Below are 144179 nucleotides of genomic sequence, written 5' to 3' on the forward strand. Positions count from 1 at the left end.
GGCTGGTCATGAAGATTGAGCAGCAGTATAGTAATGATATCCTTTAGACATGAAGAGTGGAGAGAGGTTGCATCACTGTTCTGCAGCACATTGATTTTAGATGGATGGATGGCTGCCGGCTGACTATTAGCCAAGGAAGAATTATTTCCAGTGTGTTTGTCAAGTGTAGCTTAGTAAAAGATATAGTAGGCTTAAATAGAAAATACTGCATCTTCACAGAGAGCCATTAAAACAAAGAACAAAAAATGAATTTTGTTCTACAGAACCAATCATGTCATCAAAAACATCCGTGCTATAAAATATTCCATTTAGGAAAGGAATTTAACAAAAAAAGGTATATTTGGATCTATCACTCCAAAGAAAACTAGATTAGCAAAAGATAAAGTGGTTGGCCTCCTGATATTTGTTTGTAGAATTATACATTTATTATGGGAACTATAACAGCATAGCATAGAGCCATTGTCAAGCCCTTGTAAAGATGAAATAACCTAGCTTAAGCCAATACTTTTATAATGTAAATGTGGGACAACTTAATAAACAGTTCTGGCTGATTGCAGGTAAGAGGAATCCATGCATTTACTCTACGTAAAGGCATGAATCAAAATAAAGTGAGCTCAATATTAGTCTTGTTCCTTAACATATTTCCTTTCCATGACCATACAATTTGTGATCTATAGGAAACCAAACAACAGTTGCTGCACTGGAAGCAGAAGTTACTAAACAGGCATCAAAGCTGTGTGTTTGCAATCATTGTGATATTATTTAATTTATTTTACCTAACTTTAAAATTGGTCAGAGCAGCAAACCAGTGTAGACAAAACAATACAAGAGGAGTAACGTATTGTAAATGCCCCCATACACTATGCGATCTGGGCTTAATTTCACCCAATTCCGGCAGATCGGGCCAAGAAATTGGGTGAAATTGGACCAAATAGCATGTGTCTGATGTCCAAACTGATGTGCGGCCTGTGCGTATTGGATTGGCCTCAGAGATCATATGTGCTGCATGTAGGATCTCTGGATCAGACCCCCTTCCGACGGCAGGGAGCGGGGATCGCATGCGATACATCAGATGCAGCTCTTCTGCATGCAATGTATCACATGCAATCCTCCTGGCAGGAGGGTCCTGGCGGTTCAAGGGGAATTGGATGCAACTTATCTGGTAGGAGAAGTCGCATAGTGTATGGGTGGATTAGTAATGCATATTGTGTGTAAATACATCTTGTATTTCATATTTTTAGTGTCCATGCTGAGCTTGGCACACTATTCTAATCTAACTTTTTATTTTGACAAAAAAAGCATGAAAAATCTCATGTTGACCTTTTTCTCATCAATCTTTTGACCATGTTGAACTTTTGACCATATCAACCTTTGACTGTAGACCAATAGTTGTGATCCTTTTGACTGTGAACCTAGACATTGTAGATCTATTGACTGGATACCCATTTCTCTAGGGATTCATTCGGAGATCGAAACAAATGCCCTTAAAACCAGATTCTCTGTACACAGTGAAATAGTTTTTATAAAGGATGGAACAATAATATCCCATCTTTCATAAGCATAAACAAGCACTCTAATGGTATCTTTAAGTTTGATGTACAGAACATCAAACATCATTTGAAGATGCCGCATGAGCACACAATCCCCCATACACAGTATGTGATGAATGCAGTTTGTCATTACAGATCAGCCTAATGTTACTCCAGTGTGTACCCAGGAGTACCCAGTACTCCTGGGTAACGTATAGGGTATAATTGTCAGTTTGGGATTTGAGCCCACGGTATAAACGTTAGAGTGCATTTTACTGCTTGAAAAAATATGTGCTAATGCTTATTTTGGCAGCCAAAATAATCAAATAATAAAATGGACTGAAGAGGAACCATAGAAGTGGTTGTATATTTTAGTAATTGTTACATTAGTATGCATTGATCATTAAGGATAAATGACAAAGAGATATACAAACAGATACATGACAAAGAGATATACAGTACACCACAGTATGTAGAAACAGTGACTGGACACCCCTGCACAAGTCAAATAGTGTGTTCCTGCAGCAAACATGTTTGATAAAGTATATAATAAGTAGATGGGCACTGATTGGATCATTTGCTAAGGAATTGCTTGCCATAAGTAGCTATCCCAGTTTGAAAAGGAGATCATATTAGGCTGCTCGATTGAAGATACAGTGTGAGTATGAAAAACTTATATGCAGATATTAGGATGATAGCTGTCTTTTGTTAATGCATAGAAGAACAGTCATTGCAGGAATACAAACCACCCTGGTAGACCCACAAAATTGCAACCCGGGGACCAGGCAGTGCTTACCAGGGAGCTGACAAACAAGAGTTGACCCAAGGATTTCATTGCACACGAGTTCTGTGAAGACAGAGTAACCCCTTATAAGTAAGCACAGTCACGTGGATATTATGCAGCCAAGCACTTGTGATGGTGTCAATAGCACAAAAACTGGACAACGGTAAAATGGCAATATTATTAGTGATGAATCATGATTTCCATTTTTCAGATCAAATGGATGAGTTGGGGTTTGGCTTTTGCCAGAAGAAGTTCTGATGCCAGAGTATACAGTACCTATAGTAAAGCAAGCAGGTGGTGGTGTTATGCAGTGGATTGGCGTTGTCACATTAACTCTGAAAAATATAGTAATGTTTTTGATAACTCTGTGATCACTACATTGTGGAAGTTCTAGGGGAATGACTAATGATTTTTTTTTTAAATCAGGGTGACAATATCACTTGTTATGTTTCCAGGGTGATGCAAGGCTGTTATATGGAAAACTGGGAAGCCATGGAAATTGCAACACATCAGTGACATGGCAGCCCATCGCGGTGTCGATGTGTCATGAAGTTTACATGCTGATATCCCCAATTTGTCCTACCCAGAAGTGGCCGACTCTTGGGCATGTCTTGTCATTGGTTTTAAGCAGTGGCGTAACTAATGTAAGGCAGCACCAGCAGCCGCTTGGGGGAGCAAGCAGCAGCAGGATCTGTGTAGGCGCCGGCCATGGCAGAGATGACAAATTCCCCCACTGATTCAATTGACTGTACACAGAGCCAGCTATTGGCTACTGTGTACAGGATGGGTGGGTGGATGGTCGTGCTAGGGCTGCCTGGGATGCGTCAGAGCCAAGGGAAGCAGCAGTGTATGCTGGTCTCTCTTCCTCTCTTCTGCTTCAGCTTCTCCGTTATGCATGTGATGTCATAACGTCACACTCTGGAGAGAAGCCTGGGGGGGGGGGGGGCACAAACTTTTTGGCAGGGGGAGAAAATGTATAGTTACACCACTGGTTTTAAGGTATAAAAACCATACATGTATTTGCCATATATATATATATGAGGGGGATGGCCAACCCGTATTGCACAATTATTCTGGCGCTGTTAAAAAAAATATATATTAAGTATGATACATACAAGCTAATGTGTATTCACCAGGATCCGTCTTGAAAAAGTCTCCGCCCCTTGAGACGAAACGCGTCGACGTCACTGGTCATGTCACGTCTGCAAACCTCCCTGTTTCCCCTCCCCATCGCCTACTGCACGAGCTGGTCTGCCGCGGTCTTTGAAAACATCCGATCCACCGTCATCTGGCTGCAGCGAGTGACTACAAGTCAGCGGTCGAGGTCCTCCTCCCGCCATTCGGCTTCTACTCCAGCCGCTCACATCGCGTAACATCAGGATACCTCCGTCAGTCATTGGACTCTGGGTAGAGCTCTACAAACCTAACAGCTCCCCACATCATCTCTACATTGTGGTTGGGTTGAGCCAGCAACCATCGAAAGCTCCCCGCCACACATACCCCCTCAATTCCATCTACGGAGCGTGAGATACACATTACTCGCTATTAGTGTCATATTTATGACATCATACTAACTCATATTAACCCGCTATTTGAGCTTTATCTGACTGAGCTACGTTTGACTGTGCTGCTGGCTTATCTGCCTCAATCCCTTTCCACCCCTCTCCCTTCCCCTCCTGCTTATGCATTCAACTGCCATTAATGACTGCAACTAATCCTCAATATTGATGTACTCCGGAGTTTTCACTTTTAAAAGTTTGCAAACGTGACCCATATATGGCCATATAGGTATTTTTATTACTGTATATTATTGTATAAATTGAAGGTGTATTTTGTGTATTTCTGATATATATTTTTTCTGTAAACAATTCATATATTGAACAGTGTGTCCAGTATCATTCTGTCCGGTGGTATTCCTACATAACATATCCACTAGCAGCGCAAAGTGGTTTTAAAAACCCCATATATATATAGATATATATATATTATGAGTAATGTGTAATGCGTTTGAAATGTTGGTTTAACAGCACCTTGTTGTGACTTATTCTTCTAGTATTTGGAGTGCCGCTATCCATCTATCACTATATTTGGAAGCTACAGATGTACAACCTTTAAATAAAACTGGACAAACATGTTCTTGAGCTTATTTATTATACAGTTCTATTCATAATGTATTTAGGAAATTAATGAACAAAGTTCATTAGAAAACGAGAATATAACTTACAGATAAATCCGTTTAAACACCAGCTCCAGATTAATGCAGCCAGCATTGAGACACCCTCATCCATACCACATGGTGATTAGTAAAATAGCCTACAGCATGATGAGTATTTCAAATCAAGTGAAAATGATATTAAATACTGTCTCTGGGGCAAATGGAATCACAATGGCATACTTTTTTACCTAGGTACATAGAGATTAATGGAAGGAGTGCTTTTTTATTGTAGAAGAAACAAAGAGCCTAATTCAGACCCGATCGGAAGGGGATGTATTTGTCCCCGTTCCGATAGTGGGGGGTCTGCGCGTGCACGTATTTGCACATGTGCAGACTCCTGTGTGAACGCCTTCGGCAAGTATCAAACTCACTGAGGCGTTCACACGGGTAAGGGAGCAATAGGGGCTGCAGGGTGCGGCAGCAGGGGAACGCCCAGTGTTTTATGTGCGTCCCAGTGAAAATGCTGGGCATTCACCTGGGAATGCAGGCGTGGTAATGCCTGCATGGGGCAGGCGACTGACATCACATGTCACATGGCGTCAGTGCCCGCCCCCTTTTCCGCAGATAGTGGCTGCAATAAAAGTCAGTTTAGACTTACTTTTATTACTGAAGGTAGGAGAAATTATTCAATGGTGAATGACAATCAAATGATTTCTCCTGCTAACGGCCACATGCGAGGGGGATGTCTTAATTTACACATCTCCTCGCATGCTACTAAGGGAATTAGGTGGCGAGGGGAGGCAGGCACTCATCGGGGAGGCAGGCATCGCTCACCCATTTGCTTTGCAGTGTGTTTACGCTGCTGAGTTTCAGGTCTGAATCAGGCCTAAAGTTCTGTACACATACGTGCACCCATAATGCATCTGGACTAAACCTGAACACAGACACATGTACACGTTAGAGGAGATATATCTCTTAGCAGTGGCGTAACTATGAATTGGGCACCCCCCCGCCGTTAATGGGGGCACCCCCCGCCGCACCCCCCGCAGCCTTACCTGTCTTGCTGGTCCCGTCCCGGCTCCCTTGCTGGCTTCATTCTTCTGCTAGTGAGACGGACCAACACAAAATGTCCGCCCCCATACAGCAGACAGTTTCAGAGAACTATCTGCTATATGGGGCGGACATTTTATTGTGGTCCGTCTCACTAGCAGAAGAATGAAGCCAGCAAGGGAGCCGGGACGGGACCAGTGAAGTCAGGTAAGGCTGCCTGCGGCGGATTGGCGGGTGGCAGATGGGCAGACGGGAGGGGGCTAACTATAGCACCACAGCCCCCCGGCGCCCACACATGCACAGCGCCCCCCCGCGGCCGCGGGGGAACGGTGCTATAGTTACGCCTCTGTCTCTTAGAGGGCTGGTGCAATGTTGATAATGATGACCAGCAGGACTTCCTAATCTCTCCTCATTGGCTGGTTGCTTACTGACTAGCTTACGGTATAGTACTCCATTCATTACTTGATTTATATTTCCATATAGACTTAAGCAGAAGTATATCATTATTATAGGAGGAATGCAAAATACATTTGTATAAATATTTGTATTGAAATGAATATCATATACTTTTCATAAAATGAATACATGCATATAAATGCACTTTGTCACGTGTGCCTCCTTTTTTAATTTTAATTTTCTATACCCCCATGCCCCTTACCTTATTGTCATGGTCACAAAGGATGTTGCTGTAGGAAAAAAATTGAATCACTCTTTGATAAATCTTCCCTGAAGACACAAAACTGGTGAGAGGTTGGGGTTCAGCTGCATCTCCGTGGTTGTCCTGGCAACATATTATCCAGTCCACATGGGACTGGGCAATTTACATTTAGAGATTGCAGCAGCCGCATAAGCGCAGTATCTGCTGTCTCCTCTCCAGGGAGCAGCACAATAACCTGGACACCAGAGGAGCGACAAATAGGACTGCACATCTATGGAATATAAGCTTATCAGCCTAGGAGCACCTGAGCAAGACTGAAATTGATGGATAATTAGTCACCGCACCATACTATATCTCTGCTATTGATTGACATTTTATCTACAGTGTACGCCACTTTAATACATTCCTGTATCCTGCACACCAGATATGTCAATGGAGATATATATGCATTTATATTTATTTGTCAAGAGCTAGATATCTACTTTGTACTAATGTGTTATTATTACTGATTTGTATGTAACATACAATACTCAGATTTTTTTATTCTGGTCATATACTAAATACTCATTAATTTTATAATTGTCTTCATTGATTCTGCCATGCCAAGATCTTCATTTAAAAAATGCAGTGCCATCCTCAGTTTCACCAATTGGAACTTAGAAGAGTGCTGATTACAACATGGGAGAAGAAACTGGGCACCACACTCACTGTGAGGCCATATAAATAAATCAGGGCCTTATTTTGGTTCATTCTTTCTGACAAAATCCTTCTTAGATGGACAAAACCATGTGCACTGCAGTGGGGCAGATGTAACAGGTGCAGAGAGAATTAGATTTGGGTGAGTCATTTTGTTTCTGTGCAGGGAAAATACTGACTGCTTTATTTTTACAGTGCAATATAGATCTCACTTTGAAGTAACACCCCACCCAAATCTAATTCTCTCTTCAGTCTGGTGAGTATTTTAAGAAAGGGAGGTAAGAACACCTGCAGTGCCATCATTTGTTTTCTCATTTTATTCTCTGTGCTTCCTGTATCTTTGTTTAAGGAAAACAGACTATGAAGAACTTTTGTTTTATTTACTCCTTTTGACTTAAAGCACGAAGGTATATCCCAGAGGTTTTACCAATCAGCTTTTGTTGTATAGGCTCAAATCAGTATATATGCTTTACGTATCCATCTTGTAAAAAAAGTCAATAATGGCTACATTTATATGTGCAAAAACTATAAAAAAAACAGTTTATTAGTACAAAGGTTTTTTGCATTTAACTTGATTAAAACATTGCTGCAGTTGGTACATTGTATCATTTAAAAAAAGCATTTATATTGTGAAAACTCAGTTACAAGAGGTTTATCCTAGATTTTTTTTTATCATTCCATCTGCTAGGCCAGTAGTTCCCAAACTGCATCCTCAAGGACCCCCAACAGTGTACATTTTCCAGGTCTCCTCACAGAATAATGAGTGAAATAATTAGCTCAGAGTAATGGGTACATTTGTGCACCTGCTAGTTGACCTGGAAAACATGACTTTATGGGTTAAATTTAATAGGAAGAGATTCAGAAAGTGAGAGATTTGGTAACAAATCTCCAGGTTTTTTTAAACCGGCAATCATTTTCACTGCAAAATTAAACTGGTTTCACAGTGTAAATGATTGCCGCTTTAAAAAAAAAACTGATGTCTTACTTTCTCACTTTCTGAATCTCTCATTCTATTAAATTTCACCCATTGGGTGTGCTGGAGGAACGAGTTTGGGAAACACTGCTCTAGGCTGTATTTATCTATCTCCCTTTGGTAATTTCAAGCAGAGCCACCTTCCACAAATTGACTTTGTTGATAGTGGTGTAGTACCATCCAGCTGTAATTATATGCAGACACTCTGACCCCTGAATCAGGTGTTAAATCATTCTTTATAGATCACATAGAGCAGTGGTCTCCAACCTTTTTTGGGTCGGGAGCTACTCGCGACAAAATAAACCGCCCGAAGAGCTACTAAAGTAAAAAAAAATAAAAAATCTGCATAATATCCCAAAAAATGCCCTTTACACATAATGCCACAAACTGTAATGCCCCTGACACATTATGCCACACACTGCAATGCCCCAAAACATACCTCCCAACACTGGAGGCAGAGGAGAAGAGTCATCAGCTACCGTGGAACTCCTGCGAGGCTACATCCCCCATTTTTTCCACACACACGATGCCCATTATACATATGCCCAACAACGTGATACTCCGTTATACAAATGCCCCACACCGTGATGCACCATTATACATATCCCACAGTGATACTCCATTATACATATGCCACACACCGTGATGCTCCATTATACATATGTCCCACACCGTGATACTCCATTATACATATGCCACACACCGTGACGCTCCATTATACATATGCCACACACTGTGATGCCCATTATACATATGCCACACACGTGATACTCCATTATACATATGCCACACCGTGATACTCCATTATACATATGCCACACACCGTGATGCTCCATTATACATATGCCACACACCGTGATGCTCCATTATACATATGCCACACACTGTGATGCCCATTATACATATGCCACACACCGTGATGCTCCATTATACATATGCCCCACACCGTGATGCTCCATTATACATATGCCACACCGTGATGCTCCATTATACATATGCCACACACCGTGATGCACCATTATACATATGCCACACCGTGATGCACCATTATACATATGCCACACACCGTGATGCACCATTATACATATGCCACACACCGTGATGCTCCATTATACATATGCCACACACTGTGATGCCCATTATACATATGCCACACACCGTGATGCTCCATTATACATATGCCCCACACCGTGATGCTCCATTATACATATGCCACACCGTGATGCTCCATTATACATATGCCACACACCGTGATGCACCATTATACATATGCCACACCGTGATGCACCATTATACATATGCCACACACCGTGATGCACCATTATACATATGACACACACCGTGATGCACCATTATACATATGCCACACACCGTGATGCCGATTATGCCTATGACCCACAACGTGAAGCTCCTTTATACATATGCCCCACACCTTGATGCTCATTAAACATGTGCCACACAAATGATGCCCATTACACATATTGCACACAATGTCCCACAGTAAGGCTTCTAATAAAAAAATGTAAATTACCTGCTTGCTGTCAGGGTTTCATTTTTGTTGCCAGGGGTTAATGCTCATTGACAAGGGGGTCACTGCTTGCCCCCTCCACTATGCCCGTCTTCACATGGGCATAATAAATTAGTCATTGCTGCTGGCTGCTGGTGCGTTCGGAGCTCAGCTCCATCATCACCCTGCTGGCAATTGCCGTTCCTCCCCCCACAGCCCCACACCATGCTAGAAGTCATATTTGACTTCTAGCCTATGATCGGGAACACAGAGCTGCGCTGCTGCAGCGTTACCCGGAAGTGCCGGGAGCGCTTAGCGCGGTGCTCCCTGTCAGACGCTAGAGGTCAAATATGACTTCTAGCGCCTGTGTGCTGTCTCCTCTGGTCCCCGCGTACTACAGCGGGGCAAGGCGGCGGCTATAGCGGCGGCTATAGCGCCGCAAGCCAGCTTCAACAACGGGCGGGCGGACCGGGCAGGGCAGGCAGCAGTGGTCGAGCCACCCGTTTCGCTCAGGCGAGCTACCGATAGCTCGCGAGCGACGGGTTGGCGACCACTGACATAGAGGGAAATGTAATAGGGTCCGAAAAGTGCAGGATTCCGGACAATCTTGGACATATTTTTAAAGCAACAATCATTAACAAATGAATGTTTTTGCCTTGTAAAGGACTGTCCTGTTTTTTTTTTTTTAAATGTCTTAAGCTGTGTACACACGGTCACTTATCGTTGGATAAGCTATTGGAGTGTGCACCGGCGATAAATCGCTGGATGTGCACTTCCATTTTCAGCCCCCTAATGGTCGGTGGTCGGAGGAGCATGCTCCTCCGACCAGCGACTTCCCCTGCCTCTTCTCCCGTCAGTGTGTCATTTTCCTCAACGACCATCTATGGTCGTTGATGAAAACGGGACACTGAGCAATATGATTGCTGAGCAATATATTGCCAGCGATCATATTGCTCTGTGTGTACAAAGCTTAAGATATATTATGCCAATTTTGTGTTTTAGCAATCCTTACTAAACATAAGTTTCCTCATGCAAAGGTCTTACTGCAGACAAGGTTACCACCAGTAAAACTAATGTATTCTTTGATGGTAATCAGTTTACTAATTTAGGAGAAGTGAAAATGGACCTTATGGCTGTGTACACATGGGGGCGATTTTGTGTAATATTGCTGGCAATATGGTCGCTGAGCGACCATATTGCCCGCGATGGGAGTGTGCACCGGCGATATATTGCCGGGTGCACGCTCCCTTTTTCTCCCCCGTAGTAATCGCTGGTCGCAGGAACATGCTCCTTCGACCAGCTGATTTACACTGCTGGTGGCTGATGCAAACGGGACACTGAGTGATATATCGCTCAGCGATATATTGCCCCCGTGTGTACGGGGCTTATCAGTGGCAATAGGACTTTTTTACTGTATCAGAAACAAACAGTACATTAACTGTAACACAATGACAAGGAAAGCGCCTCAGGATACATTGCTTTGATACATTTAGAAAATCAATATATTCAGCGTTGGGCAGATCAGTTTGCAAACATAAATGAGATTTTATACACAAAATGCTGTCATCTGTAAACTTGCGGATTTTCACCAGCAGCAATACTTTGGTAAACATACACAGAGGAGCTGATATGCTCATGATGAATTTCCATCCCTATAATTTCTGAGATATCCAGAAATATTCTTTGTAAAATAAAATGTAGCTATGCGCTACTCACAGGTGGTGTGAGATCAGTAAGCACCCAATTGTAGCTTTTGGCCAACCTTACATTACAGTGCATAACCTCCCAAACACCATGGCCCTTATTCAGGGCCGGTATAAGGAATGCGAGCACCCCAGGTGGGGGGAGCCCTGCTGCTCCACCTGCTGGGGGGATTCTGGGTGCAGGCGACGCTACATTGGGGGGTGTCTGCGGCCATAACCTGCATGTTCCAGGGGAGGGAGGGGGGTTGCGGCACCACTCACCTGCACAGGGGAAGGGGGGTGCGGCAGCCCCACCAGTCAATTGCCGCTGACCTGCTCCAGGTTCCAGGGGAGGGAGGGGGGGGAGTTTCCGGCGCAGCGTGCGGCAGCCCCACAGCTAACCTGCCGCTGACCTGCTCAGGTTCCAGGGGATGGAGGGGAGTTTCCGGCGCCGTTCACCAGACTCAACTGAGGGGGGGAGTGGCTTCTCCCAGGTGCCACCCTCAACTGGCCAATGCCCCAGGAAAATGCCTAAAGCTGCCTAGTGGTGGCGCCGGCCCTGCCCTTATTCAGATCTGATCGCAGTAAAAATTTGTTCTCAAAATGGACAAAACCCATGTGCACTGCAGGTGGGGCAGATGTAAGATGTGCAGAGAGAGAAAATTTGGTGTGAGTTATTTTGTTTCTGTGCAGGGTAAATACTGGCTGCATTATTTTTACAGTGCAATTTAGATTTGAGTTTCAACACACCGCACCCAAATTTAACTCTCTCTGCACGTTACATCTGCCCCCCCCCCTGCAGTGCACATGGTTTTGCCCAATTTGAGAATAAATTTGTACTGCGATTAGATCTGAATAAGGGCCATGTGTAACCAAATGTCAAGTAACAGATCATTTCTAAGCCTTATTCTGGTTCACTCACAAAGGCAAATTCCTTCTCAAATTAACAAAACCATGTGCACTGCAGGTGGGGTGGGAGCAGATGTAACATGTGCAGAGAGAGTTAGATTTGGGTGTTATTTTGTTTATGTGCAGCGAAAATACTGGCTGCTTTATGCACTATAGTTCTCACTTTGAAGTAAAACCCCACCCAAATCGAATTATCTCTACACAAGTTACATCTGCCCCACCTGCAGTGCACATGGTTTTGTCCATTTGAGTAGGAATTTGCCTTTGCGAGTAAAGAAGAATAAGGGCCTATGTAGATTCAACCATATGGATGATTCCGTTAGAAGACTGATGGATGATTAGAAAACATTTGTGCAATTCTGTTAGCACAGCTGAAAATGGGTTTGCTCCTTAGAGAAGCTATAGAACTGGCCTTCCTTTGAGCTAGTTGAGTTTCTGGAGCATCACATTTGTGGGTTCTTTTATTCTCCCCAAACGGACAGAAATAGAGAACTTTCATGTGAAACTCGACAGTCAATTCTAGTTCTTCAAAATATAAGCTATTCCATTCAAGAAATTGCAAAGAAACTGAACACTTCCTACAACGGTGTGTACTATGCCCTTCAGAGAACAGCAAATTAGAGTCTCTAGTTTGAGACACCTCATAGGTCCTCAACTGACAGCTTCATTAAATGGACAGACCAACTAAAGTTTGAGGTGTTTGGATCACACAGAAGAACATTTGTGATACGCAGAACAAGTTAAAAGATGCTGGAAGAGAGCCAGATGCCATCCTTCAAGCATGGTGGAGGTAATGTGATGATCTGGAGCTGCTTTGGGGCTGGAAAAGTTGGAAATTTGTACAAGGTAAAAATTATTTTTGTATAAGGAATGCTATCAATCCCTTTTTGCAACGCCATGCCATACCCTGTGGACAGTGCTTGATGGTAGCCAATTTCCTCCTCCAAAGCACACCTCCAAACTGTGCAATAGCTATTTATGGAAGAAGCAGGCTGCAGGTATTCTGTCTGTAATAGAATGGCCAGTGCAGACACCTGATCTCAACCCCATTGAGCTGTTGTGGGAGTAGCTTGACCATCAAGCCAATCCAACTTGTGGGATGTGCTTCAGGAAGCATGGGGTGAAATTTCTTCAAATTACCTCAACAAATTAACAGCGTGAATGCCAAAGGTCTGCAATTTTGTAATTGCTGCAAAAGGAGCATTCTTTGACAAAAGCAAAGTTTGAAGGACAAAGTAATTATTTCAAATAAAAATCATTATTTCTAACCTTGCCAATGTCTTGACTAAATGTTCCATTCACTTTGCAACTCATTTGATATATATTAGTCAGTTTTCATGTAAAACTGTGATATGAGATATGCACCATTCTGAAATCAAGTAAAAATAGGGTACTTGTTACCTAGCACGGCGCCAGCGATAAATATTGTATCCATCGGGACCCCCCCCTGAAATTGCGACGATCGCATCGCATGCAACCAAATCGCATGTGATGCGATCGACGCGATTTTTAAATTGGAATCAATGTAAAATGGTCCCTGAGACACGATTTTACATTGGCCCCAATGTTAAATGGCCCCCAGACCCCAATTTTTATTGTTTCCCAACCCTGATGGGTCAAATGCCCCCCCATTGTTAACGCCACCCCACGATCAACACCAACCTGAAGCGTGGCGAGCGCGGCGAGTCAGCGAGGGGCGGCGGTACGCGTCCTCTGACCTTTTCATACCCACACTATCCACGTCGGCGTGGAGTTGATTTTATATAGTGTGGCGAGTGCAGCGAGCCACCGAGCCCGAAGCGTGGTGAGCGCAGTGAGCCCCGCGAGGGGACGCGCATTACTTGACAGGTATTGCGCTCGCCACACTTTTGGCTCGGTGGCTCGCTCCACTCGCCACACTATATAAGATCAGCTCCACGCCGATGTGGATAGTGTAGGTATGAAAAGGTCAGAGGACGCGTACCGCCACTGCTCGCCATGCTTCGGGGTGGCGTTAACAATGAGGGGCATTTGTCATGTAAAATACCCCTAAGGGTGGTATACAATGAAAAATCGGGTCCATTGGCCCATTTAACATTGTTCCCTATGTAAAATCGCATCCATCACATCGGTCGCATCACATGCCTTAACTTAAGGCATACGATGGACACGATTTTTTAATTGTCGGGGAAAAGGCTAAAAATAGCCCTAAAATCGCGTCAGTCGCGTCCATCGCATACCTTAACTTAAGGTATGCGATCACCTACGACGCACGCCGTGCTAGGAAACAAGTACCAAAAATACAGTAGTTATGCATTTTACCTGTGTTGACATCTGTTACAAAATCACAGCATTCGCCGACTAACCAACATATCAGGCCAAGCCAAGTTTCTTATAAGGTATACTGTCAAGGCCGGTGTAAGGCTTCTCAGCACCCTAGGCAAAAGTTCAACTTACTCCCCCTACCTACCCCCCTCCCCCCCCCCCCCCAATTTTTTTTTTAAATCATGTGGTCCTCCAATCCCTGGATGTCCTCTGCACTCTCCCCTTTGCCACACACAACAGAGTACAAGGAGGAGGGGGCAGCAATGTAGGAAGTATGACTCAAGGGAAAATATAGAGGTCTTAGAAGTTCCACAGCCACCACCTGCATTAAGGACAACAAGGATCCTCATAGTCATCCTTGATTTTTTGATTTGTAGACTTTATGGCGCCCCCCAGATCCGGGCACCCTAGGCAGCTGCCTAAAGCTGCCTAGTGGTAGAGCCGGCCCTGTATACTGTACATCAGTGGTGTCAAACTCATGGCCATCCAGTTGTTGTGGAACTACACATCCAACCATGCCCTGCCACAGTTTTAGCAATCCATTATCTAAAAATCCATTTTAGATAATGGATTGCTAAAACTGTGGCAGGACATGCTGGGACGTGCTATTCCATAACAGTTTGACACCACTGCTGTACATCCACTGAGCCCAGGCAAATTGGTCTAAATGGCAGCACACTCTGTACCCCTGGAAACATAAAGAATTCCATATATTGAATGTTTAAACATACAAATATTTTGTATAGCTGGAAATCCTTAACCCTAGAACACATAAATAATTTTTGCAGGCAGTAATATCAAGCTTCTTTAGGGTATTTTACTATTTTATTATGTAGTATGTGTTTTAGGGTTAAGATTGCAGCCTATACACAGCCTTTTCTTTTCATACTTACTGTAACAGTGAGCTTTGACACTGTAGTCAGTATGCAGCGCAGCCACTGTAGATCCAAATATAGGCTGTGATTTGATGTACAATGTCATTCAAGAGAAATAATGTTCCTGTTAGCCTAGGCTATAAATGTGTCGATTAAAAGTGTCAAATGTAACTATGCATATCTCATGCATTGTGTGACTACCGTGACTTCCTAAATCTGTTCCAGGAGCAAAGCCTCTAGCAAGCAATATATCAAGCACTTACTTAATATATCAGATATGCCAGTTGTCTGACAATGCAATGTTAAATGCAGAATTACTGTTACCTGGAGCTGTATTGACCAGAGACTAGGTATTAAATATCTTATTTTGTAGTAGAAATGACGGTTTTTATAACACGGAGATAACAGATAAACAGTATATTAATTTCACCTTTGACCTTTATTGTTTTCATGAGCATTTGGAACACTCTGATCTGAACAATAATGTACCTTAACTGTTAGAAGTATATTTCACGCATCCCTTCACTGTCAGTTTTTTACTAGTTTGACATTAAGATAATCCAGTTGCGTAACTATAAAAACCGCGTCCCCCCACTGAAAATTTCGGCAGCCCCCCCCCCCTCATTACAGATAACAAACCCCCCACCAGTCCCGGGGACCTGCAACCGACACCCCTACTGGCTTCTGCTGGTATGAAAAACGGACCATACCAAAATGTCCCATAGAGCAGACAGTTCCAGAGAACTGTCTGCTCTATGGGGGCGGACATTTTATGATGGTTCATTTCAGCAGAAGCCAGGAGGGGAGCCGGCTGCCGGTCCCTGGCACTGAAGGACAGCGGAAAGTAAGGCACGGGGCCATGGTAGGCGACGGGGGGGGGGGGGGTGTGTTTGTTTTGCATTACAATAGCCTTGCACATTTCCTGGTTTACCTCTTTACCTGGGCAAAGCAGGAAAATACACAAATGAGATATATTACCAAAGAGGGATAGGTTGGAACCAGAGGCATAACTAGACCTTTGTGGGCCCCATAGCAGAATTTTGGGGAGTTTGAGGTCAGAATAGCTGAGAGGGAGGGGTATGACAGAGTATAAGGCAGGAGTAGACAGGCTTGAGACACACACATGCACACATAGTATTTAGTGTTTTTTAAGCATCCATATATGTTTGCTCTTTTGCTATAGTGTTATTAATGTTCTTGCTGTTTTTGTTATTGTATTCTATAGTAATTATGGTGATGGCCTGCTGCACATTTCTGAAGCCCCCTGGGTGGTTTGGCGGGGACGCACACTGTGCCATCATTAATTGAGCTTTTAGCAGGAAACACAAGTCTATCTGGGTGTTTGGTCATTTATTTAAACTTTATTTTTATTGTCGTATTGTAATATGTCCTGATGAAAGACGAATAAAAGGTCCTCAAAAATGTAGACTACACGCTACGTATATGTGTTACATAGTTACATAGTAGGTAAGGCTGAAAAAAGACTTGCGTCCATCTAGTTCAACCTGGTATAGATATCTATTGATGATTTGGTAGGTTCTGATATTTTACAGACAGATTATATTTCTTATTTGTACCCATGGATGTTTTTATCCAGTAAATGTTTGTCCAACTTTGCCTTGAACGCATTTAATGAGCCAGCCGTTACCACCTCTCTGGGAAGAGAGTTCCAGAGTTTGACTGTTCTGACCGTAAAGAAATTCTTTCTACTAGCTGAATGAAATCTTTTTTCTTCTAGTCTATACTCATGCCCTCGTGTCCTAGATTCCTTTCTAGTAGAAAAGAGGGTGTGTGACAGTTCCTTATATTGGCCCTTGATATATTTGTACATGTTGAGCATGTCCCCCCTTAAACGTCTCTATTCCAATGTAAAAAGTCCCAAATTGCTTAATCTCTCCTCGTAGCTTAAATTCTCCATTCCCCTAATAAGCTTTGTTGCTCGCCTTTGGATTTTTTCTAATTCTATGATGTCTTTTTTATAGTGTGGGGCCCAGAACTGCACTCCGTACTCGAGGTGAGGTCTCACCAATGCTTTATACAGTGGCATAATTACCCTTGAGTCCCTAGTTTCCATTCCCCTCTTAATACATGCCAGAATTTTGTTGGCCTTTTTTTGTTGCTACATTACAATGGGCACTACATCCCAGTTTGCTGTCTATTTGGACTCCTAGATCCTTTTCAAGTATGGAATTACCAAGTTCCTCTCCGCTAAGGTTGTAACTTGCACACTGGTTGTGTCTCCCAAGGTGCATAACCTTACATTTATCTACATTGAACCTCATCTTCCATTTTTTTGCCCACTCATCTAGAATTGCAAGATCATTTTGAAGCATGGTGACATCTTCTGATGATTTGATGACTTTGCTAAGTTTTGTATCGTCCGCAAAGATGGATACATTGCTGAGTAACCCTATCCCAATATCGTTAATAAAAATGTTAAACAGAATGGGGCCCAAAACCAAACCCCGGGGCACTCCACTTAGTACCGGTATCGTATCTGATATGGCACCATTCACAACCACTCTTTGTTCTCTATTACATAGCTAATTCCCTACCCATCTGCAGATATTTTCACCCAATCCTAGGTTCTCCATTTTATTAATCAATCTCTTGTGTGGGACAGTATCAAATGCTTTAGGGAAATCTAGGAAAATCACATCTACAGCATTTCCATTATCGAGGTTTTTCCTAACCTCTTCATAGAACCCTAGTAGATTAGTTTGGCATGAACGATTTTTCACGAACCCATGTTGGTTAGTACTGAGTAGATGGTGATGGTCTAAATATTCCTGGATACCATCCCTTAAAAATCCTTTAAATAGTTTACCCAAAATTGATGTTAAACTAACGGGTCTGTAATTAGCGGGATCTTCCTTTTTTGAATGTTGGCACTACCTCTGCTATTCTCCAATCTTTTGGTACTATACCTGACGATAGTGACTTGCTAAAGATATAATGTAGGGGGGGAGCTAGTTCATCCCTTAATTCCATTAATACCCTCGGATGAATCCCATCTGGCCCTGGTGATTTATTTGTTTTGAGTTTGCTTAGCCTGAGTACTATTTCCTCCGGCGTGAAATCCACAATGAGAACTGGCTTATTTGTCCCGTTTGTGGTAAATGTTTGTTCCACAGTCTGCTCTCCCTTAGTAAATACTGATGAGAAGAACTCATTTAACAGTTTTGCTTTTCCCTTGTCCTCGGTAACACTTTTTCCACTAGTATCGGTTAGTGGGCCTATGTTTTCCTTAATTAAACATTTACTATTTATGTATTTAAAAAACTTCTTTGGGTTGGTTTTGCTTTCAGTGGCTATGCACTCTTCATATAATCTTTTAGCTGCTTTGATTACCCCTTTACAAGTTTTATTTGATTCTTTGTATTTTGCGAACGCCTCCTCATTCAAGTTATTTTTATAGAATTTAAATGTTCTTGTTTTATGGTTGATAGCTGACCTTACTTTTTTGTCCAACCATGGTGGCTTTTTTTATTGAAGTTACCTTTATTTACTTTAGGAATGTATTTAATAGTTAGTGAATCAAGCACCGTTTTTAGAGTATCCCACATTTCCTCTGCATTTTTTCCCTCCATAACCGTTTCCCACCCAATTCCTGTTAGAGCTTCCCTGAATAATTCAAAGTTCGCTTTTCTGAAGTTTAGGCAAGATAGATGAAATCAAGTGTAAAGAAGGTGAAGAAGAGAGTTGTAAAGGGAAACAGTTGAAAGGTTTACAATGCCTAGTAGACAGTCAGTAAGTTGACACCAAAAGGTCATGCAAAAAGTTGAGACAAGCCAAATGTTGACATGCACTAGGTCAACACTGACAAAAAGTTCAATGTGCAATATGTTGACTCATGAAAAAGTTTGACATACCTAGTGCATATTGACCTTGTCTATGTGTCGACCTACAGTATTCTCTGTCAAATTTTTTTGTAGCCCTATTGACTGTCTACTTAGACACTGTAGACCTTTCAATCCACACCCATTGTGAGACATAAGAAAGAACCTCACTGCTGTTTGGACTTCACTTTTTTCACATTTGGCACTAATGGGATCCCAACATAATAGAATGAGTCATAGACCATACAGCAGAGACGTGCGGTGAGGTCAGTGATTGGTGAGGCACTGGCAGCAGAATGACTTGGTGCAGGGGAGCGGCGAGTCCAGTAAAAATCAAGGGCGCCATAGCAGCCTCAACCTCCATAATGGTACCCTTATACGCCGTACGCAACAGTAATACACCATTTACACATATTGCCACACGGTAAAGCCCGTTACACATATGGCACACCTTAGTAATGCCCTTTTGCAAATTATGCCACACCTTCTTTATCCACTGATTCAAATAATTCCCCAATACACAAACTGTTTGCTACACATTATTTATGCCCTTATACACATAATACACCTTACACATATGCCCTACATGACTAATGCCCATATACACATAAGGCCTTTTACACATATGCCCCACATTATTTATGCCCTTCTATACGTAATGCACCTTACACATATGCCCCATATGATCAATGCCCATATAAAGCCCTGTACATACAGTATATGCCCCACATTACTTACAGTATGCCCTTATACACATAATGCACCTTACACATATGTCTTACATGATTAATGCCCATATACACATAAGGCCCCGTACATATATGCACCACATTATTATGCACTTATACACATAATGACAAATAATGGCCTACACACATTTTTAAATTCCCATATACACATAATGGTGTTTACATTGCCCCACATTATTAAAATTGCTCTTACACAGATATTGATAATGACCTTACACATATTCCCATTGTCTGCCCCCTGGATCTCAAAGTGGCAGACGGTATATCCAACTCCCAGACAGGTGGCCCCCGGCACCTGTATTACCCCTACTGCCCTCCAGTCTCTGGCTTTCACCCGACTGCCCAGTTCCTGCCCTGGGGCTGCCACTTACCCTCAGGCTCCGGACAGGGCTCCTGGGTTCTCCTGCTGGATGTCCCTTTGGCATGTAACTGTCAGCTGACAGCGGCCATGTGCTCGGAACACACAGCACTGCAGAGGCGCCCACGGGGTTGAGCTGTGTATGCCGACATGCAGGAAGGGGGGTTGGGGTGCAGAGATCCGGGTGGGGAAGGAGCGCTTTCACCCGCCAGATGAGGGGGGAGACGGAATTTGGGTCTGTGCAGCCGCCGAGTAGGGAAGGGGAGGGGGAGTTGGTGCGGAGGTTCTTGCACACGCAGTGTGGGGAAGGGAGGGGCGGTGCGGAGGTTGCAGCTGGGCTGCTTCTGCTGCGCTTGACAGGCAGCAGAGTGAGACCAATCATAGCTGCCTCAGTGACAGGACAAGCACCCCCTGTCACTGAGGCACCGCTATAGGTGCCGCCTATACAGGTTTTTTCAATGGCATTTTGAAGCCTGCTGCTTGGCCCCGCCCCCTGCCTGCCCCCTGTTTCTGGGACCTGAACATTGATAGCCGGAGGCACGGCTCCCAATGCCTCCAAAACCAATATATAAAAAAAAATTGACGGTGTAAAAATTAATAAGATGATATAAAGCATATACTTATGACACATAATATGTGTCATAAGTATTTTCGTTGTATTTTTTATTATGTTTATCATTAATGACAGGGGAGGCACTGCCTCCCCTGCCTCCCCTGACTGCACGTCACTGCCATACAGGACATAATTTTGATTGGAAAACAACACAAGAAAGGTAAAATTGCTGAATTGTGAATAGAAGTTATAAACACCAAGGGGTAAATTTACTTAAGCTTCTAAAAAGAAAAGAGGTGTTGTTGTCAAAAGCTACCAATCAGATAACTCAGGATAAGGTAATTGGGTCACAAGCAAGTTGTTAGACAGTCCTTAGGTCGACATGTAGGAAGGTGGACCTGAGTCTAGGTCGACATGGGTTAGGTCAACATGGGTTAGGTTTTTTGAGCCATGTGCCAACAGGCGGTATTTCATGCCCTACCATCGAATAGGGCATGGTGGGAGAATAAAATAGTGTGCCTGAAGCATAGCAAGGCACCGAGCCCAAAGAATGGCGAGTGGACGCAGTGCACTTTAACCTGTGTCCATGTCAACTTTGTTGATAATTGGGTAAAAAAAAAAAACATGTCGACCCTTTGACTGTTGACCTAACCCATGTCGACCTTCCTGCATGTCAACCTAGACACATGTTGACCTAAATGCATGTCAACCTAATGGTGTTAACCTAATGACTGTGACCTAATGACCAACTGATCCACACCCAATAATTCTGTCTCTCATTTCTCTATTGCATCCAAAAAAATGATACACATAATTTGTATGGTTGCTATGGCCAACATGACCACTTCATTTTTAAAAGCATTACTAAATTTACCCCTTAGTGTCAATTTGGCTCAGACAAGCATAACAGCATGATAACCAGTAGCATATTTCCACTCATCCTCTAATCAGGCAAAATAGTTTGTGGTTGTGGAGCACTCACCTCCCTTAACTGGTTAGAGTGGCCAATTCTCACTCATGCAAGACTTTTTGTACAGGCTTGCCAAAACATTATGCATTACAGACTTATCTCAGTAATAGGCAGATTTTTTCCTATCATAAGATTGTATTGTCACATCATGAAAATACTAAAACTTAATTGATTATTATTTTCTTAGTCACGTGGTCTTACTACTGCTTGTCGCCCCTATTTTTATCCCCCTATTCTATTCTTGAATTTTTTTTTTAAATGATGGAGGTTCACCTCATAATCAGCACTGGGCTTTTTGAGCCAGCCCTGGTTCTAAAAATACAGGGTTTTAAAAAGTGTATTGCTCCCCTCCCCCCCCCATATTTTTAGAATCTGCACCAGGCTTCACTAGATGGGTCCTGTGGCCAAAGCATCCAGCCACCATAACTAATCATCCCAGGCCAGGTTCTTGGAGAGGCAATCACAAATAGAAGGGTTTCCCCTTCACAACTATGAGGTCCCCCTTCTACAGGCATGGGCTATCCGGCCACCCCTGGATTATAAAAATATGTGCTGTCACTACAGATGAGCGCAACGAGTGATGGTGAATCGTCCCCTCTGTTTTCTCCTGTACTGTAGCTTGCACTAAAATACTAGGACATACTCCCATGTTAAAACTATGCAAGCTTTATTTCCTTTTTGTCTGTAGCCATCCGCTCCATTGTCTAGTTAACCAATGGATCAGCATGAAAGAGATGGGTCATCTTGGCGTACTGGTGCTACAGATGAGTGCAAGGATCGATCATGAATTGTTCCCTCAGTTTTCTTCTGTAGCTTGCACTAGAATACTGGAATATAGGACCTTATTCTGGTCCATTCGCAGCCAGCGTTCATAGCATGGGGACTGATGATTGAAATTTCTGCGCATGTGAGTTTGCTGGTTGTGTAAGGGCATGGAGAAGCATGGGGCCGTTGGTGCCGGGGGCAGGTAGCTGCCATCACTGGATGTCGGCGACCATCGAATGATGTAGGTGTTCACCCACAAGCTGTGAATGGATGTTTATGTTAAACATCCATTTGCAGGTCCTGCGTGTGAACACACGCTGTGAGGGGAAAGGGCGTACAACTATTTGCATGGCGGGTTCTGGTTGACTTGTAAGGGTGCGAATTTGCATGCGACTGAATCAACCATAATAACCCCCATACTCCCTTGGTAACCGCTATACAAACTTTACTTCCTCTTTTGTGTATGTAGCGGTCCTCTCCATTGTCTAGTTAACCTCCCTATAAACCCATGTTGACTGTTTTCTACTATTGAAGACATCATAGTCCTGAAACCCGGCATACTGGCAATAAATTATATAGACGCACACCACTTGTAAAACTTCTATTTAATTTAAGAATGTTATACTATTATTGTTTTTAAGCCCCTTTAAAAATTGCACCTTTATTAAGATCTGACGAAGTCCAACGTGACGAAACGCGTAGGGGCGTGGCCTAGCGACGTTCAGACTGTGGAGCCCGGGCGAGAGTGACCGCTCCAGCAGTGGTAACCCGGTGCTGTGCACCGATTTTATGTTTTATCTTCTGCGGTGATTATATACCGCCACATGTGGTACGTCACCCTGACCTTTGTGATGGATATCTTTTTAAAAATAAATACTTTTTATACATCTGATAATCGCACTATGGAGCGCCCGTTTTGTCTATTGTAGATTTGTTTGACTGTGGGATACAGGACACCCCTCGTGGGTTAAGGACGGAGCAGCCGGTTTTCCAAAAGAACTGAGTGCAATCTATATGAACGGACAATATTGTTCATTAGTATATGTTTCCCTCTGATATTCGGAATTTGACCCTGAGTGGAAACCTATGTGATTGAGCTCTTATTGGCAGAGACCTTTTTCAATGTATTGACTATTCGCGCACCGTTATTTGTTCTTTTATATATATATATATATATATATATATATATATATATATATATAATCGAAGTTGTTTGGCACTCGAGATAATTGCAACAAATGCCGGGGTGCCTCTTATATCTTATATCTCTTATATATTTAGCCAGATCCGTCACTCACAATCAGTGTAGGTAAAGGTGGGCGGGCTTCCACGGGTGATTGACAGGCCCGTCCACCGTTAGCCACAATGCAAAACCTGGCCTCTTCCGTTCTACACACCTACACACCCCCCCTCCTTGCCCTCCGTCCTACACAGCAGCTCCCACACTATCCGCCCCCTTCTCGGCCGCCACTCCCCATGACTGCCCAAAGCCCGCCCAAAGCCCGCCCCACCGGCTACACACCGCACCCCCCCCCAACGCATCCCTTCCTACACACAACCTCCCAACACTTCCCATGCCCACTCATCCTCAGCCAAACCCCGCCCCATGCCTACACACCACGCCCCCCCAGCCTCGCTCCACGACCTGCTGTCCCCGAGCACAAGCAGGCCTCCAGGACCTGCTGCCACCGCACAACACCCTCCAGGATGGCCGCGGGAGGGCTGCTGCACATGTGCGGCCACCGCAACTCCTCCCGCGGTTCTTTGAGTCAGTTTGCCAGGCAGTGGGGATGATCAGGTCAGGAGCAGGCAGCGTTGTAAGGGCGGCAGAGTAAGGCAGTGTGTTGTGACACTGAGAATGCAGTTCACGGAGGTTGTGTGCTGCTGCTGAGCCTCAGCCTGTCACTGTATCCGGGAGGCAGCAGCAACGACAGCAGCTAGAACAACCTCATTTCACACCACCAATCCCCCCCCCCCTCACTCAGTCCTGTAATGTGGCAGAGATACGGGCAGTTGGGGGCGGAGCTATGGATGGATGAGGGGCGGAGTTACAGGTGACTAAGGGGGCGGAGCTATATGGACCTAGCCACTGCAGCAGGAAATCAGCTGGGAGAGGATAGCATGTTTTAGAAGAGTGTGAGTGGAGGGGACAGTAAGATAAAGTGTGTGTGTGTGCCCACAGTATCCCCGCATCCACCACTCCCCCACCCACAACACTCCCAAGCACGCTTGCACCCGACCCTCACCCACCCACCCACAGCACCTACCCTTTCACCACATATAGCACACCGCATCTACCTGCGGAAACACGCTACCCGCCCCTCTCCATCCTGCAGTACACCCACACCCACATAAAGGCATTCACATGTTAAGGGGGCGGAGCCCCTTACGATGGTGTGAAGAGCGCCCGTAGGGCGTGATGAATCACCTAGTATATATATAAGAAGATAAGAAGGAGCGCACACGTGAGTAAATTTAAGACAAATTTACTTAAACAATGCAATATCTCACATATATCTTAATAAAGAACAATCAGCATAGAGGTCACCGTATCACACAGCACACTGGGATCTTATCTTTTCTTCTTCTACATGCACATAGTTTCGAGGCTGAGACAAGCCTTTTGTGAAGTTGAGCTGCACCACTTATTTGGAGACGGACCCACTCTTCAAAGTCATAGTAGCTGACTTTGCGCGGATTTGAAATCTGTATGTATATATATATATATATATATATATATATATATATATATATATATATATATATATATACATTCTCCAAATGAAGGCACTCCACACAGGTTCTTTACAATAAAGGCTGTATTCAAAAGCTCCACATTGCCAATGTGGAGCTTTTAAACACAACCTACAGTATATTGTAAAGATAAGAACCTGTGTTCTCTGCAGAGGGTCACGTTAAGAGTTTTTTCCATTCCTATGTTGTGCAACACACAGCACATGTGTTGGGATCACATATTGGTACTCGTGGACTGGAGTGTGTCCAGATTTGCAGTCCGGGTAACAGCCTGGTAAACCATGAGTCCCCTGTTTTAAAGATTCACTTGATGAGCACATTGAACACGGTACGCACATTACTTATATTTACAAGTGTTAATACCCACTTATTACACTAGAGAGCGCTGTTTCTCATCCATTTTCTAGTAAACATTCTGAGATGACACAACGTTTCATCGGAGAACAAAGCAGCCACTTGTCACACAGGATTTGTGTTTTGTGGATGGACTCACTTTCCTAAATAGGAACTTATATCTGGGACTTTTTAACGAGCAGATCAGAATCACTAAGGTTTAAAGCGCTGGACAGTACCCTTCTATATATATATTTTATTTTTATTTATTTTTTCTTATACAGCACGACAGTATTTTATTGTTTTTGTATTGTTTTCAATCTTTATTTTCATGCAGACTTCCAACGACCTTGAATATATAAACTACTGTAAGGAAAATATATATCCCTATCACAACTACTGTACACCTTTATAATATATATTGCTATATGACAGAGCCAATGTTTATACATCGTACACTAATATTTAATGCAGAAGTTAAATCGTAAAACAAAATGTCTTAGAACGACCTTGTCAGTCATTTTTATTGGATAAATTTACATTAGTTTGTAGGATGTAGCAAAATGTAAATGTGCTGCGTATTCCTTTCTAGTTTATAGGTTACAATTTGAATAGGTTTAAAAATAATTGTATAGGATTGCTGGAAATTAATTTAATCTCTAATGGTGTTAAACCATTTAGCACTCTTGTAGAAAAAAAACAACAGAGTGTGATTGGAGACCAATGCTGTTAACAAGCATGGACCAATTTAACTGTCGTTATGCAAATTACTAAACAAAAAATATTAAGTTGCTATACTAGATAAATAACTATTCTGTCAATTCTCTCTAGTGCTGACCTTTATTATTCAAGCAAAATTTTAGATTATTCCAGGCAAGTAGTAATTAATGCAAACAAACAGCCTTTGAACTTTTCATTTATTTTGAGCATACATTATATGCGCTGAAGTTTGTGAAATCTTAAAGTAGAGATTTGTATGAATACTAACGAAGATTAGGTTCTTCCCAAAGTGGATATCCAGCAATAGTCGTGTTTTTGTAAAAATGTTTAATTATCGAGAAATATGTGCAGGTATTTATCTGGTAAATTATTCTTCTTTCAATAATTATTATGCCTGCAGATTTTTTTACAGGTTTTTAAGTTTGTTTTTTTGCATATTACCCAATAGACATGCTTGCCGTTCTGACATATTCCATGTATGATCTGGCACATTGTAAGAGACTATGGGATTTATTCTACATTGGAGCAAAGCAAAAATGAACAAGTCACTCACAAACTTGTTGCATTGCATTTGGACAGATGGAAAATGTGCAGAGAGGTTTAAAATGGTAAAGGATGCCAGATTTTTAGCAGGGGCTTTAGGTATATGAGGTTCAGACTCATTGCTGAACTCCACACCACATGGGGAGTAAGCTCCACCAGCCACCTCACTCACTGCAGAGAGCTTTGCCAATCAGAGTTTGAAGATCAGATCGAACACCTAGGTGTTCCACAGCAGAGACTAAGCTGAAATAAATATTGGTACTTGTTTCCTAGCACGGCCACACCGATTTACATCGGGGTGGTCGTGTCGGAAAAATCGGGTCGATCGCATCGCATGCGATTTGGTCGCATGCGATGCGATCGTCGCGACCGACCGATTTTGGACCCGATTTTTTTTTTTAATTAAATGTAAATCGGGTCCCTGGGACCCGATTTTACATTGGATTTAATGTAAAATATTCCCAACCCCCCCAAATGTCACGGCGTACACCCCACCCCACGATAGACGCCAACCCGAAGCGTGGCGAGCGCAGCGAGCCCGCGAGGGGCGGCGGTGCGCGTCCTCCGACCTTTTCATTCCCCTACTATCCACGTCGGCGTGGAGTTGAGAATAGAATAGTCTGGCGAGCGCAGCGAGCCACCGAGCCCGAAGCGTGGCGAGCGCAGCGTGCCCCGCGAGGGGACGCGGATACCTTCACAGGTAAACGCGTCCCTTCGCGGACTTCACAGGTGTCCGCGTCGCCACGGACACCTGTGAAGCCCGCGAGGGGACGCGTATAACTGTGAAGGTATCCGCGTCCCCTCGCGGGGCTCGCTGCGCTCGCCACGCTTTGGGCTCGGTGGCTCGCTGCGCTCGCAACACTATTCTATTCTCACTCCACGCCCTAGTGGATAGTAGGGGAATGAAAAGGTCGGAGGACGCGCACCGCCGCCCCTCGCGGGCTCGCTGCGCTCGCCACGCTTCGGGTTGGCGTCTATCGTGGGGTGACGACGGGGACATCTAAAATGTGAAATGGGTCATATTGGCCCATTTCACATTTTTCACATTTTTTCAGGATTTCAATGTTAAAAAATCTTTTAACATTGAAGCCTATGTAAAAATCGGGGGCATCGCGTCGGGACCTATGTTAATGGTCCCGACCGACGCGATGCCCCCGATATTTTACCTTTCCCGACACGATTTCAATGTTAAAATATTTTTTAACATTGAAGCCTATGGGGAAATCGCGGGCATCGCGTCGGTCGCGTCGGGACCATTGTTAACGGTCCCGACCGACGCGATGCCCCCGATATTTTGTCCTAGCCGGCCAAATGGACCTGATTTCAAAGAAAATCGGGTCCATCGTATGGATCGTGTACCTTAACTAAAGGTACACGATCCATAAGATATGTGGCCGTGCTAGGAAACAAGTACCTAAATATTTAGTCTCTCAGACTGGGTTTCTGGGTAAACAGACCTCCCCCACTCCCAGGGGCGCTACGGGTGGGCAACTATTTAACCAGGCCTAGGCCTGATGGAGGAGGGCCCTAGTCCTCTCACATTATCTGGAAGCAGGAGATGCAGCAGCTCTTCTACTCAACCCAGCATATCCAGGGAGGCACCTAAAGTATTACTCATACTTGCCTACCTGACCCTCTCCATGAGGGAGAAAATGCTCTGTTCCTGGACTTCTCTGGTAATGCATGATTGCCATCACCTGTGGTAAAACACCTTCCTTATCAATTACCTAGTTCCCCACAGGTGATGGCAATCATAAATTACCAGGACTTACCATGGAAGTCCAGGAACAGAGCATTTTCTCCCTCATGGAGAGGGTCAGGTAGGCAAGTATGGTATTACTTTTTCTGTATTTTATTATAAAGGTGCATGGCCACACCTCCTGTGATTAAGACATGCCCCCAGAGAAATACCTGTGCCCAGACAGGCTCTTTACAGCCCTTCCCACACCACCACCACCCTGTATGTGCCACTGTGTCCAAATTAAATCTATTTTTCAATGCAACAATTAATCAGTCCAGTATTTTCTGGCTACATGCAAAAGCATCCAGTATTTGCATTGCCACTGAGAGGGGGGAGCACAGGGGCAAACGCAGGATTTGGGGTTTCGACTGTGCACTCCTGTGGCCATGGTAAAAGGAGGCGTGGCTTTTCGGCAATGCTGCAACCCCGTCCATCTTTGCAGTCACTGTGGGGGCATGCCCAGTGCTCTGTGAGCTGCTGGCATGTCCCCTATCCCTCTGTCTTGCTGTGAGTAGATGCTGTGCGCATGTACACAGTGATTATTCACTGCTGCGGTCAGGAAAGCATGACAAAAAGATGATACGGGTGGCTGTCGATGTTCCATTAACAATGAGAATATATACATATATACTATATATATATATAGTACACACACACATATATACTATTTATACAATGTCCAGCACTCGCTGAATAGCAGAATACTTGGGCGGGTGCCCCCATGAGCTTATCCAAGTTACCCCAGACTACTCCACATACAGCACTTGTAAGTGGCACTCATGCTGCTTTCACTGCTCTCAGTGTGGAGTGCATCGCACCCCCGTAAGTCCTTGCTCACTCTTTGAAATTTTCCTTCCACAGGCTGTGGAATGCAGCGCTCTCAATGTGGAACGATGCGATGCGCACACCCAGAAGTCCTGGCTCCGTCTTTGAAACGCTCCTTCTATAGGCTGTGGAGCGCATTCAAATTGCGGTGGAAGTTTGGCATTGATGAGGGGGTCCATCTTACTTCCTGTATCGTCCTGTCTGTTGTAGTGGAACGCACCTCCATCTTTAACACTTTTGTATTTATATGTCAGCTGGAACGCATCTCCTTATTGCTTATCTTTTAAGTCAGGTCATCAGATAAAATGATTTTCATTGATAGTCTCTCAGTGTGATTCTTATGCCTACCCAGATGGACCTCTGGTGTAGGTTTATCAGAACCTATAAGCTGAAAATGAAATATGTTTAGAATAGATGCTCTTATACCATAAAATCCCTTTATGACATGGATATTATTCTAAAAAAACTATATATTAAGTAATCATATAAAGTTCTTTAAAAAGGTGCATTTATGATAAAGTGCTAAGGAAAGGAAAGTGTAGGAAGTGCATAGGCAAAGTTATCCTTTTAAAATATTTTTAAATATAAAAAATAAAATGTTATAAGAACCACTTAATTTCAAAATCAGAGTTCAGGCCTTTTGGCATAAGATTTTTCAATTTAAAAATCCATCTCATTTCAGCTTTTGCCAACATGGACTCTTCATTTCTATTACGCCATGTGTTCTTTATCACTTATATGGCCATGAACTTTGTGATTTGACTTGTTTGGCAATTATGCTGTTCCTTAAAATGGTTTGATAGGGAATGCGTTGTAAGGCCTTTCTTAATATTTGTTACGTGCTCACTTAGGCAAGTATTCAATGTCAAATATCGCCGTGTGCAGCGAATCCTGTTTAGGATTCGCTGCACACTCGCTGTGTTCTGGAGGGCTGGCTGCCACTCGTTCTCCCTGTATTCAATGTCGGAGGGGCGAGTTGCCCCTCGCGGCGAATCTTAACCCCTGCAGCGGATGAGCGACCGCGGCAGGGAGCCGTGGGATGGTGGCAGGCAGGGATATTGAAGTCTCCCTGCCTGCCCCAGAACTTTTGTGGAGGGGAGGAGTGCTCCCTGGGACCCAGGCAGCTCAAGCTGCCCCCCCCAGAGCCAGCAGGGGACCGGATATATTCACTGCTCCCGATCATGCATATGTAATGATCGGGTGCAGTGAATATATGAATATCTAATGAGTGGCTCGGCTCCCGGCCCCCTGCTGGCTGCTCTGTGTAAAAAAAAAATATATATATATATTTTTTAAATTAAAATATATATTAATGTACTATAAACACATGAATAAAAATAGCATGCCCCTTCACAGAATAAAATTCCTGATTTTTTTACACCAAAATTAAAACAAAAAATCTTTTATTTTAATAGTTCACTTTCCACTTCTCCATGAAAAGATGGAGAATTGCTACACGGAGAGACACGGCGAAAATCACTTAGAAAGACGGCGAGAAGTGCACGTTGAATAGGGTTGTTCGCTTTTTGAGACCAAAATTCTCCGTCCAACACGAGAAAAGCACAAACTCGCCATAAAACACGGCAAATTTTTCTCATTGAATACTGCCCTTAGTCTTGTTTTTAGTGCCCTACTTGTTCTCCCTATATATATATGAGGTTGCAACTGCATTCGATCAGATATACCACATTAGTCGTGTGGCACGTCATAAATTGGTCTATCGTATATCTCTGTCCATTTCGTTCCTCATATTTTGTGATGTTACTTTTTATTTCTTTACATCCTTGACAATTTCCGCATCTATAGAAGCCTTTGCTTCTTATAGGGTTCCTTGGATTTGTTGTCAATGCACTTTTTGTGAGTTTATTTTTTAAGGATAGAGCCTTTCTGTATATAAAATTAGGGTTTGTCGGGAGTGTTGTTTTTTAAAAAGTACTCAGAAACCCACCTGCATGCGCCAGTGGAGCGGGTACTAATTGCCCGGGCCCGGGCTTGCTGGAGGTGCACGACAGGGGCCCTAATCTGACCCCCCCCCCCCTTTTCTCCCTCCCAGGCAGCAGCAGCACACACCTACAGCATGTGATGTGCTGGTAGCAGGCTCAGCATCAGCATCTCACTGACAGCGTGAGAGCTCATGCTGAGCCTGCTGTCAGCACAGCACATGTGCTGCTGAGGGGGGGGGGTGGGGGCAATAACACCCCCACTCAACTTTGTGTTTTTTCACCCCCCTAAACATTTTGTGGGCATGGCCTAATCATGGGAGGTGGCTGCGCCCTCCACAATTAGGCCACACCTCCTAAATGTTTCCAGGGCCCGGCATACCTCTCATGGCCCTGAGTATTTGAACCCCATGCATTGCAACATGGTATATTACAGATACAAAATGAATTGCTTTTTGTGTTTCCAACTCAGAAAAAGCCCTTATATACCATCACATCATTGTGAAAGTACAATATGCACATATGCATTACAAATTTCTGTAGGTACTGGGAACATAGTGGGTACCATGTTTCCGGAGCAATGCACAGTAGACTACTATATCACACAATGCTAGAGGTTATTTTTTTGCAGATGGGAGGAGGGGCTGCATGGAGTCTGCACACGAGTACCCTTCACCTCTGAAGGGGTTTCATAGTCTTGATACATCAGCCATATCAGTCTCCCATAATAGTTTTTGTATCTTCTTATAATGGATTATTGGGACCTGAAATGTATATATTGAGAAGGGTGGTGTGTGGTCACTAGTCCCCAAACTAAATCAAACAATATACTTACTGGTACTTATGTATTATCTTGGCTCCCATGTTAAATGCACCCCATTTTTTCATACCCCTACTATCCAACTACGCATGGAATTGATTTTATATAGTGTGGCGAGCGCAGTGAGCCACCGTGCCTGAAGCGTGGCGACCGGACGCGGTCTCATAAGAAAAACGGGAGCCCAGATATTACATAAGTACCTACTTACTTCTATACTGCTGCAGTGTTTGATGTAGTGATATTGAAAAGAGGAGGGAGCGTATAGTACCAGAAACAGGTGCATAAGCAGAATCAGCCAGGTGTTTCTCTCATGCCACATCATATGAAAGATGCTGCAGACGATATTCAAGCTTTCGGGTTTTAATTGTAACCCGTCATCAGGAAACAGAACACACGAATGAACCAAAAGTACATACCTTATATGTGTTGTGAAGACACCAGCACCTGTGTGGCAACACCAATCCCAGAATCGCTGGGACACGCCCTCGTTGAATATGAATAGTTGAACATGATTATAGTACCTTCACTGTAAATAAATACATAATAGAAACAAATTTAAATGGTGCCAAAAGCTAACTGTTCCCGAACAGCACTAGTCCATGATTAACAGACTTCAGTCTCTGTATTATACAGTACTGTATATCATATATTAATGTCTGTCTCTATTAAGTCAAGGTATCTACACCTGATCTGCCCGTGGACCATATCAAATAGGGAAAACTTTTTTGTTAACTATTATAAATAATATATGCAAAGCACGGACTGGAGAGAACATCTAAACTTACTTCAGAGATAATGTCCATATAGCTCATGAAAATAACCTTAAACCAATATAAAACATATAGAAGACAATATAAAACATATAGATGACGATATACAGTACATCTCATAGCTCTAATATATCTGGATACCATAACACTGTACACTTAATAGAAGAGTACATATAAACTTTGCTCAGACTGTAAATCTAATGAATTGAGATGATTGGAAAATATTTTGAGACAGGTGGTCATTCAAATCCTCCTAATTTATCAGTGCAAAAAAAGATCCAGAGTCTGCTTAGAAAACTTACTGAGATTAATGTAAAGAGGGGTATCAGGTCTACCACACTTTAATCATTATGATATTTCAGTGCAGTTTGATAACTGCATGAAAGGACCCAGTCTCTCCCAAGGTACTGTGTCGTGTATGACAGAATTTGAAAGCCTGGTAATCACATCTACCTTCTATTTTCTTTGGCTCTCATGAAGTTCTAGATATAAAGCTGTATCTACCCAACCTGTAGTGTTATACTTCCTAGCTATATGCCATATATTTCCTCAACTTGCACATTACTGGAGTTCTTCTCCTGCATAGTAAAGGTTTTAATGACCAAAATGACCTGATCTGATTCAACATATTCAATTCCTTTGGGAACATTCAATCCAAATGTAATATTCCGAACAGTATCTTTTACCAGTTTCCCCAAACCAGGCATTTCTATTTAAATCAACCAGAGATAAATAAAAATACTGTAGACTGTTTTCGACTATAGAACCACTCTGTCTCCATAAATGTCCACCAAATAACTTACCTCAATTATTTAGGATGAAGTCTGAATCTGGAACCCAAAGAGCATCATGAACATACCTTAGAGAGAGATTTGCATGGAGAACCTTGATGGAGACGATTGGGAAGAAAATACAGAAAAATATTCTCTATAACCAATAGGATGGCCCCTATTTTTTAACTTTCTAAAAGTTTAGCTCCCACCCCTATCTTGATCTAATTAACAAAATAAAATCTATGCAAAATTTTGGCTCAATCGGACCCCGGAATTATGACATTTTCACCCGCAAAGTCATTTTTTTTCTCTCATAAACTTTTCCAGTAAATAAAAAAAAATACATTTTTGGTATTAGAAGGATAAGTGACAATAAATATAATAGGGAAGACAACTTGCAAAGCTGGGCGCAAAGAGCAGGTATAAGGCAAAAACCTATAATTTGCCTTCATCCACGATTGTACATAAAAGTTATTTTATTTGTGATAATCAGAATAAGAATCTGCTTTATTGGCCAGGTATATTTGCATATACTAGGAATTAGATTTGGATTGCTGCATAGCAGCCAATTAGCTACAGTTAAACAGTGACAGTACAGATATACATAACACATACAGGAATAGATGTACCCTGGAGATTATGGCAGAAGGGGACCATATATTTGCTGAGCTGCACATCGCCTAGGCAGCCATTAGTGGTGCCACTGGTCACTGCAACAGCCAGGTAGGTAACAAATAAGCAGAGACAGTACAGATATACATAACACATACAGGTATACAGTAGATGTACCCTGGGAAGAGTGATGTACATGTACGGGACACAGGGAATATATATTCACTGAGCAGCACAATATCTAGGCATCCATCAGCAGCGCCACTGGTCATTGTAACAGCCAGGTAGGTAAAAGATAAGCAGAGACAATACCATTATCACACCATTATATCCTATTTCTAATTTTTGTATTATCATACTCTTCTTGTCCTACTCACTTTTTTTTATTTACTCCACATTTCTACAGTATTTCCCAATATGGGTGGCTTACAATTGCACCACTACCCATTCCTCGACTTGATTATATTCTACAGACAGATTGTATTTTGCTCATTTTTGGTACTCTGCCAGTTGTATGCATGGTTACAATGACTATATTAAATTCCTAATTCCTTGCTAAAAAATAAAACATTTATGCTTTATAAGTAGGTCGAAATATGAAATACTTATTTGAAGATTTTGATGTACTCTAGTGTTTCAGTAAAAAAGAAAAAACATTAATAATAGTAACACTAATATAATGTTATTTAAACAGTGCTTTACTCCAAATAGAATTGAAAGTGCTGTAAATTTACTTTAAATTTGCAGATTAAAAAAACACACAATACAAAATAAACATATACTGTAAAGGATTAACAGAGTACTGAAAAGAGAGCTAAGCATTTGGAATTTTAAAGTCTATAACGTGTTATTAATTAAGTACTTGAGCAAACAGCTACTGTAAGTCTTGAGTCTGTATTTGAAGAATTTTAGAATGGAAGCAATATATATTTTTATATAGAAGATTCAAAACAGTTTGAGTGCCAAATAAAGTATGAGAGACTCTAGGTACTGTTAGTAGTCTCTGTTATTTGAAGTGCACATTACACAGCAATGGGGCTACTTCAGTATGCCCTGCAGATCTGCAACACTGGCAGATCTTGATTTGGTACTTGTATAATAGCACGGCGCCCGGCTACACTATGTTTTCAGCATAGGCTAAGCTACGCTATCAGCGTAGTGACTCCATGGCAGCCCAATGGCTGCCTAGCGTAGTGACAGCCCAACGGTTGCCTAGCGTAGTTAGCATACTGATTTCGCAGCAGCCCGGCTCTGTCCCCGGCATCCATGGCTCTGCCCCCAGCATCCATGGCATGCATAGTGAGCGCCTCTCACACAGCGCCAGATCCCCTGTGCTGGCAGACACCGGCAGAGAGGGGATCATGCGGGTGCCGGTGAAGAGGCGCTCCATCTGTCTGAGATGCAGGTGCATCCCAGACACTCATGCGTCTCAGTAATTATTGCGTCCGCTTCAAGGAGACTGGGTTAGGGAGTTTGATAGCACGTGCATCTCGTGCACAAAGGGGCATGCAGGCACAAGTGCGTCTTATGCACAATAAAGGAGGCATTTGCCAGTGCTCCATGTTACATACTGGCAAATGCCTCCTTTTCAAACCCCCACCATACACGCCAGCCCAAAGTGTGGCGAGGGGACACATTATGCGGCCCCCTGACCTGTTCATACCCCCACTATCCACATTGGCGTGGAGTTGAATCTATAAAGTGTGGCGAGCGCAGCAAGCCACCGAGCCCAAAGCGTGGCGAGTGCAGCGCTTGCCACACTTTATAAAGTCAACTCCACGTCGGCGTGGATAGTGGGGGTATGAACAGGTCGGGGGACGCATAACGCTGCACTTGCCACACTTCGGGCTGGCGTGGATAGTGGGGGTGTTTCAGGAACACATTCACACCTGCCATATCATACATCTGAGACAGTAATGACGACATGTGTTAACTGATAACTGGATTTTAGTGAATAATAAAGAAGAAAAAACCACTTAAAGTACAATAATATGAAATAACAAGACAAAGAAAATAATAAAACAGTTATTCTTCAGTTACTGCATTCACAGAAACTGAAGCTGAAGTTGACGCAGTTGTGTCTGCATCTGTGTCGTCTGCTTCATCAGCCTTTGGGAGCAGAGTTAGGGCATATAGAATCTGCTGCGAAGCATTTTCTGCTCCAACAGTTTTTCACCAAATATATTCCTGAAGACAGGAGTCCAGATTTTGTCGCGCAGTGCCCCTTTGCCTTTTGTTATGCAACTTACAAGATCCCCAAAGGCGTTCAATGTTTTGGGTATGAACCCCAGTCTCCGGATCAACAAAATTTTACCTGTGGTTTACCCGTGCATGGTGGTACCATGGCTGCTCCAGCTGTTGAGTGTTATATGCACGCCAGCAATCAGAATATATAGTCGTCCTCGTTTCTATATATTTATTGATGGCAGACATCAGGGTGCTGGCGTCACGTCTGTCCACAGGCGTTACAAAACACACACCGGTGTCTCTGGATATGAATTAAACAACCACTGTCGAGGCAGCATGTGTCCAACATCACTTTTTCTCTGTACAAAGAGATTCTCGTCCACCTCAACTATTTTCCCGGACCGCCAATCTGGCGCTGGGGCTGCAACATTAAATCTATGGTGTAGGCCTCCCGCATAAGTTTATTATACAGCATGGTGGTTTTGTTTGACAACTTTAGTTGTCGCTCAGAAAAAGATATGCTTGTGAGCTCTTCTGCCCATGAAAATATTAAACGAATGAGGGTAAGAAATGGGATATGACAGCCTGGAAACCAATGAGTCACACGGAGACTGACCTTCTTTCGGCACGTTTTAATGTGGCATTGCCACATTAACTCCTTCATACTCAAGCGCATTGGGTGGCCATTAAGAGAGGTTTGTGTCAGTGGCATCAAATGGTGCTATTGAAAAAATGCCATAGACTCCTCCTCTGTCTGCGGCAGGTTAAACATTGTGAGAGGTTCTGCAGCCATTCCTAATTAACAAAGAGCTTAAACGAGCGTCAGAAATAATACAGCCGCAGTCACACTATGCTGAATCTGACAGGGACACTGACTATGCTGGCTGCGAGAACACTACACTACTTCTGACAGGGACGCTAAGCGGCCGTGGGAACACTAAGCTACTTCTGACTGACTACACTAACTACACTGGTCGCGCAAACACTATGCTGATTCTGACAGGGATGCTACGCTAACTATGTAATGGGTTGCCATGCTAATACACAAGTACCTTTGATTTTTGCGGAACTGCAAATACTTATGCTAGTCCCTGAACTGCGGTCACATTGCGAAAGATGGGACCGCATTCCATGGTGTGATGAGGGGCAGCAAACAACCATTTTTTGGTTGTGATTCAGACACTGCAGGTGAGGCGTAATTTCACACAGCCACTGAGACCCAAAAAATGGCAGGACTGTGTCATGCTTTGCAGGTAGGTTTCACAGAAAGTGGGCTACCTGTAATGTGTAATAGATACCTGTAATGGGCGCACACATGGAGGGACCTGGTGCCTTGTGTTCAGTGCCGCCCCGCAGTCTACCAAAAGGATTTATAATTTTGCAACACATTTCACAAAATGACTCATACTAAATTAGGTTTATTATCCTTTAAAAAAAAATAAGAGCAACATTCCTCAACTGCTGCAAAGCATGATATTAAAATAAGCCAACTGTTTGTTTCAAGCAGAAATGCAGAGTGGAGCCCTTGAGCCAGGAGAAAGTGCATGCTTTGTCAACCCCCTCACTACATGTGTGTAGAGGGATGTGGCCAATATGTGGAGGCAATTTGAAGTGAAAAAACTTCAACGTAAGGCAGTAGCACATTGGACATCAAGGATGGAATAACTAATGTGTGTGTCTCTAAGTGGTCATTTCCAGCCACCTGGGTGGTATGAACAGTGGTGTAGAGAGGTTGGCTCCAGTAGAGCGCTAGCTCTGGGTGCCCAGGAGGAGAGAGGGCATGCCACTGGCACTTTACCCCCTACTCTGCTGCACCTGCCTGAGGACAAGAGCCACAAGAGGACTACTGGGCAGGGGAGAGCGGCATGCAAATGAGACAGAGTCAGTAATTCCGGTACTTATGTAGTATTTAGAAATCGGATCGCATCGCATGCGACCAAATCGTATGCGATGCGATGGTCAAGATTTTTCCATAGGATTCAATGTTAAAATGGTCTGAGTCCATTTTAACATAGAATTCAATGGGAAAAAGGGGTCCTTTTCCTTTCCCCACTATCCAAGTGGGCATGGAGTTGGATATAAACCTGAGACGAGCGTAGCGAGCCACCGAGCCCGAAGCGTGACGAGCGTAGCGAGCCCCGCTAGGGGACACAGAATACTTTTTAAGAAATATGCGTCCCCTCGCGGGGCTCGCTTCGTTTGCCACGCTTCGGGCTCGCCACGCTATATAAAATCAACTCTATGCCCACTTGGATAGTGGGGAAATGAACAGGACCTTCTTAACATTGAATCCTATGCAAAATCGCATCGAATCGCATCGCATCTGATTGTATGCCTTAAGGTAAGGCATACAATCACAAAATCGGACGCCCAGATACTACATAAGTACCGTAATTCCACTTGGCAATAAGCATGTAACCCCCCTGGCAATAAGCATGTAAGCCCCTAGCAACAAGTATGTAACCCCTGGCAATGAGCATGTAATATACCCCACAGCAAGAAGCAAATAACGTCCCACAGAAACAGCAACTTCCTGCTTCCTGACTGTGAGAATATACACCCCGTCTATGAGCATGTAACCCCCTTGGCAAAGACTATGCAACCCCAATGGCAATGAGAATGTAACCCCCCATGACAATGGTCATGTAAGCTCCGCCCCTGGCAAAGAGCATGTAACCTCACCTGGCATTGAGCATGCAAACCCCCCCCCCCCCCCCCGCCAGCAAGTAACATATTACACCCCCAGCAACAAGCATGTAACACTCCCCTCCCAGCAATGAGAAAGAACCCCTGACAATAAGAAAAGAAAACATGGTAATGAGCATGGAAACCCTGGCAACAAGCCTGTAGGTAAGTGGCACTTCAGTGGTTATTGTGTATAAAAGCAGAACTAGTGGGGTTACTTTGATTTCAGAGGCATTACAGTGTGTAATGTAATATATAACAGGGATTATGGTATGTGGCATAATATGTAATAGGCATTAAGGTTGCTGGTATAATGTGTAATAGGCATAAAGGTGTGTGGCATAATATGTAATAGGCAGGGCCGGTGCAAGGCACTGGAGCGCCCCAAGCAGGCGGGGGTGCTCACCCACTCCATTGTGTCGCTCCACGGGGAGGGGGTTGATGTGGCCGCCGCTGCATCGCTCCACGGTAGGGAAGAGGCTTGCGGGTGATGCGCCGCATCGCTCCACGGGGGGAGGTGGCAGTTGATGCGGCAAGGGCCACCGAGTTACTCAATGGGTGAGTGGGATGTGGTGCCCTCCAGTGGCCGTGCCCCAGGCAAATGCCTAAAGCTGCCTAGAGGTGGCGCCGACCCTGGTAATAGGCTCTACCTCACCTGTTGTTTGGCAGCTCAGGTAACCCATCACTAGACTTCTGCATGTTGCTTAATTATAACAATAGGCCATGTGCAATTGTACAGTAGATGGCCCCTATCATTTACATTTTGACAAAGACAAATGCTAGATCCCACTTACTACATTTGAAACAAAACACAATAATGTTTATTTACTAAGATGGCATGTTGCCCCCTAGCAGCCAATCAGAATCTAATTCTTATTTCTTTAGCACCTTCTAGAAGATAGAATCTGATTGGTTTGCCCCAAATTAGTTTCTCTGCACCCTTCTTATCCAGAATATCTGTGCTGCCTATGCTATGCCCCTGCTTAAAATATTCTAGTTCTGCCTAAAATTATGTTGGGATTAGTTCAATAGAGTAATTCCATGTCAGGGATTGGGAAGATCCATTTAGAAAACATATAAAGCTGAGCATATGCACTAATGCAATTATTTACTCGTCACTTTGGAATCCCTGTGTTCTGTACAGTACCTTTCAGAAACAATATTATTATTTCTTGTAAGATATTATAACCAATAAAACTTTAATCCAGTATCACTATAAAGCTGACAACTATTACAAATGTGTGTAAAGTATTATATGCGTCAATTTAGTGGAATAAATTGTGCTTTATTATTATTGTTAACTTGTTTCTTGTACTTTAATAGTCATACAGCAGAGCTTCTGGGTTTCTTAAACTCAGTGTTTGTAAGAGATGTGTCTTATATACATACAGTAGTCTCAAAATGCCATGTAACATAAGACATCAGGGGTGACATTTAATAGAATGCGATTTTTAGTCATTTTCAAATTCGCCCATTATCGCACTTTTTAAAAACATACTTTTTGCAGCAAATTCGCATATTTAATGAGGTGCGTATTTCGGGCAAAAAAGTGCAAATAAGTGCAATAATGTGCGAATTTTAGTCATGAAAATGTGTGATTTGTAGGCATGAAAATATACAAATTTGAGGAAATGTGCGAATTTGTGTTTTTAAAAAAAAAATGTTGTGGGGTCCCCCCTCCTGAACATAACCAGCTCCGGACTCCAACAGCCTGCGGAAACTTTTTACATAAGGTCCCCCGGCCGAAACATGCGCACCGTGGCTGGTCAGCCTTGGACAGGGTACCTGGAGGAGTGGGGACCCCCCAATAAAGGGGTCGCCCCCCCCGGCTTCACCCATCCAGGGCTGAAGCCTGGGGCTGTCACCGGTGTCCCAGGGCATTGGACGCCGGCCTGATAGGGTTAAATCAGACATTGCTTTATACAGGTGACTTACCACCTCATCCCTTTAATTCTGGACACATACACAGGTTCTGTGGCAGTTTAAAACCAGGTGGGTTCTGTGGCAGTTTAAAACCAGGAAGTTTGAAGAAACCTTGAAGTCAGCCAGCCACAGAACCTGTGTAAATAATATGTCAGCAATTAAAGTGATGAGGTGGTAACCCTACTTCCCCTGCATGCTGGAACTTGGAGAACCACAAGTACCAGCATGCGGGGCATTAATGGGCCCGCTGGGACTTGTAGTCCACCTGTAAAAATAATGTTAACATAAAAGACATACACACAGAAAAGTATAACTTTATTACACACTCAAACACACACCTCACTTTTACACCAACATACTAGGGCGAGATGTACTAAAGGGAAAATGCGGTAAAACCCCCGTTTTACCGCATTTTCCTATGTACTAAAACCCGTTCGCAGCCGTTTCGCAGGGCAGGGTATCGCCACCTTTGGGTGGCGATACCCTATAGAAGCCTATGGGCTTCTTTTCGCCGCCCGCCGCGTCGCCGCAACCCGCCGCCTCGCCGACCCCCCCTTTCCCCCCTCCCTTGGGCTTACCTTCTTGCAGGTCCTCCTGGACCCCGGAAGGTAAGCCCTTCCTCCCCCTAGCAACGCAGCCGGACGTCCTTCCGGCTGCAGGGGGAGGAGGAAGCGCCGGGGACAGCTTGCTTAGCTGTCCCCGGCGTGAAAACTGCAGAAGCCGGCTGGGAGGTGACGGAGACCCCCCGCAGACCACAGTACAGGTATCGCGGGGGGCCTCCGTCACCGCATCGCGATGCCAGCCGCATATGTTAGTACATATGCGGCGGCATCGCGGCGGGGGGGCGCGAAGGGCGGCGATGTATTTTAATACATCCCGCCCTTAAGAATCCAGGGTCTAGCACTGGTCTCTCTGCTGCAGAGCCAGCTCACCCCGCACTGACAGCAGGGTGAGCCGGCTTTCTCCTGCACAGATAACATCCTCTGTAGCGCTGTCCCAGCGCTACAGAGGCTGCTAGTGTCTTTAGCTGATGCGTCTCTATTGTGACGCATAGCTCAGCCAAACATGGAGAAGCATCAGCCAACAATGCTAGCAGCCTCTGTAGCGCTGGGACAGCGCTACAAAGGCTGTTATCTGTGCAGGAGAAAGCCATCTCACCCAGCTGTCAGTGCGGGGTGAGCTGGCTCTGCAGCAGAGAGACCAGAGCTGGACCATGGATTGGTAAGTATAAAAGTAAAAGTGTAAAAGTGAGGTGTGTGTTTGTGTGTGTAATAAAGTTATACTTTTCTGTGTGTGTGTCTTTTATTTTAACATTATTTTTACAGGTGGACTACAAGTCCCAGCGGGCCCTCTAATGGCACGCATGCTGGGACTTGTGGTTCTCCAAGTCCCAGAATGCAGGGGAGGCCTGCTGGCACTTGGAGAACCACACGCCATTTAAAAAAAAAAAAAACACTTTTACACATTTTTCTTACACAGGGCCATGCGCCAATTCACCTGTCAGAAACTGGTCTGCATTTGTGGCGATTTTTAGACACATTTTCCAGAATTTGCATCTCAATAAATATGCGAATTGTATACTTTTCAATGGGAAAATATCTGGATGTGAGTTCAGGCGAGACTAAAAACCGCACTTTCAGAACTTTGCGATTTTGCGGCAAAAATAAAACAATTTTTAAATATGCGAATTCGGGAAAAATTGAGATTTCGGACGTTTTTGCCTAAAAATCGTAAAAATCTAATTTTCGCATCTCATTAAGGGGTTTATTCTAGTTCATTCTTTCTGACAAAATCCTTCTTAGATGGTCAAAACCATGTGCACTGCAGGGGGGCAGATGTAACATGTGCAGAGAGAATTAGATTTGGGTGAGTTATTTTGTTTCTGTGCAGGGAAAATACTGACTGCATGATTTTACACTTCAATATAGATCTCACTTTGAAGAAAAACCCCACCCAAATCTAATTCTCTCTGCACAAGTTACATCTGCCCCACCTGCAGTGCACATGGTTTTGACCATCTAAGAAGGATTTTGTCAGAAAGAATGGACTAGAATAACCCACTAAATGTCACCCCAGGTTTAAGTGTCCTGAACTCATCAGTGTAGTGTAGTAACTTTTTCCCCTTTTTAGCACTGCAGAAGCAGAGAAATCCAATATTCAGTCTATATCAGTGTTTTAACCACACAGTAACATATATCAAATATTTACAATGTTGTAGATGAAGCAAAAATTAACCTAGTGTAATAGACGGCTGTGGTCGCAGCATTTTTGCACTTTATATACAGACGTACGAGTGTCATAGGGTCAGATTTAATAAGATGAGAGTAGGGAAGCCAATCCCGGGGCATTTTTTCAATCCCGGAATTCGGGATTGAAAAATGCCCAATCCCGGGATCCCCGGGATTGGCTTCCCTACTATTAAAAACCCACCTCGGCCGCCCCGCATATTTACTTACAGATGCGTGGTGCGGCCGGGTGGGTGGGCGAGATGGGGTGATGGAGCCCGGGCTGGTCCGCTGGTGGCCCGGTGTGCCGGCAGGTCCGCTGCTGGGCGGGCTGGTCCGGGAACAGGACGGCTGGGCGGGCTGATCCGGGGACAGCCCGGGCTGGTCCGCTGGTGGCCCGGTGTGCCGGCAGGTCCGCTGCTGGGCGGGCGGGTTGGTCCGGGGACAGGACGGCTGGGCGGGCTGGTCCGGGGACAGGATGGAGGCAGACAGCCTGTGCGGCCTGAGCAGCGTGACCTCTGACGTCGTCACGCTGCGCACAGCCGCACTGCCCGGGACTGGAGAAGCCGGGCAGCTGCTGAGCACCCGCTCAGACGCTGCCCGGCATTAGACTGCGCATGCGCAGTCTAATCCCGAAATCCCGGGATTGGAAACTCCAATCCCGGGACTGAAATCCCTGTGTTTTGGGGGCCAAATCCCGGGATCCCGCGGATCCCGATCCCGGGATTGGCCACCCTAGATGAGAAATTCAGAAAGTGAGAGATTTGGGAACAAATCTCCAGTTTTTTTAAAGCTGCAATCATTTACACAGCAAAATCACACTGGTTTTGCAGTGTAAATGATTGCCGCTTTAAAAAAACTGGAGATTTCTTCCCAAATCTCTCACTTTCTGAATCTCTCATCCTATTAAATCTCACCCATATAGTAAAATAATCAGTGAGTCTTGTTACTCGCTTTGTAACATCCAATTGTTTCATGTCTTCACCTAAGATAGACATTAAGGATAAAAAGATGCTCAGCATAAGGTGAGTCACACAGAAAATGGTGTGCCCAAACGGGCTATTTAACTTGACCATCTGTGTATATGATGAAATCATATTTACCCAACTATTCCAAAGCAGTCACAACCCCCTTGTCCGGTGAGGAGATTGCCACCAGCCCTGGGTCCTGGCACCTCCGCTATCAGTCTGGTAACTGACAGGACCGGCACATGCACAATGGTTTGGAAGTTCCGCATTCCACATGGACTGCACACGGACCGGAAACGCATGCATTCCCTGAACACCAATGAATTTTAAATAATAGTTGTATTTAATGCAATACAAATGATCATGACAATCATTATATGAACAGATCACCATACCATATAATTCAGTATAAAAGATAAAGATATAAAAGGTAAAATAAAAGCAATAATTAAAAAAAAATTGAACTTAAACTCAGAGTTTAAACCTTCAGGAGTTAAAGTTCCTAATTTAAAGACCCATTGCATTTCTGTTCTTGTATCCTCAATATCACAAACCCTTCAGTGTGATTTAACATGTTGGATGCCAAAGAATCTTTTACAATTTACTTGTGGCCATGCTAATAATGAATATGCCTCATAATGCTTAAACAGATTCCATAGTGTAACATTGACATTGTGACATTAATTATTTTTTTATTAACAGTTTCTTATACATACATATTCCGCAGCGCTTTACAGAAAACATTTTAACATTCACATCAGTCCCTGCCCCAGTGGAGCTTACAGTCTATGTTCCCTACCACATGTACATGCACACAGACATTCTAGGGTTAATTTTGTTAGGAGCCCAATAACCTACCAGTATTTTTTGGGAATGTGGGAGGAAACCGGAGTACCCCAGAGGAAACCCACCCAAGTACAGGGAGAACATACAAACTCCGAACAGTTAAGGCCATGTTACAATATGTAACATGATGAATAAGTTATTTAAGAAAACAAATATTTCGCTCTATATATGATTCAGCTGCCTAGTACAACACTTCACAATGGGGGTTTTCTGAACAATACAAGTTTTAATACTATCATATGAAGATAGCACTGATTAGATGAAGCAATGTATCTTCCTCATTTAGTACATTATTTGCTGTAAGCAGGGGTTGAAAAGGTAAATATTGGCGAGGAAAGCTCTAAACTATTAACAATCCCACGAGACTGCCTATAAAACTCAGAAGCTCGAGTTTGCTCTGACACATTTCAAAGAACTGAAAATCGGTTACTTTTAAAATACATGACTGTATACGTAAGGGTTAGATAATTGTGGTATTGTTCACTCTGATATATTTACTTTGATTTTCTAAATCTTTCAAAGCATTATTTACAGTTCTCACAGTATTTGTCTTGTGCACCCTGCAGTCAATTGGTAAATCATTGTCATTATACTGTAACTGTCATCTTCTGCAAGGTCTATTGTAATACTTATGATTTTGGTATGAAATATGTTTTTCAGGCTGACTTTTGTAATAAGAAGGTGCAAGTTGAAAGAGCAGAATACTGTATAAAACCAAGTTTAGAACAATGACTATCATTACACCGTGATAAGTGGTTGGAGATAAGAGTGGGGTTGAGTCAACACTTTACACATTACTTATTTTTAATACTACACATTATAGAGCAGTGGTCAGGGAACTCAGTCCTCATTACCCCACGCAGTGCATGTTTTACAGGTCTCCTCACAGAATCACAAGTGAAATAATTAACTCCACCTGCGGACCTTATAAAAATGTGTCTGTGAGTAATTAGCAGGGCAGGTGACAGGGGGGGGGGGGGGGTCAAAGGGGACACCTGTACCGGGCCCCAAGCTTGTGAGGGCCCAAAAAGTAACCAAAATAAAGTCAAAAATGGAAATACAAATAAAGTAAAAAGTAAAAATAAAGTTAAAGATTAAATTGCCTTACGTAGTATTTGGTAAAACAAAAAGGGATCGTTTATTCAAACTGGTATTGTGCACAATTAGCACCACATCTTTAAAATGATATTCTGGTAGCTTACCATTATAGCAATGCTATTAAAAACATCTAATACCGGTATACAAGTGAACACAGGAGGACTGGGGAACACAAACCAGACAATACCTGCAAAAATCCAGTACCGGTATATTCCTGGTGCAGCAACAGCTGAATATGACTCCTTTGGTGGAATGGTACCAATGTCAATACGAATGTGAGTACCTGGTATTCCAAGGTGTAAGGGTACTTAGCCGGTCCCCCCTCCAGTATTAGTGATTCTAAATTATGTTTATTTTGAAACAATTAAAAAAAACACATTTACTATGCAGTATACTAAAATTTTCTACTCAAGGGGATGTGGTTGGGGGGGGGGGGGGGGGCAGAGATATTAGTGTACCGCGCCCCAAGATTTCTATTGCCGGCCCTAGTAATTAGTACACCTGTGCACCTGCTGGGTTACCAGCAAAACATGCACTGTGTGCGGTAATGAGGACTGAGTTTTCTGCATCTTGAAACTGTGAACTGATTTCACATTAGGACACCGGAGCATATGTACTAAGCCTTGGAGAGTTATGCTGGAGAGATAATAAGTAACAACTAATGAGCTGTCATTGTTATTTTTCAAACACAGCCTGCAGCATAACAGGAGCTGGTTGGTTGTTATCTCTCTCCACTTTTCACTCTTTAAGGGTCTTATTCTAGTTCACTCTTAGAGAAAAATCCCTTCTTAGCTGGACAAAACCATGTGCACTGCAGGTGGGGCAGATGTAACATGTGCAGAGAGAATTAGATTTGGGTGTGGTTTTTCTTAAAAGTGAGATCTATATTGCAGTGTAAAAATGAAGCAGTCAGTATTTTCCCTGCACAGAAACAAAATAACTCACCCAAATCTAATTCTATGTGCACTTGTTACATCTGCCCCCTTCAGGGAACATGGTTTTGTCCAGCTAATAAGGAATTTGCCTCTAATGCTGTGTACACACGGGGGTGATAGGGGCTGAAATCGCTGGGAATATGGTCGCTGAGTGACCATATTCCCAGTGATTGGAGTGTGCACCAGCGATAAATCGCTGGGTGCGCGCTCCCTTTTTCAGCCCCTGAATGGTCGCTGGTCGGAGGAACATGCTCCTCCGACCAGCGACATCCCCTGCCTCTACACCCAGCAGTGTTTAAATTTTCATCTGCGACCATCTCTGGTCGCAGATGAAAACGGGACATGGGGCAATATGATTGCTGAGCAATATATTGCTAGCAATATATTGCCAGCGATCATATTGCCCCGTGTGTACGCACCTTTAGAGTGAACTAAAATAAGGCCCTAAGGCTCAGCACTGTATAACTCCCCTACAGGGACAAATTAAGTTATTTGAGGGCCCTGGGCAAAAACATGTGGGGGCCCTAATTAATTAAAGTGATTATATAGAAGCAGTGATCAGATGTACTGCTTGTATACAGGTATATATACTATATTTAGTATTCAGATGGTGTATTTACTTGGAATGAACCACTGAATCGTTGGTGCATTATTTCTAAGAAAATACAAATAACATGTAATGGATTAACATAATGGAAAGAAAATGGAACTTTTAATACATTTTGTAAAATAAAAGGACATATAATCATGAATAATATAAACATGAAAAGACATCATAAGGTTATGAAAGGTAGCTCACAAAATATTGGTAGTTAAATTAAGTTAATTACCTATTGGAAAATAGTATATATTGCTTTTGTTTAAGAATAATTCACAATAACTGATGTGTCCGGCTCCACTGAGCTCAAAGCCTGCTGCCAGCCAGTCACACACTGCCACTGCTGCTAAGGAAGGAGCTGAGACTGAGTGAAATGGCGCCTCCTCCCTCTCAGCTTCTGGATGTCACAGAAATCCCAGTGGCCAGCGACGGTGACTGTGAAATCCTGCGAGAGGCTGACAGTGACTTCAGCAGCAGCTTGGCGGTTGGTGCTGGCATCGGCTGTGTAGTGGGAAAATCAGAAACACAGCTGAATCATGCTGTGCTCTGATTTACGTAGAAGCGCATGCATGAGTCAGTGGGAGAGTGTGTGGGCCCTTAATGTGTGGGAGCCCGGGACAGCCACCTTGTTGCCCTCCTTGAATCTGGCCATGCTCCACATGGGTCTTATTCAGAGGAGGTTGCAGTGATTTATTTGTACTGCGCATTTCAGAATCACATGGTGGATTCAGAGATTAGTTTCACAGTGAGTGATACGTGGTTAGCATCTCTGGGAGGCAATGAGAGGTGGCTTCAAAACCATTGGTGAGATGCAACCATTTCATGGGCGTGTCTAAGCCTGTGACTGTAAATACATATGCAATTGTAAAGGCTAGCAGTTTGCTTGTGATGGACATTCTGAAACAACTACAGTATATTTCTCCAAGGTGCAATCGCACAAACATTGGGGCAGATGTATTAAGCCTGGAGAAGAGATAAACTGGAGATAAAGTGGAGATAACTTGGAAGAGTTAACGCACCAGCCAATCAGCTGTGTTTGAAATATGACAGTTGGGATCTGATTGGCTGGTGCGTTATCTCCTTCCAATTTATCTCCAGTTTATCTCTTCACCAGGCTTAATACATCTGCCCCATTGTGTGCCCACTGGTGCATCATTATACACAGCGCACCAGAGAGCCAGCCATTTGGCATTTCAGTGCAAATTTCTGCTGGATCATCGTTCATACATTTTAGCATATCCAATGTTAACCAGGCCATCTATAACTACAACTACACCACACATTATAATATACAGTACTCACTGGCATAGTTTAATCTCTATTCATACACACATTCACCTACAGTAATTGCATTCTTCATTCTTCATTCGCTTCTCAGTGCATAGCCCAGATGTTGTTATCAAATTGATCATTTTGTGGTGGTCATAATCCCCAGGGCTGCACATCCTTATCTCTGCAATGTCATTTACAGTATATAAATTCAGTGTTAATAAGATTTTTGTGAACTGCATAGAAGTAACAATGGGAATTTTATTGAAGTGCGGTTTCTCAAAACCACATGTTTTTTGGGAACATCTATCTTCGATGTTAAATTCATACAGGTCTTCATCTGTTCAGTTTATACAAATCTATTCAGTTTACACTGCCAGATTAGAAACCACCGTCTTGATTTTTAAATACAATGTACCAAGCTGTGGTTTATAAAGCTGCAAGTCAAATGGGCAGGTAAAAATTCAGATAGTTTATATATGGTTTTGATAGATGAGATTACTGCCATTCGATAATAATGCCTTTAAAGGCCCAGAGACCTTGCTTCTACAAAATGCACATTTAACAACAGTACTATGCTTTACAATTTATGGTCACAAAAATACCCATCACCAAAGAAGACTCTTTTATTTGGTGAGACTGCACCTAACAATTTTTAATAAATGTAATTGTACTATCTTATCCTATGTATGAAATGTTTGCAATAACATTTAGATTGTAAGATCATTTTTCGAGGACATATTACCATTATGTCTCATGTCAATGTATATAATTTGTTATGTTATGTACAGAGCTGCAGCTAAACCGTTGAGCACTGCTGGTGAGAGAAAGCAACAACCACCCCTTCCACCCTCCTCCCACCACTATCCCATACCCCATTTCTCCATTTCCTGGCCTGAGGCAGAAATAATACTATTTACTATAAATGTATAAACATTATACATATATATTACATAATCTACAGTATATAAGAGTATGACTCTTACCTTCAGGATGAATGGTCTATTTTTGTGTGTGTTGGGATGGAATAGGTGATGTTTTTATTTGTTCTTCCGAGAGAACATCGATATGGGGGTGCATAGAAACCCCTTTGTCAACACTAAAGTTTGCTTTTTTTCACTAAGTCCTCCTGAGTGCCTCTGTTGTCCATTGGATTATTGTTATACTATTTGCACGAGAGGGCACTGGGGCAGCTGAACACCCCCAGGGAGAGTGCCGGACTGACCTATACATATATATATATATATATATATATTCCATTGACAAAAAACCTTACGGTTTCACATGTCCCATTAAGGCTTCTTACACATGATCTGGAATTTCTGAAACCTGTTGTAACTCTTCCACTCAAACGCCAAAAAGCAATGAAATTCCGATCATTAAGGCTGACGCCTTAATGGACGTGTTCCTTGCGCAATACAGATATGGTACGCCATCACAGCCTGTGGGTAAGTGCAGATTCAGCACTCTCACAGAGTGAGATTGCTGTCACTCACACAATGGTGGAGCTGCTAATTCACAGATTTGTGTGCTCATTGGAATACACACATGCAGTCTATGCAACTGAAGGTCTGATCAGTTATGTGGCGCACTCATCCTAATACTGTAATTACCCGCAACCATCTAAAACTGTCTATACTGTACCTCAGAGTTACTATAGTGTTCATTCTAGCACCTGCCATCTTTGAAAATCCATGCAGTTCCTCTTCCCTGCCTGGGGTGTAGCTGTCTGCTGTAGTGCTTCTAGCACAGTGTGGTCTGTATATCAGCACTGCAAACCAGACCTTTGCTAGAAACACTACAGCAGACAGCAACACCCCAGACAGGTTAGAGAAACTGCATAGGTTTTAAACGATAGCGGGTGCTAGAATAAACACTATTACTAGAACTATCCCACTGAGGGTCCAACATCTTTTACACCCACTACATATATCCATTTAATTTAGTATTCACATGCAGTTACCAAAAACATCTTTCATAATTGCAAAAACTATAATGCTCCCAACTACTATGCATCTACACTTTCTTCTCCTATACGCCTTCATGCTGTTCTGTCTTCCCCGATGCCTACTGCTGTGTGTATTGCCTCTTCTGCACCAATGTGTCTTTCCCCATCTGCGCTGCCCTGTCTTTCCACACAGATGCCACTGGCTTCCCCTGTATTAGTGATACTCTGTCTCCCCCTCCATCCATGCTGCTCTGCCCGCCTCATCCATGACACAGTTTCCCTCCATCTGTGCTGCTCTGTTTTCCCTTTATCCCCTTTGCTCTGAACCCCCTCCCCCATCAGTGCTGTCTTTCCTCCAACTGCTCCTCTGTTTCCCACCCAATCGCATCACTCTGTCTTTCCTTCCCCAATCTGTGCCACTCTTTTCCACCCATCTGCTTTGTTAGTCCCCCATCAGTGCTGCTTAGCCTTCCTACCATCTACGCATTTCTATTGCTCACCACCCGCACCACACTGTCTCCTACCCCAATCAACACCACTTTTACCTCATCCTCTCGGCTCTGTTTACTGCTCAGACCTTCAGTTGCATAGACTGCATGTGTGTATTCCAATGAGCACACAAATCTGTGAATTAGCAGCTCCACCATTGTGTGAGTGACAGCAATCTCACTCTGTGAGAGTGCTGAATCTGCACTTACCCACAGGCTGTGATGGCGTACCATATCTGTATTGCGCAAGGAACACGTCCATTAAGGCGTCAGCCTTAATGATCGGAATTTCATTGCTTTTTGGCGTTTGAGTGGAAGAGTTACAACAGGTTTCAGAAATTCCAGATCATGTGTAAGAAGCCTTAATGGGACATGTGAAACCGTAAGGTTTTTTGTCAATGGAATTTCATAGTTTTTTTTCAATTTATTTTTTTAATTCAGAAATCTAAAATTTCACTGTAAGAATAAACATTTGAATTTTTAAATGTTTAACGATAACACACCCCTGGCAACGAGCATTACCCCTCGCCACAAGAATTTCAAACCCCTGGCAATGAGCATTACAAACCCCTGGCAATGAGTATGACACCCGTCCCAGTGCATGAAACCCCTGTCAACAGGCAAGACATCCAGCCCATGAATAAAATAATAATAAACAAGTAAGTGTGTAACAAGAGGCAGAACTAGCGAAATGTGGGCCCAAGTGCAAAAATATGCTCCTCCCCATACTCAAAATAGGAACAGTGTGAGCCGAAGGCACCCTATAATCCTCTACTCCCATACCACACCACTTCCACTGTCCCCAACATACTACACATCCCATAACTCCTACCCCCATCCCCTGCTCACATCAGTAGGGTGCGCATGCGCGTAGCTGCAGTGACATCTTACTTGTGTATACTTGCAGCCAGTGCTTTGTACAAAAATAGGTTCAGGAACTCTCTGGGAAGGAGCAGAGTGGGCAGAGCTTTTGCAGGGGTGGGGCTTCAAACAGTGTGAGGCCTACCAGTACTTTGAGCAAGATTTTTTTAAACACCTCCATCCACAAATGCGGCGACTGTGCTCCATTATACATATGCCCCACACCGGGATTCCCATTATACATATGCACCACATCTTGATGCCCATTATTCATATGCCACACACCGTGATGTCCAATGTACATATGCCACGCATCATGATGCCCATTACACATATGCTACCCCCCATGATGCCCATTATACATATGCCACGCATCGTGATGCCAATTACACATAATGCCACACACCGTGATGCCCATTATACATATATCACACACCGTGATGCCCATTACACATATGTCACACACTGTGATTTCCATTACACATATTCCACACATCGTGATGCCTATTATACATATTTCACACACCGTGATGCCCATTACACATATGTCACACACCGCAATGCCAATTATACATGCGTCACTCCGGACTTAGGTAGAAGATTTTCAAATAAAGGAAACAGCACACATGGTTCCTAAACTCCACGTCAGCGTGGATTTGATTTTTATATAGTGTGGCGAGCGCAGCGAGCCACTGAGCCTGAAGCGTGGTGAGCGGACGCGGAATACATGTAAAATAATCCGCGTCCGCTCGCCACGCTTCGGGCTCGGTATATAAATTCAACTCCACGCCAACGTGGATAGTGGGGGTATGAAAAGGTCGGAGGATGCGTTCCGCTGCACTCGCCGCACTTCGGGGTGGCGTAGATAGTGCTGGTGTTTTAGGACCACATTCACACCTGCAAAATCATACAACTGACACAGGAATGATGACATGTGTTAACTAAGAACTGTAAATTTACTTAAATATATGAAAAAGCAGAACGATAAAGATAATAACAACAATTAATCAATTAAAAACAGTAAAACATTAATTAATAACAAAGAATCACAGTAAAAACATCATTATTTAAAAATCACTTAATCGTCCTTAGGAAGGAGCATAAGTGCTCCCAAGATTCTCTCAAATGGGTTATCCCCACCCAATGTTTTTCTCCACATAAATTCCTGTAGATAGGAATTGAGCATGTGGCGTTCTGTACCTCTGTAGCGCTTATTTGCGCCATTTGCACACGCCTCACATTTGTTCGACATTTTGGGTATGCACCCCTATGGACGGGTCTATAAAGTTAAATCTGTGATTCACTTGGGTGTGCTGGTACCCTGCTAGTTGAAGTTGCTCAGTGCTGTATGCTCTCCAGCAGTCACTGTATATTGTGGTGCCTGGCTCGACATTCTCCAGAATAGCTGCCATCAATGTGCTTGCATCTCGTCTTGGCACCATTGTGAGGAAGTACTGTCCTGTTTCACGGCAAATTCCCCCAAAAAATTTTCTGTGTTTTGTCAACAAATACAAATGTGACCAAGTGTTGGATCAACAGTTGCTATAAACATTACATCTGTCAATAGTGTGACTATCTGTCATAGTGGCAATTCCTGCAGACAATCACCAACATACTCATTTTAATATACTGGTGTGATCAGTTGTTAGATTGACAGGGACTGCATATTGCCGCACCTCTATATTTGACACTCCCAGTAACATTCATTATTACTCTCAGCCCCTCCCCCTTTTTTCCTTCCTCTCTCCGTGTAGTAGAGACTTTCTGGTGGCGAATTTCAGCCCTGCAATACTCAAGTATCAGGGCTGACCTAACACCACACATAGAAGTGTCCTCCTTACATCTGCTGTTTTTCCGTCAGTGCATCAATTTCCTCTCTTACCCTCGGTCGGCTCACCTATGTGAAGACGTTGGGCAGCAGAAAGAATTGAACTCTTTTCACTGTACTTTTTCTTTCTCCACCTCTCCAAGGATACCTATGATGCTATTAATACCTACGCTTTCGCTCTAAATTGACGCTTTATTACCATCAATGGGTACGGATGTGACTGTCTGTAACATACGTATTTAATTAAATTTTGAAATTTCTTACTGTGATTCATACAGACTTGTCACACCTTCTGAACGTGTCACCAGCTGTCCTATTTGAGGACTTTAATTTAATCTGAATATTAATCCTATACGTTTGTTCAAAAAAAACACCACTAACCACCACTGTTCCTGATACTGATACATGGTCAATATCAGTGGCTCACAACATTTTAAATTTTTTTTAAAATTTAAGAAAAATAAAAAAATAATAATAAATGTCTATATGTTAAATAACTCTTCATGGTTAAACTATTTATCATGTGATATTAAGGGAGTTATGACTATCTTAGAATAATTGGAATTAAAAGTTAAGTTTTATATTTACTCTTTATACACTATTCCTAACAATTTAAAAAGAGTGCCTCCAAAAAGGAATCCCTTTCGTGAACGGTTATCCACCTCCTGTGGACCACCGTTTTTCCTTTTTTGAGTATATTGGTACTTGATTCCTGGGGGCACCTCCAACAGTACAATTGTAGTATTCTGTCAACAATTTTTTTTACTTGAGTTGGTTTTTCAAACATATATATATATATCCATGTCTTTATCCTGTGCAGGATACTATCACCATTTGTTTCATGCTGGTACCCTGCTAGTTGAAGTTGCTCAGTGCTGTATGCTCTCCAGCAGTCACTGTATATTGTGGTGCCTGGCTTGACATTCTCCAGAATAGCTGCCATCAATGTGCTTGCATCTCGTCTTGGAACCATTGTGAGGAAGCACTGTCCTGTTTCTCGGCAAATTCCCCCAAATACCCACTGCGGGGGGAACATACGGCCAACATTACTTTTCCTCCTGACGAACATGCTCTCGTCAACCTCAACGATACGGCACTGCGGCTGTGCCATGAGGTCCATCGTGCACGCCTCCTGCATCCATCTATTGTATAAAACAGCTGTCTTTTTTTAAATATACAGCTGTTGCTGACAGAACTCAATGGGTGTCAGCTCCTGGGCCCATGAGTATATAAAGCGCACCAGGGTGACAAAGGACAAGCGGCACCCAGGACACCAGAGTGCCGCTCTTAGGCTCACCTTCAGCTGGCACCCTTTCACACAGGAGCGCCACATGCATTCTTTGACTGAAAGGCGCATCACATGGCCATTCGCACAATTTTGTTCCACCGGAAGGAGATCGTGTCCTTGAAAGAAACAGATAGCCTCCTCCTCCGTCTGAGGCAGTGTGAACACGGACACAGATGCAGCCATCTCAATAATCTCAATAAAATACGCCAAAATCTCAATAAATCACCACCGGCTCTGAGGTATGCTTCTTGTCATGACAGAATATCACCTCAGAGTGATTTTGGGAAAATCGCATTGCATCGCATGCTACTATAACGTAATGCAATGCAATTTCACTACGTTAGCATACATAAGAAATATGGGCACCCTGCTAGGAAACAAGTACCGGACAATATACCACATATACTGCATGTAGCTAGTCTCTGTTTCTTTGTAGAATGCAGAAACCTGCAGACATTGCATTGTATGGTATACAAATAACATACCTCCCAAGATGACCCTCTCCAGGAGGGACACATTGCTCTGCTTCTGGACTTACCTCGTAATGTATGATTACCATCACCTGTGTTGCAGCACCTTTTTTTTTTTTTTTTCAATTAACCTGTTCAACACAGATGATGGTAATCATACATTAAGAGGTCGGAAAGTCCAGGAACAGAGCAATGTGTCCCTCCTGGAGAGGGTCATGTTGGGAGGTATGCAAATAATACATTTGTATCTACATGCTTTTCTGTGACACATTGTCTGTCTGGAAGTAACATTTTCAGTTCCCTCTAAATCAGCTCATACAGTACATACATATACAGTATGCTCTAAATCTGGGGTAGCCAACCCTAGTCCTCGAGAGCTACCAACAGTGCATGTTTTGCAGGTCTCCTCACAGAATCACAAGTGAGCTAATTAGCTCCATCTGTGGATCTTTTAAAATGTGTTAGTGATTAATGAGTGCAACTGTGCAGCAGCTAGGTTGTCTGGAAAATGTGAACTGTTGGTAGCTCTCGAGGGCTAGGGTTGGCTACCACTGCTCTAAATGATATAAACAGTATATTTGGGAATTTGTTGCATTGTAATAAAAAAGTAAACAGTGGAAATGTTGACTCCAACTGTATAATTTAGATTTGCTTTTAAAAAGAGCATTTCAAATCACTTTTCAATATTTACTTTTTGAAATATGGCTTCTTGTAAGCACATACTACAATACATAATTAGAATACAGAAATTATGTTATTTCAGAATGTAGGGTTTTGGGTTTTCTCTTTTCCCCACTGCACAGATGTTGAATGAATGATTTATGTAGCTCCAATCTATAATTATTCCATTACTTCGAAATAAAATGTGAAATGCAGCAATGCTGAATTATGCATATTATTGACAGACATTACGGTTATGTAACTTTAATATTTTTTGAGCTGTAGCATTCAACATAAAAAAGAAGAAACTCTTTGCAATTATGTGTTTCTAAACTCTGAAGTGATACTTTTAGCCATGTTTGCATTAGGCACAGGCGTTTCCAGTCCGCACTTTAACATACATGAACGAGTTAAATACTGTAAATAATATTATTTTCTAATAAAATTGACAACCATTTTGATGTTGTGGCTTAGGAAGTTCCCACTACTTCCAGATTGTCAGAGAATCTTTTGATAAGGTGAACGAGGTGAGACGCGTCATCCACATTAAAGAATGTTAATAAGTGCAAGATTTAAAAATGTCTTTCTTACACTTTTGAGGTGACTTCTTTAGAAGAGAGTCCATAGTAAAGGTCATAAGAATGCAAATGACTTAACACATTGAGATGAGCCAGCTATACATTATAGATTCAATTCAGAGGATAAGGTGTTAGAAGGGTCATATAAATTCTTCCAAAACTAATTTTGCTCGGTGCAGGTTGTGATCTGGGGACAAATCAAACCCAATAAGATGCAAAGTGCTTTGAATGATAAAATCAATCACTGGATGGGCAGGTAAAATAGGACATTTTATGGGTTGTGAATTTTTGTGGAGATTTCTTGAAAGTTATATTTTACTAGAAGTGCTAATGCAAGTAAAACAAAGCTCTCGAACTAGCAGCAAAGGATTTATTTAAGTAATAGCTTCCTATAAATCCACTATACTGTATTATGACATAAAAGTAGATCAATTATACAAATGTATTTATTTTATTAATTTACTACGTTTCCTATATAGTGCTCACATATTCCACAGTGGTGTACAGAGAATATTTGAATATTCGCTAAATCGCTGCCCAAGTGGAGCTTACAATCTATATTCCTTACATCAGGGTTGAGGAACCTTTTGGGGTCCGCGTGCCGTTTACATTGAGGCATAATGCCTCGGGGGACATTTAAAAAAGAAAAACTTACAAATTGTCCTGCGGCAGCTGTCACACGCTTCAGTGGCTGCTGCAGGTTACAAGTTGCCAATCTGTGTGGTCCGGCGGCTGTGCAGGGAGTCTCATACAGGGGAAATCTTGAGAGAGGTCGGTAGCTCTTGCGAGATTTCCCCTGTATGAGACTTGCTGTACTGCCGTCGGGCGAGTGGGCAGACCACAAAAACAGGATCCGGGGGCCGTATACGGCCCGAGGGCTGGAGGTTCCCCACCGCTGCCCTACATGCACACAAAGACATTATAGGGTATATTTTTGTTGGAAGTCAATTAACCTACCAGTATACATTTTTTGGGATTGTGAGAGGAAACCTGAAGTACCCGCAGAAAAACCACGCAAGCACGGGGAGAATATACAAATTCCGCACAGTTATGGCCATGGTGGGAATCAAACCCACCTCTGTGCTGTGCTGTGGCACAGTAATGCTAACCATTACACCAGCCGTGCTGCATATTAGTGCATACATTTGGAGACTAAGGGGTAAATTTACTAAGAATACGAATGCAAAAAGTTGCATTCGTATTCTTAATACGAATGAATACGACTGCATACATCATATGCCAAGTCGTGTTCCGGAGGGGGATTTACAAAGCAGTCAAATACGACTGCTTTGTAACCCTCCGATGTCGTATTAATTCGTATTAACGGCCGTATATACGGCCGCTAATACGAATTAGTGTAGGCAGTCTGCACGGATCAGTCAGATCCGTGCAGGCTGCAAGGTGTAAAAAAAATTGTAAAATAAATAAATAAAAAAAAAAAACGAATATACATTTTTTTGGCATAGTAAATGCCAAAAATACCTATACACCAAAAAAAATGTAATTTAGTATGAAAATACGATTTTTTTCCATGATTTTTTTTAGTAAATTTCCCCCTAAGTCACACAAACAGTATGAACTTCTAAAACAAATTAAATAATGCAATACTTTTCTGAAATGTAGAAACCATTTAAAGGGTGGGTGTATAGAGTAAACTTGTCCTGGTGTACTATTGTCCTCATTGTCCAATTAATATATAGCCAGGAGATTAACAAGCAGAAAAATAAAAAATAAATTGAGCTGGTGCAATTTAGACAAGAAAATCAAAAGTAGAAATCCAGGAGTTTCACAGATATACAGTATAAAGCATTGTTGACCAATTTCAACTCCCATAGAGCCCATTGACTGCAATAAAAGACATAAAGCAACACCCGGGAATGAGCTCATGATAACTAAAGCTTACAATACAACAGATCAATATTATTCCAACCAGTCAATTAGTTATCTGAATCAAATGATAATTGGATAGTGTGTGGTACCAAACAATAATCTTCTGTTTGCTCATGTTCCATAAAAAGGAAAATAAAAGCCTATCTCAACTAGTTGGAAAAAATGTAACACCTTCCTCCCATCTGAACATTTTTATTATAGGTAGGTAGACACCCTGTCCTCCTAATTCCACCTTCTTATGCTCCTGACAATACAAGCTGGGGGTCACATCCATAGCTTGCAGGTTCTCCCCAAAGAACTCTCTGCTAGATCCCACCGCTACAGTATGGAGAGCAGACTTTAACTACCTGCTCACACTGTAGCTACTCATCAGTCCTTGCATTGCTTGTCCATCTCCAACTCTGTGCATACCACTGCTGCCTGCTGGTCCTTGCACACTGGTATGTGTGCAAGGTGATCTCCATCAACTACTATCTACAGAAGAAGCTATGCTGCTTCTTTTGGCTTCAAAGCCAATCTTTCAAATAGTCTAGGAGGTCCCCCTCCAGTTTACTGCAGGTCACAGGTAACAAGAGTATGAGAAAATCATGTACCACTTCCACAGCAATGACACATGGTACACCGGAATGCATTTATAGTAATCAGTTTTTCTGCTGAGAAAATGAGAGTCTGGGGATTTATTGTGTCTACGGATGTCACTCTAACAAGCCAATACTGTATGTCACATTTCTTTATAAGTAAATGTAACAATTGCTGAGCATATTTTAGAATCAACATTAGCCAGTTAAGTATACTACCTAATATTGTGTTGCATAAAGCTTTACAGGCAAGCACCGCAATGAAGCAATTTCTGTAGTTCACACTGAGATTTATGTAACAAACTTCCCCACTTGTCTTAGTATTGTATTGTGGGTGTCATCTTCAGACTGCATGTTTCAGCTCTATTCAGGACTCAGATCAGGCCACATCACAATAATCATATGTTTTATTGTAATGCATTCTTCAAGGCTTTTAGCTGTATCTTTTGGATCATCACTGTTGAATAATCACCTGCAACCGACCACTCCAGAAAATCTTGATACCTATGTTTTCCAGTTGGTATGGTGGGTATCTGGTCAAATTATTGCTAGCAACAATGTTAACATGTTGACTCAGCAATGTCAACATCAGAATGTTGACATGTTTCAAATTGTAGGCAAGCAGTAGGTTGACATCCTCAAACAGGTTCATGATAATGACACCTACATCTGTATTCTGAGGATGCTGCTGATTAGGGTTAGGGATTAGGATTAGGGATAGTGGTAGAAATACTCACTGGAATGCAGGATCCTAACAGCTCATCACCAGAATTTGTTGTTTCAGCACTGTGGGGACCCCCGTGAAGAAGCTGAAGCCTTTGTAGCCACCAGGAGAAGGTAAGAGACCACTAGATCACCAAGAATGGTTTGGTAAAATTAATTTTAACAAATGATAGATAGATACTATATGTTGAATCACACTGGTCCTTTTTCCATGGAGCTCGCTGTCACTCAAAGGGGGAAATTTACTAAGATGGAAGTTCTATTTCACATAGGATGTTGCTATGGACAACCAATCAGATACTATATTTTATCTTCTAGAAGGTGCTAAATAAATAAGATGTAAAGTAGAACTCCCATCCTATGCCCCATCTTCCCCCAAAATGCATCGTAAGAGGCAACACGTCACTGACGTACCTGTATCCTTGGAGTTCAGCTTTTATGTCTTTATCCAGTAAGCTTCCATGGGCTCATTTTCTACCATTGTCACTGTCCGGACTTTACATGTCTTATTAATTGCAACTGTAGTCACAAGAACAGAAAGCTAACGTACTTGGACAGAGGACCAGATGCACTAAGCTTCAAAAGTGAAAAAAACAGATAAACAGCCAGCCAGTCAGCTCCTACCTGCCATATAAAAGGTGGTGTTTGAAAAATGTCAGTCAGGAGCTGATTGGTTGGTGGTTTATCTCCATTTCATTTTGTTGAAGCTTAGTGCATCTGGCCCAAAATCTTATAATGTTAACTGTATGTTTTGCATGCTTGTCTATAATTTCCATCTGATGTCCATGGACCATAAAAATCAAAGGAAGAGAGTTTTTCTACATTCAGTGTGGTGCATACAACAATACCAAACAGTAGAATGACAAATGTTCTCCAATTGTGATTTTGATTCAAGAAAACAATTGAGGGGTTCCAAAAAAATCTTTCAATTCACTGTTACAATATACAGTATTTGGAGAGTATGCAATAATCTACTTCATTTCAGTTTCTTTACTTTGTTCTATAACACCCCAAAGGCATGCAGATATCCAAAAAACAATACTGTACCTTTTAGTTATATCACATTTTAGAAGGAGACTGAAGCATTGTTTCAATGTGCACATCTGTTATTTCAGCTGTTTTTAACAAATACACATGATTTCTTTTTAAATAAAAAAAGTAGGCAAACAATTTCTACCTACTTTTACATCACATGTTGGAGATAAGTTGGCTAGTGTGCTGGAAAAAATTTTTTTTGTGTGTGGAACACCATTTACTGTAGTTGGACAGACAACTTGGACAGTTGGTTAGTTTAATGGTTGGAAAAAGGTGGTGTGGTGCATGGGCAGATTCCGGGGGGAGCACCCAGGCACGTGCCCCCCTGTCATTTCACACTTTTTTTTTCTTGCCTGCTGGGCCACGGCCACCCGTTGAGCTGCTACCCGCCGGCCATCACCAGGAAGTAAGTACTGTAGCGGGGGGTGATGGACGTGAAGCGTCTGTTAGAGCTGAGCTGACAGCTGCTCTGATCAGAGAGCTTCAGAAGAGCTTAGCGCGAAGTGGCAGTGGCAGGGGTGGACGCGGCTGAAACGTCTCACACGCTGCTAAACTAGCTGACACGCTGCTAAACTCAGAGCAGCCTGTCAGTGCTTTCTGGGGCAGATTTATTAAGCTTGGAGAAGAGATAAACTGGAGATAAAGCGGAGAAAAGGTAAAAGGAGATAAAGCACCAGCCAATCAACTCCCAACTGTCTTTTTCAAACACAGCTGATTGGCTGTGCTTTATCTCCATTTACCTTTTCTCCGCTTTATCTCCAGTTTATCTCTTCTCCAAGATTAATAAATCTGCCCCACAGTTACATCCTGCTGCCCCCCGCCGTGACACGCCGCTCATCTCCTCTGCTGAGAGCGGCTGTCAGCTGCTCCAGCCAGGGGTGAAACTACTACTACCGGGCCCTGTCTCCCCCACCACCCAGGATGCCCTGCAACCTCTCCCCCTTATCAGGATGAAATGCACCCTCTCCTGCTCTCCACCCTTCCAGGAGGCCATGCACCCTCCCTCGGCATGGATGATCACCCAGGGATGACTAGGTGTGTCCAGCCAGGTGGCACTGGATTATCACTGACACCCTGGAGCCTGCAGCACACGTCACAGATTGGTGAGTGCACCTGTAGCCACCTACACACTAGTGTTACTCCATATGCCCCTTTCCTCTGTTTGTTTGACCCCCTCATCCCAGTACATGCCCCCCCATTCCCAGTATGTAAACCCCTGTACCTCTTTTACCTGTTTGTGAGACCTAGTACCACCCTACCTCTGTGTATGTGTGATGCCCTCTACCCCTCTCATCCACAATGTGTGACCCCCCTCTCCCCACTATCCCTGTGTATATGTGAGACACCTTGTCCCCCTACCCCCTCATCCTGTTTGACCTCCCTTATACCCCCTTTCTCTATGCATGTAAAACTCACTCCTCTGAGTGTGTGATCCCCTGCACCCCTATCTCTCTGTGTGTGAGTGAGACACGTTGTCCCCGTTTACCCATGCCTGCCACCCTCTACATCTCTATAAGTGTATTTGACTTACATGTGTGTGTCACCCTACCCTGATATGAGTGACACTTTATAGTAATAAGCATTACTGGGTAAATCTTTGGCACGCCTACGGCGTGCAATGTCCCTGGTTATGTAGAATTTGTTAATTTTGGCATAATCCATGTGGTATTATGTAAATTTTGGCTCATTCTGCCTGGCATCATGTGTAAGGGGCAAGTATAATGGGTTCTACTATTTTGTTGAATAATGTAAAGAAGTGGTATAGGGTGTGGTACACTAAACTCAAGGACATGCCCCCTTTTGAGTGGCCACATCCCCTTCACTTTTGGCACCAAGGTGGGCCTGTGTACTTTAAATGCAAGGGCCTATTTTTAGTCCCATTACTCCCCTCTTTCTGCTCTCCTCCTCTCTCTATCTCCACTCTTTGAGCATGCAAAACTTACACCACCCCCCTCCCACTCCCATCCCCTATTATGGTGCCCCCCTGTCATTTTCTCCTGGATCAGCCCCTGATGTGGTGTGTAATAGCTTTAGTCTTAGGAGCAGCTATAGTACTGAGACCAGGGGCGGGCTGGGCCGGGGGGCAGGGTGCCATGTGCCCCCCAGGCCGCTCTGTCAGGAGTGCTGCGGGCCGCGGCCATGGCCGCCTTACCTATTTTTGCACTGCCGGCGGCCATGTTCCTGTAGTCTTTAAAAACATGTCTGCGGCTACAGGAACATGGCCGCCGGCCTCCACGGCTATGTGGAGGCGGGCCCGGGCCAGCCACCTGTTCCCTCTGATGCCTGGCAGTAGCAGACGCTGGATGTGGATGTCATGACGATGACGCCTTCCACCTACGCGTCACTCTGCAGAGAAAGGAAAGAAGCAGGAGCAGGCACTCGGCGGCAGGCTGTAAGAGTCGGGGTGCGGACCTGTGGCTGCAGCAAGAAATATAGAAAATCTGGGAGCCGCAGTAGGAGGGAGAAAAATACAGTAAGTGAGAATAAAACTCACAAATAAATAAAAAATTTATTTCTCTAGTTTCCTGAGGTGTCCCCCTGTATAATAATAATAATAATAATAATAATAATAATAATAATAATAATAATAATAATAATAATAATAATGCCATGACACCACAGGCTGCTCCCCCTGTATAATAACTTATGTGTCATGGCATTACTTTTATTATATTATACAGGGGGAGCAGCCTGTGGTGTCATGGCATTATTATTATACAGGGGGAGCAGCCTGTGGTATCATGGCATAATGCCATGATACCACAGGCTGCTCCCCTGTATAATAATAATAATAATAATAATAATAATAATAATGCCATGACATCACAGGCTGCTCCCCCTGTATAATAATAATGCCATGACACCACAGGCTGCTCCCCCTGTATAATAATTTATGTGTCATGGCATTACTTTTATTATATTATACAGGGGGAGCAGCCTGTGGTATTACCTTTATAGTATACAGGGGGAGCAGCCTGTGGTGTCATGGCATTATTATTATACAGGGGGAGCAGCCTGTAAAAGTAATGCCATGACACCACAGGCTGCTCCCCCTGTATAATATAATATAATAATAGTAATGCCATGACACAAATTATTATACAGGGGGAGCCTGTGGTATTACTTTTATATTATATGGGGGGAGCAGCCTGTGGTGTCTTGGCATTAACAATGCGCTGTTACTTATGGGTCAGTGCTCTGGACTTGCCCCCCAGGCTAAAATTTGCCAGCCAGCCCCTGACTGAGACTATAATTGTTCTTACCTCTATGTTTTACACTGCTCCAGGCATTGGAGGTTTTTCAGATCTGATCGTGGCCCTGCTATTTCGCAAGGTGGCTGATTATCGATTGGCTGAGCATGCATATATATATATCATAGTGTGCATGCTTGAGGCCAAACAGGAAAAAATCCAGCGTCTTTTCTAATCACAAGCCAATCACAAGCAGATTGACAAGAAGTTGGATTTGCCGGTGTTAACATACCATTTTTTTGGGGGAATGTCAGGCATACACAGACATTTTCAAGGAGGGCATCAACTCTGGGATTGATCAGCCTGTTTCTATAGAGGGCAGGGTAGGTTTTGTATTATGAGCTCATGAACTTCCTGTTGGGGTTGGGGGTGGTTGCATGATTGTGGAGCTCCCGCTCTATAATGTTGAGCTCTCATCCCCACACCCTCCTTCTCCTGGATCACGCAAGCATAGACTGGTAAGCTGCAACCAAGCCCCCCCCCCCCGTGGTGCAGAGAGAAGGAGGAGGATTGAACCCCTGGGCAGCGTGGCAATAGTCCAGCCTAGTTGAATCCCCCACAGACCTGGTCCACAGACAAACGGATGCCTGACTTCCCTCAAAGTGGCCTCCATTTTGTGGACCACTGGTGCAGTGTCAGATGAGGATCCCCGTCCATCCCCCAACCTAGGGTCTAGGTTCCCAGGCCCAACCATGGCCCCCAGACATGCCGGTCACCCCTCAGCTTCAAAGAAGATTGGGACTCATAAAGCCATAAAACACGCTGAATAAGAAAATTGCCTGTTCAGGTCCTGCTGCTGACCTGGAAGTAACTTTGACCAAGATGGCACCGCTGATGCTTGCCTAGGAGATGTGCAGCTCAGCCAAATATGTTCCTCCATCTTATGTATATCTGTTTTTCTATACTTTCACTGTGTTACCTGGCTGTGCTATGACCAAGTCGTGCCTCTCATGGCTTCCTGGGTGCTGTGCTCAGCCAATTATGTTCCCCATGTTCACCTGTCCCTGTTAACCACCCTCCCCAGGGTGCATCTAGTGTACATCTATCAATATGTGTTATGTATATCTGTACTGACACTTCTTACTTGTTACCTATCTGGCTATTACACAGAAATTGAAACCAAATTCCTAGTATACGCAGGTATACCTGGCCAAATAAAGCTGATTCTGATTAAATACAGACTGAGAAAATCATTCATTGTTGAGTGCGTGGCAAATGACTTTGCTTTTAAATGCCGAACGTGATTTTCACAATCCATTCGCAGCATTGTGGGTTTTCACTCTGTCTGGGCGATGGCTATCTAATTGCAGGTCTCTGCTAAATCACCCCACTACAATCAGCTCTGAAAAAAAAAACAATATTTCTAGAAAAAACATGTTACAATGTTTTCATTTATTTTATTTTATTTTCTCTCTTTGTATGTTCTTGTTTCTCTTTCTAAGTGAATGTTACTGGTTGACAACTGTGCATTTGCATATGGATTGAGTGTGTAATACGCAAGTAGATAGAACTAGAGGTTATTCAATGGTGATCATAAGCAAAGCTCTGTCTGGATTCATTATTAAATCCCGCCGGTCGGGATCCCGGCGTTCAAAATCCCGACACCGGAATCCCGACCGCCGAAATCCCAACAAGGGGGGGACGTGGATCGCCCCCCCTTGCGGGCTCACTGCGCTCGCCACGCAGCAGGCCCAGTGCCTCGCTAAGCTCGGCACACTAATTTATTCTCCCTCCGAGGGTGTTGTGGACACCCACGGAGGGAGAAAGTGTCGGGATTTCGGCGGTCGGGATTCCGGCGTCGGGATTTTGAACGCCGGGATCCTGACCGCCGGGAATTACACTGCATCCCCTCTGTCCAATGTCTGGGGCAGAAATAGCTTTTCACTATTGGATGCATTGATGGTCACATATTGTACATGTGGCAGAATGAATAACATTGGAGATTCGCCTTTAATACAGCCTTTATTTTATTGGAGAAATCTCACGTTCACAAATGACAGTAATCTTTTGCATTGATCTTTGTTTTGATAAACATTACAGGTACTATATATTGATGTATTAATTCATTTACTTTATTTATTCATTTTGTCCTATAACACTGTTACTTTCTCTTGATATATTTTTGTACTGTTTTAATGAACCTAGTCTCAGGCAGTTATAAAATCTAATCGGGACATTACTTTACTTTTGATTACTTTTTCAGGAGTTAAATGTGAAAAATAAACCTTATTCTTAAAGCCTAATTAAGTGCTTAATTAAGTAGCAACATGATTTTGCAACTATATGCAGACTCATACAGTTTAGAAGATTGTAAATTGGGTTAATTGTTAGTTAAAAAATAGTTTTATATATTCTGCATAAGATCAGATAAAAGAGGACCCACTCAATGTTTTTTAATTGTTTTTTTTTTTAAAGATTGTAACATTTTTTGAAGTTAAATATAAATACAACTTTTTATGAGTTATGTTATAGGCAAAATGCATGGTTAAACGCAATGTATGACCAGACTGCAGTTTATGGTGATGAGCATCAGGAAGTTATCTGACCCCCCGTAACTTTCCCTTGGGAATCGGTTTATAGGTCGATAGTGTCTAGGTTGATAGTCAATAGGCCAACACCAAACATTAAATATGCATAAGGTCTTCATTGAAAAAAGGGACGACATGTACTAAGTTGACATTGGCAAACAGTTGACCAGTTTGGTGCATGTATTATGTCAACATGGTTATTGTTGACACATGAAAAGGTCAACATGCATTTATGTGTATTTTTTTGGACTTTTTATACTTAACATTCACATGGACTCTGATTGCAAATGGCAAAGATTGCCGAGCACGAAGCATGGTGAGAAAAGTTCCACATGCTCATGTGTTGGCATTGACACAATAACCATAAAAAACTCATGTTGACCTTTTCATATGTCGACCTTTACAAAACCACTCGACCATTGAAAACACGTATCGCCGAGCATATTTATAATATAAGAAAAGGGCTCAATACCCACACCATTTTGTCACATTTTAAAATTAAACACCAATCCCGTGAATGCAATTTAAAAACCTTTTGGGGAATTCAACAAATAACCCCTAACTGGAGGAATAGGGACACCGATAAAAGACTATCACAAAATGAAATTAGGTGTATCTATAAAAATACCTTGGCACCTTAAATGGTTAAATGGTGATTTTGAATTGAAATGTTTTCTATAAATCACTTCTGCACTAACTTCGCACTTTATCTTGAATTCGGTTTCTAAATTTTATAATATATCTCGTTTTTAATAATATTTCTCCTAATACTTAAAATCTTTTTACATATGTTGCGCTATGGACTTTAATGAATGGACATCTTTACTCCAGGGCTTTTTTGAATGCAATAAAGACATCTGACACGCTACTGCAGGGGTATTCAACCCATGGCCCGCGGGCCACGAGTGGCCCGCGGAGCTGATCTCAGTGGCCCACTGCCCGCCAGCCCACCATGCACAGGATTTTTTTTTTTTAAGTAAAAGAAAACGCTGCCGAGGGAGGCAGCGTAATAGAGTCCCCCCGGGTGCCGCCTACCCGATTTCCATTGGCTGCAGGCAGGGCAGAAGAGTGGATCCAGTGCGGCTGAGGGAGAAGGAGGCACGTCTGGTCACGAGCTGGGGAGTTGGGACCCGGCGAAGCTGCGGGAGGAGGAGACGCAGCTGGCGGGAGCAGGGGACCCGGTGCTGGAACTGCAGGAGGAGGAGGCACAGCTGCTGGAGGGGACCCAGCGAAACTGCAGGAGGAGGCATGGATGGTGGAAGCGGGTGACCCGGCAAAGCTGCAGGATGAGGAGGTACAGCTGGCGGGAGCAGGGGACCTGGCAATGCTGCAGGCATTACTGGGGGCATTGTGTGTGAGGCATTACTGGGGGCATTGTGTGTGAGGGGCACTGCTGGGGCATTGTGTGTGAGGGGCACTGCTGGGGCATTGTGTGTGAGGGGCACTGCTGGTGCATTGTGTGTGAGGGGCACTGCTGGGGCATTGTGTGTGAGGGGCACTGCTGGGGCATTGTGTGTGAGGGGCACTGCTGGGGCATTGTGTGTGAGGGGCACTGCTGGGGCATTGTGTGTGAGGGGCACTGCTGGGGCATTGTGTGTGAGGGGCACTGCTGGGGCATTGTGTGTGAGGGGCACTGCTGGGGCATTGTGTGTGAGGGGCACTGCTGGGGCATTAAGTGAGGGGCACTGCTGGGGCATCATATGTATAAGCAGGAGTACTGCTGGCATTATGGTCTGTGGCATAATGGGCATCAGTGTGGGGCATAATGTGCAATGGGCATAATTTTTGTGTGGATTAATGTGTAATGGGCATCACGGTGTGCGGCATAATGTGTAATGTGTATTATGGATAAACTGTGTAACAGTGTATATTGATTTAAGTAGCCTTTCATTGTTTGGGTTCGATCTGTGAGGCGTACTAGGTCACTGTGTGGGCCTTCATGTTTATATGTCACTGTGCAGCCTTCAGTCAACTTAAGCGTGTGAGGACAACGACCATTCCTGCGGTAACCAATGTCTGGTCATGCAGGTTGCAAAAGAGGTGTCAGGTAATTGTTTTCCTGCTAGTTCACACTCGTTATAATTAGGCCACACCCCATTTTTGGGAGCGCGCCTACGGCGCGTGCAATTTATTCAATATCAAATTATATATGGGGGGGGGGGCCACAAATTTTACTGTTTGCACTGGAACCCAAATTGGCTGCTGATAACTATTTGGGTATGTGTGTGTGTGGGGGGGGTTATGTGCTGAGTATGGACGGCTGTGACAACTATCTATGAAGGACTGTGCTGACGTTATAGGGGAGCTGTGATTTCTATGAGGCTGTCCGAAATACCGCAGTAGAGTATAGTGGCCCTCGGGCTTCACTGGATTTTTTTAGGTGGCCCACGCTGTCTTAAAGGTTGAAGACCCCTGCGCTACTGCATCCCATATGAAACTTCCGTCATCAATGGAGGAGGACCAATAGGATTGGAATACATGTACACTTCCTATACTTTGGAACGCAAGTGTGCGTTCCATATCTCATCTCCGGCGCCATAAGCCGGAAGTTAGTGTGGACTTCCCGGGACTTTGGAACGCAAGATGCATTCCATACTGTATTTCCGGCCATGTAAACAGGAAGGGGCTGGGGAGACGGAGCCTGCACCGGTAAGGACTCTGGCTAATTATGAGGAGTATAAATAATGGAACTAGCAACATGGCCACCAAGCCTCTGATGAAGGACATATGTCCGAAATGCATTAGGCTGGTAGCAACCTTTCTGAATTACTCTTGACCTGTGGACACATTTAGGATTGTGAAAGAGCGTGGAGCCAGCACCCTCTCCCCAACTCTCCCATTTTCCAACTTGGGACCGAATGCAGTTCCTGGAACCTGGTGATTTAAATCAATCCACAATCGGTGGTTTTTAATGCTTTTTACCCTGCATGCTTGTGAGTTTTTTGTCAAACCAATAAATCTTTGTATGTTTAAAACTTACTCCACCATGATGGCGATGTTGTGCTTTCTCCAATAGGATTGCATTTACTGGCCTTTATTATAAGGAGGACCACCTGTGGATAAAATTGTGACAATTTTTTTCCCTAAAAGCAGATCATATTAATAGCTGAGTAACCAATGTGTGTTATACTGTATATGTCATATAAACACTGGTATTATCACCTAAGCACCAGAAACACCACTCTTGTCTTTGTGTATTTTGTTGGAGGACCTGAGGGTGAAGGTCTTTTTGTGTTTTGGGCTGCATTGGTGAAATCTGCGCCAAGGTATTTAAACAAGTTTTTTTTTCTGTGCAATTGTGACCTTTACCCTGTTAACATTTTTGCTTGCATTAACTATGTCAATCTTGACCTAGTGCATGTTGACTTTGCTTCAATGTCGACCTTGTGTATGTCTACCTTTTGGTATCACCCTATTGGCTGTCGACCTAGACACTCTCTATCTTATGATCCATACCCACCTTCCTTCATGGACAGCACAGAAGGTGTAGTGGTGATCATTACTGTCTCACACAACAGGCAAGGGTGTGTGTTACCACCATGGACCTAACAGTGTGGAGTTTGTATATTCTCCCTGTACTTGCATGGGTTTCCTCCGGGTACTATACATTCCAAATATACTGGTAGGGTTATTTTTTGTTGGAAACCAATTAACCTATCATGAATTTGTGTGTATTAGGAGTAGGGAATTAAATATACAATTACGCTCACTTCAGGGTAGATGTAATATCGGTCTGTCTTTACCTGTCTTTACCTTTTATGGAGTCTGAGCTCTTGACAGCAAGGAACCTTCCTACTATAAAATCAATCCAGCCAGTTACACAGTGGCCAAGCTTTTGGGTTGTGGACCCAGGTGCAAAAATATAATTTAGGCCTCACTCTGAAAGGCAGGGGAGGCAGAGTGTGACATGGAGATGGAGTGGGTAACAATGGGGGAGTGACAGGGGGAAAAAGTGGGTGACAGCTATAAGCATAATGTCCGTGCGGCGTGGATAACAGTAGGTGGAGGCAAGAACACAGTGGCCCCTGCTCTGTCTTTGATAGGACCCACATTCCTTGGCTTTCCTCAGATTGGCACTCAGTCAGATATACTCTGACAGTTCCAATTATACGGGTTGTGAGATGCCTTTAATTCACATACAGAAGTGAATCAGAACAAATGAAGGTACTCTTTACCTAGAAGGGCGCCCGTCGCGGGCATCGCGGGTACATTTATGTATGGCCGCGACGCGACCGACGCGATGCCCGCGATTTCCCATTGAAACCAATGTTAAACATGGAAATCGTGTCGGTCGCGTCGCGGCCGGCCATAAATGTACCCGCGATGCCCGCGACGCGATGCTCCCGATTTCCCATAGGAATCAATGTTAAAAGGCGCGATGGACCCGATTTTACTGTTAAATGGCTCAATCCACCCGATTTGGCCATAGGAATCAATGTTAAATGGGCCACAGAGCCCATTAACCCTTAAATGTCCCCCCAAATTTTTAACGCCACCCCACGATCCACGCCAACCCGAAGCGTGGCGAGCGCAGCGAGTCCGCGAGGGGCGGCGGTACGCGTCCTCCGACCTTTTCATGCCCTACTATCCACTAGGGCGTGGTGTGAGAATATAATAGTGTGGCGAGCGCAGCGAGCCACCGAGCCCGAAGCGTGGCGAGCGCAGCGAGCCCCGCGAGGGGACGCGGATACCTTCACAGTTATGCGCGTCCCCTCGCGGGCTTCACAGGTGTCCGTGGCGAGGCGGACACCTGTGAAGCCCGCGAGGGGACGCGTCTACCTGTGAAGGTATCCGCGTGCGCTCGCCACGCTTCGGGCTCGGTGGCTCGCTGCGCTCGCCACACTATTATATTCTCACACCACGCCCTAGTGGATAGTAGGGCATGAAAAGGTCGGAGGACGCGTACCGCCGCCCCTCGCGGGCTCGCTGCGCTCGCCACGCTTCGGGTTGGCGTGGATCGTGGGGTGGCGTTAAAAATTTGGGGGGACATTTAAGGGTTAATTTGGCCTATTTGGCCCCAAATCGGGTCCATTGAGGCATTTAACAGTAAAATCGCGGTCAATCTGCCGTTTTAACATTGTTCCCTATGGGAAAATCGCGGTGATCGCGGTCATCGTGGGCATCGCGGCCATCCCGATTTACCCGCGATGCCCGCGATGACCGCGATGACCGCGATTTTTACCCCCGACGACTGCTATTTCAATAAAGAGTACCCAAATGAACAGCTGTCTGTTAATTAGAGGCAGTATGTGACTGTGATCATCAGTGCCTATAGGTGGCAGTACTCTGCTATCAGTCTAGAAAACAAGGTAATCCTCTAAGGTCAGGTTCCTTAGGCATCATGCTATCTGTAATGGGCCATTAATTCAACATTGCACAAAATGGTATGTGGAAGGACCAGTGGATAACTCATTTGGGCAGCAGTTGGCCTCTTAGTCCTCAAAGGTCCTGGTGCAATGCACATACTGCTGCACCAATGGTGGTTCTACCTCCTAGAGACCTACACACCACTCAGAGTCACCATCACAGCCGCTGTCTGCTAGAAAAGAGTTGGACATGTTATATGCTGGATGGAGAATGCACATGGGCCAACTTGTTTTTTTTTAAATGACCCTAAACCCAGCACTATGAATCCAATATGTTTCTTCACTAATGACTTCTTCAGAGGTGTGTATAGATTTCAAGTGTCTGATCGTAATGTGCCTTTCAGATAATAGTGCAGTAGTTCTAATTCTCATTAGTCTACTGCTGACATGTAGCCTTGACTCCTTTCAGTTGATGACCATTTACAGTATAAGTATTACCAACCTAGTGTAGTATTGAAGAACTACTCTTCAGGTCTTAGAGCATCAGCTATTTCTATTGTCACTCATATCTCATTGGGGGTAGTAATTCAAACCTGATTGTATGGCCACAAATTTGTTTTCAGGAAGACACCACCTTGCTAGAGTGAAAGCATGCCTTGCGAATTAATGTTTTGCTAGGCAAATAGATATGTATGGCTGCAAATCTATTTGCAGCCATGCGAATATGTTTATACAATTTGTAAGCCGCTCGCATCTAATGATTTTCCCACTGGGCACCACTCATCACAAGCTCAGTGTAGCCAGAGACTTGCTCAGCTGCGATTAAAACAGGCATATGTGGCCTGTTGCCACATCACACATTCTCCCCTAAAATGCTTGTGCACTCCTAGCATTGTACCTGTTACTCCCAGCGTTATTCTCTCATGCCTAGCATTTTTCTTGGCATTCCCATGAAATTGGATAGTTATCACCTACAGAGACCTTTTTCCTTCAGTCACCTTGCGAACAGCCAGCAATTAAAATAAAGAAGCTGGACGGCCGTGTGCATGCATACTATGGGACGTACGTATGCGCAGGCTATGGATAATTTACGGCCATGCAATCGTGTCTGAATTACCCCAATTGCACATATATTGTTATACAGATGGAGCCGCTGCTGACCTTGCAGGGGCTGGCAATTCTATCCCAGTCCCTATCGCTGGCGCACGCCAGAGAGGAGTCTCTGGTGAGCGCCAGGCAAAGATAAAGCCGGCTTCATCTGTATGTTGCCAAGTATACTGGGACTCCCATAAATATAGAATAAAATCTAATAAAAAACTCCCAGTCTGGGAGTTTTTTATTCGATTTTATTCTATATTTCTACCTCTCAAAATAATGACCAATCCATAATAAATCCCTATTACTCATGCTGAAATCCTGGTGGCGCCTGACTACCATTAAGCACAAACAGCTTTATGGGAACATAGGTGGTTATAGTTAAAGATTTATATATCATGTTTGCAAGATCAGTTGCCTATGTTTATCTACATATGTAAAACTGACGTGCACTTGTGAGTGGGCATAGCTAACGGGTGTGGTATATGGTCCCGACAGTCGGGATCCCAACAGTCATTAGCCCGACGTTGGGATCCTGACTGGCCAGACTCAGACTGGCCGTTGGGACCCCGAGTGTCTGGCTTTTGACTGTCTGGGTAATAGCTGTCGGAATCCCGACTGTCGGGAAACTGTCCGGCACCCTAGCTAATGCAGTATGATTGGATGTGTGTCTTGTGTTGTCAAATGTAATAGATTATGTAATAAAGCTAAAGTAACGCATCATAGTACTGTATAGCAGGAGACCCAGAGGCACTTTAAGAGATAAGGAGGCGCATCCTCCTCCACTTGGGCCCCCTCTTCTACTATTAGGCACTGCGAGTGCACGGCGCAGTAGAGTCTGAGGGCTTAGACTGTACTGCGTGAAAGCAGAACTTCAGAAAAATGGCAGCGCTGCTGCCTTTATTGCGGCGTTCGGTAGGGGCAAGTATTTAAAATGGGTGCAGTGTGGGCCCCCCTTAGACTCGGGGGCCTGTGTGCACTGTGCACATTGCACCCATTTTAAGTACACCAGTGAGTATACTAGAAAATCCAAAAATGGCACACATAGAAATATGTGATATGGTGAATCTGGATGTGATGGGAATTTTATTCTGAGTGCATTTATATTACAGTAGGTGTAAATTATGTATAACTCTGGCTCCTATATGTGGTGACAAATAGTAACGCATAAGTACAGACCCTCATACACAAACCATACAGTGTTACTTTTCCTGTCCTTTTAACTTTAAAAGGCTGTAACATATAAGTAGCCCTTTTCTTCTTCACATTATTTGAATAATCCAATCTTTTTCTACAGTATATCTTTCAGTTTTTATAATGTCACAGTAAATATAGATTTCACAGTAAAATCAGAGAAAAATATTAAAAACCTAATAGTTACAAAACAAATAGTTCAATTAAAATTGCAGTCACTTCCATATTAGCGTGCTATTACTCTTGGGAGTTAAATTTGGAGTTAACCATATAACATAATGGGACACGCACAATTTCAGCAATCTGTCACGGTGATAGGTTAATAATGTACATCAGCTATCCTATTGAATAACTGTTTTTCATTACTGTATAACCTGGAAATCAGGACCCTAAGGGGAAGCGGATATAACCTAATGGGACAGATTTACTGACATAATACATTTGTACCAGCAAAAGTACATGTCAGGCAAATCTCATAAAACGCTTATGGATTAGATGTTAAGAAATAAAACAGGTTCAGATGAAATTCTGTAATGTTTTTCTATCCCTTAGGCTTAATATATAACAATTATAATGCATTCATTTGAATACGCCTTCATCTTTAAACAATTATTATCGTATTTTCTATGTTTGGAAAAAAAAAATGAAGAAAGAGAGAGCAAGAGAGAGCAATAAAGGGCAAAATGAAGCTCATCAAACTGCTGAGTGTCAAGTCCATAATAATTAAGCAAGAACAAACATAATAACATTATGGTAGAACAAGGAACTGCAAAGCCACAGGGAAGCTCTTATTGCAATGTCATAAGGATGAAACGGCTATTTCATGTGCAGAATTAGAATGCTGGAATATAGAGATAGATAGATAGATAGATAGATAGATAGATAGATAGATAGATAGATAGATAGATAGATAGATAGATAGATACAATAGATAGATACAATAGATAGATACAATAGATAGATAGATACAGCAGATAGATAGATACAGCAGATAGATAGATAGATAGATAGATAGATAGATAGATAGATAGATAGATAGATAGATAGATAGATAGATACAGTAGATAGATAGATAGATAGATAGATAGATAGATAGATAGATAGATAGATAGATAGATAGATAGATAGATAGATACAGTAGATAGATTGATTTAAAAAATAACTTTGTTAATTGTTTTTTACTTTGAAGCGAGTATTATGATGATGATGATTATTATTATGTATTCAGGTATTATAGGGAATTACACAGGTTACTTTATAAGATGTCACAAAACTCTATAGTGGAAATCCCCATACACACAGGGCAACAGGTGATTTGTGCTGAGCGATCTAGTAGAGCTCAGCACTGATTGCTCAGCAGGCAGCGCTGCACCAGCTCTGTGTAGAGCGATCGGTCACTATCCATGTTCTCAATAGAAAGAGCACGGTTGATGACTAGATTTTAACTGCATGCAGTCAAAATCAAGTCAGGCGATAGCGACTTGGGGACCGCGCATCGCCATCGCCGAGGGGCACACAGACGGAGCAATCCATGCTTTATTTCTAAGCAATCTAGTCAGATTGCTAAGAATTAGGGCTGGAATCGCCCTGTGTTTATTCTCCTTCAGACATTGAGAATGACGAGTCCTGGAAAATACATCAAATAAATAGAGCATTACATAAGCAGAACGAGTACACACACAGTAATGAAGGATAATTTAACAGATTATATTTGAGTTAGACACTTTACTTTTGAATTATTCCAAAGTATAAACTGCAACATTTATCTAATAACTGATAAGTATTATGTGACAATTTAAAAACCTACAGTAATCTAAATAGTGTATCATTTTCATGATATGAAGAAGAAGATATACCGCAAAATAAAGTAGAAAGCCTTAAAATGCTTAACTTACTAGCTATGTTTGTGAATCTTTTACAGTGTATTGAAAAAATAATACTGTCAGGAGACAAAAATACAAAAATATATAAACAAAAATGGTCTTATTGTTTTAAAACATTGCTCTTTGCTTTTTAACTCAAATACAAAGAGATGAGCTATCATTTTTAAATTGTCTAACAGTGTATTCCTTGTGCTCCACCTAAAAAATGATTGACTTCAGTAAAAGTGGGAGTGGCTTCATGAGAATAACGATATTGCAAACCACTCTTCCTGTTTTCGTTATTAGAGACATGCCCAGTGCTCACGGCCGGCTCTGTCCTACAGTCAGTGTGCATGGCAAGCTCATTGTCAGCTCAGTAATTCGAGTCCAGTCTTTAACTGAGGCAATGCCAGGTATCCCAACTAGTATTTATTTGTGTTGTTTCTATGAAGCTGAATTTGTTAAGTATTTTGATAACAAGTCAATTATTGATATTGTAAGGCAATTAAAATAATATCTATTCTGTATGGTCATCACACTCCTCTTTATTATATACAGTATATAATTGTCACTGATAGTCTGTCATGGCTGAGCATGTTTGTAAATCCAAATGAGAGCAGATAACCAGTGGGCTGGATGCATGATGACGGAAGCTGACAGGCTTTATATAAGATTTATTCATGCAGATGAGGTTACAAATAAGAGTCAATGGCTGAATTAAATAAAGTTAGAGTTCTTTGGAGCTGGGGGTACCAGCAATACAGGGAAGCAAGCTTTCTCAGGACTGGGGACACTAATGATGCAGGAAGGCAGGCTTGCTTGTAGCTGGGGACACCAGCAGCACAAGAGCACAGGCTTGCTTGAAGCTGGGAACACCAGCAGGGTAAAACAGCAGAATGACTTGAAGCTGGAGATTCCAGCAGTGTAGGTTAACTGGATAGCTGAGCTAGGTGATGCTGGAGATGGGTACTGCACTGTCACTTTAAGGAGCTTGAGAATAGCAGGAGCTGTCCTTAATGAACACCTAGAGGTCAGGGAGTGCTGAAGCTGGTAATTGCACTGTGTCTTGGAAGCAGAGTTAAGCAAGAGCTAACTACAGGATGATAGACCTTAAAGCACTGACAGCTCACTGCTCCCAGAGCTGGGCTTTATACCTCTTGCTATGAGCTGATTGGCTGAGGCATTCCCCCTGCAGGAAAGTCGGTCCTGACTGGGTCTTGCAGTGACAGATGACCAGAAAGTGTCACGGGGCTGCCTATGGAGGAGAATGGTGCCAAGGCTGGCGTGGTGGGCCCTCAGGAATGCGCAGCAGGACACCGGGCCGCTGGGACTGAATGCCACAGAGGCAACTGCAGGATGCCAGATGCAATGTGTGGCTAGGGAGTGCTGACAGTCTCCGTTTTGTGACATAGACTCTTTAATATTTGGTGGGTAATGATGATTTCTGTAGTATATGGCGTTCACTGATGCACTCTACTTTGTACAGTTTAGTTGTGAATGGAAATTTCTCTGCATTTATGACATCACTATGATGTTTTTTACAACATAAAGCAGTCACTGTAATATTATATGTATTATATGATGTCACTGTGATGCTCTCTGTATTATATACTATAGGTGTTTCTGTTATTTTCTTTGTATTGTATGAAGGTCACAGATGTTTCTATATTATATGTCGACAGTCAATGATGTTCTCTGCTATGATTAGTGGTCATTTACTGTAGGTAGATATTGACTACTATCTGTTGGTGATGGGAATAATATAACTGATTATAACTGATTATAAACATCATTCTATTAGTATAAACAAAGCGCTAAATATAACTTATGTATTTAAGGGAAGGGGTCAAAAGCTATTTGCACATAGTACATGTAATGTTTATATACTGTTATTTTAGTGTTTCACTGTCATTTGGATAGATAGGGATGGTGATCGTGGTACAGTAGTAAACTCCATATTGAACAAAACTGCATTCTGTTAATGGGGGCATGCGGATGGCTGGCAAACAATGTCTAGGCCGACAGACAATAGGTCAACACCACATGGCCAACATGATCTAAAGGCCTAAATATGAAAGGGCCGACAAATTGTTTTTATTTATTGTTTTATTTTTTTTATCTTTTTCCTACTTTACCATTCACTTGGACTATGATTGGTAATGGTAAAATGTGCCAAGCACAGCTGCAGCGGAGCAAGGCCCCTGGCCCAAAGCATGGAGGGCAAGGTTGTCCATGCAAATGGGAATGGTAGACTAACTGGGAGTCCACATACTCATGTGTTGACATTGACTCCAGAAAAATGGGAAAATCTCACATCAACCTTTTCATGTGAAGACCTTTTCAGTGTCCACCTTTTGCTTGTGTCAACCTTTTTGGAGTGTTTTTACCTTTTGGGGTCAATCTATTCACCCCTATTGTTGAACTCGACATTGTCTGTGACCTGTACCACACCTGTGAGTGGGACATTGTTGTCAGTTCACAGGATTGTAAGCAGGCAAGGAAATGAGAAAATTAGTTAGGAAAAGTTGCATGAGACAGCAGGAAAACTTTTTTTAATAGAGCTGCCACAACAGTAGCAAAGGTAGTTACTGCATGAGGAACTATTACCTATGAGGACATCCTGTGCAGAAGGGAGAGTAGTAAAGGCAAACCAGCAGTAGAGGGTTGGTTAACAGTTCCCTGGCAGTGAAACAAAGCTTGTCCGTTCATTTGGGGAGGAGTTTCTGGAATTAGCCATATCACAGGAATCAATAAGAGAAAGGAGAGACACTGATTTAAGCTGTGAGCACTGGCTTAAATTATCTGACTGTTCCTAAGGCTGAACTCCAGAAAAAGCAGCTGTCCAAGGTCCTGAAATAGAACAGACACAGGAAGGGTTGGGGAAGACAGCAACACACTGCAATACATATTACATTAAAGCTGCGATGGGGAACCTTCGGCCCATAGCATGACCAGCAACAGTTTTAGCATGGCCAAATAGCAAAAGTGTAGCAGGGCATGCTGGGATGTGTAGTTAAACAACAGCTGGAGGGCCGAAGGTTCCCCATCCCTGCACTAAAGTATCTTTCAAGAGGATATCCAAGAAAAGACTAGTCCTCTGATAATATAATTATCTTACACCAAAGTAAAGTGACATTAACTAACAAGCTCATGTTTTAATTATTATAATAGAAAGAAAGAAAGAAAGAAAGAGAGAAAGAGAGAAAGAAAGAGAGAAAGAGAGAGAGAAAGTTCCATTAAAAGTGACTGCTCACTCTTTTTGCCACAAACCATGTTGTTTGCCCACAGGTCCACTTTGAATACTTACTATCAGTTGTGATCATCACATTTCATTTTATTGTACCCAAGCATATGTGTAATAAGTAAATTCACATACAAAACTCGGGTTATAATAAACTTTTGTTAAGTGGATATGTAGTACTATCTTTAGGTTAGTGATAAATCATGAGGAGGATAGGGAATTTTGTAATAATATTATATTTAGTTACTCTGTAATTATTTCGATTTAGGAGGAGTTATTACGAAATAATTATATCATAGCAAAACACTGGGTATCATTAATATAATTTATAACAAAGCTAGACCATTAACAAGTGTTAAAATCTATTTAATTTATAGTAATGACAATGTACACTAATACTAAATGTAATAGGGTGTGAGAATCAGAAAGTGACAGATTTTAGGAGAGCCTTCCCATCAGTGGCGTAGCTTGGTTTGGGGCACCCCCCCCCACCATTAATGGGGGGGGCGCCTCCCCCTCCCGGCCGCCGGTGCCCCCCCCCCATCGCCGCAGGCTTACCTGTCTGCGCGTCCCGGCTCCCCTCCTGGCTTCAATTAATAATTCTATGCAGACGGACCACGATAAAATGGCCACCCCCCATACCGCAGACAGTTTCAGAGAACTGTCTGCTTTATGGGGCGGCCATTTTATCGTGGTCCGTCTGCATAGAATTATTAATTGAAGCCAGGAGGGGAGCCCGACGCGCAGACAGGTAAGCCTGCGGCGATGGGGGGCAGGGGCATTACTATTGCACCGCAACCCCCCGGCGCCCCCACATGCACAGCCCCCCCCCCTGCGCGACCGCTGGGGCTTCGGTGCTATAGTTACACCCCTGCTTCCCATTTCTTTTAAAGCGGCAATCATTTACATGGCAAAATCAACATGGTTTTTCAGTGTAAATGATTGGTGCTTTAAAAAAATATGAAAACTCTTCCAAAATCTTTTACTTTCTTATTCTCACACCCTATTATAGTCCTAAGTCACTAAATCTAAAATTGTACCTGCTTAATTTACTTTTACTAATGAAAACTCACTCAAAGCATTCCAACAACAATACATATTATTTTCCAGACTCAGTTTATTTAGTTAACTAAATATATCTAAATATTTAGAGCTTTAGGCAAATATTCGTTTTTAACAGTTTTTATGTTCCAATTAGGGGACTGTCCCAAGAAATCAAGTAAAGTAAGTACAGGCTTTAGTATAGGCACCACTACAGGACAATTTCAGCAACTGTCTGTTACCTTAACACTTATAAGGATACACTGGTTACACTAGTTGCACCATTAGTGGAATCTTAAAGAATTTAAAGACAAACACATTCATGCATACTGAACCAAACAACTCTCTATTTACCATCAGAATCCATCCAGTCAGTTAGTGTAGCAATTTCATAGCAAAGAGAATTTACATACAATTTAAATACCTGCTAGGATAGTGAACACACTAAACCTAACAACCATAATTCTAATTAATCTATCATTTTTTAACGGTCACAAATAAATCAACAAAAATAAAGGATGGGAGCTAAAACTAGATCAAAGCTGCAGATAATTGGCCTGCTTACCTCTAAAATAACCCCTCCCCACACTTCAACCCTCTTGCAAAAATTAAGCTTAATGTAAACTTTTAAACAAATTACTCAAAATGAAATTATTTTAAAAGGAGCAACACCCACAATCCTCTGGTGATTTAACTTCTTATTGTTTAAATGCTAACTTTCACATTCCCATCACAAAAAAAACTCCAAGTGAATGGAATTTGCTGACCTTTATTATAGAAAAATAATGGGGATGATTCAATTCAGCATGAGGTTCCCTTGAAAACTCAGACTGTCAGTGTGCAGATTTCTGGCTATTATGTTATAGAATTCTCAGTTAAATTTTGCTTATGAAAAAAATGACTTGCCATAATTTGGATACATTTTTAAATAGAGTTTGTTACCTAATTAAATCATGTAAAAATGTTGAATATTTAGGAGCAATATTTGAAATATTTTTTTATTTATTTATGTAAAAAAATTAATTTATGGCACGGACAACATTTTTTTTAAATGTTGCAGATATCATCAAATAGTAAATGTTTCCCATTTCATAAAGATATCCATTTTATTTTGATTAATTAATATTGCTCTTTTAATATAATTAACACACACTATTGTTCTCTTAATTCATATAAAAGTTATTTTGGCATCCATTTATATTACTATAAAAATATTTCTTCATAAGAGTATTATTTGTGTTTTTTTCCTCTTTCATCATAATACAATGATTTCCTTCATTAAAAGTATAATGGAAGTTCATACCTTCTCACTGGCAACAAATGTACAGCAGTTGTGTGGTTGTTTTACAGGTGATTTGGCCATTGGTATCAAAAACAACCAACTCACCAATTAGTAAATCTAGTAGTTTGGAGGTGAAAACTACTGGCAAGGAACAACAGTTTAAAAGCCTCACTAAACCCAATATTTAGTAAGTGTAGCTCAGTGTAACACCCACCAGGGTAAGGATCATGGAATTCTATAAAAAAAAATTACTTTCTCTGCTACAAAGTACATAAAACATGTATCACCATCAAGAACAACTTAAATTGATACCTGTATGGATATATGTATGAATCACTGTCAGTTGTATGGCATTCACATTACAAAATACCATGGGCCAGATGCACTAAGTTTCAAAAGTGATAAAATGGAGAGTGATAAACAACCAGCCAATCAGCTGCTAAATTCTATGTCATAGACTGTGTTTGAAAACTGATGATTGGTTGGTGGTTTATCACTCTCCATTTTATCACTTTTGAATCTTAGTGCATCTGGCCCATGGTATTTTGTAATGTGAATGCCATACAACTGACAGTGATTCATACATATATCCATACAGGTATCAATTTAAGTTGTTCTTGATGGTTATACATGTTTTATGTACTTTGTAGCAGAAAAAGTAAATTTTTTTATAGAATTCCATGATCCTTACCCTGGTGGGTGTTACACAAGGGTAATGATTATTAAGTCTTTGGGCCGGATTCTCTAAGCTTCAAAAGTGATAAAATGGAGAGTGATAAACAGCCAGACAATCAGCTCCTGTCTTACATTTTCAAACACAGTCTGTGACATGGTAGGTAGGAGCTGATTGTCTGGCTGTTTATCACTCTCCATTTTATTACTTTTGAAGCTTAGAGAATATTGCCCTTTGAGAGATGTAACAATAGGAAGTGTGTAATATGGAGTGGAGCTGTACCTGTTTAGATTGTTGCTGGGGTTTCCTCTCTGTGAGCAGTGACTTTTCCTCCTCTGCCTGCACCTTTTTCAAACAGCATGTGAGTCCAGGGGGGCATATAAAGAAGGGCACAGTTAACACAACTGTCCATATTTTCAGTATAGTGGTTCACCAATACTGTATATTGTTCATGATGGAAAGAATATAAATGCCACAAAAACTCAGCAGAACACCCCATTATATTTACAACTTCTCCTTTGTTCTGATTTTAAAAAAATAACAACCTCTAGGTCGATCTTAATTATGCTTAATAGATGATGACAGTTAGGGGTTGTCTATATTGTAAATGTTATATTTTACATTAAAAGGTTACTATCACACTAATAATCATTCATCTTTAAATTTAAAACTCTGTATATATTATGTCTGTAAAGTGCAAGTTATATCCAATTTAGTGTGTCATATTATTACTTAGAAATATTACCTAATCACCTTTTAACTTTGCACTAGTTTCCATGTCTGCAGTTGCTATGCAACCAGTAAATGATGCTACTGGAACAGGATGAAGCTGACTTTATCCTCCACAGGGACTGGAGGAAGTCAGATTAATGCTTGGGACGTAGGACCCAATGCTTTCCTACAAATAGAAATATATGCTGCATTAATGATGTTTTACTGCTATAACGCATCAATGCTCCATCTTTGTGGTGTACAAGTCTTTTCCTTTAGCTTCCATTTTTGAATTGAGAAAAGACCACAAGAGTAAGATGAGTTTATGACATTCATTATATTGTCATATGCCTGAGGAAATATTTCCTATTTATTGTGCAGTCTCCATTTCTTACTGGGGATTCACAATGCTATTTTCACAAATTCAAGATAATGTTCATTGTCACCCAAAGGCTTTTTAAATGTTTTATAAAAAGTTCCCAAGAAAGAAATTAACATTCTCTTACTGAGCCAAACATGACCTGACAATGCCAGTGAGCTTTTGAAAGAAATGACAGGCAAATTACAACTTACTTTTACTAAGCCATTTTGAAAACTATATTTCTGTCCTAAACAAATTTCTCAAAGGCATACTGTTGCTTACAGTAATTATGCTACATATTGACTACATTATAAGCTTTTCAATTCGAAGTCTTCACACAGAATAATCAGACATAAAGATGAACAGTGAGGGCACGTAGTCGTATACATGGATGCTAAAATTTGTTTGCAATTAATATTGTTGATGACTGCTAAATGCACTTAGATGCTGATCACATGAACAGAAGAATATTGAAGTACATGCTGCAGTACACATAGACTTTTTGACGAGTTCTGTTCACTTTGCATTCATTTTTAATTTGAAAAAGGAGTCCTATGGGAGTGATCACTAAGTACATACTGTAGAACTCTATCTAACTATGCTAGTGAGTTCTTAGCCTCTGTTTAAAACAGTGAATTTCAAGTAATGTGCCACAAGTCACCTGTGTGCCTCAACTAGTGCTTAAGGGTGCTGAGAAACAGTTGACCTACTGGCACATTCTGAAGTGTGTATTCTACTTCCAACCAATCAGAATCTACTTCTTATTTATTTAGCACCCTCTAGAACAGCGGTTCTCAAACTGTGGGTCCTGACCCCAAAGTGGGTCGGGACCATCTCAGCATGGGGTTGCGACTCCATTTTGCAGACCGTCACACTGATGAATTTCTCAGTCAGTGATACAATCAGTCTGAAAAATCACATTGAATTGGCTGTTACTTCAGAATCCTTGCATCATTTTGTGCCTACCACAATGCCGCCATGCATTTGCCATTTGCTGACCACAGGTATGTAGTAACCTTCTGGGAACTTGCTGGGGTCCTTTAATTATTAATATTGTCTGATGGGGTCCCAGAGCAACAGAGTTTGAGGAACCCTGGTCTAGAAGATAGTAGATAGGATTGGCTGCCCATAGCAACATCACATGTGAAGAGAAATTCACATCTTCGTAAATTTCCCCCTGTGTGTCTTTAGAAGCATCTTCATTCGCAACAAAACTGGTACCAGCCCTATATTTCTCCTCCCAAGTGATGGGTTGCTCAGCTGGCCATCTAATCACAGTTCTGGGATTGCTTGTACAGTGGACGGATTTGCAAAGCTGCTTGTTTGTGGCTCTACAAATCCATCTACCGCTGACTCAGGCGTTATATGAGTTATAAGCTACTGTGAAGACTCCAGTCTTTCTGTTTTTCAAAGAGGCTTTATGCCCTATCCTAAGATGGCCAGCGAGTGCTCTACTGAGTATATGAAGAGCATCTTGGAACTGTGTAAGGCATGATGGGAGACAGAAGTCTCCTACATAGCTCTGCAGAGCTAAGTGGAGCTATTGGTACTCCAAATACCTGTAATCCACAATGATTCCAGTGTTCCTGCATCACTATCCTGTGCCTATATACACTCACTGGTGGTAGGCTGACAGCCCACTATGCTGAAGCTCATCTCCAAGACAACCATTGTGTAAAATTGGTAAAGTAACTGGGCTGTTCATGGTTTGAGTCATATGCTGGTTGTGCCTATTGTATATATATTTGCAGTTAAACACTTGTACACACATCATTTTCATCAATGTAAAGGGCACTACATTGTGTCATATTCTGATTTAGGTGGCACTACATTTTGTCATATTCTGATTTTGGTGGCGGTACATTGTGCAATATTCTGCTTTTGGTGGCACTACAATGTGTCATATTGTGATTTTAGGGAAGTTACAATGTCACAATGTCATACAAAGTGGTATAATGTGAACTAAAGGCACTGCAAGGGTATAATGTATGATTCTAGCCATGGCATGTCTTGCACCTTACTCAGCCACTGCTCGTGGGGGCATGCAATGAGTTGGGGTCCTGGCCACATGGCACACCCTCATCTTTCTTCAGTACATGCATGTAAAGTGTGGAAGTGGACAAATTGAGAGCTGGTAAGCTATGCTCCATGCAGCCATCCCAGACCTCACTCTCTGCTGGCAACTGGCCATCAGCACCATTAGCATTTGCCAGAGGTGCTAGATGGCCATAGGGCACTATAAAGATAACATGTGCCTTGATCATTTATTTCCATGTTCAGTGAGACAATGGGTCATAATAAAATCAATGTAAGGGTATACTGCTTGGTCTTGCTTTGCACAAGTGTACACAACTACAGATGATGCAAAGTCCTAATCAAATTAATCGCCAGTGGCAACTTCAAGGACGTAAATGGGTGTAAATGAGGCATTCTCATAAAGAGCGTGATTCTGGTTGGTTTGCAAAAGCAAACTTCTTTAGAACCATGTGCCCTGCAGGTGGGGCTAATGTAACTTGTGCAGAGAGAGTTACATTTGTGTGGAGTGTATTCAAACTGAAATCTAAATTGCAGCATAAGAATAAAGCAGCCAGTATTTACTCTGCACAGAAACAAAATAACTCTCCTAAATGTAACTCGCTCTGCACATGTTACATCAGCCCCACCTGCAGTCCACATGGTTTTGTCTATTAAAGAAGGAGTTTGCTCTTGCAAACCAACCAGAATCACCCCGAAAGCCATTACCTGAGTGATTATTGACACAGTTACTGGCTGTGATGAGATATGAATACTCATAGTTCTGCATATCATACCAGGTGGTTCTTTTGCATCTAATATAGGGCAGGTGCATGTGTATAACATTAGTGTCTATGCAACAAAACTAATGATTAGCAATGGGATGCCACTCTACATACAGATGCGTCCATTGTCATCTTGTGAGCAATTGCCTGTCATGTGCGTAAGCATCCCAGGAAGCGATTACCCACAACCTGCCATGACTAACCATGGATAGTATATGCTCTGTGCTTTAATAATAAAGCAGAAGGTCATGCATTATCAGCAGACATTCACAGGCATGGTACTTGTTGAAAACCATTGAATTTACCATGGAAACATCTGTACAGTTAATTGAACAAAATTACTTCTGTGTACACCATGTAGGAGCAATTATGGGCAACTTGTGTTCAATTCTGCATTATTACCAAAGTGTGGTCAGCTTGACTAAGGTTAAGGGGTGGATGTACTAAAGCTAAAGACTATATTCTGCCAAACATCGCAATGATACTAATTCAATATGACCTAACACAAAACTAGTACAAAACTAGTATCACAAAGGACAGCACTTCGATAACAGCTGTCCTTTGTCAAACTAGGTCTCCTTTTCTACAATATGTCTGCTCTTCAGGAAACCTTGACATTACCTGCTTTCTAAGGAAGAGCCAGGAGCAGTGCCCTTACTACCAATGGTAAATCTGCTCATTTCTATGAGCATCAGCTACTGCCTACTAGTTGATTTTGAGAGCTACCAATACTACCATTGCAAAGTGGGACAGATATGTTAGCAAAATAACAGTGTGATAGGGCTATCATAAAAATTAGCAAACAGCTCCCATCATGCAACTACATTACAACTGAACGCTCTCAATGTGCTATATTCAATGCAGCCGGCGAGGGGGTTAAATGGTGAGGATCGCTGAAAACAAGCCACCTTTGCTGTTTAACCCCCACACCGGCTGCTCACCCTATTCAACCGGGGGAATCCTCGCTGTCCTCTGACATTCCCCCAAACAGCAAGGCTCATGGATAATTCAATCTTACCTTTCCCGTACACCTTTCATGTCGTGTCTTGTGTATATTCCTGTTCACCCTACCCTTTCTCTTCTTCTTATATATTTGTAAACAACGTATTATACAATATATATTTAAAATTGTGTTTAAGGAAATAAGCAATAACCAATATTTATAGGATACAAACCTGATTTCATGTAACGGGTCGTTGTTATCCTGGAACTGGTACACTTTATTCCAGGTTATCAATATCTTTCCTCTATTTGTTACTAAACACACACTCATGTGAAAATTTTAAAATATGTCATGTTATGTTTAATGAAAATCTTAATAAGAAGATTTTAATCAAACTACTCCGTTACAAATGTTTATTGCCAGTATTGCAAGTCCTATTTCAGGTAGCTCCACAGGCGGTAGAATTACTATATACAACTCTGGCTATGCACCTCTATAATAGAATACTGCATTTTGGGGATGATTCAGAGGTGAAAATTAATTTTGGTGCTGCTACATCTTTGTAGAAATTAGCTGTGCAACATAATGCTAAACACTAAAGTAAACAGATGCCTACTTCAGGCTTCTCTAATCCACTGCTTGGATCAACTAAGAGGCCATCATACATCTGGTAACCCTCAGGTTATTCAATATGTCCTGATGCCACCCCGCCGCAGCATGTCAGTCATGCTGCAGGATTTAAGACACTACAAGTGACATCATATCGCCAGATCTGCACATGTGTACTGTGGTTGCCAGTGGCGTAACAATAGCCCTACGGTCCTGGCACCTGGTAATGAAAATGACCAACACAAAATGGCTGCCCCCTTGCAACAGACACTTTTTGAGGATGCTAGAGGAGGCGATGGCCTCTTCTAGCATCCTCAAAAAATGTCTGCTGTTAGCTGACAGCCATTTTTGTGATGGCTATTTTCATTGCCAGGAGGAGCACCAGAACCGTAGAAAGGAGATTCGCGGGTCCTGGCGGCAGCACATTTAAGGAGTAAAGCAGGGATGGGGGGGGGGCAGATTTACTTTACCGGGGGAGTTGTGCTCCAACTTTTGAGAGCTGAGAGCTTACACCAAAACTGATGTACCTACATTTATTCAACCGTTTCTGCACTTTTTTAGTAAATTCCAATGAACTGTGCAACCACCGTATTAACTTAAAAAAGTATATGAAACAGAAAAAGCAGCAGGGACGAGCACCAATATAGTACTGGCAGTTTTCCTACAAAGTATTGGATAATGCTGAGTCTATGCAGACAAACGTGGTTGAAAAGTAGCATTAATGTCACAATTATACTTTATAAGTTGCTAGCAATGGTCACAGTATATTTGAAGAATGTACATTGATATTGCATTTGGGGGAAAATAAAAGAACCTAGTATGTTAACAGTGAATGCTGTGGAAACACTGTTATAATTTGATTATTAAATAAATTGGCCTTTTATTCTGCGTGTAGGTTTGTTTATTGGCGCAGCATCATTTTCAAGTAGAATTATGCATTGTGTTTATTAGTTTCATGCTATTTTGCAAGTACTGAAAACCTTGTTTTTAATTGTTTTGTTTTGAATCCTTTGCAGTCAATCATCAACTTTATATTTCTTTCAACATAATAAGAAGAAGTCCTGTGATAACAACTGGGTCACCTTTCCACATACTTTATTACAGTTAATGTTTTTACTTGTTGACAGATTTAGAGCACTTTAGAAAAGCAGTAATTGGACTGGGAGTTTTGTTGGTATATTACTCTTGTTGGGAGCTACAATTCAGCCATCTTGAAAATTTCATTAACAGTTACAAGCAATGATTGTGAAATGCACAGGGATTTACCTCATAATAAATACCAGTAATAGTGTTGTACAATATCTACAGCAAGAAGAGAATGTATTAGCACCCAATTACCACTGTATTGCATCTACTTTGAATTTAAGGCTCCAAAAAGTGCAACTAGAAAATATATTTATATTGACAAATCCTTGATAACTAAAATACTTTGTAATATTACCACCACCCTCTGTCTTGGACTTTTATCCCTCCCAGGGCAGTATTTCAGTTGGCTAGATAGGATACATTTTTGCAATATAATTATAACAGACTTTCACATATAAAAGCATTAAATCACAGATTATTACAGTATACTAAACTATAAAACCACAAAAGGCACACATAGGCAAAGTAAATGCTATAATGTTGCAGTTTGTGAGTTAGTGAAAGAAGATCAACAGCTTAGAGCCAGGGCCCGATTAAAGGTTCCAGGTGCCCTCAGCTAATACACATGTAGCTCCCCTCAGCTAGATTGGCTTTTGTTTTGCTCTGTGTCCTGCTAGTGCTTTGTCCTCAATTAATACCTGTGGCACCGGAGTTGGGGAAGATTTAATTTGACCCTTCAAACATGACTGTTAAAGGTGAAGCCTAGCACGGCAGGTACTTGATGGACACTGGGGAAGGCAACTGAGGTAGTGTCAGTGTAAGGACCACTGTGGATGTTCTGAACAGTGGTCATGGCTTCAAGTTCACTCTTGCAACCTAATAATATCAATCCGACTCAGGGAACATTTCACTGCCTGAACAACTGTGTTTTTTACAGGGATCGTTCTAGGCTCCAGTGACTACTCTGCTCCTCCATGTGCTGTTGCCACTACCTGTGTTTCCACCTGCTACTGTAATTAAATCTATCAGCACCATGGCTTCCACATTGCATACAGACTGCATTGTGATGGATTCTTTCTTGAACTATGGGCATGATAACTGGTCTGCAAATTTTACAGGGGAATGTAAAGAGAAAGTAACGAACCAGTCTGAAATACAAGACCGAAATCATGTTGCAATTCATGAACCATCAAATTTTTCCAGTGTATGCAAATGTGAGTAAGTCTGACCCTTCCACAACTCTACAACTGAGACAGGGTAGAAGTGGCCATCACTGGCATCACAGGCTCTCCTCTAAAATGCCTGGGCATGCTTGCCTTTATCCAACTCATAAAACTGCAATTTTCCACCCAGAAATGCCTGCTTCATGTCAATCAAACTGCTACTATTGCATCCAATCTGTGAGCGTATAGCAGTCGCTATTTGCAGCCATGCATGCACCATGCATCAGACGTACAAATTGCTGATTAGTGATCAACTCTGAATCAGGCAATATGTTTGCTAGTCTACTGTTGTCATGGTTGACAAATTAGAGGGAAGGTTCCAGGGCAGGAGTGCATGGTTGGTGTGGGCCTCTGGCCTGACTGTTCGTAATTGGTCATTTGGTCAGATGGCATCTGGTGACCTGCTGGCTCCTAGTTCCATTTCTGTATCTTTACATTTCAACAGTCCATGGTAAATTATTCAGATCTGATTGCAGTACAAATTTGTTCTCAAAATGGGCAAAACCATGTACACTGCATTTGGGGCAGAAGTAACATGTGCAGAGAGAGTTACATTTGGGTGGGGTGTATTGAAACTGAAATCTAAATTGCAGTGTAAAAATAATGCATCCAGTATTTACCCTGAACAGAAACAAAATAACTCACACAAATCTAACTCTCTCTATACATGTTACATCTGCCCCACCTGCAGTGCACATGGTTTTGTCCATTTTGAGAACAAATTTGTACAGCAATCAGATCTGAATAAGGGTCTATGTGTCATTAGTTTAGCTGATATCCTGTATAAACCTATAAGTAAGATTAATATCAAGCCTTTCCATTTTCTGTACATCTCAACTGATAGCCAGGGTAGCAAGCCAGATCTAAAGAATACCAAAACCATGACAGAGCATTGTCGAGGTCTGTATAATCTTATACATATAGCATCAAAATCAGTGACTGCCATTTAATACAGAGAACATAAATAAGTACTGTATATTAAACCCGCTAAAAAATTGTTATTCTATTACTTTCATTAGAATATGCACATTATGATCCTCATTGTTTTTGATTTCACCAATTTACAGTACCCACCAAAGAGCAGAGATTGTTAATGTGGAAAGGAACACTCTGGTCACTACCAGGCTCAAAGTGGACACCTATAGGAGACTATCGCACTAGAACTTTATAATAGATGCGAGGAAATAAAAGAAAGCAGACCCCGCTTTTTAATGATAATCAAAAATTATGATTTTGTTAATGGAGTGCAGCCTCAAACATTCATATTGGAAGAATATGAAAAGAAGAGAGGAAAACAGACACTTTCCAGTATTCTTTCCATGTTCTTCCACTATCAGGCTCATCATACAGTATAGTGTGCCTACCTTCTTATTTTTGGGATACAGTGTGGGTAGAATGGCATGCATGGCCACCAGTGTGTCAACACACACTGAGCCTGCACATTATGGGGCATGGTTATACATTTTCGGGTTTATGTGAAATTTATATTAGCGGCAATATGAAATTAAGTTTCACCTAGATGTATCAAATGTCCCCCACAGTAGTGAAAGGAAAGGAGCCTGCTCCTGCGATGTGTTACAGTGAAGTGACTGCTGATGCATCAACACTCCTGTGTGAAATTGTACATACTGTATGTGGTCCGGATATTACTGGGGACGGTTGTGAAATATGTAACACATAAGCTACTATAGAATAATGGTATCTGGACATATAAAGGGATTTGGCACCATGCCATACATCTAGGCAGGATCATGGAAAACCAGCGGACCCCAAAAACACACAAAATGGACCAAGGGGTAACTACCTCCAGTGGAGCTGAGAAGGGGGACAGGTACTTTTACCTGGGCCCAGGTCTAGGTCTGATGGAGGGGTCCAGGTCCTGCTTCTCCCTCCCTGTTGCAGAGAGCCAGTCACAAAAATAGGGAACTAACTGCTGCAATGCCACTTGTAGGCCCCTGCACATTTTTTAAGAGGGCATAGCCATGCCCCCTCTAGTTGTTTCATTTTACCGGGGCCCAGCAGAGCTGTCGGCATCCGTGCCGACCCCCCCCAACCTTGCTTCATCCTCTATATGTAAAATGGATCAAATTTAACATCCATATAAGACATGTGAATTGAGTTAATCTGCTTTGCAGAAATTCAAGCAGTTCTAGTAATTCACACTTGTCTGTACCCTATTCCATCATGCTGAAATGTTTCCTACAGGTATTATAATATATACTTTTTAAATACATAGTTCAGACATTTTAAGAAACACAGTTAATATTTTACATTAGGAGTTTAAGAAACTATGCTTTATAATGAAGGTAACATTAACAATAATTAGTTAAACATTGCTCAGGTGAGGTATAAAGATCTTTGAAATTCCTTGCAAATTTATAGTTTGGAAATGAACTGATAAATTATGTATCTTTAAAGGGAAATTTGCTGCTTTGTTATTAAGATTCTGAATTCTATCACCATGATGTTCACATCAAACTATCACCTTGTCAGGCAAAAAGCCTTAATCATCCTTTTTCATATGAAAATAGAGTACAAAAATAGAACAATTTGCATTTTCATTACCTTCCACTCTTTTCCCACGACCATTACTTGCATCAAACTGTCATTTTACAGACGTTACTAGACAAATGATAGCACTCTTACCAAGCATGTGCTTATTATATTGTGGCATAAAACCTAAAGTGGTTAAAGTGAATTTCCACCCCTATATACATATACACTGGATATACAACCTAATTGAGTAACAAAATATAATAATGCTATTTTTTTCATAGTTTCGAATTTTGAACTGTTTTAAAATATTTTTTACCTGTACTAAATAAACCTTAAACAGGACATTTTAAATATTTCATATTTTGTGTCTAGAATAAGGGTCACTTGAATGCTATAGTTACATGAAGAGAAAGATATTTCTACTAGCAACTGTTATATGCCTTATTCTTCTGAAATGATTGTCATTAGAAGTGATGGTCTGTGCGATATTCGCAACTTAAACTACAATGCATCCTCTAAAACAGAAATATATATATATTTTTTGAATATGAAAAAAACTAATTAGCTTCAACAACACTGTTTAATTTCACTAGCTTGATATTGCAAATATAGCCCCTCTTTTATTGTACGCAGCATAAGTCCCTCTTAAAAATTGTATTTTGTATCTTTTTCTTCACCACTTGGTTCTGTTGCTTTATGTTTTACTTTTTGATACTTGAAGCATTTGTTCTTGGGATTTTGAGTTTTGTGCCAATTGATAGCAAGACAGAATTTTAGCATCGGTCTCCACATTAATGCACTATTGAAACTGCAGTAGATTGGCCCATACACTATCTGTTGATAGCTTGGTGATAGGTAGTGAATGACTACAAAGCAACTACTAGAAAATCATACTCCAGAAAAAGATTTTGCAGTATCACCATTGCAACCTCCCCTTCATCTACTTGTATGTCTATTGATGTAATTTAGCAGGAAATAAACAACACCCTATCTGTGGAGTCATTCATGTTCTTACACGCTTAGTGCCATACAAAGCGCACCTCAGGTTGATTGAACTCATTAAGCTTTTGTATTCATAAGGCCTAGGAAGAGACACTCATATTTTGTGTGCTTTCACCTTCACATGAATGGAGGAATACACATTCTGCTGTACCACTAGGCCTATGGTGACTAGCTATAAAGCAGAATATAGGTTGGGGTTATCCCATGGGATTTCCAGTGACCTTATGCACATATTTCCACATAACAGTGCTGAAAGAGTGTACTTGAAGGCTTTCTCTTGTAAACTACACATCTGTCTCTTTGCAGTAGATACTCAAGGGAACACACAATGAAGGGCAGATCTGGAAAACATGTTTTCAAGCCTTGCATGTGCAGTAGTGCACATCATCTTTCCAGGTCGGAGGTCATACTGTGGTGGTACACAAACCCAGCAGTTCAGAAGAGACAGTACATGTTCCTTAACTTACTTGATCTAGAATGATGATTATTTTACTATTCACATAAGTATAAAGTGTTGGACTAGGACATTAAGGGACCACCGGGGGATAGTGTGGGTGGGTCCAGTGCATGATTCCATGACGAGGCGTGGGGTCATAACATGATGTCATGACTTGATGTGACATTTGCCCACCTGCACTGCTACTCCGGGAACAGAGCTAATATCAGCCTCACAGCCTGCAGCCACTGCCAGGTTAGTCAATAGCTGATGACTGCCTGACGCCAATAACAAAGTCATTTTGCAACTGCCGATTCAGTCAGTAGAGAGTGACTGCCTAGCAGCATTAACTTATTAGAAGTTTGTGTCCTGCCCCGCCTCAAAAAGTGAGTGGAGTCATAACTCACTGGGGACTACAGGTGAATATCCAGGTACCCCAGTGGGCCAGTTTGAGCCTGCACATATATCCATTCAAACCATAAACACACTGAATACCATTAACCTTCTAGTGAGGTAGAAATACTTACTAACCTCTGGCAACACACTTATTTAGATCAGGTACATCAATTGATCTGAAGAGGACTTGCATTTTCCCCGCCCTTAAGTTATGAAAGTAGCATCATACTGTACTTGCCAACATTGCAATGCAATGAGAAGAATGCAGAGCTGGGTCTACTGTGTATTCATACTCTGATTGATTTGATTAATACCAGTCCTGTATTTAAGAAACTATTGCACAATATGCTAATCATACAGCAACTACAGAATTGACGGATAAATATCCTTTTCTATTCATCATCATCTTACCTTTACAATTTTAATTGTGCAGTGCAATAACAGCAGCATGGTTATTGATATAGTTTGCATTACTTTCTCACAGCACTGAGGATTCTGGTTAACTTGCTACAAAGGCGATAACTGCATTTTTTTTTCTTTCGTATATTCTCCCCGTGCTGTGAGGCTGGATTGAGAAGTAATGCCTCCATGGCTATAAGTTTCTCATTTGTTAAAGCATTTATACACTTTTTTTTGTACATGATAACTCTATGAAATACTGTACACTATTCGCTTTTCAACATAGTTGCCATCCCTTTCCTCCCATGTGCGCCAATGCTTGACGAGACAAGCAAACCCATAGGAGAAGAAATCTGGTGTTTGTTGTCGACACCAAGAGCAAATGGCAGCTTTCACTTCATCATCAGAGTTGAGTGCCTGCAGTTCAAAGAGGTTCTGCCACACCCGTCGTACAGCCCCAACCTTGCACCCTTCGACTTTCACCTCTTCCCAAAGATGAAGAACACCTTAAGGGTCAACACTTCAACTCTGACGATGAGGTGAAAGCTGCCGTTCGGTCCTGGTGACAACAACCACAAGCTTTCTTCTCCAATTGGTTTGCACAACTTGTCAAGCATTGGCGCACATGCCTGGAAAGGGATGAAGACTCTGTTGAAAATTGAACAGTGCGTTACATTAAGGATGAACTGAGTTATCATGCCCAAAAAAAGTGTGTAAATGTGTTCACAAATAAAAAACTTAGAGCTATGGAGGCATTACTTATTAATCCAGCTATGTAGTTGGCTTACCATTGGGTGGTCCAATTTCCATCTACAATCCAAAAATATACTGGTAGGCTAACTGGCTCCTGATTAACCCTAGTGTGTATGTGTTTTTACATGTAAAGTAATTATCTTGTAAGCTCCACTGGACTAAGAACATATGTGAAATTCCAAATATTTCGTGTAAAGTGATGCAGAATATGTCTGCACTACAGACTATAAAATAACCATTAATAAACAGCAGAATAAAGGGTGTATTATAAAACATGCCATTTAAAGCAATCATCTTTTGTCGCACTAAGCTACATATAAACACTTCCACTGAATGTGTAAACTTAAAATAAATACAGTTCTGAGACTCTGGTGCTTAAAAGCAACACTTGCAGTACCTTATTATTTGAATATATTTATCAGTGAATGCTGGCATTCCCCATGGTTCCTTCTCATTATGTAGGCCACATATTTTCTGGATATGCCGACATAGCCTTTTTCATTAAAACATCTGGTTTACTTGTTCCCTTACACCTTTATTGCAATAAAGCATAAATAAATCATACAAATACTGCAAGAAGCTGTAACAGTTTAAGAATGAGTCTAAGCCCTCATTTAAAATTAATTAATCCCTGTGTAGGAATGGAACACACCAGAATAGTGACCGCAAACCTGCAAGCTTGGTTATAGTATTTGAACATGCAAAGAAAGTTTTTACATCGACAACATTCTTTTTTTTTCAAAAAGTTGTACAGTAATTGTATTTTACATCATATTTTGAATTCCACTTCTAATCAACAATACTGACATTATTTGATTAAAATAAAATATAGGCAATACAGCATGAACATTAATGAAGCAAAAATAATGAGGTGTAGCGGAAATGCCATTTCTCACCCTTTGTGATGTCACATGACTGCCTCAGAACCTGCTTTTATGCCACGAGCCAGAATTTATGGGATATATTGGAATGAGATTTTGCTATGCACACAAGATATTAAATTGAGTTACAATGGATTGGAATAGGACAACTTGAAGAAGTTCCTAGATATTCAATAGATAATAGATCTCTTGCAGAGCTAAAAATACATACATTTTAAATCCACTGTGGATATGGCATTATTTGCTATCTATTACAAATTCATAGATTTTCATTGTATGTATGATGTAACCCTTGTATACTGTAAAGTAGCTAAAAAGAAAATATATTCATAACCCACCTTATTTACGGCATTATTACTATTTTACAGTATTGGAAGCTGCTCTACTTTAATGCATACGTTGTAATTAGTTTACAATGTTATGATGAGGCTCCAAATAGTTTGAAGACTCAAATTGCACCAATAAATGAATGATTATTAAAAGCATTTAGCTAAGAATTTAATTGAAGCAAACAAGGAGAACGTTGAGAAATTGTTAAAATAATCTTTATTATGACATTTCCCATTTGCTTGTACATCATACCACCCAACATGACCCATTCCAGGAGGGAAAAAAATGCTTTGTTCTTGGCCAGACTTACCAGTGGCAATTACAGAAGTCGGGCTGCAGCACAGTCCAACATTCAAATTGGAGATTACACCAACCGCCACAACAAACACTGTGAAACCTCGCGCCTGGGACACACAAGCAGTGGGTGCGGCTTCCATCTTTGAATTTTGGACTGTACTTCAACCCCTCCTCTGCAGCTGCCACTGACAAGGAATTCAGAGTATTTGTCCCTCCTGAAATTAGTCATGTTGGAAAGTAAGTGCGCATTGCAGTAGCACACCTTAAAGGCCAATGTCAGTGCAAAGTATTGTGGTGTAAACATTAGTAAAATATAATCAATGGAAATTAATTAGACACTCACGTACATTTATTGTTAACGTCTCCTTGGTTGTTTATTGTCTTGGAGGACTAATACAGTAGCTGTGAATTAGGTTAATACTAGAAAAGCATTACGGTTAAGTGGATTTTATTAGAGGGAATTTGTTTCTTACAGATATACAGTACTATACAGATAGTTACACAATAAAGACAATTAAACATGAGAAAAAAAGAAAATGATAAAAGCATTGACTTCAGCATGTCCTGAACAAGTCCAGTGACACAGCATCTTCCGATCTGATTATTGTCTAATATAATCATATGCATGTAAGCATTACAGACCGTGTTTCACAGCTTTTTATTGTCAATGTAGATTTTGCCTATGAGGTAATTCAGAATAAAGGTGGCAGCATTTTGCAATTCTGGTATAAACATGCACAGTATATGTGTAACCATGGAGCCTATAGTGTATTACATTTAGAGGTAAATTTACTAAAGCTTCTAAAATTGTTCATAGCAACCAGTCCGAGTCTGTCTGTGAACCTTCTCTCAACTCCTTCTTCTTCTAATTCTTCCCTCTTATTTATTTTATATATTACCAGTTAGCTATATAATGCATGCATATTCCAATGTGCTTTACAGAAAATATTTGAACATTCATCCTGCCCCAGTGGAGCTTACAATCTATATTCCCTACCACATGTACACGCACACACAGACATTCTAAGGTTAATTTTGTTAGGAGCCAATTAACCTACCGGTATATTTTTGGATTGTGGGGGGAAAACAGTGTACTCAGAGTAAACCCACGCAAGCATGGGGAGAATATTCAAACGCCGTACAGTTAGGGCCAAGTTGGGAATCGAACCCATGCCCTCAGAGCTTCAAAGCAGTACTGTTAACCATTACTCTGTCTGTGCTCTTAACAGCTCATCTTTCTCCTAATCAACTTCCTATGTTGCTGCAGATATGAAGCAACATAGCCAAAAGGACACAGATTTAATTTAAACTTCGCTATGACACTAACAATTTAAAATGTTTTATTGGCCATATTTATATAGACAAAAATTGGGCAATAGATTGGCAGAAGGGCTGGGTCTATAGATTCCTAAGGATCAACAAGATAAACTTTTATTATTTAACGGAATATTATATTATTATATACTGTACTGTAGACAGTAGGATGAAAAGGTGAGTCATACGGGGGAGGGGGGGGGGAAGTAACTTTGGAGCTGTCAAGCTAAATTTAAGCCTAAGGCAGTAGTTACCAAACTGAGCGCCCTGGGTTGGTGGTTCAGGACCAATTCAAATAATTTTTGGTCAATGTAATAGGCAAATCCAGTGCTTGTTGCTTCTAATAATAACATATGTGGACAAACAGAAGCTAATCCTGTCCCTCACCACATAACTAAACCTAAGGACATATAAGCACAATTTATTTAATTTAGTACTTTAAAAAACAAAAGTGGGGACCATTGGCTTAAGGTAACTTTACTGTATATTATTTTAGTCATGCAAGTTCACTGTGGGACATATTTATTGTTACTAATAAATTACAAAAAAAAGTATCCATACAGTACAAAAAATGTTCATGTAATGTGGTAGACAATTCTATAATGCTGTATCCAGCACTAGTGTATAATGTGTAAATATTATAAAACACACTATGCTTTTTGATCGTGTTTTAATGACTAATATTTCAAGAATGTACAGTTCCTTGGCCGATTTCCCCTGTCTCTTCCTCATAGTCACTGGTATATTGAGAATAGAGCATCTACAATTTAATTTGTTTTCTTTCATTTTCTTAATATACCACAAATAACAGTATGCTAAAATATTCATTCATTTGCTTTGACTATATTAATCCACTGTGCATATTCTGTATTTTGCATCTATTTAATGAAACACTACTGACATATAAATTCAATAAACCCTTTCCAGCATACTGTAACCTATTCACTTTTGATTTTAAGTCTTGCATATTATCAGTCATGCTTCTCTGTTAAATGTCCCATAAGAATGTTGCCTCAAGACATTGTTACACTTGTGTTTGTCACATCTGAATTTATAAATTCAGATTTTAAGGACATATTGTTGAACTTGATTGTGAAAGTCAGTTGCTGAGACAATGTTAAAGTTTAGATTTACATAGCATTTAAAATGCATGGTATTATAAGTATTGGATTTGTTTTAGTGTGTATGGTCATTGTAATGCTGGTTCTAGAAATAAGTAACTTCATGACTTTTGAAGTGTATGTAGTTTTGTGTAATTTTGTTTTATTACGGAGTAACATAGGGGAACAAATGGATCTAAATTACAGTACCATTTTAACCAAAGGTTTCACAGTGGTTCACCATATACTGTAAGAGGTGTCCACATACAGTAAGTGTCTCTGGTAGGCACATTAAAGAAATGTTCCTTAAAACTGTAGCGTATGGTCAGAATCATAACTACTATGGAACGCTGTTCCACGCACAATAAAACTCTCTACTAGCCTCCAAACTTTCAAGCGTTCCATGAAAACTCACCTCATCAAGCAAGCCTATCACATTTAGGTATCTCCCACCGAACCCTCAGAGGAACTCATGTATTATATAGCTTCGCGGTACTTATGTAATATCTGGGCTCCCGTTTTTCTTATGAGACCGCGTCCGCTCGCCACGCTTCGGGCACGTTGGCTCGCTGCGCTCGCCACACTATATAAAATCAACTCCATGCATAGTTGGATAGTAGGGGTATGAAAAAATGGGGTGCATTCAACATGGGAGCCCAGATAATGCATAAGTACCAGCTTCGCTTCTGGACTTACAACATGTTGGGACTGCTATGCTATTACTGGTGCTTGTCCTTGTGTTTCCCTCCTATTTCCCTATAGATTGTAAGCTTGCAGCAGGGCACTCTACCTCCAAGTCTGTTTGTTGTTACCTACTGAGAACTACTTTGTTCTTTCAGTGTTGTCAACATTTGTAAAGCACAATGGAATCTGTTGCGCTATATAAGATACTGTAAATAAATAGATAAATAAATAACTAGACATTTTGGCACCATGTACCAGAAAGTGCATCAGTACCCATATTTTTTTTTTAAAAAGGGACATTAGAAAAAATAGGGTTCACATTGTAGAAGGCCCCATTAAAAGAATCATATTGCAAATTTTGAAAAGCATTGTGAAATATAAACTTCTGATTATTATATTCAAGCCCTATTAGTTACAGTATACAATATAGATAAATCTATACAGTATGTAATTAATTTGTATATGGTATACAATGATACACCCAACACAAAATGAAAGACATTGTAGTGTTCCTGAAAACGGGTAAAGACAGTAAAATCCAAGCCATATAATAGGCAGGAAGAGAGTTTTGAAATGTTCTCCCTCCAGGCCACCCCTCAAAACACACTGATCGAAACTGCCAAACTGGCATGATCAGTGAGCTGGTACCATAGCAGACCATGGCTCCTCTCACAGCATTATTTGTGTTGCATACTGTAGGTCTATCTCTGCATAGTGTGTGTCCCAGGAGTCCTGTATCCTGTATGGGGAGGAGCCAGGTGCACCATTAGTGTAACATACATTACCAGGGAAGGCCAGGAACAGAAAATTTTCTCCCTGAAGAAGAGGGTCAGGTAGGCAACCATGAATAATAGTGGTGATTACAATATGAAATGCAGTATATTGCAGGGTCATACTGAGCTACATAGAAAATATATATGGCTTACTGTGGCACACTAACACAGTTACAAGATGGTACTAAACATGTGCACAAAACCAAACAGTGGCCATCTTGGTAAAGAATTAGGAGGTACATTTACTAAAGCTTTTAAAAATGAAAAGAGGTGATGTTGTCTATTGCAACCAATAAGATCTTGTCTATTATTTTCTAGCGTGAAATAGAGAAATGATAGACATAATCTGATTGGTTGGTATCGGCAAAATCACCTAATTTCATTTTTAGAAGCTTTAGTATATTCACCCCTTGGTGTCTCACCAAAAGGAGTATAATGAAGACTTTGCAGGTGCGCTCTCCAGGCTTCATTACTCATATCTCCCCACATTCTCATCACCTACTAGGTTGGCCAATCCCGGGATTTGTCCCCAAAATTTCCAGGACTTCGATCCAAGGATTGGAGTTTCCCATCCCTGGATTTTGGGATTAGACATGCTCCTGAACCCGGCATGTGGCCCTGTGCAGCATGAAATGTCAGAGGTCAGGCTGCTCAGGCTGCACTGCTGCAACCGCTCGCTCTCCGGGGCAACCTGAACCGCCATCTGTCACTGTCGGACTCTTTTTTTTCAATTACTTACCTAGTTGAATATCTATAATTTTTATTTTTATATTTATCATGTGAAATTCATCAAACCAATGTAAGAAATATCGTACATACTGTATTGCAGAGCCTGCATTTAAATTTCTAAGTAAAACAAGATGGTGTGGAAATTACAAACGCTGAAACTGATCATAGTTTCACAGTTGCTGTAAACTCAATAGAAAAACATTCTTCAATTTCCTGCTGTGATTCATGTTAAGAGCAATATGTAGTTCCAGTGTCAGATCAAGATTACACTCAGAACCTAAAGTGAACAGATTTGCTGTGAAATTGAGGAACAAATGATTTTACGGACACTACTTTAACCAGAGAGATAGCAGGAGGGCAATTTTTTAATATAGTACTGTATATCAATGCAAAATTTTTAAGACAAATAAATCCATTCACTTTTTTCCCCTCTGATACTGTTTAAATATTACATAGATTCAAACAATGTACAAGTTGCAGATACAACACATCTAAATTTAAACTTGCATGATTAAAGAGCATCTATTATAACAAAAAATGTAGCAATATATTGCATTTATATTCTGTTATCAGAAGCAAATCTGATATAGATATTCTAAATGACATTAATATCATTCTAGCTGACCTTGGAATGATCTGCCTCTTCTCCGCTTTGGGCTTCTCATGGAGAACAGAAATAGAAAATCAGTTAGTATACACTAAAGCTGGGTACACTCTATCCAATTAAATAAACAATATGCATGATAAATGATATTTTGGTACTTGTTTTCTAGCATGGCGCCCGTCGGGTTGATCGCATGCCTTAAGTTTAAGGTACTTAAGGCATGCGATCAACCCGATGGACCCGATTTTATGTCAATCACCAGTGCATTTGCCGGTGAAAGACAATATCTCGTTGACCGGGTCCATCGCGGGCCATTATAATGGCCCGCGACGCGACCGACGCGATCAACCCGATTTTCCCATAGAGAATAATGTCAAATTACTTTTTAAAGTACATAGGGAACAATGGGAAATGGGCCAATATGGCCAATTTCTCATTGTATAGGGTTAGAAACTATGGTTAATGTTCCCCCATTGTTAACGCCACCCCACTATTGATGCCAACCCAAAGCGTGGTGAGCGCAGCAAGCCCGCGAGGGGCGGCGGTATGCGTCCTCCGACCTTTTCATACCCCCACTATACACGTGGGCATGGAGTTGACTTTATAAAATACACTTCATACCGACGTGGATAGTGGGGGTATGAAAAGGTCGGAGGACGTGTACCGCCGCCCCTCGCGGGCTCGTGTCGGTCACATCGCATGCGATTTGGTTGGCATGCGATGCGATCGACGCAATTTTTCCGACCCGATCAATACAATCAAAATCGGTGGCGCCGTGCTAGGAAACAAGTACCGATATTTTTAATAATATCACATCGTACATATTGTTCAGTGTGTGCCCACTATATCGTCAATGATGTGCTATTCCATGAATTGTTAATGATAAGTCCAATCGTCTGTACATGCAGTCAAGCAATATGACTGCATGTTCAGTGGCGTTTCTGGTGACTTCATTAAGCGATATCATTTACAAAATCAATTGGTGTTTACCTGCGGGTTGATGGTTTTCACAGACTGCTAATATCTTTAATGATATGGGCAATACCGTATATCGTACAGTATGAAAGGACCTTAAGTTTGACTGAGCCCTTTTCAATGCTTAAACATTAGACTCAACCCTTTCTCAGACAAACTTAAGGCCCCCATACACTAGCTGATTTTGGTCAGATTTCAGCCAGATCAGTCGGATCTGGCCGAAATCGGACCAAAATCGGCTAGTTTTGATGTCCCCTCAGATCCGATGCGCGGTCCCGTGCGCATCGGATCTGCGTCGGGTGGTCGGACCTGCTGCACGTCCGACCACCCGACTTGGGACCTAGTGGGGCGGCGCGGCGGTAGAGGGAGCAGGGGGGGCTGGGGACGCTGCGGGGGACACAGGCGGCATAGAGCCGGGCAGGGGGAGCCGGCGGGAGCTGTTAGTACGGAAGAAAAAAAAAAAAGCCCATACAATGAATGGGCAGCCTGTGATTGGCTGAGCGCTCTCTCAGCCAGTCAGCAATTGGCTGAGAGAGCGCTCAGCAGCCAATCACAGGCTGCACATTCATTGTATGGGCTTTTTTTTTTCTTCGGTACAGACAGCTCCCGGCTCCCCCTGCCCGGCTCAGCTGTAAGTAATTGCCGCAGCTGTGTCCACCGCAGCGTCCGTCCCCCCAGCCGCCTCAATGTCCCCCTGCCCCCTGCTCCCTTCACATTGCAGCTCCCCTGGAGTTGCAAATGATACATCGCATGCGATGTATCATTTGCAAAACTTGGCACATCAAGTGCCAAATCGTGTGTCCCCCTCCCGGGGAGCTGCAGGGGGGAATCAGGTCCGACTTGTCCTTAGGACAAGTAGGACTAATGTATGGGGGCCATATCAGTAGTTCATACTTGCTGATTTTCTGTTTCTTTTCTCCAGATGAAGCCTAAAGCGAGAACCACCTCTATTCATACCTGCACTTTCCAGTGATTTATAGTAATTCTGTATCTCCCCATCATCCCACTTCAATAGGAAGTACAGTATGCAGTATGCTGGAGATCTACCCACTCTTATGGGGATTCTGGAGACCACGCGTCGCATGCACATTCCTGGAGAGTATGTGATTATTACTTAATTATATATATATATATATATATATATATATATATATATATATATATATATATATAGTAGTGGTATGAGCCGGCACTCCAAATGGGGATGATGCTGTAATAGCTGACCTGGTGCCCTCCAGCTCGGACATGTAGTCCTGATACAGGGGTAGGAATCAAGCGGCACTCCCGGATTTATTGCAAAGTGTAGAAAAATTTATTCAGTCATCCAACATGTTTCGGGCTCCTGAGGACAGGCCAGGAGCCCGAAACATGTTGGATGACTGAATAAATTTTTCTACACTTTGCAATAAATCCGGGAGTGCCGCTTGATTCCTACCCCTATATATATATATATATATATATATATATATATATATATATCAACCATATAAGCACGCCACTCCACTCGTCTTCACTCCTTTTAAAACGGCTTTAATTGCAACGTTTCAATACACGTAAGGAATTTTCATCAGGCAGTATAAAAAATGTACATCTCAACATACCTTAAATAACACCAAGTGCGTGCATCAGCTGTGTCTCGGGCATCGCTCCCACTCAGGGCACAAGCCGATGACGTCACGGGGAGGACAGACTAAACTGCCCCCCGTGCGTCGTGTGTCACCATCACCATGACAACATTACAACAAAAATACAGAAAATGGAAAAATCACTGTCATCCTTAACAATATCGCAATAAAAGCTATAGATAATTAGTGATAGAACAAAGAACATATTAAAATCAACAAACTGACATAATTGGTGTTGCGTACTACATCATCGCACTCAAGCCTACAGCTGAACATTTCTGTGACCATTCACAGTGGAGGATACAAACCCTACAGAACCCATTGTAAGTGGCTACAACCCTACATTGTACAAGATCGTGATGTATTCAGCTTCACCGGTGAAGAAGCTGACACCATCTTATTTGAAAGTAACTTGGATGAGCTTGCTGAGGCAACCCCCCTAGAGGAGGTGTATTGTGATCTCTTAAAGCTCAACAAATGCAAGATTGATTATAATTACCATGGACTGTTCTTAAGCGACTACTTCAGGTCCAAAAAAATACTGAGGGGCCTGAGAGTCAAGAATGCTCCCACTATAGGCAAACACAGTGTTCTGCCGCAAGTGGGTATCTATAGCCAACAAGTGTGCATTTGACTTTATGTTATTAATTATCGAACATGCTGCTAAGGAGGTGCAGATGGCTAAAGATAAAATAAAAGCGTTTGAAATGATCCATAAATCGAGTCTCTGTGAAGATATAAACACTGATTGGTATGATAAAATGAACGCACAGCTGCAGATCCACAAGAGAGACTTAAACAAATTAAAAAAGGACAAAAAAACAAAAGTTGACATGGACTACAACACCCGTTCCGTGTACCAATGGACAATGCCACATAATGGTCCATATAAAAAACCTTTCTTCAGAAGGAGAAATAAGCAAAAACCTTCCATCAATGAGTCATCAACAGATCTTCAGTCATCAGGTAGTGATGTATCCGAGACTATACCCGATGGAGCCAGACCAAAACACTCTTTAGGGGCAGCAACCCATGCCTGCACCGGTGGACACGTCGACATACCAGAAGAGGTGGTCAAAGGGCGAGGCGGACGGTGTGGCAAAAAAACCCTGATCCCTCCACTGAAGTAGTGGTAAATCTTTCCTCTTATCAATTATCTCAGGCTGAGCATTCGATATTGGCAAAGGGACTGTCTTATGTCCCGACTGCAAAATGTAATCATGATGAATGGACTATTGAACACGGTGAAATACCACCACTGACCACTCAAGGCCACTCAACGGACCAAATTACTCTTTGGGTGCAAAAATATGTCATAACAGAAAGTGAAAGCTATTTTTGCAGGGAAACTGATCTGTTTCGAACTTGCTGCATATTGAAATAGGGATCTGTGAAGACAGAGATTGGAGGAAGGAGAAAACAGAAACTGGGGGTGTGGTGGAGAGTTTGTGGGCTAAAAACGGTCACAGCTCAAAGTGAAAGTAAAAACTGTCACAGCTCAAAGTGAGAGTACATTGCAGAAGCCGTCATTTGGACAAGCTTTAACTAGTGAAATTACAGTATAAATGTGAGTTAATTTTCTATGTACAGTGGACATGTTTTAGCACATGTACAGTACACACCAAAATGCATCTGTATATAAAATTAATTATACATACTTCATCCTGCTTATCAATGGAAATGTGTAATGAGGACAATCGTTACATTAAGTAATGGTGTGTACACATACTGTATATTTAGGAGCCTTCTTTTAGATGCAATCTAATGAGACTTTGAGGTTATTCTGGTTGATTTGCAAGGCTGTGAATTCACAGCCTTGTGAGTCCACCAAACCCCATCTGGCGAATGAACGCCCCCCCCCCCCCCCTCAAAGTGCGGGTTCACCTGCACAGGCTGTGAATGGATGTTTTGCATAAACATCCATTCGTATGCCTCGGGTAACTGCCCACATCTTTCGATCAAAGGCCAGTCACCCCAGGCATACCTCCCAACTTTTCACCTGAAGAAATAGGGACACTCGCGCGGCGCGGCTTATGCTAATTAGCCGCAACCTCATTTTCATACGAGAATAGACGCTGTGCGCATGCGCACAGCGTCTATTCTACTAGATTGGGGGGTCTCCCAACTGCCACCCCCCCGCAGCGGGACAATGCCTGCCGCGGGTGGGACAGCGGGACAGGACCCGAAAATCGGGACTGTCCCTCTAAAATCGTGACAGTTGGGAGGTATGCCCCAGGGCAGTACACAAGTGAAAAACTAAGCTAAAAGTGTATTAATAAGAAAGAAGCAGAAGCTAGATGTTAAAAAGTGAAGTGCAAGAAAGTATAATATATTAGTGGAAAATAAATAGTGCTAAATAAATGTTAGTGTGTGCCACCCCGAAAGCAACTCAGCCACACCAACCCAAGGGGAGCCGCGCCCCAAATCCATCCCCAAGACTAGCAATTAATGTAAATTTTAGGTCGAAAGCGCTGGTCGCAGGAGCATGCTCCTGCGACCATTGCAGGGCTGGCCACGGGAGCGCACTCCCGGAGATTTATCGCCCATAGCACATGAAATCACTGGCAATATGGTCGCTCAGCGACCATATTGCCAGCGATATGTGCTAAATATCGCCCCGTGTGTACGCAGCTTTACCTATATTGTGCCTCCAGTTTGCAGTCTGTGGCTACCAGGGACTGAGCTGGTAAAATAATATTCAAATCAGGTGGGTGGGAAAGAGTGATGAGCCTGCAGCTGATGGATGCTCATTCATCAGCATATCTGCTATATTATAGTCATCTATCAACATTTTTTAGCAGTTTGCTAAAAATGAAAAATGACAGTGTGTGCTTGTATGCATCGCAGAAGTAATTTTTTTGTTTTTGCTAAGCTGTTAACTTTAGTAAAAATTATACTGTATGTTTATAGAGCATAAAAGTCATGGTATTACTTTTTAGTTTACTCTTTGTATGAAAAATTGTATCATGTATCATCTATACTGCACAAAGTCCTAAATATGTCATAAAATCAACCTTTTACGTTAACTTGCTTACAAACACATTGTGTAATATGAATAATGATGGTGGTCAAGTGTGTCTTAAATATAACCTGTACACTGAATTTTTCTTATGACTAGAATCAATTTTGTATGTTTTGCTAATGTATTTGTATAATCCAAGTACACTACATTATCCAATATTCTTTTTGTCCATATCCAATATATGGGGCGAGATTTAATGCCACCCGAGTTCAGCGGCAGTGCAAGATGTCCACCGAAATCAGACTTTTTTTTAAAGGGAAATTACCTTACAAGGCATGATTTTGCCTTGCAAGTTAATATGATTTTGCCTTGTAAGTTAATTTCCCTTTAAAAAAACATCCAAGTTTGACGGACATCTCACATTGGCCCTTATTTTGGTTGGTGCGGTAATATCCGTGTGCGTTCGTGCCGTTGATGTTTTGTGTCTGCGCATGTGCAGAGGCGTCTCTGCGCATGTGCGAGCGGGACGCACGGCCACATTCAGCATGAAATGTGTACACTACGAACAGGGGGTGGAGAGGGGTGTGAAGGGCTGTTTGGGCTCATTACCATATGTTTACACCCCGCGTTTCATGGGCGTTCCCATGAAAACGCTGGGCGTATGTATGGTAATGCGGCCGTGACGCACGTGTAGGGTCCGGACATATGACATTGCCGGATGTCAGCTGCCCGCCCAGATACCTGCTTTTGCACGGAGAAATGCCCGTGTGTTCTGAGGTTGCGGGAGCTGCCTGGCCACTTGGTCCTGCATTCGATAGTCTGCGACCATCGAATGATGGGGGAGGTTCCCTGAGATGGAGGAGGTGTATTCATGAGAAATACACGTGCGGTCCGTTCGGACAGCTTCTTACCGCGTACGGACGGAGTTGGCGATCCGTATGGAAGGCGGGGTTTAGGACGCACGGTGCTGGCCGCATATTCGGATCCGGCCGCACCGATCAGAATAAGGGCCATTGACACTGAACATTGCGTTAAATCTCGCCCATTATGTCATAGAAAATTATATGTTTGCTGTGCAAATATATTTTATCTCTTGTATATCTGACATATTTTTTTAATATTTAATTTATATAATGTTATATTGTGTGCCAATTAAACTCTTTACATTATCTTTTTAAATATAAATATATACGGTCAAGCCTCTCTCCCTGCTATCTTTTTATATAAGCATACACAGTATGATAAAAAGTATTTGAGGATCTCTCGCAGCGCTGGACCCTTGGGTTCAGGGCAAACTAGATGTTTATATACACTTCATTACGATATCCAAATTTAAAGCAAGATAGTCCACTCTTCTTAAAAAATCAATAAAATTTGTATTAAAAAATTTTGTGAAAAACTCCAAGTAAAAGGATGGCTTCCACATACAATAAAAAACAAGAAAAAACAAACAGTTCTCCTCACAAGCAAATGTCACTACACCGTCAAAAAGTAGGAAGATACAGTTGTAACAATCCATACCTTTTCTGGGTGACTTCTCCCTATGTCAAAAATGATCTCATGCATAAGGTGTAATTCCTGGGTATTCCTATGAGCATTCAGTCATAGTTTGGAGTAACCTTTTATAAGGCCTGGAATATATGGAATATTTAAGAAAAGCACCCTCACCCTTCTGTTGTGATTGCTGGTAGGGACTCTGGTATCCTTTGGTCCGGGGAATACACGGGTCAACACACTGCCACTGTGGTTCTCCGTGCTCCCTTTTACTCCGAAAGTCATCCCTTTTGGGAGAGCGATGTTGTATTCAGTGGCTGCACCTTCTGTCTCTTCACCAGTATAACTGACCAATCTAGAGTTATCCCTGTGGATCTTAAAATGGAAGTGGTGCAGGGGCCAAGAGATAACCGGCACCGTCTCTAGCAGGGGTGCGCGATCGCTAACAGCTGAAATCAGCTGCGCGCTACTCCCTCATCTGCTCTCGCCACGTCGGATAGTCAGATCACTTCAGTGGGTGGGTGGTAAATTGCGGACATGTCTATGCTCCTGTAGCAACAAGATTACAAGTGACTTTCAGATCACTGCATACAAAGTGCTTTCTCTCTCTTCCTACAGTCTCCCTTTTCTCTTATGTCGGGTTGTAGTGGCACGGGGGACTCCAAGCTGCTTCCAATGCGTTTCCACCCTCTCAGGGTCTTTATCAAGGCACCAATACACAGATGTATGTTTGATATACAAATGGAGCAGCGCTATCCATCCTGAAAGTGCACTGTATCGGCGCACCAAGAATGGGCAACGTGTGCATGTGAGACACTCGCACACCCCATTCGCGCATCCATATCTTGGTGAATGGCGCAACAAGATGGGTCATTCTGGCATGCTGACGGGATGGATAAGCGCGGCTCCATCTGTACACATTCAACACAAACTTTTGCTTTCAAGTTGTATAAATCTTAAGATGCATCTGACATGAAATGTACAACTTATTATTATTATTATTATTATTATTATTATTATTATTATTATTATTATTATATTATGGAATGCAGTATGTGATGCTGAAATGTGTCCCACTCTGAATGAAACATTTTGGTGTACTAATTATTCCTCATATTTGGGATGGTGCATGGTTGCTACCCTCTTCATTACCTTTTTATTGGTATTTTCCAGTGCTCTTGGGTCTTTTTACACCTTCTCTTTGAGGTTTCTAAGATACTGTATTCCTTTGTATTATTTTACCTCCTCTGTGCAGATACAGTACCAAATATACCTTTCACATGCCCTCCATGACCCATTGCATTTGGTACACAATGCTCTGTTCCTGGACTTCCCTCTTAATGTATGAGTGCGTCACCTGAGGTGAAACACCCTTCTCGTCAATTACCTAGTTCCACACAGGTGCTGGCAATCCTACATTAAGAGGGAGGTCCAGGAGCAGAGCATTGTGTTCCGAATGCAATGGGTCATGATGGAGGTTATGCCTTTATCCATCTACAGTACCTCTCACTTCCTTTCATATTCTATTTATCTTATTGCCTCACAATTTATTCATCTGGATTACCTCCTTCAAAAGAACAAGGTAAAATCTGAGCTTATCATCTTTCCCCCAGTGAACCACCACCTTACATATCATTCACAGTGGACAACTTGTTTTCTGTCATCATCCAGACTTTTAAAAGTACTTTTTTACCATGGCGGTTCTTCTCCAGGCTTGTACTGTGGTCTGCTCCCAGAAGCTTGTATGTAGCACTAAGATCTACACTTCTTCCCAGCGGATGGTACCACTGTATAGAGCACCACCGCCAAATTCTGGATTTAAAGTTTCAAGCAGAGCTGCTGGGACACCAAGCCAGGTCCCTAAGAGACTTTCCAGTTCAAAGAGTGGTTGCCATCAGGATTCTACCAAGCTCTTTGCATACAAGAGCCCATCATTGCTACAATCATCTACCCATCTACAACTGGAGGGTACACACCTAGAATCCCTCATCCAATTTCATATGTGGAGCAATTTCCCAATATAAGTTCCTATCATGGATGTTTTTTGACATGGATGTTTTATTGACTTTTAAATCCTGCTACATACCACTATATGTCACCATTGTGACAATTCCCCCATCCTTTATTTTCATTTTTTATGTATTTTGTTGTACATTGTCTATGTTAGATTTTATTGTGTTTTACATTTGCTATTATTAGAGTTAAATACATTTATTTTATTCTCGGATTGAACAATTATTCAGCCAGCGCTGGCACTTTGTATATAATTCTCTCTTGATTAATAGGGGAGTGACACACACACTGTACCTGTTTTTTTCTTGCATATATTTCAAAACAGAGCTAGACAGAGAACAGATGAAGAAATCAAACAGAAAAGTTTCACAGATGTATACAATTTTACCAAAACAACTTTTCAGAGTTTTTTATTTTGATACTGTAAATGGTGTATATATATATATATATATATATATATATATATATATATATATATATATATATATATATATATATATATATATATATATATATTTATATATATATATATATATACTGTATATATGATTGCCTGAATTATCTCAAGGTCACTGAAGTCAAATAGAGGCCCTTCATTCAGGAGAATAAAAACCATGTATAAACATTGATTCTCTTCAATTTGTCTGGTTATGAACTGAAGAGGAATATATATATATATATATATATATATATATATATATATATATATATATGCTGTGCGTTCCAAATTGCGTTCCACTGACCACATCCGTTTTTTACGGAAATCAGCGCGCGTTCCAGCAGCCTGTCACACCGGCTAATTCGGCGCGCTCGCTGCACACCTCCAACCCCTTTTTTCAAACACATAAATAGCGGGACCTGGACTGCACTGAGTTGGTAGCTGACTTGGATCTGACTTACCTGGCAGACCTTATTTTCGTCGTTGACTACCAGACTCCTATGATGGCTATGTAAGCTTATAACTGTACCCTATCTGTTTTATTCTGAAGTGTATTCATGCTATATATTTTTTTGTGTGCCTTAGGCTCCTTGATAATGGTCCATGATTTGGACCGAAACGTCGGGGCTGTCACACAAATATACCTTTGTGTCTATGCTGGACTTTGATGACTCTTTATTAAACTGATTATTTACTATCTTGGATTTCACAAAATTTGTTTTGTGATTGGCGAGTGCTCTCCGTTCTGCTCCCTAGCGTGCAGATCTTTGGACTATTTTTGAGTGTAAACCCTTTTGGGTCTACACTTTTGGTTGGGCACCCCACTGCTGTTTCCTTCTGGGTGAGAGTGCGGTCTTTCTCTGTATTTATATATATATATATATATATATATATATATATATATATATATATATATATATATATATATATATATATATATATATATATATATATATATATATATATAGGAGACTTGCGGACCGGCACTCCACTTAGGTTGATTCAGCTGCCAGCGTGCCTTTGCAGAATTGAAATAGACGGTAGAATCCCAACATCAAGAAGAGACCAAGCACGGCACTGGAGGACTTGTAAAAGGTGGTTTTTTATTACCTCAACGTTTCGAGGCTAGCTGCCCCGTCGTCAGGAGGAAAAGTACACACAACATTAAGCTGTTACCAGCTCACCTTAAGTACCTGTGCTCCCGCCTGCATCCACCGTCCACCACGCCTCCAATCACAGATCTGCACCCAGCTGGAGTGGCGACATGAGATGACATCAGCGTCAACTACCAGCTGATTGTTGCTAAGCAACGGGTAACAGACCTGCGAGCCGGGGGCGGGGGGCGTGCGTTAGCCTGCAGGGAACACATAGTTACATAGCAAAATCAATACAAACAAATTAAAAACATACAAATACATTTAAAATACATGAATGTAAAAATAGACACACCATAGCAGGGTGTCCAGAATAAAACATAAAACATAAAAATACAGATATAAGGATAAACGTATATTTTAACCCTTCTGACCAATATCGCCATGTGTGTATACATCTCATCACATCAATGTGTTCCACATGATCCTCTCATTCAATCCCCTGGGACAAACAGTATCCAATTTATGGATCCACATAGCTTCCAACTTTAATAATTTTTTATTGCGATCACCGCCACGTATGCTATCAGGTATCTGGTCGATAATCATATATCTCAAAGTGCATAATTGATGGTTGTGCTGTTTAAAATGTACAGCAACAGGTTGATCGCACGGTTTGCCTAGTAAAGCCGCTTTAATGGAGGAGCGGTGGAGAGCCATCCGCTCCTTGAACTTTCTGGATGTCTTTCCCACGTAATAGAGTCCACAAGGACAAATAATAATATATACAACGTAACGTGAGTCACAGGAAAGTACATGTCTGATTTTGAATTTAAAGCCAGAATGTGGATGGTTAAAGCTTTTTGCCGCAATCAAATAGCCACAGGTTACGCAATTAGGGCATTTATAACACCCAGGTTTTTTCTTAGTTATAGCAGACTCAGTTTTAACCCCTTCCCGACATTGCCTTTTATGCTAATTATTTTTTTTTTTCCTCCTTGCGTTCAAATAAGCGTAACTTTTTTATTTTTCCGGCTATATAGACACATGAGGGCTTTTTTTTTGCGGGACAAGTTGTACTTTGTAATGGTACCATTTACTATACCGTATAATATTCTGGGGAATCAGGAAATAATTCAATGTGAGGTAAAAAAAAAAAAAAACGCCATTCCACAATTTTGCGCTGGTTACGGTTTTTTTGGAGTTCATAGTTCGTTTAAAATGATGGGTTATCTTTATTCTATGGGTCGTTACGATTCTGGTGATACCAAACTTATATAGTTTTCGTTATGTTTTACCACTAAAAAAAAAAATCGCAACTTTTACGGTTTTTCTAATTTGCGTTGCGTCGCCATGTTCTGCGGCTTATAACTTTTTTATTTTTCCACCTACGGACCTGGGTGAGGGCTCATTTTTTGCGGGCTGAAGTGTACTTTTTAATTAATTTAATTATGGGATATGGGCGACTTTCTGATCTCTTTTAGTTATTTTTTTTTGGGTACGCGATGCGACCAAAAAACGTAGTTTTGGCGTTTGGAATTATTTTCCGTTTACGCCTTTAACCGTGCGGGATAACTAATGTTATATTTTAATAGATCGGACTTTTAGGAACGCGGCGATACCAAATATGTTTATTTTTTTTATTTTTTATTTATTTTTATTTGTGAAATGGGGAAAGGGGGGTGATTTGAACTTTTAATATTTTTTCATTTTTTTTTAATTTTTAAACTTTTTTTTTTTTTTTTTTTACTTTTACTACAAGGCCCCCTAGTGTACTTGACCACTAGGGGGCGCGATCGCCTGTACTAGGTTCAGCCATAGAGCTCTATGGCTGAACGTAGTGATTTTATGCACTTCCTATTACATCCTGCCTGAGGCAGGATGTAAAAGGTATGCATACACGGCCAGCACAGGGGTCTACATTAGACCCCTGGCTACCATGGCAACCGATCGGCACCCTCCGATCTCGCTGCGGGGGGCCCCGATCGGCGCCGGAGGGGGGCGCCCCCCCTCCGATCAGCTATTTAAGCACTGCGGTCGCTTTGCCCGCGGTGCTTAAAGGGTTAAACGGCCACGATCGGCGAACTCGCCGCTCGTGGCCGTGAGAGCAGGGACCTGGCTGTAATATACAGCCATTACCTGCTCTCTTTCAAGCCAGCTCACTCCGTGAGCTGGCTTGATTCCCCCTCAACCGACATATGACGTAAATGTACGTCATATGTCGGGAAGGGGTTAAAACCACTGATGTCTGCATGAACTAACATATCACGTAAATTTCTTCCTCTTTTATAGCATGTCAAAGGTTTGACATTGTGGAAGCATTTTAAACTCGTATCTGTGGATACGATGGGCCAAAGAGTTCTGGTGGCTAAAGGCAATACTGCGCTTGATGTATCATAGGTGGTGATGATGGGGAAAATATCAGACAGAAAACATGATGATATTTTCCCCATCATCACCACCTATGATACATCAAGCGCAGTATTGCCTTTAGCCACCAGAACTCTTTGGCCCATCGTATCCACAGATACGAGTTTAAAATGCTTCCACAATGTCAAACCTTTGACATGCTATAAAAGAGGAAGAAATTTACGTGATATGTTAGTTCATGCAGACATCAGTGGTTTTAAAACTGAGTCTGCTATAACTAAGAAAAAACCTGGGTGTTATAAATGCCCTAATTGCGTAACCTGTGGCTATTTGATTGCGGCAAAAAGCTTTAACCATCCACATTCTGGCTTTAAATTCAAAATCAGACATGTACTTTCCTGTGACTCACGTTACGTTGTATATATTATTATTTGTCCTTGTGGACTCTATTACGTGGGAAAGACATCCAGAAAGTTCAAGGAGCGGATGGCTCTCCACCGCTCCTCCATTAAAGCGGCTTTACTAGGCAAACCGTGCGATCAACCTGTTGCTGTACATTTTAAACAGCACAACCATCAATTATGCACTTTGAGATATATGATTATCGACCAGATACCTGATAGCATACGTGGCGGTGATCGCAATAAAAAATTATTAAAGTTGGAAGCTATGTGGATCCATAAATTGGATACTGTTTGTCCCAGGGGATTGAATGAGAGGATCATGTGGAACACATTGATGTGATGAGATGTATACACACATGGCGATATTGGTCAGAAGGGTTAAAATGTACGTTTATCCTTATATCTGTATTTTTATGTTTTATGTTTTATTCTGGACACCCTGCTATGGTGTGTCTATTTTTACATTCATGTATTTTAAATGTATTTGTATGTTTTTAATTTGTTTGTATTGATTTTGCTATGTAACTATGTGTTCCCTGCAGGCTAACGCACGCCCCCCGCCCCCGGCTCGCATGTCTGTTACCCGTTGCTTAGCAACAATCAGCTGGTAGTTGACGCTGATGTCATCTCATGTCGCCACTCCAGCTGGGTGCAGATCTGTGATTGGAGGCGTGGTGGACGGTGGATGCAGGCGGGAGCACAGGTACTTAAGGTGAGCTGGTAACAGCTTAATGTTGTGTGTACTTTTCCTCCTGACGACGGGGCAGCTAGCCTCGAACCGTTGAGGTAATAAAAAACCACCTTTTACAAGTCCTCCAGTGCCGTGCTTGGTCTCTTCTTGATGTTGGGATTCTACCGTCTATATATATATATATATATATACAAAGAAGATCAGGGTGCGCTAAGGTAAATTACACAACTTTCTCATTAAAACATAAATATTTAATAAAAAGCCTCTGATAAGGCTTAGAATAAATCAAATCAAAAAGAGTTACACAGCCATTTCATAGAATAATTTAACAATCCACAGTATGGAACAGGCCCAACGCGTTTCGTCACCCACGTGACTTCATCAGGGGCGCTTTGGATGTTGATTGAAATAAGGTGCGATAGCACTTCTAGGGGTGTATCCAATTGGTCAAACCATAGATATTGTATTCAAGCAAGACCCATACAGATATATATCTTCTTGGAGCGTCTCTAAATGACCAAATAAATAGCTGTGTACTTCAGCTAAAGTTGCACAGATGTAAATATATCGCCAAATATCGGAACAAAAAAATGTAATAGTCCAGGCGTATGTCACCAAGGATCACGTTTCTCACACCTTTTATATCGGTGTTAACATCAAGGACCAATGAGCAGCTTCAAAAAAATATAAGGCTGGGAGGCCAGAAGTTCACTCTAGTGGATCCTTTTTGGAGGCTTTTTATTAAATATTTATGTTTTAATGAGAAAGTTGTGTAATTTACCTTAGCGCACCCTGATCTTCTTTGTATTTCTGTCCGTCCCGGGTCTCAGCTAACAGGGATCCTTCAGAGGTGCAGCTTTGGGCTAATAGGGCGCGGTGTTGGGTACCCCTTGCCTTTCTTATATATATATATATAAAAACACAGGTGGGTGATGGTTGCTCCTAAGAGGTAAGTCACCAACGCGGCACTCCAGGTCTTGTGAGAAACAAAAGGTTTATTGTGCAACAGTTTCGGGGACAACATTCCCCTTCCTCAGGCAGAGAGCAATACAATATTACAAACATAGGGTCCTACCTATGTTTGTGCAGCAAGAAGGCACCTCCTTCCGTTGTACGCGGCCGGTGGACTGATTCAGAGCGGGAGACGCCGCCAGCCGGATGCAGAGCGGACGTTACTTCCGGTTTCTGACGTCACCATGCTACGTCTGGCACGCAGACACCCGTTGCCATGCACACAGGGTAGCGTGAGTTGTTTACAGACGGTAGCTAGGTTACCAGGCACTGCGTAACAGCGGTAACAAGGAATGGTGCTAATAGTGAAACAAATTGTGCTGTGTGGAATTAAGAGATGCGTACAAACATTTATTATAATAACATTTTGCTGGTGTAAAAAATATACAAATGTTAAATAAATTGTAAAACGTGCAAAAATGAAAGTAATGCACGTAGATGCTAAACAATAAAGATTAAGGAAAAAGAGCATGCAAGACATAAGCACACCCAGATTGGGGTCATCATAGATGAAATAGATATATGACTTAAAATATCAACAAGATATCCATAATGGATAAACCAGTCCTTCAATGCGGAACGGGGTTAGTCCATCAAGTACTGTCACAGACATAAATCAGGGGGAGACATAACTAAACCTAGAGGAGGCTAGGTCAGTGTATTCCACATAATACGCTCATTAAGCCCGTTGGGAGAAACTGTATTGAGCCTGTAGATCCACCTTGCTTCCAGTCTTAGGAGTGCTTTATGACGGTCACCTCCTCTGGGCATAGGTGGAATGTGGTCTATCATAAAGTAGCGTAATGATGCCAGTGGATGGCCCTTGGCTTTGAAGTGAGCCGCTACTGGCTGATCCATGGGTTTATTTTCTAAAGCAGCCTTTATAGCCGAACGGTGTGCGGCCATTCGCTCCTTAAATTGTCGGGTGGACATACCAACGTAGTATAGTCCACACGGACATTCTATGATATATACAATATATCTGGTGCTGCAGGTCAAGATGTGGCGGATCTGTAGCCTTTTATCTTCATGGGGGTGTTTGAAAGATGAGCCTTGGATTAAATAGTTATAAGTGGTACACTTAATGCATTTATAGCATCCCGGAGTTTTTCTTTGTCTGGTGGATGCTCGATTGTCATCGAACCCTGTTATGTCCGTATGTACCAATAAGTCTTTCAAATTACGACCCCTCTTATAGCATGTCATCGGTCTTATTTTAGAGAAGCACGGCAATTTGGAGTCAGTGGCTAAAATAGGCCACAAGGCTTTGCTGGCGATGGGTATAAGGCTGCTGTTGGTGTCGAATGTAGTGGACCACGGGAATACTTTGGTATTTTCTCCTTGAGTGTTTTTTGGTTTAAGTAGATCTTCACGTTTAAGTGTGAGTACTTTCACTTTAGCCTGATTCAGGGCTGACAGGTGGTAACCCCTTTCGTGGAATTTGTGAATGATGTTATCAAGCTGTAATGGAAGCGTATATGTATTGCTACAGATACGGGCCGCCCGGAGCATTTGGGAGTATGCCAGTCCCTTTTTCAATGGTGGAGGATGATGGCTGCTGGAGAGCAGCAGAGTATTCCTGTCTGTTTCTTTGTAAAAAATGGAAGTACTGATGTTACCTTCATTCAGGGTCACGGTCACGTCTAGAAAGTTAATGGTATGACTGCTATGTGCATATGTGAGTTTGATGGGTCCTGGCATTGCATTGATCATGGTCATGAGGTCGACGAATTCATCTGCCATGCCCTGCCACAGCATGAACAGATCGTCGATATATCAACACAGGAGGATGATGTTATTGTTGGAGATTTGCTCTTGAAAAAATATACGCTCCTAGGCAATCAAGAAGACATTGGCATATGCCGGTGCCACGGCCGATCCCATGGCACAGCCTGCCTGTTGGAGATAGATTTGGCCATCGAATCGAAAATAGTTGTGACATAAGACCAGTTCAAGCAATTGAAGGTAGAGTTTTTTATTGAAGGTGAACCCTTCGCCAAGAGAGTCCAGGAATTCTTTCATGGCCAGGAGCCCCTGGTCATGAGGGATCGGGGTGTATAACGATGATACATCCATAGTGCATAACATAGCAGTCAGGGGAAGTCTAGGCAGTTGTTTTAAGCGGTTGAGAAAGCTGGTGGTATCCATGAGGTGCGTGTCTTGGACGATGACATGGGGTTGAATCAAGACATCCAGTAGTTGGGAAACCGGTTGAAATAGGCTACCTTGAGCTGAGATTATTGGGCGACCTATGATCTATGATCTATGATGACCCCGGATAATCCAATCTGGGTGTGCTAATGTCTTACGTGCTCTTTTTCCTTAATCTTTATTGTTTAGCATCTACGTGCATTACTTTCATTTTTGCACGTTTTACAATTTATTTAACATTTGTATATTTTTTACACCAGCAAAATATTTTTATAATAAGTGTTTGTACGCATCTCTTAATTCCACCCAGCACAATTTGTTTCACTATTAGCACCATTCCTTGTTACCGCTGTTACGCAGTGCCTGGTAACCTAGCTACCGTCTGTAAACAACTCACGCTACCCTGTGTGCATGGCAACGGGTGTCTGCGTGCCAGACGTAGCATGGTGACGTCAGAAACCGGAAGTAACGTCCGCTCTGCATCTGGCTGGCGGCGTCTCCCGCTCTGAATCAGTCCACCGGCCGTGTACAACGGAAGGAGGTGCCTTCTTGCTGCACACACTGTTATAAGGTAGGACCCTATGTTTGTAATATTGTATTGCTGTCTGCCTGAGGAAGGGGAACGGTGTCCCCGAAACTGTTGTACAATAAACCTTTTGTTTCTCACAAGACCTGGAGTGCCGCGTTGGTGACTTACCTCTTAGGAGCAACCATCACCCACCTGTGTTTATATCTGTCTACGAAGGCACCAAGGCCATCGACTAAGGTACCAGGAGTGCCAGATCGCAAGAGTCCTATATATATATATATATATATATATATATATATATATATATATATATATATATATGTGTGTGTGTGTGTATTTTACAGTTATCCTATGGATTTCTAATGGACTATTGGACTGAAGGGAAACAGTGGATGTAGGAGCTACCAACAGTTCATACTTTCCAAATCACCTGGTGCACTCATTACTCACTTTCACATTTTAGCAAGGTTGTAGTTGTCCGCACAGACTAATATCTATATCTTTTTAGTTCAGTTTTTCCAGATATGTAGTTCTTATCTAAGTGTGTAGTATGTATATCTTTTACAAATAGTAATTGTTAAGCGCTCACCTAGGTTGTGTACTTTTTTGCAGATAAATGACAAAAAACTGGTGTTCTGAGAAAATGGAACAGAAGTTAAGCGTTCTCCTATGTATGTGTGAAATGAGTGACTTGATGCTGGTGATGTGAAAAAAAAGTGTTTTTATTTTACAGTTGCAAACAAATGTACATATGTATATCTTTTAGTTCTGGAGGTGCTCCCTGGGAATATGTTTACAAGTACTTGACGAAAGAAGAAAATAATTCCCAATTCGGGGCACTCATTCAACTGATGTATACTTTATTTTTTCTATTTGAGAGTATCCTCCGACAAAAGTAGAAATTAAAATATACCTTTTATTTAAATTGATCTAAAATTGCTGCAAGCCAGCGAAGTATAGACAAACAAGTATTATGTGCAAAATCAGGAGACAATAAAGTCATTAAAATGTATTGCACTGTGTGTGTTGATTATTCTGTTCTTTTATAAATAACAATATAGATAGCCACTAGATTGTGTTTCCCAAAATTAATTAGTGTTTTGCAAATAAGTTGCTAACAATTGAAACAGTGTTACTTGGAAAACTTTATGAAGATACTGTAATACAATGTGTCCACAGTTGAGAGAGCAGACGTAGTCACTGCTCACTACCACTATAACCACTGATGTTGTCCTTGTTTGATGAGCTAATATCTGCTTTCATCAGAGTGACATCAATCGTCTGTGTACACCATACAGTTCTATCATATTCACATGTAGCGTGGAGCCATTCTCATTACAAATTAGGCATTAGTGATGGTACCTGAATTGCCACCATAAATTATCTTTATAGTTTTATCTTTGTTGAAATCATAGGTGTAAATCACGCTATTTTGCGAAACATGTCCCTTTACACCTAGCAGCCCTACAGATTAACACCTGGGCACATTTTAAAAGATCCACAGCTGGAGATAATTACTTCATTTATGATTCTATACAGAGATCTGGAAAACAATTACTGTTGGTATGGACTGAACTGGAGTTGGCTGCCCCTGTACATTATGACCCTTATTCTGGTTGACTCACAAAGCTGCAAATATTTCAGCTTTGCAAGTCTTGCACGGCCTCTCTGGTGTCTCACATCTATGAGCGCCCTGGGCAGGAATCAGGTGGGCAGCTGACATCAGCGGACGTCAGCTTCCCACCCTGTACCCTCATCACGAGCGCAGTTACATGGGAATACCCATTATTTTCATGGGAACACCCATGAAACACTGGGTGTTCCATGGGTGCGACCCCTTGCCTCCACCCAACGACTCCACTAGCACTGCTAGGTGCGAATGGGATGGAGAACTGCACATGCGCATAAATCTGCATGCACAGACGCTTAATATCACTCCCTTGCACGAACACGCAGGAGAGCAAGTAAACCCGAATAGGGGCCAAGTCAATGGAATGATATTTTCTGTTACAATATCTTTAATTTTAATTGAGTTAAAAAAGAAAGGGCATACTTGATTATATTTGAATACATTTAGGGACTTCATAATGAAATTTACCTGGAGATGGGGAAAATGGGATTTGTAGTTTCTAATTAATAAAGTTGAGTATTTGTAGTAATATGATTAGTTACTCTGTGTTTGAATTATGATTACTTGGCATCATTCATGTTATTAGTGTTTATAAGACGGGTATATTTATGAGCGGAATACCTCCCTGCAGTCTGACCCCTCAGCACATTGTTCTTTATTCTCCTATTCTCTCAGTTACTGAGGCAGGATGTCAGCTAGAAAAAAAAACATGTGAGCTGACAGGCTTAAATCCCGCACTGAGAGGTATATGCTGTCACCCTGAGGCCTCCCAGTAGCTGGTTAGAAGGCTTAACATATTCTAAAACATATACTGTTAAATCAATAATTAATGGAATCATTTCTGGCATGATAACATTCTTCAAATCGTAACTGAGCAAAAGTAATGTAAAGTAAGCAGAGAGATCACTGTAATTATTATGTATGTGCTAAACACACAGCAAAGCCCCCCCACCCCCCACCCCCAAATGCACACATACTTAAAAATAAATATATATATATATATATATATATATATATACTCGTGAAAAGCAAACAGCGGCACTTGGAGGACTGGTGAATGAATCAATATGGCATTTATTGGATAAATGCGGTGTCAGACGTTTCGGGGTCTAAATCGCCCCTTTTTCAAGGTGTGGTCTGTTTAGACCATATTGGTCTAAACAGACTAACTGTGGGCCTGATACTGAATTGTACAGTATTACACAGCCAAAGGGAAGCTTCTTTGCTATACTTTACAACTAAAATACAAATGCAACACAAGTTGTCTGTAGGAAATATCGGCCTCCTACATGCATCTGCGATTGGGGTGTGGTGTCGAAAGGCACAGCATTGGAACACCAATGCGTCAATTGTGACCATTCTGCTTTCAGTCAGACTGCATAAGCCAAAGCTTGCTGAGACTCACAATAGGAACAAGTTAGCAGGGTGCAGGAAACCCGCGTCTGACAATGCAGTTACTGGGTTCGGCATGCCTACAAAAGAGTCCTACATTTTGTTGAAGAGTCCACATTGCCACCCCCACTCTGCAGCCCCAAGCCCTGCAGCATGTCAATTATGCTGTGTCAAACAACATGTGAGCGATCATGCATGGTCTCTTCTGGACCTGTGCAGAAACCGGTTACTAATCAGCATCTGGGCTTGTGTACCATTTGAGGCTCTTTTAACCTACTGTATGCTCCATTTTTTTAGTCAAAGCATTTGAGATGAATAAAATATGAAGGTTGGAATGTTGATGAAAAGATGATAAAAGTAAAAAGTATTGTAGTAGTAGAAATAACGGCATAGTACTGTCAGGGGTAAACTGTCCCAGCAATATAAAATATCAGTCCCATTGGGGCATTTACCAGTCTTATTTTGCACAGCAGGTTCCTGGTTGTTTTTATTCTGCCTATATCAAACTGGATATGGGTTCTCCAAAAAATTTAGTTCAACTTTTGAGTAGTCAAAGTCATGAAGGTAAAGTGGTAGTACATGATTGGGCCCTTTGCCAGACCTCCTTTAGAGGGTCAGTTCTTCTGTCACTAGTGGGGTTGTGCCCAAGAAGGCCTTTGGGAAGTCCAACTTTATTCAACACCTCTTTGACCAGCCAAGCCATTCCACCTAGTTCTTCTATGGTTTGTTATAGTGTTTTGATGATATCCTTAGTGTTATTCACTTCATTTGGATTAGCCCCAGGAATGTCTCCCTTGTTGCTCACACAAGTCTAAATTGCTCAGACTATGCTATCTATATTCTGCATTCTAGGGCCAATCAGCTGGACTGTGTTCATAAGGTAACCTGCCCTTCTTGTCCAGACAGTATTTATGGTGCTGCCCTTCTTTGGACAGGGCTTTGCAACTGGATGAAAATGGTTTCACGTGTTACCATGTTCCATTTGAGGTTGGTCTTTTCAGTGTTGTATTTTTGCTCTTGGGGAGCAGATTCAGACCTGTTCATAGTGGGCCAAATTCAACTCCTTCCCCAATGTTTGGGGTTTGCGCATGCGCATTTATGTGCAAACCTGGAAGTGAACGGTTTTGGCGAATTAAGCGGTGGCCCATGCTTACCTGCTCGCTAGGCATCATATATTTGGGTCTAAGTCATTCCCTTGGTTTGGATTATAGGGGGTATAATGTTATTGGATTATAGGGGGTATAATGTTATCATTGGGTTTCTAAGCATGTCAGATTTAGTTGCTTGTTTGCTGGTGGTCTGAGGCACATAAGTGCAATAGAAATAATGAAGTCCTATATTGACAAATTTATTTGGCACTTCAAAGTTAAAGGTCAAATTATTACCTTAATAAAAACATTTACCTTCTTTATAAAAACCAAATGTGTCATATTGATTTGCAGCTATAAAAATGAGTTGTTTTAATAATGGTTAAGTTAATTCCTATAGAGAAAGGATTCTGGTTCACTCACAAAAGCAAATTCTCTCTCTAATGGACAAACCATGTGCACTTCAGGGGGTCAGATGTAACATGTGCACTGAGAGTTAAGTCCCATACACACTAGAAGATTTTCATTTCAAAAGATTTTACCAAAATCTCTGATAGATATATCTATCACCAAAGTAGTGCGTACACACTGAGCTATTGTTTCGAGCGAGAGAGTTTCAGGAGGCTAAAGACTTTGCTGAAAATCTTTAATTATTTAGAATTGATCGCTGAGCTGCATATATTTGGAGACCAACGATCACACAAACAGCGCCCCACCCGGGGTGAAATACCACCCATTTGCACAGCTGCAATTTTATTTGCATCCATGTACGTAGGTAGAAACCATTCACCACTGAATGGTTTCCCCCCCTGTTCACAGCACCGAGAAAGCCAGGACTACTTAGCACTGCGATGGCTGTGGGGGGGCAGGAGGGCGCTGATGGCTCCCTAATGGCTGAGGAATACCTGCCTTTTCTGGCGAACTCCCAGAAAATGGCACTAGCCTGCCCCAAAATGGAAGCCTGCTGTCAATCAGACAACAAACAGCCAGCAATCCCAGGCGTTCGGTGGTTGCCGGATGATGCTCCAACAGGGGGGATCCCGACGGTTGGAATCCCGACTGCCAGTCCTCCGACTCACTGAGACTATTCTCCATTTTGGGGGTTCATGACCCCCATAGAGGGAGAATAGAACCTATGGCGAGCCACCAGCGTGGCGAGTGTTTCACTCGCCCCCCCTGTCGGAGCACCAGCAGTCGAGATTACGGCCATCGGGATCCCCCCTGTCGGAGCACCATACCACACTTGCCTTCAGCAGTAGCCAATTATTACTGGATAAAAAATAAACATTGGTGGGCAAGGGTACCAGATATATATACATTGCTGGCCTGTGCCAGCAATGTGTATATTACTGGCTTATAAATAAAACATTGGTGGGCAGGGGTACCAGCAATATATATATATATTGCTGCCATGAGCCAACAATGTATATTCTTTCTTTCAGGCCTACTACAAAAGAAGACAATATTACATATGTTTATTATTTTTTAAAATGATTATTTATTTAGCACCACAAGGTGACAAAGTACAGTAAGTGCTGTAGGTACATTAACCATCTAGGCATCTCATCACTTACTTAATTTGCTGTTCATCCAGGTTGCTCATAAACAGCAGGAAAATCATGCACAGTACAGTAACAAGCAGACCAGCATTAGCTGCCAGTAGCATAGATACATATCTCATGCAATCTTCAATGCCACCATCTTCATCATTGACATGCTCATAAGGACTAGAGGTCATTTTGCATCTATTTTTCAAAAGCAAAATGAGTCCCTCAATGCATGTTTTCACTCCCATTAATAATCATTGCACTAGGACTGCTGTTGCTTTACTGTTGCTGTGAGTGATATTTCATTCCATCATATGACAAAGAAAAATAACCGAGTTTTAAACATTAATTGTTGTAGGCTATTATAATTGCCCTCTAATCTGTAATACTGGAATCCTTTGGGAATGAAGTAATCATGTATGGGGAATATAGTGACATCAGTTATAAGGGTGAGTGACAGTTACGTAAGTTGGTTCCAGTGGCCCGGAGGCAAGATAAAAATTGATGCCCTCCCCCCACACTTTATATAAATATACAGTAAGTTATGTATATTGTGTTGAAAATAACAAGAGTTTGACGTCTATAGTCCTGTTAGGAGGGGGATTCAGGCACAGAACCATTATAGATGGCATTCAAGTAAGTGATTCAAGCATGCAAGGTAGGAGAGGTGCCCCCTTGGGAGCAGGAGCCCGGCGGCAGATGACTCCATTGCCTCCCAGAGTTCTGCCTCTGGTGAGTGACTAGTGTTAGGCTAAATTAGCCCATTAGTAACTTGTATAAAGAAATCTAGTATACAGTCCAACAAGTAACAACCAAATTATTATTATTTTTTCTGTAAATGTTACAATCTCTGTTGCTGAATTGCTTGGTTTTTTTAAAACATGTACATGTCCTTTTACATACAATTGGCTGTTTTGTGTGCTGTGCTTGTAAATAAGCCAACTGAAATCTCTTGCTTCCGGCGGGGCCGGGGATGGTCGCATGCACGTGGAGTTCCGGTCCATCATCCACGGAGCTCCACCATCCCCGGCCTCCGGAGCAGATGGTGGCATGCAGCAGCAGTGAGGAGAGGGAAGGAGAGGGAAGAGCAGCGGTGCTCACCCCCAGCAGCAAGTGGCAGCGAGCGCCGCAAACCGCTGGGGCAGCAGCGAAACGGTCAGGAGCGCCCCACCCCTGCTGGGGTTGGAGAGGAAACCACACTGGGAGCTCCAGCTCCATCCACAGAGCTCCCATCCCCCAGCCGCCCAGCCCCACTATGGGAATGAAAGCTGAGACGGCCACCAGGAGTGAAGAGGAAAGAGGGCCAGATCCCCCAGGATGCGGCAGTGCTCTGCAGGCGTCTATCCCACGACCCCAGCATCCCGGCGTCCAGGCTCCTAGCGACCATCGGTGGTAGAGGTGAGGGAAAGCTAAGGGAGTGCACCAGCGGTGCCCCCAGGAGACATTGTGGCATGAATCTCAGCCCATGGAGGGCCCCCAGGCCTCACTGACTCTGCCCAGGCCTCACTGACTCTCTCTCCCCCCCACCCCCCACCAACTCCAGCTCCAGGCCTCAGTGACTCTCTATTCCCCCTCCCCCCACCGCCACCACCACCACCCATGCTACCCACGTCTCTCCCTACAGGAAGATGCAAGATGGCGCCACAATGGCTGCCTAGGAACTGTGCACTCAGCCATATGTATCCCGTGTCCTCTATGTGATAACTGCACTGTCTCTGTTACAACTGTGCTGTCTTTGCTCACACTGTTACCTCATACTGTTACCCACCTGGCTGATGCAATGACCAGTGGCACTGCTGATGGTTGCCCCCCCTTATAATGTAATGTATCCCCCCCCCTTCTTTCCTGCTTGATGCTGCACTGAAATCCACAAAAAATTCCTAGTGTGCGCAAGCACACATGGTCAATAAAGTTAATTCTATTCTATTTTCTTGTATATCATCTTGCCATGCCTGAAACAATCCTTGATTGAGTGGTAGAGTCTGGCAAGAGCTGAGAGTATAAATATGTAGTTTTGTAAGGATTTGTATTGATTTATCTACGAGAGCAAATAGGGTCCTGCAACAAGAAGGTGAATGTGTTGGCGCCAAGAAAGGATGGAATAAACACAGAGGTGTTAGACAATCCTTTATCCATCCAGCAGTGAAAAAGGGAGTTGCATAAGGAGTGAACATGCATACAGTAGGTCAGCATCCTGCTGTGTTTTAATTAAACATCCAATAGTTAGATTAGCTGAATCCTGAGATATTGTAAGCTACATTAGACGATATACTCCTTGAACGATATCTTCAGTGGCCACATCCAAGAGTATAGATGTCATTGATGATATAAGCCCTAATTTAGCATGGATCCCTAATTGGAGAATATGCAAATCAAGCAATTATCAAACGACTGCACATGTGTACTGTTCACATTGTGTGTGCATGAGGGGAAGTAGTGACTGAAAATGTGAATACATCGCAATGTATCTGTAGTATACCTGACGCAAAGCTGGTGGTTGGGGTGGAAATGTGCCATTTGATGGGTGTGGTTGGAAAAAGCAAGCGTGTCCAGTATCTTTTAGGGTGGTTCTCTGACGTCAGCGATGACCACTTCAAGTCTTTGTTGGTTGTAGATTAGTGGAAACCTTAGACCTACCCATTATTGCACAGAAGGCAAAGACTCTTCAGTGTTCCAGGATTATTAAGCAGTTTTGCGTGGGGCGTTTTTTTTTTTTTCAGACCGGGAGATGTCTTTCTGCTCGACATCCACTTCAGATTCTCTGATTAGCGATACATGCTGAATTAGGCCCACAGGCAGGATTTTACTGCATATACAGATGACATAGGGGGTCGTTAACAATAAAGTGCATAGTCATACCGCCCAACATAACCCATTCCAGGAGGGAGACAATGCTCTGTTTCTAGACTTCCCTCTTAATGTATGATTGCCATCACCTGTTTTAAACAGGTTAATGGATAAGAAAGGTGCTTCATCACAGGTGTTGGTAATCATAAATTAAGAGGGACATCCAGGAACAGAGCATTTTGTCCTTCCTGGAGAGGGCCGTGTTGTTAGTAGAGATGAGCAGGCTTTGATTTACTCTGATTTACTCTTATTGGCTATTCCAAATCACATGACAGTTGTTGATAGTTGATAGCCAATAAGATCCTGCTTTGAAATCAGAGTAAATCAGATCCTGCACATCTGTAGTTGCTAGGTATGCATAAACACTTGATGATATGCATTTTATTGTGCATATAATGTAGTTGGCAAAAATGTCTAATGTGTACCCAGCTTTAGTGTGTATTTTTAAACATTTAATCTTTATGTGCAATACATTGAAAGTGTTTACATACTTAGCTACATTACAGTACTTCATAGTAAAATATATTCCAGAATCTGATTAATAGGGTTGAAGTAGTCATAGCACAAGATCTCCTAGTAGAAAACACGAATGTTAACCATCCTGAAATATATATTTGATGGTCTGACATTTCAGCACTAGACATGATCTATGGGTGGTGTATGCGAGACTGACAGCTGGTCGCAGCACCTGAGTAGCATTTTTAGACTTAGTTAATAAAAATTACAAAGAGCTAACATGCACTTTCAGTTAGAAAACCTAGGAATTGCACAGCACTATTCATCAGTGCCACAACTGAATCACTGACTGCTGAAACATTGTCCATTTCCTATCCAATAGACAAATGCACCTGAATATAATTAGCCATGTAGCTTTATGCCTGGAGCAATTGATAGCTGTGACACATAGTACAGTAGAACGCTTTCTCATGGAATGACTGTAAAGAGCTGCAGGTTTTTCCAGCTTAACAAAGGAACAATGGATAAAAAAAAGAAAATATGTCACAGACGATGTGAACTGCTGTTTATCATAAGCACACGTCCGATAAAGGCTCCCCTTTATTAATAGACACACAATCCATTAGAAATTGTTTGTTTGAGTTAAGAGCTTACATTAAAGAACAAAACCATTGTGGGTTATCATAAAGGATGCTTTCTCCAATATATGTGAGGTATCATTAAAAGGTGACTAGACTTTAAAATATTTACAAGAAAAGACAAATGATAAATGTTTTCCTTTTGACATCTGTATGAAAGGGCAAAATAAATGGTTTTTCATTCAAAGTATGTGTCCACCTTTGTGTATTTCCCTTTTCATACATGAAGACTCTTTTTAAGTGGAGATTTTGTGTTGTCAGCATGAGCAAATTAGTACACCTTGGCCCTTATTCAGATCTGATTCAGGGTACATACTGGCTGCATTATTTTTACACTGCAATTTAGATTTCAGTTTCAAAACACCCCACCCAAATGTAACTCTCTTTCTGCACATTTACTTTTATTTATTTACAGTTTCTTATATAGCGCAGCATATTCCGTTGCACTTTACAATTGGAAACAACAGTGATTAAACAAACTGGGTAGATACAAACCAACATGGAGGTAGAAGGGCCCTGCTCACAAGCTTGCAATCTATAGGGATAATAGGAGGGATACATCGGGATAGAATTCCATGGCAGTCCCATCAGATGGGGTGCAATTAGACATGAATGCTACTGGAGGTTGTGTGGGGGTCCTGAATATGATAAGATAGCCTGAAGAGGTGAGTTTTCAGGGAATGCTTGAATTTTATCTGCCCCACCTGCAGTGCACATGGTTTTGCCCATTTTGAGAACAGTTTTGTACTGCAATTATATCTGCATAAGGGCCCTTATTTGTTATGGAATCAGTGTCTTTTTCATAGAATTAAAACAACTCAAAGTGACAAAACTGTATTGCCAGAGTACATTGACCAAGGGCACTTGTGACAATTATGTGCAACTGAATCTGAACCTGTGTAAAATGGATTTGTGGCTTTTCCATAACTTCCAACATGACCCATCCCAGGAGGGACAACATGCTCTGTTCCTGGACTTCTTTGCCAGAGGCAACTGTAGATTTGGGACTGCACCACCATCCAAAATTCAAATAGGGGAGCTCCACCTGCCCAGTGAGTCCTTGACTATGGTGTTTGGGGCTACCCAATCTGAATTTTGGACTGTGCTGCAGCCCCTCATATGCAACTGCCACTGGCATGGAAGTCCAGGAACAGAGCATCTTGTCCCTGCTGAAATGGGTCATGTTGGGAGGTGTTCTTTTCTGTACACCTCAAATTATATTGGTTCATCTCCAACTTTGAGCATGTGTTAAACTGTGCAGTTAAAGATGCAGCTGAGCCTCTCAAGTACATAGTGGACAGCTTCTGGTGCATCTGCACTGTGATTTACAGATAGAGCCATACTCATCTATCTCTTTCATAGGATTAAGCGAGCCAGTGCTGTCAGATTTAATCCCCTGCTGTATTGTTCTATGTATTGTATTGCAGCTGAGAACAATAGATGATAATAAACCTTGATGAGCCATGGCTCTCCAGAGAATGCTAGTTGAAGAAGGCTCCATCTGTATGCTGGAACAGCATGGAACAAGATATCGGAAAGGGCCATCTCTTCCATTGGGCTCAGTGGGAAGAGGGGAAGAGGGCCTGTGGCTGATAGAACTTTCCATCCCTACCCAGCTGGACTGCTAGTTTATAGATTGCCTTACTGTGGCATACTTTGAATTGGGGATACTATTGTGTGACTACTCCCCTTCCCAGTGAGACCTCACTCCTGTCCATACTTCAGTTGTGGGGGAAGGACACCGTAGCTCTTTCTGACATGGGGCACAAAACTATCTGCCATTGTTGCAGGACTTCGGAGGAAAGAATTAAAAAATGAGTGCAGCTTGTGGACTCAGGGGCCCATGTGCACTGCACACACTGCATCCATTATAAATATGCCACTGCAGCTCTATCATTTACATTTCTTCTACGATCCCCATGGCAGCCATAACACTGGGATGTATCCCTTTCCCCTTAGATCAAACAGGAGTTTTTTCTCTAGGACCGCCCACCTTGGGTATAACAGCCTCCTCCTCCTTAACCTCAGTGTCTTTTTTTCTTGTCTCCGTTTAGAGAGGACAGAGTAGGAGTACTTATTTTTATTTCAAGCAGGGTTACCTCTTATGCTATGGAGTGGCTTCCAGGGAAGGAGAAGATGTGAGGGGGATTGGATTTATCTATACCCCTACACATACGCCCGTTTACGTCTGCATGGACGGAGAAACAAGGTACTGATATGGTACATACGTTTGTGGAGCTCAAAATCCGGCATAGTACAGTTCTGGAGCCGGGAGCTGAGAGCAGCGTGGGCTGAGACATGCGGCAGTCCGGGCTGTAAGCCGCGACTGCACGCTGCGGGGCTAAGGCACTGTAGGGCGGAAGTACGCGGCGGCGTCTAACTTCCGCCCAGAGCGATCCCCGGGAAACAAGGAAAACAAGATTTGTTCCGCTCGGCCATCCTGAATATTGCATGGACGGCATGTAAAGGGTTATGGCGCCCTATTTAAACACAGTAGTAACGCTGTTCAGAGCATCACATGCTGTATTGGACTTACTGCTTGCTGAAATGGATGTGCCTTCTTCCCCTAAGCTGGATAATGCCCCTGTGAGGTAAGCCCTTTGGTTTTGGGCATTTAGAAATTTTTTATTTCTAGTTCCTTAGTTTACTTATTATTTCTTATAGTGTGCCTACAGAAGGTACCCCTGTACCGAAGAAAAGGCTTTCTAAGAAGAAATACATTGAGTCAAATTGCATGTCATGCGACAAGGTGTTTTCTGCCAGTCAAAACAAATCACTATGTGAAGATTGTGAAGTAAGACATAAGGAGCCCATAAGGGAAGTGACAAAGAAATCTGAACATACTGAAATGTTAAAGGAACTTATGGCATGGATGAAACAAAATTTTGTATCTAAAAGTGAATTTGTTCAGTCACAGACAGCAAAGAGGTCCAGATCACAAGCTGGACTGAGTCAGGATGATGGCTCATCTGGAATGGATGATCCAGTTAAGAATTCCACGGATGAATCAGGGGATATTGAGGAAGATAGAACCTTCAATCTTGATATCGTGGAAAATGTATTAAAAAACATATACAAGGCAATGAATTACCAAGAAGCTACAGGTACTTCAGCTGAAAAGGATCCGCTGTTTGAAGACAGGTCCAAAAAGGGGAGGTCCTTCCCAGTTAATAAAGTAGTAAGAGAAATAATTGCTAAGGAGTGGACAAATGTGGACAAGAAGCTCACACTTAGCAATAGAGTGGATAAGATGTATCCATACAAGGATGAAGAATTTATGGCATGGTGCAAAATTCCGAAGGTAGATGCAGCAGTGGCAGAGCTCACGTCGAGATCAACAATACCTGTGGAAGATGCAGCAGCCTTCAAAGATTCCATGGATAAGAAGGTAGAAACCTCTTTACGGAAGGTACATACTGCGTCTTCAGGTGCACTCAGGTCATCAATGGCAATTGCATCTGTATCCCGTGCCCTCAGGCTTTGGGCAGCCAATTTACATACTGATGTAGAAGACAAGATATCTAAGGCATATATATATTACGCAGCTTAGAAATAATGCAAAAGTCCATTGACTATTTATGTGAAGCATCCCTCGATTCTGTATCCTTTGCATCAAAATCCATGGCAGCTGGAGTGACAGCAAGACGGGCGCTGTGGCTAAAACCATGGATTGCCGACGCAAACTCTAAAAATAAATTAACAGCATTACCCTTTGAGGGAAATTATTTATTTGGGTCCAAACTTGACGCCATGATCCAGAAACTATCAGGAGGTAAATCTGTCCGGCTTCCGCAGGATAGAAGGAATCGGTTTCCTTATCCAGGAACACCTAAACCGTCCTTTAAAGAGGCAAGAAGTTATAGGCCTGGAAAGCCATATTATAGAAGAGGGAACCTAAACTTATCCCGTCAGTCCTTTCGGCAGCCATATCGGGGAAGGTTTCAGTCCGACAGAGGTGGAAGACTATGACTATCCACAAAGCATCAAGATAGGAGCAAGACTATTGAATTTCCCAGAGGTCTGGAAGAGGACGATTGGGGACAGATGGGTCCTGAATATAATTCAGAAGGGTTATTCAATAGAATTTGCAAAATACACGAGACAAGATCGGTTTTTAAAGTCCAGAACACCAATATCGATGGAAGAAAGGAGAGAGTTGTCACTGAAGATAGAACAACTACTAGAAATAAACGCCATAGAAGAAATTCCCAGACAACACCACAAGAAAGGGTTTTACTCGAACTTATTTCTAGTGAAGAAAACCAATGGAGAATACAGGACAATTCTGGATCTGAGGGATCTGAACCAGAACATAAAGAAGATAAAGTTCAGGATGGAAAGTTTGACATCCATAGTGGCTGGAATAAAGAAGGGGGCGTTCTTAGCTTCAATAGACCTAAAGGACACTTATTATCACATTCCAGTAAACACTTATCACAGAAGATTCCTCAGGTTCTCGGTGTCGAACAGGCACTTCCAGTTTGCTTGCCTACCCTTTGGGTTAAGAACATCTCCAAGGGTTTTCACAAAGGTCCTGGTCACCTTGATTGCAGAGTTAAGAAAACTGGGAGTTCTGATATGGCCATATCTGGACGATCTGCTAATCGTTGGGGATTCAGAAGAAGAAGTCCTACAAAGTATAGATCTGACATTATCAACCCTACAGAAGCACGGCTGGGTCATAAACGAAGCCAAGAGCCATCTTTTACCAAGTCAAAATATTCAGTTCCTGGGCGTCCTAATAGATACGGTAAATTTCGACATTGCTCTTTCACCAGAGAGATGTCTGAGAATTCAGGAAATAATAGAGAAGGTTCTCTATTCAAAGAAGGTGACTCTGATGATGGCAGTACAATTGTTGGGCATGATGACGTCCTGCATAAGAGTTATACCATGGCAAATATGAGAGGTCTACAAGGGTAGCTGTTACCTCTGATTCGAAGAGGATACAGGGACCATCATCTAATACTACTGAACGACTCAATAAGAAGATCCATATTATGGTGGACAAGAGATCTGGAGAAAAGGAGATCCAGTCTAGAGAGTCCGAGATACGTGGTAGTAACCACAGATGCCAGCCTAACTGGTTGGGGGGCACATATTACGAATGCATCAGTGCAAGGAATATGGTCCCTGGAAGAAGCGATGAATTCCTCGAATGTAAGAGAACTTCAAGCAGTCTGGGAAGCAGTAAGACTACTGAAGAATTACACAGAGGTGGTCTCACATATAAATCATCAGGGAGGCACCAGAAGCAGAAAACTGATGAGAATATCACAAGATATTATGGCATGGGCGGAGAAATATCTTCTCTCAATTTCGGCAGTATACATACCAGGAAGAAGGAACATAATTGCAGATTTCCTGAGTCGAAAGTTACTGGATCCGGGAGAATGGGAACTGAACGAAGATGTATTCAGAGAGATTGTACAGAGATTCGGAGTTCCAGAGATAGACCTGATGGCTACTCACTCCAACAAAAAGGTGAGGACATTCTGCTCAAAATTCTATCATGCCCAAGCAGCGACGTTGGATGCCTTCACAATCAAATGGCAGTTCAAACTAGCGTACATATTCCCACCTTTTCCCTTGATACACAGAGTGATAAAGAAGGTACAAGAGGACAGGGCAGACCTAGTGGCAATCCTACCATATTGGCCGCGGAGGGGCTGGTTCTCGAATGCCCTAAGGTTATCGGTACAGAAACCATGGGAGCTGCCCAACAGACCGGATCTGCTGATGCAAGGTCCAGTACTACACTCAGAACCCGCGACATTATGTCTAAGGGCGTGGAGATTAAGCGGCAAATACTAAAGAAACATAATCTCTCTTTACAGGTCACTAATATGATGCTGAAAGCCAGGAAAGATGTCTCTTCATTAGCATACTACAGGACATGGATAAAATTCATCGAATGGGGTCAGTTCTCAGGTGAATATTCCAAGATTTCCACTGGAGAAGTACTGCAGTTCCTATTTGATGGGTTTCTATTAGGTTTAGCAACAGCCACCATCAAGGCACAGGTTTCAGCCTTAAGTGTTCTGTTAGACAGACCATTGGCGGAAGAGAAGATGGTAAAGAGGTTCAGCAGGGCCATGAAGAGAATTAGGCCTCCAATTAAATCAATTGTGGCCCCGTGGGACTTGAACTTATTACTTACAGTACTAACCAAGCATCCATTCGAACCACTTATAGACATTCCGCTTAAATTACAGTACTTACCTGGAAAGTGGTCTTTCTCGTAGCAGTCACCTCAGCTAGGAGAGTGAGTGAGCTACAGGCGCTGTGGATTGAGGAACCCTATCTTGTTGTGTTTCCTGACAGGGTTGTGCTGAGAACACACCCACAATTCCTACCTAAGGTTATCTCAAGATTTCACCTCAATCAAGAGATAACACTTCCCGAGTTCTATCCAAATCCTCTGAACGAAGAGGAATGTGGCATAAATTAGATCTGGTGAGGGCCATATCTGTATACCTGGAAAGAACCAAGACATTTAGAGCCACCAAACATCTATTTGTAATTCCAGAAGGAATAAAGAAAGGAGGAGCACCAGTTAAACAAACTATATCTAGGTGGATAAGAGAAGTTATCTTATTTGCCTACAAGAAGGAAGACAAGGTGGCGCCTCCTATTGTCCAGGCACATTCCACTCGGGCAGTCTCCACTTCATGGGCGAATAAGGCGAAGGCATCGGTTACAGAGATCTGTAGGGCTGCTACCTGGTCTTCGGTCCATACTTTCTCTAACCATTATGCACTTAATGTATCTACTGCCCACTTTGGGAACCATGTTCTGCAAGGAGCTATGTCAGCTGGTCTGGCTTCACCATAAGTAAATATTTATACAGCTATCCCTCCCGTGTGTTTTTACTTGGGTATGTCCCAGTGTTATGGCTGCCATGGGGATCGTAGAAGAAAGAGTCGAATTATACTCACCGATAATTCCTTTTTCTTCCTAGAGATCCCATGGCAGCCACTTGTTGCCCTCCCGTGTTATTACTGTGTTTTTTCTCCAGGATTACAGAGACATTCAAAAGACACTGAGGTTAAGGAGGAGGAGGCTGTTATACCCAAGGTGGGCGGTCCTAGAGAAAAAACTCCTGTCTGATCTAAGGGGAAAGGGATACATCCCAGTGTTATGGCTGCCATGGGATCTCTAGGAAGAAAAAGGAATTATCGGTGAGTATAATTCGACTCTTTTTATTCCCATGAATAAGTAAGTAGGGCCACAGTGCATTGCTTTGCCCAGGAGCCTATACTACTGTTAAGATGGCCTAGATATTGGATTTAATATGTACCACTGCCTCCAGTATACAAATGTATGCATTCTCAGGGTGGGATGTATTAACATATATCACCGCCCCTCGCCATGCCCCCGCTGCAATGCTAGCACATATGTACTAATGTATGCGGCTGGCATCGCGGTGTGGTGATGGAGGCCCCCTGCGATACCTGTGATGTGGTGTGCGGGGGTTTACGTCACCTCCTGGGCTCTGCAGCGGTCCCTGGCATCTCCTCCTCCCCCCTGTAGTCTGAAGGACATCCCCATCTGTGACATGCTGCTGGGGGAAGGAAGAGCAGTACAGAGGATGGGTAGGGGGTCTGCATCTGTGGCGTGCGATGAGTGGCGATATAAGCCCAAGGTGGCGATACCCTGCCTTGTGATGTCGGGGCAGATGGATCTAAGTACTTTAGAAAATGCGGTAAAACCTCCAAAGATGGGGTTTTACCGCATTTTCCCCTTAGTACATCCAGCACTTAATGGCCCTTATTCTGATCGGTGCGGCCGGATCCGATTATGCGGCCAGGACCGTGCGTGCGAAACCCCGCCTTCCATATGGATCGCCAACTCCGTCCGTACGCGGTAAGAAGCTGGCCGAACGGACCGCACGTGTATTTTTCACGGAATACACATCCTCCATCTCAGGGACCCTCCCCCATCATTCGATGGTCGCAGACCATCGAATGCAGGACCGAGTGCTCCACCAGCTCCCGCAACCTCAGACCACACGGACATTTTTCCGTGCAAAAGCAGGGATCTGGGCGGGCAGCTGACATCCGGCGATGTCATATGTCCGCCCCCTACATGTGCGTCACGGCCGCATTACCATACGTACGCCCAGCGTTTGCATGGGAACGCCCATGAAACGCGGGGCGTATGCATATGGTAATGAGCCCAAATAGCCCTTCACGCCCCTCTCCACCCCCTGTTCGGAGTGTTCACATTTCATGCGGGATTTGGCCGTACGCCCCGCTCGCACAATGGCAGAGACGCCTCTGCACATGCGCAGACACAAAACATCGGCGGCACGAACGCACGCGGATATTACCGCACCGATCAGAATAAGGGCCACTGTGTCAGTGAAAGATATACAGTATTGGTAGCCACATGTGATGCCCGGGAACCACATCATTCTTATGTCTACCTGGCCAGGGGCTCAGACAGCTGTGACATGCCCTGGTATTGGTAGGAGGTATGGTTGATGCAGATGTTTGTGGTTGACAATACTACAAATGGTAACTTATGTGTGGTCACAAACCAGGCACACACGCATTACAAGGGAATGCCAGCATCAGAAAGCAGATCCAGCTGTTAGCATGGCTGAGGCAAAGAAGTGCTTACCAATGGTTTATAAGGGCAGCGGCTGGACACCTGCCCGCCTGGATTCTTAAAAGGGTACTTACTCTGAACCCATCTGGTAACTCCCCTGGGCCAGTAACCTGTTCAGCTCCTCCTACTAATGAGTTTAATTACATCACACAACAAACCACATGATGCACCATGCTGCACCATCTGCACTTCCCTGTTCTGTCTGCAGTGGCAAAAGTCTATCCACCTAGGCAGAGCAGGACTGCAGGAGAAAAACAGCATGGACTTGAACCTGGAGCAGCTTCAGCAGTACCAGAAGATGCATTGGTGCAGAGTGCAGTCAGCGACTAAGTGACTGCAGTCTTCCCATAACACATATGGCTGCTGTCTCTTAGGAGGGCTGCTGTGCATGCCCAGCTGCAACAGCTCCACCTTCCATGAGCTTTTGAGGAGTCAGTCTGTTTCCAGGAGGTCCACGACACCCATGAGAGAGAATATAACCTGTGGCGAGTTCTTGCCGTGCTGTCAGTGTACTGATAGTCGGGATTCTGATGTCGGACTAATGACCGTCGGAATCCCGACTCTCAGACCCCTATACCACATCCAATTGGCAACACAGTCGGCCATACATTATAAGTATTAAGGGAGACAATGGGATTAATAGGATAAAGGTGTACAAGAATTGATACTAATAGAAAAAAAAGTTGCCTCGGGGCCAATATAATGTGCTAAAAAATGTCAGCTTGATTGGTTACATGTTCGATGGGAAAATGAGGCCTGAATTTTGGAAGTTTCTATTAAAAGAACCCACAAAGTTGCAATGTTTCCAAGGCACTTAGTTTCACCATTTCTGTCTTCAGAAGTGTTATTTCTGCTTTAAATGGATGGTGAGACCTCTCTCAGATAATATTTTAATGCTAGAACAGATAAATACATTGTCCTTCATTGTCAGGCCATGTGAAATGCCCTGTTATGGTGCACTTATGCGTACTATGGAGAAAGTATGTAATTACACTGCTTTGCAACTGGGTGGCGATTGCTCTAACAATGAAAACTACAGTACTGTGTCGCAGAAGGATATGTGAAGTGCCAACACTATTTACTGTCCACCTTTGCTTCCACTTTACCTGTGTACAGTATTCAGAGCTTAGCTCCATAACGGTGGGCTTCCTTGTAACCCACCACTGTGCAGTAATGCTACATACAGATGGAGCGCATGTCAGCCAGCCTGCAGGATCGCCAGATGTCCTGAGCTGGCACAGGCTGGCGGACAAGCGCGCCATCTGACGGGTGCATCCGAAGGTCCCCAACAAATCTCTAGCCTGGCCTAAATTGTGCCCGTGTCCCAGCAATTGCAATTTTTGTGTTTTTTATGAACATTTCCAAAACGAAGGTCTCTACTTCTGACAGAATATATTAACAGATCGAGCTGAAATATTTATACACATTCTATTGGCCCAAAGAAACAACGTTTCCCATGCTATTAGAACTCAATCCTGAGAAACCCTAGTGTACATGCCCACTCACCCTAGATTTGATGCCCACCCATACAGCAGTATTCACAGACACTTCCCTTCTTACTATAGGCCCTTGAGCAATTTCAGCCCAAGGCTTATTTGGCCCTTAATCTGACCCCGAGTAATTTAACCCTGTGGGGGCTCAGCCAAGTCTCTATGGCATATCTAGTTGACAAATTCTTTGTATTTTGCCATTTGATAACTTGTCATACTTGCCATCCCTTAGAGGTCTTTGGTGATAGCAGTAAATGCCAGTAAATAAGTTCAATCATATGGAACTAGGGAAGAAGGCACCAATTTGGGGTTTCCAAGAACTGATTTATGGCCATGATATTTTTTCTTATATACAGGTCTCTCATACTGTAGTAATACATCTATATTATTAAATAAGCAGTATTTTTTCTTTCATACAGTACGTGATTTACTACTGATTTCAGTTACACTGCATCAACAGTATGGTATTTATAGTATTCATGGTCTCAGTATGGTGCATCTGGCAGCATTAATTATGGTGTGCCAGGTAATAGCTTTTTATACTAAGATTCTTTTCTGCACCGATTTCCCATATGGCCCTGAGAACATATTATAAATTAGTACATTATTAATGGAGTTCTAAAACTTGTAAGGAAATTAATCAAAATATATGAAACAATAGTTTTCCATTTATTTTAGGAAATTGCAATTCAATACAAAAATTCAAATGAGCACGTAATGTATAATATATCGCTGCAGATAAGGACCCTTGTGAGGCACTAATGTCAAATGTGACTCACTCCTCATTATGTGGTTTGAAATGTGCTTTTGTCAGATACATTGATACTTATCAGTGTAACATATCAATAATTTTGAGAGCAAAATATAATTGTTCAATCATTAAGTACATCATTTTTTTCATACTTGTGAAATTAAATACAGTAGGAACTAAAGTAAATACGGTACAGATAAGTAAATGTGCGTGTAAAAAATGGATATGGGTTCAGTGATCAAGAAGTTTACCAATATATTACAATATAAAGGATGATATACTTTAACATAGAAACATAGAATTTGACGGCAGATAAGAACCACTTGGCCCATCTAGTCTGCCCATTTTTTAAAACATGTTACCTCAAACCATATTTGATCCTTATTTTTTTGTAAGGCTATTATTATGCTTATCCCAAGCATGTTTAAATTGTACTACTGTATTTGTGTCTACCACCTCTGATGGTAGGCTATTCCATTTATCTACTACTCTTTCTGTGAAGTATTTCTTCCTCACATTTCCCCTGAATCTTCCTCCCTCTTGTTTCAGTGCATGTCCTCCTGTTCTGTTGCTCCTCATCCTGTGAAGAATGTCTCCCACCTGTACCTTGTTAAAACCCTTGATATATTTGAAAGTTTCTAACATGTCCCCCCTTTCCCTTCTCTGCTCTAAAGTATACATATTAAGATCTTTTAATCTTTCCTGGTACGTTTTGTAATGTAGGCCATGCACCATTTTAGTTGCTCTTCTTTGTACAGTCTCTAATATTTTTTTTCCTTCTGGAAATATGGCCTCCAGAACTGAACGCAATACTCTAGGTGAGGTCGTACCAATAACCTATACAGTGGCATTATTACTTCTTTCTTTCTACTGCTGATACCTCTCCCTATGCAACCAAGCATCTGACTTGCCTGCTTCATTGCTTTGTTACATTGCCTACCTGCTTTTAAGTCCCCTGAAATAGTGACACCTAGATCCCTCTCTTCCTCAGTAGTTTCCATTATAGTGCCATTTATACTATATTTAGTCTTTGGATTTCTGAGACCCAAGTGCACGATTTTGCATTTTTTGGCATTAAACTGTAGTTGCCATTCTCTTGACCATTTCTTTAATCTACCTAGATCCTCAATTATTTGTTTTACCCCTCCTGGTGTGTCTACCCTGTTGCATACCTTTGTGTCATCTGCAAAAAGGCACATTTTACCCTCAATTCCATTTGCAATATCACCAATAAAGATATTAAAAAGCACTGGTGCAAGTACAGATCCCTGGGGTACTCCACTTGTAACCTTTCCCTCCTTTGACTGTACACTCATGTATTTGACTGTATGTTATTATACCAGGAAAAATTATGGACAATCAAATACACTTTATAAAAAAAGAATAAATGTTTATCAATTTAAAATAATTCTAGTGTAAGAGACAAAATTACATCATAAAAGTACAGATAAAAATAGGACATAAATTCTTCCTTCTTCAATGAGTCCAATGACGAAGCGAGTTTTGATTAGATTAGAAAATCTGTATAATTGTGCTTACAGTAATATACTGTATGTCTAATTTCATATGTATTTGTTGAATCTTTGATTGGGCTGCTTTAAGTGTGCACGGTTAATGATGCGTTCACCAAGAGACATCATGCAGGCTTTCTGGAACATGTTGTCCACATGAAAAAAAAAACCTGATATAACTTTTTCCTTTATCTATTACCTTTCAAACCAGTTAGTTATCCTTAGGTAGGGTGACCTATTTTTTTCTTTCTCTAACAGTTTCAGCTCTAGGCTGACCAGTTTGGAACTTATTGTTGATAAGTTAGCAAACCCAATCAGAAGCATGGGGAGGGGGGGGGGTTCTTGTGTAGTTTCACGGCGCCAACCTGGCGCCGTGCATCTGAGTCCCCTTGCGGGGCTCCCTTCGCTCGCCCACGCTGCGGGCTCGGTGGCTCGCTACGCTCACCACGCTATCTGAAATCAACTCCATGCCAACATGGATAGTGGGGGTATGAACTATCCATGTTGGCATGGAGTTAAGTTAGTTTATTTTAGATAGTTTGTGGGGAGCGTAGAACCCGGAAGTAGCACGGCGCCATAAACTACACAAGTACCGGGGGTGCAGATAGGTCCAGTTTGGGCCCTGTTCCTCCTCCCATTATCTGAAAGCATTAGCTACAGCAGCTCTTCTCAACCCAGTGCACGCTGCTGTATACGCATGCAATTAGGCCAGGGAGGTGTTTAAAGTACTATTTTTTCAGAATTTTATTTTAAGGGTGCCTGGCCATGCCTCCTGAAATATGACACATCCCAGAGAAATACATGGGCCTGGCTCTCTACTACCCTGCACCCAATTCAGCAGAGTACAGCAGAACATACAGCAGCATGCACCAAGACAGTCATTTTAGATTTAGAGTGCCTGGAGTTTCGACGCATCCAATATAGTAGAGTTTAGCAAAGTTTTCAACAGCTTGCCTTACTGGTAAATGCCATGGGGCATTTTATATCTTCCAAGGCCATCAAGAATTTGATGCCACAAGATGACATTCGCCTTCGCAGTGAGAAGACCGGAGCTGCGTCTCAGTTGGACTTGATACCCATGGTTTGGAGGAGTTTGGATTCCTTGGGATCTGGACCACTAATCTTTATAAAGAAGTCTACCATTTTCTAAGTATTGCCTTCCCACATCATTTACATAGTTACATAGTTACATAGGTTACATAGTAGGTAAGGATGAAAAAAGATCATCTAGTTCAGCCTGGTATAGATATCCATTGCTGATTTGGTAGGTTCTGATATTTTACAGACAGATTATATTTCTTATTTGTACCCATGGATGTTTTTATCCAGTAAATGTTTGTCCAACTTTGCCTTGAACGCATTTAATGAGCCAGCCGTTACCACCTCTCTGGGAAGAGAGTTCCAGAGTTTGACTGTTCTGACCGTAAAGAAATTCTTTCTACTAGCTGAATGAAATATTTTTTCTTCTAATCTATACTCATGCCCTCGTGTCCTAGATTCCTTTCTAGTAGAAAAGAGGGTGTGTGACAGTTCCTTATATTGGCCCTTGATATACTTGTACATGTTGAGCATGTCCCCCCTTAAACGTCTCTTTTCCAATGTAAATAGTCCCAAATTGCTTAATCTCTCCCCGTAGCTTAAATTCTCCATTCCCCTAATAAGCTTTGTTGCTCGCCTTTGGATTTTTTCTAATTCTATGATGTCCTTTTTATAGTGTGGGGCCCAGAACTGCACTCCATACTCGAGGTGAGGTCTCACCAATGCTTTATACAGTGGCATAATTACCCTTGAG

The sequence above is a fragment of the Crinia signifera genome, chromosome 3 (genome assembly GCF_055691185.1).
Source record: "Crinia signifera chromosome 3, ASM5569118v1, whole genome shotgun sequence".
In the NCBI taxonomy this organism is placed as follows: domain Eukaryota; kingdom Metazoa; phylum Chordata; class Amphibia; order Anura; family Myobatrachidae; genus Crinia; species Crinia signifera.